This window comes from Gymnoscopelus braueri (genome assembly GCF_963280865.1).
Source record: "Gymnoscopelus braueri genome assembly, chromosome: 13".
Classification (NCBI taxonomy): domain Eukaryota; kingdom Metazoa; phylum Chordata; class Actinopteri; order Myctophiformes; family Myctophidae; genus Gymnoscopelus; species Gymnoscopelus braueri.
The window spans coordinates 21,917,752-22,060,958 of record NC_137615.1 but is presented as its reverse complement, the minus strand read 5'-3'; the positions used below and the strand labels follow the sequence as shown (position 1 = coordinate 22,060,958).

General features: G+C 42.2%; 11 protein-coding genes across 12 annotated transcripts in view; 3 read left to right on the top strand and 8 right to left on the bottom strand.

Annotated features, from left to right (window-relative positions):
* LOC308098098 (SH3 and cysteine-rich domain-containing protein 2-like) overlaps positions 1-9,801 on the top strand; it is a gene marked incomplete at its 5' end in the record, with an annotated part of 28,035 nt that extends 18,234 nt beyond the window's left edge. Inside the window, 7 exons of the mRNA XM_080446336.1 lie at positions 676-791; positions 1,849-1,909; positions 2,238-2,332; positions 2,606-2,694; positions 7,802-7,853; positions 8,560-8,697; positions 9,695-9,801. Coding sequence (XP_080302462.1) covers positions 676-791; positions 1,849-1,909; positions 2,238-2,332; positions 2,606-2,694; positions 7,802-7,853; positions 8,560-8,697; positions 9,695-9,793 — 650 coding nt within the window. The 3' untranslated portion in view covers positions 9,794-9,801. The remainder of the gene's footprint in view (positions 1-675; positions 792-1,848; positions 1,910-2,237; positions 2,333-2,605; positions 2,695-7,801; positions 7,854-8,559; positions 8,698-9,694) is intronic.
* Positions 9,802-27,022: 17,221 nt separating this feature from the next.
* 42sp43 (P43 5S RNA-binding protein) lies at positions 27,023-30,511 on the bottom strand (the record flags this gene model as incomplete). The annotated part of the gene is made up of 9 exons (XM_080448211.1): positions 27,023-27,339; positions 27,885-27,938; positions 28,336-28,565; positions 28,793-28,873; positions 29,290-29,363; positions 29,800-29,888; positions 29,984-30,080; positions 30,173-30,249; positions 30,389-30,511. 9 exons carry the CDS (start codon positions 30,509-30,511, stop codon positions 27,073-27,075), a joined length of 1,092 nt encoding a protein of 363 aa, XP_080304337.1. The 3' UTR covers positions 27,023-27,072.
* A 6,283-nt stretch (positions 30,512-36,794) lies between these two features.
* On the top strand, positions 36,795-62,470 carry LOC308098506 (disintegrin and metalloproteinase domain-containing protein 11-like). The gene is made up of 26 exons (XM_080446894.1): positions 36,795-36,982; positions 37,362-37,561; positions 41,108-41,184; positions 42,179-42,245; positions 47,778-47,860; positions 48,027-48,090; positions 48,478-48,538; positions 48,720-48,904; positions 49,062-49,133; positions 49,327-49,493; positions 51,157-51,241; positions 51,373-51,463; positions 52,786-52,837; positions 53,672-53,771; positions 54,240-54,311; positions 55,520-55,612; positions 55,857-55,937; positions 56,031-56,081; positions 56,176-56,239; positions 56,354-56,459; positions 56,611-56,730; positions 57,438-57,606; positions 57,868-57,979; positions 59,527-59,617; positions 61,571-61,588; positions 62,329-62,470. The coding sequence occupies exons 1-26, from the start codon at positions 36,925-36,927 to the stop codon at positions 62,342-62,344; spliced, it is 2,355 nt and encodes a 784-aa protein (XP_080303020.1). The 5' UTR covers positions 36,795-36,924; the 3' UTR covers positions 62,345-62,470.
* A 2,357-nt stretch (positions 62,471-64,827) lies between these two features.
* Positions 64,828-69,917, bottom strand: p3h4 (prolyl 3-hydroxylase family member 4 (inactive)). The gene is made up of 7 exons (XM_080446920.1): positions 69,201-69,917; positions 68,059-68,208; positions 67,772-67,943; positions 67,537-67,665; positions 67,302-67,447; positions 66,232-66,315; positions 64,828-65,599 (listed from the first exon to the last, which is right to left on the bottom strand). Exons 1-7 carry the CDS (start codon positions 69,687-69,689, stop codon positions 65,450-65,452), a joined length of 1,320 nt encoding a protein of 439 aa, XP_080303046.1. The 5' UTR covers positions 69,690-69,917; the 3' UTR covers positions 64,828-65,449.
* Positions 69,918-72,232: 2,315 nt separating this feature from the next.
* On the top strand, positions 72,233-77,860 carry fkbp10a (FKBP prolyl isomerase 10a). The gene is made up of 10 exons (XM_080446711.1): positions 72,233-72,573; positions 73,105-73,250; positions 73,825-74,014; positions 74,829-74,974; positions 75,074-75,260; positions 75,373-75,518; positions 75,704-75,893; positions 76,413-76,555; positions 76,851-77,014; positions 77,161-77,860. Exons 1-10 carry the CDS (start codon positions 72,371-72,373, stop codon positions 77,338-77,340), a joined length of 1,695 nt encoding a protein of 564 aa, XP_080302837.1. The 5' UTR covers positions 72,233-72,370; the 3' UTR covers positions 77,341-77,860.
* Positions 77,861-79,405: 1,545 nt separating this feature from the next.
* On the bottom strand, positions 79,406-85,276 carry LOC308098382 (7-methylguanosine phosphate-specific 5'-nucleotidase-like). Its single transcript, XM_080446716.1, has 9 exons — positions 85,133-85,276; positions 84,052-84,150; positions 83,192-83,261; positions 83,025-83,071; positions 82,552-82,637; positions 82,359-82,448; positions 81,283-81,445; positions 80,995-81,195; positions 79,406-80,363 (listed from the first exon to the last, which is right to left on the bottom strand). Exons 1-9 carry the CDS (start codon positions 85,133-85,135, stop codon positions 80,253-80,255), a joined length of 870 nt encoding a protein of 289 aa, XP_080302842.1. The 5' UTR covers positions 85,136-85,276; the 3' UTR covers positions 79,406-80,252.
* Positions 85,277-88,733: 3,457 nt separating this feature from the next.
* LOC308097880 (7-methylguanosine phosphate-specific 5'-nucleotidase-like) lies at positions 88,734-93,913 on the bottom strand. The gene is made up of 9 exons (XM_080445979.1): positions 93,770-93,913; positions 92,722-92,820; positions 91,849-91,918; positions 91,678-91,724; positions 91,197-91,282; positions 91,004-91,093; positions 89,925-90,087; positions 89,637-89,837; positions 88,734-88,872 (listed from the first exon to the last, which is right to left on the bottom strand). The coding sequence occupies exons 1-9, from the start codon at positions 93,770-93,772 to the stop codon at positions 88,762-88,764; spliced, it is 870 nt and encodes a 289-aa protein (XP_080302105.1). The 5' UTR covers positions 93,773-93,913; the 3' UTR covers positions 88,734-88,761.
* A 198-nt stretch (positions 93,914-94,111) lies between these two features.
* LOC308097877 (kelch-like protein 11) lies at positions 94,112-98,652 on the bottom strand. The gene is made up of 2 exons (XM_080445975.1): positions 98,065-98,652; positions 94,112-97,800 (listed from the first exon to the last, which is right to left on the bottom strand). Exons 1-2 carry the CDS (start codon positions 98,526-98,528, stop codon positions 96,216-96,218), a joined length of 2,049 nt encoding a protein of 682 aa, XP_080302101.1. The 5' UTR covers positions 98,529-98,652; the 3' UTR covers positions 94,112-96,215.
* A 925-nt stretch (positions 98,653-99,577) lies between these two features.
* aclya (ATP citrate lyase a) lies at positions 99,578-127,428 on the bottom strand. Of its 2 annotated transcripts, XM_080447515.1 has the most exons (29): positions 127,297-127,428; positions 124,340-124,519; positions 121,693-121,815; positions 118,802-118,864; positions 118,484-118,674; positions 115,292-115,371; positions 114,049-114,179; positions 112,277-112,395; positions 111,569-111,705; positions 110,618-110,679; positions 110,405-110,522; positions 110,141-110,295; positions 109,052-109,145; positions 108,275-108,304; positions 107,313-107,460; positions 106,712-106,880; positions 106,503-106,607; positions 106,175-106,371; positions 105,953-106,034; positions 105,701-105,811; positions 105,457-105,584; positions 104,808-104,901; positions 104,373-104,527; positions 104,134-104,284; positions 103,377-103,520; positions 103,154-103,267; positions 102,758-102,840; positions 101,015-101,091; positions 99,578-100,912 (listed from the first exon to the last, which is right to left on the bottom strand). In XM_080447515.1, the coding sequence occupies exons 2-29, from the start codon at positions 124,496-124,498 to the stop codon at positions 100,818-100,820; spliced, it is 3,315 nt and encodes a 1,104-aa protein (XP_080303641.1). In that variant the 5' UTR covers positions 124,499-124,519; positions 127,297-127,428; the 3' UTR covers positions 99,578-100,817. The 2 variants fall into 2 exon arrangements, with proteins under 2 accessions (XP_080303641.1, XP_080303642.1); XM_080447516.1 differs by lacking the exon at positions 108,275-108,304.
* A 1,776-nt stretch (positions 127,429-129,204) lies between these two features.
* cnp (2'',3''-cyclic nucleotide 3'' phosphodiesterase) lies at positions 129,205-136,013 on the bottom strand. The gene is made up of 4 exons (XM_080447268.1): positions 135,961-136,013; positions 131,058-133,192; positions 130,820-130,947; positions 129,205-130,664 (listed from the first exon to the last, which is right to left on the bottom strand). The coding sequence occupies exons 2-4, from the start codon at positions 133,171-133,173 to the stop codon at positions 130,203-130,205; spliced, it is 2,706 nt and encodes a 901-aa protein (XP_080303394.1). The 5' UTR covers positions 133,174-133,192; positions 135,961-136,013; the 3' UTR covers positions 129,205-130,202.
* A 6,184-nt stretch (positions 136,014-142,197) lies between these two features.
* odad4 (outer dynein arm docking complex subunit 4) overlaps positions 142,198-143,207 on the bottom strand; it is a gene marked incomplete at both ends in the record, with an annotated part of 3,765 nt that continues 2,755 nt past the window's right edge. The window contains 5 exons of the mRNA XM_080448210.1: positions 142,198-142,233; positions 142,402-142,502; positions 142,618-142,814; positions 142,946-143,032; positions 143,193-143,207. The exon at positions 143,193-143,207 is cut by the window's right edge and continues 193 nt beyond it. Of these exons, the coding sequence (XP_080304336.1) occupies positions 142,198-142,233; positions 142,402-142,502; positions 142,618-142,814; positions 142,946-143,032; positions 143,193-143,207 (436 nt within the window). The remainder of the gene's footprint in view (positions 142,234-142,401; positions 142,503-142,617; positions 142,815-142,945; positions 143,033-143,192) is intronic.

Sequence of the window (143,207 nt, the reverse complement as noted above, 5' to 3'; positions counted from 1 at the left end):
CCCGAAAAAAACAACATGTTGTCACCTTTTTCACCTCAGGGCTGTTTGCATGCCTGCAGGTGGAGCTGAATGCCCTTGGCGGAGGCACTGAGCTGCATACCTGATACACAACAAAGAATATGGCCTTGACCTGCTGTGTGTGCGCGCGCGCGCGTGTGTGTGTGTGTGTGTGTGTGTGTGTGTGTGTGTGTGTGTGTGTGTGTGTGTGTGTGTGTGTGTGTGTGTGTGTGTGTGTGTGTGTGTGTGTGTGTGTGTGTGTGTGTGGCCCATTCTAACCACATATGTCACCACTGTCTCTTTCCTGGAGAATGAATTGAAGGCCTAAAAGCTTTTTTAAGAATATCTATGTTTTGAGTGTTACTTTATTGTTGCAGGCAGACTTGAAATATGGCAGCTAAAAACTGTTGACTTATTTACTGTAACCCTCTGGCTGTTTTATTTTCAGTTTTCGCCACTGGCCTCTTTCTGTGTTTAAGTGGGTCAATTTGGTCCAGGACTGACTTACTACAGCTATATTTAGTATAGTGCAGGGTGTACAAAATAAGATCAATGTCGGGTGTTACTTCTAAAAGTGTGTGAGTGTGCGTACAGATGTGCGTGCGTGTGTGTCTGTGCGTGCATATGTGTGTCCATGTGCACACAATGTTCTTCAAACATGTCTGTGTGTGTTTTCAGAGGCTGCGCGTGCACGTGTAGACCCCGTGTACGCCGCCTTGCGCTACGGGACGTCCCTGGCACAGATGAGCCGCTCCAGTTTTGGCAGCACGTCAGAGTCACCCACCCGCAGCCTGGTACGACATCACTCTCAAGACTGGGACGGGATGTTTTTGTTAACCACTTCGCCGCTTCGATCGCCAAAAAATAGTCAATCTACAAGCTCACAATGCGTCGCTTGTAGATCGGCTATTCTCTGAAACCTTTCCGCAATCTTTTGCATGTCCCTCGACAATCTTCGCCTATTGTGACATGCCCAAAATTGGGATGCAAGGGTTAAAGTGGTTAATATATCCAGGTACCTGCCGATGTGACCTGACCACCTGGGCTGGCTGTGTGATTCATCATGGTCTTATGAAAGTGACACACATAATGACAGATATACTGAGTGAGAGTTCTGAGAATCAGAATCAGAATTATTTTTACTGCCACTGGTATCTATGATAAGGAATCTCAGTGATATCGGTGCATTTACAGTGAGTGAAACGGCAAATATTTGTATATTGAGTTCTCAAATTATATTCTGATTGGTTGCCGCTTTGTCTCGCCGCAAACCTCAGCGTGAAAGTTGAACTTTCCTCAACTCGTTCACACTGCTTTTTGCAGGCTCAGCCTCCTGCAGCAGAGAATTCACTCCTCGCCATAGACAATGCATGGAACCGGAAGTGGAATTCCAGTGATGGCGTTAACTAGGCATAAGGGAATTTGCTGCTAATTCACACATTTGCAAACCTTTTAGATCAGCAGTTTCCAAACTTTCATAAGAGAAATTTGGTGTCTTCCCGTGACCCAGCATTTATTTCAAAAATAACAAAAATAGCTGATCTGCCATCTCACAACGCATCATGTGATTGTAGATCAACTATTTTCACTATTTCTGAACATTTCTGAAATATGTTTGACATTTTTCTTTAATCTTTGAAAAAACAATGTTAAAAACACTGGATATTTACTCGGCTCCATGGCCAAAAATGGGTTGCAAGTGGGAAACACTGTTGGTGTGGGAAATTCAGCAAGTGAATATCATTCTGACAACAGAAATCCCACTTCCAAGTAAACCTCCTTTGATGTGTTGTGTTTGATGTGTCTCCTTGATTATCATTCTTTCCTCTCTCTTTATATTTCTTTCTCAAGGGGGAGGGAGGTGAGGAGAAAGAGTGCAGTATGGAGGAAGATATATCTCAGGAGACAGGGGGTAAACACTGCTGTGTATAGCTTTTTATCTCTCTGCTACGTGTAGGCTACTGTGCTTTTGTGCATGCGTTGTGTTTACCTGCATCGATGTGAGCGACACACTGTGTGTGTGTGTGCGAGTGTGTGTGTGTGTGTGTGTGTGTGTGTGTGTGTGTGTGTGTGTGTGTGTGTGTGTGTGTGTGTGTGTGTGTGTGTGTGTGTGTGTGTGTGTGTGTGTGTGTGTGTGTGTGTGTGTGTGTGAGACTGACTTATTGGGAGCAGTTGTGTGCATGGGTGTGCACGTGTGTGTGGACTGGCACATTTCTAACCACTTTTGTCACCACTGCCAGATGCCTCTGTCCTGGAGAACGAAACGGGGGTGGACGAGGAAGATGACGGGGACACTGGACAAGCTCAGTCTCCTGCAGAGGACAGTGCTGTGAAGGTGTCACAGTCCCGTCACTCATTTCACCCAGATTATATAAATAACAGTACTAGTCATTAAGCCCGATTTATACTTCGCCGCAGGACAGTGGCACGTGCCACAACAGCAGACCTACAAGCTCATAAGGCGTTGCATCCGGAAAGTGATGTGACCTTGTAGGTCAGCTATTTTCGGCCTATGGCGCCGTCATGCGACCGAACAAAAATGAGGCTTTATTCAACCTGCAGAATTTGTGTGTTATTTAAACCGGCCACCATTTGTTTTACTCTCCAGGTGCCCAGGCGTATTGAAGTTCATTCTATTCACACCTATGTAGCACTCTACAGGTTTCTACCTCAGGAGCAGAATGACCTGGAACTACAGTAAGTAACCACCTGAAAGAGTGTGCACACATGCTCATGTACTTGTGTGCGTGTTTGAGCATGTTTTACTGTGGCTCTCATGTCTTTCTTGGGGACGAATATGTCCCTGCCATCTGCAGAGGACAGAGCAGGGGCGCCCTTAAGGACGGCTAATTATAAAACCCTCTCAAATCGGCGTCAGTGCGTTGAGCTGCTAGCTAACGTGGCTCCCAGTGGGGGAGTAGATAAAGGTACTGAATAAATGAAAGATGAAATGGAGCGCAGGCACACAAGAAGACAGGATAGAGAGAGCAGCTTGAGACCTGCTCAGACATGGAGGGAAAGAAAGGAAAAGGGAATGTCTAGAAGACAGTTAGCCACCTGTGGTGTGCCTTTGTGTGTATGCATGCGAGCGTGTGTGTGTGTGTGTGTGTGTGTGTGTGTGTGTGTGTGTGTGTGTGTGTGTGTGTGTGTGTGTGTGTGTGTGTGTGTGTGTGTGTGTGTGTGTGTGTGCGCGCGCGCGCGCGGAAGATTGGGGGCAACTATGTAATACAGAACTAGTGTAATTGGGCCAGCTGCTACTGTTTGCCTTTATTTATACAGGTGAAATTCCATTGAGATTCAACATCTATTTTACAAGAGAGCCCTGTTTAGGGTAGCAGCAGTACAAAGTTTCAACATACACAACATAAACAAACATTCACATAAAAACAGAAACAACTTAAAATAAGTCAAAAAGTACAAACAGAGTCATAAGGCAAGAGAAATAATAGCACACTATAGAATTAATTTAAAAAACATTTAGGTATAGGGAAGCATGGAGTCTGCCGATCAGATCGGACAGTAAACTTTTAAAAGACCTACGTGATCAAGTCCTTAAAGGACGACTTCACCCATTTTCAACCTATCTTCATATAATAGGTCCTCACTAATGCTCATGATATAATGATTAAAAAAAATTCTAATCAGTCTGTGTCTCAGAGGAGGGCTGTGGACAGTTCAGAAACCCGTCTACCAGTGACATCATCGATGGGGAATCCAAGCTAATAGAAACTGCAGGCTTTGTATTCCTGGAAAGTTGCAATGCAATAATAGATCCCATTGTTCTCGCCTTAATAAAAATCGGAATAAAAAATGTCTAACGATGATGTCACTGGTAGACGGGTTTCTGGACTGTCCACAGCCCTCCTATGAGACACAGACCAAGTAGAAAAAAATTGTATAATTTTATCATGAGCATTAGTGAGGACCTATTATATGAAGATAGGTTGAAAATGGGTGAAGTCGTCCTTTATCTGCAATCTGGGAACCCATCGCCAAATGAAAAGGAAAAACAGCGCCCTCTGCTGTTTTTTACTATCTTAATTCTTTAAATTTTTATCCCACGATTTTGTAACCCTATTTTTTACACCCAGTGCCAATTGTCTATGTAATCCTGGGCACTACCTTCCCTCTGCCGACCTAGGGAGGCCAGGGCCGAGCTCATGCCTCCTTCAATGCATGAGAGCCAACTGACCTTCTTGTCACCTGACAGGGGAGAGGTTCCCTGGTTGGACGTAGCGCGTGGAAGGAACACGTTATTCCAACCAGTTCCTTTCCCCTCCATCAGGCGCCCCGGCTGGCCAGGGGGAGGCAGTATAGTGACCAGGATTACTGCATGTTTTTGTGAGGGTACCTACCCTAGGAGACACGGGGAGAACATGCAAACTCCACACAGAAAGGCCCTTTCGCCAACCCCACCTAGGGTATGGGCACTGATGACGCGGAGGAGAGAACACACCCCCAGCGCCCACAGCGTCCCCTGCGGGAATCGAACCCAGGACCTTCTAGCTGTGAGGCGACAGCACTACCGACTGTGCCACCGTGCCCCGTTTTTTATTATCTTAGTTAGCTCTGGGAGGAAGTTGACGTAGCACCCGTTCGCAAGGAAACCGGGGTTTTGGTCTGCCTTCAGCCTTTCACTTCCGGTGGTGCGACTATGTTTTCATTCCCACTAACAATATTTATACACGGAACACTAACACCACTTCTCCCAGATAACATGGATCGTTTTGGTTATAAGCCCACTTGTTTCTATGATGAAAGAGCAAGTTAAAATGTGAATATCTTTCTGTGGTTTTGTCTGCTCCGAGGACGCTATTGTTAAATGAGTTTCGGTTTGTTTCGAGTGGGGAAGGATCGGCGGACACGTAAATCCCGCCCACTACATTTGATTGGGTAAAGCGCGGCCTGCTTCCTGATCTGAAGGCACGCCCACTTGTAGGCTAGTGCGTACGCGATATGACGAACCCCCCCGACAGATTCAAACGCAGAGCAGAATCTGTTCTTGAGAGATTAGTCTGCGAGTGATTCCAAGCTGCCAGGGGCAGCGCCTTGCCATGAAGGCTTGTTTGCCAAGTTCAGTTCAAGCTTTAGGGACAAACAGGGAGTCACTTGAACGTAAACTTTAGTTTCTGGTTTTGTGTGTAATATACCCACAAAGGTAGGAGGGAAGCAAACCAAGGATGGATTTGTAAAGGTGTGTGAGGTTTGTGGGTTTGTGTGAGGGTGGGTGTAAGACATTGGTCCTTATTCACAAAACATGCTTACGATCATATTTGATCTTAAAATGCTTGTGCAAACGATTCCCCGAGCATAGTCTGATTCATCATTCTTCTTCTTAGCTGAATTTTTGGTGGGGCACACAAAACACAGGCCTGCTCTGAGACCTGCATACGCGTGTGGAAACACGCACAAAGGCAAGAAAAGAAAAGAAAAAAAGAGCCTATTCAACAATATATTGCTTGTTTTTGAATTAAGGATGCATAACTGGGCTTATAGACATGAGGCAAATTCAAACTGATTTGTGTTTATTTTTAAGTTGACACATTCAGAGCAGAACATTATGTCCCCAGTGTGTTTGCCCTTTCTGTCAGTGTGACCCCATTTGGCGCGTGTTTACAATATCATAGCATTTATTAAACTTGTTGACCATTTGAACTGTAAGCTACGAAATCAAGTAACTAAATTGAATAAAAGGAAGAAGAAAGAATATTGTCTGCAGAGAATTAATAGTAAGATGGTAAGAAAAACTCTGGAATACATTAAATGAAATCATGGGAAGAAAGAAAAATGCATGTGTCTCATCTCTGGAATCTGATGGTATTTTTTTTTTACAAATCCCAGATATTGCTAACTATTTTAATAACTTTTTTATCAATAAGGTGAACAATCTGAGGCAGAACCTGATCATAATCATTGTGAACTGATAAATAATGGATGGTAAAAGTTGTATGTTTCAGTTCAATTGTGTAGATGCGAGTGATGTTAGGAAACTGCTGAAATCTCTTCCTGAATATGGGTGTGCAGGCACAGACAATCTAGACAGTAAGGTGTTACATGGCTGTTGATTACATTTCAAGTCCCTTATGTCACATATATAACAGATGTCTGCTATGCGGGGTGTGTCCTACATAGTGGAAAGAGGGAAATATCATTCAACTTCTTAAGGACAATAAGTTACCTTTCTGTGCTCCAAATTGTCGACCCACCGGCATAAGTATTGTTCCTGCACTCAGTAAAGTCATGGAGAGAATTATTCATGTTCAGGTACAGGATTATTATACAGGACTATAATAGTCTGACTACCAAATATCAACATGCTTACAGAAAGGATCACGCAACATTAACAGCAGTAGTTTAGTTAATAGGGTGGCTTGGGAACTCTTAATGAAGGTTAAAAGTTCATGAGAGGGAGGGGGGATGGTCAAACGTTCATGAGAGAGAGGGGGGACGGTCAAAAGTTTATGGGAGGGGGTTAATTTCAAAAGGTCAATTTGGCAATCAATCATTCAATCAAGCATCACTTCAGTTTAACCACTTACTCAAATGACTGATGATTGGTTGAGGGGATTGATGGCTCAAAAATTGCAGGAGCAGTTATGTTAGATTTCAGTGCTGCATTTGACATCATCATTGATCATGATATTTTACTTGATAAGCTTAAATGGTATGGTTTTAGCCAATCCGTAACTACTCTGATGAGGAGTTATCTTTCCACTACAACACAGAAGGTCTTTTATAATGGTAGTTTATCCAATCGTAGTCTGTTAGCATCTGGGAAGTTGTCCAGGACCACTCCTGTTTATTTGTACTAATGACTTGCCCTCTGCTGTGAATAACGCAGGTATAACAATGTAAATGTACACAGATGCAGATTACACTGCAAGCTCATATGAATTAAATCAAGTTTTGTCTAGTGAGTTGAATTCCAGCATCACCTTTTTTGTATTTACCTCAGCAACAGTGAGCAGTTTAGAAGAACAATATGCTTTATTATTATTTGGTCCTGTGACTTCACTGCTTAAACATTGGAAAACTATTTCCTTCTTCTCATTTACACATTTGAGTAATTATTTATTCACTCTCGCAAAAGTTCAGTTGTTCAAAGTATAATTAGGCTTCCCTCTTGTTACACATGACCCTTTGGTGCATGCCTTTTATGGTGGGTGTTAAATGGGGCATTGATCTAAGCAAATGACTAACACATGCATGCGCAAACAAAGTGACATCCATGCTTAATACACCTGTGTATTTCATGAATCTGACATTGGTCTTTACTTAGGAGCATGCAGGGCTACACTAAATTATATACTATTATATACAGTAGTAGTAATTTAAGAAGAGTTAAGTGAATCAGTCCAAATTTGATCAAGGCTCAATGTAAAGCAGGTAGTATAATCCTATACAGTATGACTTGCATGCTAGGCCAGAGCAGATCCACTCTGTCCCCGCTGCTGTATGCAAGCCCTATTTTAATTAGACCTTTCCACTTTGGTGTCATTTGATTAGTCGCCACTCAAGGGAAGTGTAGGGTTTATCTGCATTTCAACCTGTCTGAGCTGTGATTCAGAAGCTACAACACATTTCTGCAGCCGTTTGATAATGTTATCTCTTTTCTGCTCTCTCTCTCTCTCTCTCTCTCTCTCTCTCTCTCTCTCTCTCTCTCTCACCCTCTCCCTCTCACTCAATTTCACTCTCTCTCACTCTCTCCTTCATCTCATCTCCTCCCCTCCTCCTCTTCCTCTCCATGTTCCTTCTCTCATCCCCCATCTCATATTATTTCCCTGTTCTCTTCTCTTATCTCTAGTCCTGGTGATCGTGTGCAGGTCACAGACGACTCTAATGAGGAATGGTGGAAGGTAGGTAATAAATCATTTGCATCTGTTTGTGTTGGCACGTGTGTGTTGGCACGTGTGTGTGTGTGTGTGTGTGTGTGTGTGTGTGTGTGTGTGTGTGTGTGTGTGTGTGCGTGTGCGTGTGCGCGTGCGCGTGTGTGTTTGTGTTTTTGTGTGTTTTTGGAGGCTCAGGCTGATAGCATAGCACATCATTTCCTCTCAGAATAACTTAAATGGATGAACTTATCCAGCATTGCATATTAAAAGGGGTCTCTGCTGAGTCTGAAATAAGGTTCGCGCACCTCAAATGGAAATAAATGTGTGTTCCAACAATGTGACGATGACGGGTTTAACCCCTTAATGTTGTCTAAAGAACAGACCAAGTGCATGTATCCTCTGATAATGACACAATTGTGCCTTTCTGTCGGAGCTTTAAAGTATTTATAGTTGAGAATCATCCATTTATTATTCATGGGTAATCCAGTTCATGAATCAATGATAGCCACATCAAAGCTTTAGACTGACTGCAATAAATGTTGAGTGTTAGGATTAGGAACTCTTCTTCTGCTAAGAACAGTGATTAAACTGTTGCCCTAGGACTACTTTAACAAACATTTCACATACAAATGAAAGTAACCCGTGCAGAAAAAACATAGGCAATGCCATGTAACATTTCTAAAGGCAGTACATAATAAAGTCTTGTTTCTTGCATGTGCTCTGTGCATTCCAGGGGAAAAGTGGAGACAAGGTGGGCTTCTTCCCTTCTAACTTTGTCCAGAGGGTCCGACCAGGAGAGAGCGTGTGGAGGGTCACCCAGAATGTCCACGGCAACCGAGAGATGGGTCACATGGTGGTAAAAGAATCTCAGGTGAGATAAGACAATCTCACTCTCTCTTTTTTATGTAATCATCATCACAGACCAGAGAGAAGTTGGCCTGAGAAGTCTGTATAAAGATACAGCATATCGATGCTGTCGGTTGGAAAACCGTTCCTTTTTTATTATCTTTTTAAAAGCATTTTACAATAGTGAAAATAGCCAATCTACAAGCTCACAACGCGCTACGATGTGAGCTTGTAGAACTGCTATTTTCACTACTTTTGTGCGACACTCTTGTATGATAGTCTGTGTATGGTATACATTTTTCGGAGAAAAAAACATTAAAAGTCAAAATATGGAGATAAGAGGTTTCTGCCCGACAGCAAAACTTACAATTCCAATTCCAATCTAATGATCTAAATAGATAGATAGTGGAAATTAAATGAGCAATCCTATTATATTATGTGTATATGAAAAAGTGAGAAAAATATTATACAAATAAAAGAAAATAAATATTGAGAGGAAAATTTTAAAACAAATCGACTGTACAGTATCAATACTGAGTTATGTTTGATATCACAGCCACTAGTGATGTGCGGGTCGGGTTTTTTCATGACCCGCCCCGCCCCAACCCGCCACGGAACCCAACCCGCCTCAACCCGCCCCGCGAACCCATATATAAATCTATGGCTCAACCCGCCCCGCGACCCGCAGTGGGAATATATATATATATATTATATAGCGCTCTTTTAAGTACCCAAAGTCACTTTAAATGTCTACAGTAGCACAACATTGTCATGGGCTAAATAAACAAGCGTGTTGTTCCAAAAAAATCGTGTGAGAGTGGCTGACCCGCTCACCCGCAGCCCGCGTAATTGCCTCTGAAATCGACCACCCGCACCGCGGGTTCACCCGCGGGACCCGCGGGTTACGGGTCGGCCCGCTCATCACTAACAGTCACTGTTATCTGACTCATCTATCTCTCTTGTTTTACCGTTTCCATCACTTCTGTAATCCCCCCCCCTCTCTCTCTCTCTCTCTCTGTCAGATCTGTGTGGGGAAGAGAGACGACAACGATGGCTATATGAGGCTGAGCAGTGGGAAGAAGAGAGGCCTTGTCCCAGCTGAGTCCATAGAGGAGATCTAACATCAGTGCCTAATTTAGACTTTGTCACATGACAGTGTCACTCCCTGAAAATAACCGCTCGACAAGCAAAATAACGTGTTGCTTTTTAGTTTGTAAATAGTATTATTATTAGTATTTGCTTTTCTTATTAACACGGTTGTGTGACAAAGCATAAATTGGGCTTACGGCTCGCTCTGCAAGCACATCCATACATTTGTACTCCTGATGGACTTCCTACCCAACTCCCCAATTCCTATCCACAAGTTTCCTAGGGCGTGGTGGGCATCACTTCCTGTCGATTTGATCAGATATCAGGGATCAAATCGACAGGAAGTGATGCCCCACCATGCCCTAGGAAACTTGTGGATAGGCTAATGTCAGCCTCAGTCTCTCCGATCGATCCTCAGTGATTTAATATGTTCAAAAAATACGTGAACTGGAGAAACGAACCACTGATATTATAGCAACATAAGTAAAACAAATAATTTTAAAAAACTGTTAGGATTTAGAAGACATGTGTAGAATCCCCAGAAGCAAAGATTTGAGTTACAAATGTTCGCAAAAAAATATATATATATATATATATTCAAAGATTTGCACACATTTTCAAAAACATAGCAGATCTACAAGCTCATAGCGCGGCACTCTGTGCCACGCTATGAGCTTGTATATCTGCTTTTTTTTTATTAATTAATTAATTTTATTATTTGAAAGAACACATAACCACACAGACAGTGGTAACCACGTGTGTCATCATCAATGATGTGTTTTAAAATCAGGCTGTTTTATTTCCTGGGTTGTTCGTTCGTGCCGAGGTGTATGTTAGTTCTGCTCTCAGGATGGGAGAGCTTCACTTGTGACTATTCATTGGTTCTTTTTATTACTTTTGTATTGTAGGTCTTTGCCTTTCATCTTTTAAATCAGCTATCCAGGTTTATCAGAGCAATGTAGATCAGTCCAGAGCAGACATATTTTACAACAGAAAGCTTTCAGTTGGATTTTCAAAGGTCACTGTTGATACTGTTTGAGAGGGCAGGTTATGATTGCATATCGGAGGAGGCTCCCATGCTGTGTTTTTAAATGAAAATCTTGATAACTTTTTTTTATCATCTCTTCCGATTTAACAAGGAAATAGTGTTCCAGTACAGTGTGCAAAATTATTTGTGTCGGTATTACAAATATCTGTGAGTGCTACTGAACGAACAACAAATTACATGTCCAACGTTTCTTTCCCCATTTTCACAAGTGTAGACGATACATGGTGGTGAGGGAAGTAATTTATATTTTTTGATATGAAGGAGCTCTGGGGGCTAGATATGGATGCTTGAACGGCGGGTCTGACTGCATCAGAGATTATTACGTCCCCTGTAATAAGCCTGCGTCAACACTTCACCACCTTTTGCCCAGAGAAGGAGCAAATTGACAATGTTAAACAAAGTTATTTTTGAACATGACGAAGTTTGGGGTTCCTTTGGCCCCTCGAGGGAAGGAGCAGACACTGAGGTGGAGAGAGAGCTGGGTGTTGATATCAGAGCTAAACCACGAGTCAATATGCCTGCATGCAGGTAGTGTTTTACCCACGGGTGCTCACTTCATTATTGATTGAATGCCAGACTGTCATCTCCAGCTTCCTTTCTCGTTTGCCTTCTCTTTTATCCCCTGTGTTATTGATTTGCCTGGGCAGTTTTAAGGGCGAGTGGACAGCACCATTGTTGGTATGTAGAAATAATCCCATTCATTTGGACTTTGGCGATTAATGTCCCATTCATTAATATGATTTATTGAACTGACTTATCCTTTCAGGCTATAGAAAGAATGTTTTTTCTCTAAGTGTGAGGTAAGAAAAGAGAACAAGTATTGCTAAAGCACACAAAACACCATTATGTTAATGACATTACAATCAATTTCTTTGGCTTGTATTTAGTTCCTTTCTGGGCAAATGGTCTACATTTCAATATTTGAGAAGTATTTTATCGACTGGTTACAAACATAGTTCTCTTATTGTTACACTTATCGTCATTGGAGTATTTTACCTACAACTTTAGAACATGGGTTATTTTTAATCTGAATGTTTTTGTCTGTCAGGTACAATTGTTAATCGGAGCAGTAGTAAAAGAAAATGGGAATAATGGCGACAATGAATAAAACAGCCACTACGGAATGAAATAAAACCAGATTGCTTACTAGTTTTACCCATGTAATTTCACCCACATTGCACCCACTTTATTATATGTAGCATCTCATGTTCTCACCTGTAAGGGGCTGTGGCCACCAATGTGTTTTCTTCCTGAGCGCAATGGGAGCGCTGTGTACTTATGCTGTGTTGGAAAGAAACGCCAGCAGTGCCCAGAATTCAAATATTGTCAACTCTGGGCGTTTGGACAAGAGCGTTTTCAGCTGGGAAAAAAAGACTTTGGTGGACACATCTGACTGTAAAATGTAAATTATGTGTGGATGTACATTATGTGTGGATGTACAGTAAACCTTGTATGTTCTGGAGTCATTGTTTGACCCGTTGCCTAAATAAAAAGAGATTTACAGCCCTTGTTTCTCATCTACTGTACATCTAGTCCTGTGAGTACACAGAACCTCTGTTTTGTTTCTTTACACACTTGCACACAGGCAATTTGTGTCACGTTGCTGCTGAGAGAGTGACCTCAGTCTCTATCGATTTCTTGCCATTTATCTTCCCATGAGCAGAAGGGCTTGTTCTGCTCTACATGCATTGGCTGGGCAGAGTGGCTTTTTCATGGGCTTTGGTGCAGCTTACATTTGTGCATCCAGCATTGGAAACACACTGGTCTGGGTTACAGTCTGCAGAAGCTTGCTTTGGTCTTGCTCTGTCTATTTGTAGGTTTCACCTGCCTAATTCGGCCCGTCTGGATGAGCAGAAAACTCAAAGACCTGCTAAAATAGAAAATGCTCATCCTCAGTGGCCCAAATACATGATCACAGTACACATACTTTAAAGCTGCCAGATTTGACAGACCAGAAAAAAAGAGATGGAGTTCTCTATCCTGATTGGATAAAATTGGTATCCCGACCTGAAAATGCGATTTCTGTTTAATATAGAGCTGGAGAGACATGGAGACTCCTATTACTGAATCAAACACTCTATAGCAATGATTACTATCAGAATATAGTGATATTTAACACTTATTTTAACCAAAGAAAATCACCTAACCTACCTTTAAGTTCACAATACAGCCTCAAAGTTCACACAGAAGTAGGTCGTGAAACAAGTGTCAAGCAAGCTTCTTCGATCTGGCAGAGTCAGGTTAACTGACACCAGGATACTGACTCCAGGATACTGACCAGGATAGTGACTCCAGGATACTGACACCAGGATACTGACCAGGATACTGACACTAGGACCAGGATACTGAGCAGGATACTGACACCAGGATACTGACTCCAGGATACTGACACCAGGATACTGACTCCAGGATACTGACACCAGGATACTGACTCCAGGATACTGACTCCAGGATACTGACTCCAGGATACTGACACTAGGACCAGGATACTGAGCAGGATACTGACCAGGATACTGACTCCAGGATACTGACCAGGATACTGACACCAGGATACTGACCAGGATACTGACACCAGGATACTGACTCCAGGATACTGACCAGGATACTGACTCCAGGATACTGACCAGGATACTGACACTAGGACCAGGATACTGACTCCAGGATACTGACTCCAGGATACTGACTCCAGGATACTGACCAGGATACTGACTCCAGGGTACTGACCAGGATACTGACCAGGATACTGACTCCAGGATACTGACACTAGGACCAGGATACTGAGCAGGATAATGACACATTGCATCATGAATAATACAATATTAGGCTTGTCTGATAATTTATGGGTTATGCAGTAATGTAGTTATCACAAAAATAAATAAAGAGGTTTTGCACACATCTTTAATACATAAGGACATTTCCCCAAGGTTTCATTCACTAGTTGAGGCAATAAGGTGATCTACAGTCTGTCTCAAGACCCGCCCTACAAGCTGCCTCTCATTTGTGGTTGAATTTGTTCTGAGGGTGGGTAAGCCAATCAGAGGTGGAGTAGAGTAGAAGAAACATCTCACATTGTGTTTTTGTATGTTTTTATTCCGCAGTATAAACCTGTGTAAATGATTAAAATGTGTCAATTTGAGAATAAAATGTCAAAATACAGAAAATACATGATCTGTAAGTATCTTGATACATGTTTTCCGTCCCAGCAAAATAGTAAAAAAGTTTTTGAAATACATATTTCAAATACTGCCCATCTCTGACTGTGAGGGATAGTTTGTTCCTCTGTATGCCCTCCTAGTGAAAGAGAAGAGAAGATGTGGCTGCATCAGAGGAGACATGTGTTTGTCTGCACAGCACACCCTCCCCAGAGACCACACAGTAAGGGTCTGCTGCAGTGACAGGGAGGGACATTGGGGAGAGAACAAAAAGCAACAAAAACATATCTTTCAACAACAAAATGGCTCATTTCAGATGGCTGCTCATACTCACCCTGTAATGTTAGCTGAACGGGGTATAATCAAGGTTCCATTTAAATCTCCTTATTTCAGAGACGTGGCACGGTTATTAATTCACAAATCGGTATTTATCTTCCACTGTGCACAATAATTAATTTCTTCCATTCGGAATCTCAAGGTAAAGACTCAAAATTAGGTTTCTGTGGAACTCAAGTCACAAGGTCGGCAGTGTCTGAAGAAGTCCAGAGGCGCTTTGGGCTTCAATTCTGCCAAGCTGACAAAAACATGCCATTACTACAAGTGTAGCCCCAAGAGAACACAGCCGTTCCATTCAGCACAGACTCTTCCTCCTCAAGCATGCAATTATCCCACTCACTGTATCTGGGGAAGCAATGCAAACAAATACAAAAGCTAACCGTCAAGTGATTTCAATTGGACAAAGGGGCTGGGTAATGAACATCCACTCTATGAATAGCAGGTAATCACAGGTTGCTAAAACACATGCAAATATGCGTGCACACGCACGCACGCACGCATGCACGCACGCACGCACGCACGCACGCACGCACGCACGCACGCACAAATCTATGTATACACATAATATACATAATATACATTCATGTACACACACACACACTCACAATCACACACGCACACGCACGCGCACACACACGCACACACACACACACACACACACACACACACACACACACACACACACACACACACACACACACACACACACACACACACACACACACACACACACACACACACACACACACACACACGTCATCATATCGTCATCATCATCATCATCATCATCCCAGACTGGCTGACAGCAACATAATGACTTCTTTCTTCACCAAAGAGTACAACATGCTATTATACTTCCCCCTCTTACAGCATCAAATGCAATACATTACAACATTGTCTTTGATATCATGTTTCATGTGCACTCATGCAACCAAATACAGAGTGGTGGTTGAGAGAAAAAGTAACGTGAGCAGTTTATAAGGCTGCACAAGGCATGGGGTGATGCAAATAGGGTATGTTATTCTGGGAGCTTATTCCCTTTCTCTTCCCATTTTCTCTCCCAGTATTATTCATATTTTTCAGACAAGCAGCTATTGAAAAAGACCCCCTGCTGACTATAATTTCAAACCCAAACCACACCAGTCATTATACTCCATCTTACAAAAATGTTGCTTGAGGGGCACAGACAAGGACACATTTCATGTCCTGGTACAGGAGCAACGCACGAAAAGAACAAATGGACGAGTACAAAACATCAGGTCACCCTGCCCAGGGAGAGTATTTGTTATCCCACTTACTATTTCAAAATACTTGATTTTGGTTTCCCCGAGTTGTACGTAGGGCATCAACGTGCGCTGTGTGTAACAAACATAAAGGTAGACAGAGACTAACAAGACAGCCTCCTGTCAAAGTGTAAATGTGTTGACTGTGACATGTAGACCATTAAGCACCTGCAGCCATGTGCACAATGAGGCAGGCAGACAAGCAGGCAGGGAGATGCTTATGACAAATGTATACATTGTCACAAAACACATCACACTTTCCCTCCCAGTTTGTTTCAGCAGCACAGTCATAGACAGTCATAGTGTGAAGTATAAACTAGGAATAAACAGACAGACAGATGACAACAGCACAGTTACGCAAGGGACAGAAAGTCAAGTCAAAAGTTATCACCGATATCCTGATTGGATGTGACGGACTGGGACCTTTTTGACTATGCTAGCTCCTCTTGGTACTCCAACACCTCAGTGTCACTGCAGACTAAGCTTCAAACCTCCCAAAACAAACTGATCCGACTACTTCTCGGACTGGGGCCCATGACCCACCTCTCTCCCACTCACTTTGCCAGCCTAGGCTGGCTCAGGGTGGAAGACAGGGTTAAACAACTAAAAATGGGTCTGGTCTTCAAAATTGTAAATGCAGATTTGCCCGATATGCCCCCTATACCCGCATATCTGTATAAATACCTCGAAAAAGTTAGTGACACCCACAGCCACGAAACTAGAGGGAGCGTAAACAACAATCTGGTACCACCCACCCATAAAACAAACATGGGCAAATTCTCCTTCTATAGCACAGCCACCAAGGAATGGAATAGTCTAACCCCATCCCTCAAAAAATGCAGTTCGCTGGGCTCATTCAAAACAGCCCTAAAAACCCATCTTTCTGGAGGCCGAAAGAGGAGCTAGTACCAGTTTCCCTGTAGACAGACGACCCCCCCCCTCCTTTTTTTTGGTACATATTTTGTATTTCCTCATGCTTTTTTTTTTATATAATTTTTATTTTTCCATGCTTCCCCCCCCCCTTTTTTTTTGTACATATATTTTTTTAATGCTTTTTTTGTACATAGTGGTATTTTTTCTGTATTATCTGTATTTTCATGTTGATTTTTGAACTGTTTGGTTGCTACTATATATGTCTATGAAATTAACTCAAGGACCCCAACGGAAACAAGTCCGCAAGGACTTTTTTGGTCGGACCTTTTAGACAAAAGCATTATAAATGTAACGGTGTTGTTTTACATTCTTTTTGCCTAATAAAATTTTCAATCAATCAAAAAAAGGATAGGGATAAAGAGAGGCATGGTTTATACTGCTTTGGCCCGTACCTCAAGGCTTTGGCCAATTCAGTGATTCTACATCTCCCATAATGCCTTGTGGCTTGCCATTGAATCCGTTTTTTTTTATTAAGTTCTCATTTAATAGCTGCCCACAAAACTCCCAAACATATCCCACATACAGTACTTTTCAGTTTGTCATCTTGTTTTTGGCAACCTACTTTCTTCCACAGAGACGACTGTTGCCAGGCATTATGTGAAATGTAAAACCAGTGTGTGACCATGACTAACAATGATGACTGATGATGCATCAAACAGGTCTGGTCTTTGTGATGTGTGATATTAGCGTGGATCTAGGTGCGCTCTGCGCCTGATTAGTGATCAGTGTTGATTAGAGGAAGTCCTCTGTGGATGTCACAGTCTTGTGGTTCTGTGATTGACCTACATTTAACACATTCTCCCTCTAATTAATCTCAACTGTGATCCTGCCCCCTTCTGACTGTGTGGTGCATTCTATTAATGAAACATGAGCTTCACAACGGTCTGTGTACTTTCTCTCTCTCTCTCTCTCGTGTTCACTCTCATGTTCTCCTCTCCCTCTGGGCAGCCACGGGTGATCCTAGCAGTGCAGTGCTGTGCTGCAATGGACAACATAAACAGACAGATGCACAAAGGCACACGCGCGCACACGCACACACACACACACACACACACACACACACACACACACACACACACACACACACACACACACACACACACACACACACACACACACACGCGCGCGCGCGCACGCCAGGGCTGCCAACCCTCCTGGATCATGCAGGAGTCTCCTTATAATTGATTTCAACCACATCTCCTTCTGGACACCTGGATTGTCATTTCTCTTCGATTTCTCCTTGATTTGGTAACAAACTCCCCAAATTCACCAGAACACAGGAAATTACATACTCTGTTAAAAAGACTTTCTTGATTTCTCTCCATCTGACTCAAACACTAAAGACCATTATTTCCCTATCTCACAGTCACAGACAACACGCACGCACGCACGCACGCACGCACGCACGCACGCACGCACGCACGCACGCACGCACACACACACACACACACACACACACACACACACACACACCTTGATGTTTCAACTACGTCTTCCTCACAGAGAACTATACACAGAGGTAGTCCCGTGTCGTGAGGTTCATGTGAACACATCGTTCTCCCACAGTGAATTATAGATTGCCAGGCCACTATCAATCTCCATCCGGCTGTCCCGTCTCTCCACTCTGCACCTCAGCAAACAAACCCATCAGAAATATACACACACTTATGCACCTATGCACAAACATGCACACACAGAGACACAGAGCACACATGCCACTTACAGTATGTGCCTGGCTGTCACCATGTGGAGACTCATTGCAATTCAATTCCACATTCATCTGGTGCTGCACGCTTACCTTTGAAACACTATAATGTGCATCATATCTCGGTATTGAGTGATTCACTGTACAATGATAAACATGTCATTGTCTGAACACGCGACAAATTGTATTTGCAGCAGAGCAGGATTCCAAATACAAACATATTGAAATAAACTGTATCAGAGACAGAGAGAGTCCATAAATGTGGTGATGTAAAATAAAGTCATGAATGATGTATAATATTACATTGCATGATGGAAGAAAAATAGTTGGCAGCACAATATTAATGGCATGAGGGGGAGAGCGGAGACAGAGACACATAGGGAAAAAGAGACAGAGAGAGAGAGAAAAGGAGGGAGAGGGAGAGAGAGAGGTGTTTGTGACGATTGCTTGAAAGCAAAATAAGAGAACACAAGTTCCCATTTTTATATACTGCAATCTTCTTAATAGTGTAAAAGTATTGGAAACAAAACCGTTAGTTCATCATGGTCTAGGTGATTGAAAGGCATTTTTTTCTCAAACAACTACAATAATCTCCCACGGAGCCTCAACACAAACCCTATCAATCTCTAACTAGTTTTGGGTGACTTTCAATGCTCCGAGTCTGACCACCACTGTGTGCCCGCCCCAAAGTCATTTCACAAGCCAAATTACCTGATATATATATAAGCACATTCTGCCAGCATAAGGAGGCAGCATGCATTGTGCCATTTTTTCTCTGCAAGGCTTCTTGGTTCTCTGTGGGTAGCCAACTGTTCTGGTGATATGGACTGACAACTTCAGCTATCAACTTTGGTGGATGGGACGGGAGCAGGCCTTCTTGTGTGTGTGTGTGTGTGTGTGGGTGTGTAAAGTTCTTCTTGTAGGCATATTCTTTCCCTTAAAGGATGATATCAATATTCCTCATATATAAACATCCACCGGGCAATAACAATAATCCTGTTTCTGGTCAACAAAGTATATACTGTAGGAGAAACGGAATAGCTCTAACAGACGGATTTACAGACAGTATTTCCGGCAAGCGTTACCAAAAATGATTAGCCGTTCTCTTTTCTATTGAGAGCTGCAGACCATAATAGCTAATGCCTGGTCTATAAAACCAACCAATAGATACAAGCCCTCTCAGGCATATTCATGGCTTTTATTGCACAACTGAATGAGTGTCAGCCTGTGGCCTTTGTCAGCATTTTCACAGAGACTTTTGAAAGGCACTTGAAGTTGTGCACTCCAAATCCCTTGTAAAACCATGTAAAACAACTGAATTCATTCTACACATAGTGTACATTAGTCTGGTCATCCTCCATCATCTATATACCTTAGGAATCTAATGTGAAGCAATAGAGAGACCATGTCATTTTCCTGCTCTTGTGTCTTACCAGTAGCCTACTTCACAAATGTGAAGTACTGGATTTACAGGATGCAGTTGTGTCACGTCACTGACGTCAGATAAAAAAAAACTTGACTTAAACAGGGCCAGGGGAAGTGTGAGAAAGAGGAGGGGAAGAAGAGGTTTTGGGTCATCTATTCTTGAAGAAGCAGACTAAATCGGGGTATGACAGTGTTGTGGTTAACCTACTTCCCTTTATATCACTGTGTTTGTGGGTGTGTGTGTGTGTGTGTGTGTGCGTGTGTGTGTGTGTGTGTGTGTGTGTGTGTGTGTGTGTGTGTGTGTGTGTGTGTGTGTGTGTGTGTGTGTGTGTGTGTGCGTGTGCGTGTGCGTGTGTGTGTGCGTGTGCGTGTGTGTGCGCGTGTGTGAGCATGTGTGTGTGTGCGTGTGTGCGCGCGCGCGTGTGTGTGTGTTTGGGGGGGTGTACAAAATATCTCAGAGGTAAATTAAAAATTTTCACTGTGCATGACTGTCCCCCTTTGAGCTTAATTACGCTCCTTGTTCTGCAAATTATACGGATGAAGGTTACGCGGCTATTTGCCATGGAAAAACATGGCCTGGCCCTCCGGTCAATGGCAGTGCAGCAGAGGTGATCTAACATTGTGGGAAGAGGATTGGGCTCATGTGATGCATGTGCCCAAATTTATCATGCTTTACACAGCAAAGAATGTAGGTGGACATTGCAGTCACTTAAAGACGGGGTGCCGTGATTTTCAATGATTCCCCCCCCCCCCCCCCTAAAACATGATCATCAGGTATTATGGTTATACTAGGAGGAAGATTTTTTTCAAAAAAGTGTACAGAAAGTGTTAAAATTATGTTTTTATGTGGACACGCCTCCAGTTCATTAAGTATACCTGGTTCTCACCTTAGCACCTCCCACCTGAACCAGTCCCTCCGCCTCCTCCTACAAGACCACCCACCTGTCCTAGTCCCTCCTCCTCCTCATGCCCACACCTGTTGTGTTATGATAATGAGGGGGAGGATATATTTCTATTGTCATTAAAGCGCTGTTTTTCTATTGGCACGTTTGACCCTCAAGGTTTCAGCCTCCAGGAAGAAACTCAAAATAGTCAGAGAAGACATAAAACACCATAAAAACACCACCCCCCTGGTGGTGTTTTTATGGTGTTTAATGAAGTTAATGAAGTTCTATCAACCTCATAGACACATGAAAAACAGAAAAAGTGCAAAACCATGGCACCACCTCTTTAACATGATTACATAACAGCAAAAGGTACTACTACAAAATAAAACATAAATAGAAAAAAAATCAGTAGTATCTTAACCACATTAACCAAATCCTTTTTTTTATCTAAAATTTTCCAAAATAGCAAAGATTGCAGTTCTACAAGCTCACAATGTGTCACAGTGCTACTCATGAGCTTGTAGATCGGCTATTTTAGCTATTTGTGATATGATGATGTTTTTAGAGTTTAAGTGGTTAATTAAAATATGAATGCAACACCGTTATTGTTTCATAACACATGACATTTGGACATTATGTTGGGATCTGGTGGACATGGACGAGGAATAAATAAATGGCACCATTTCATGCTTTTTCATGCCATTTAGTGACAGATTTTAAGCGGTAGATGGTATTTTGCCGTGGAAAGATGCTACCACAATCATCATAAACATGCTCCTATATCCAGGAGGAAATGAAATTCTCCGTGCTTCTCTACACTTCTAAACTGTACAATGTCAATACATTAAAATAATAATACCTCTCCTCAGGCTAACTTCAAAGCATTCTCTTCACTTATAGCCCAGAGGCTTATTCTCTGCAATTGGAAATCCGATAAACCTCCATCACTCACGAATAGGGTCAAGGATGTGCTATCCTTTATACCATTAGAAAAGCTCAGGTACAACAGATACAAGTCTCGCCAAAAATTTATAAAGGCCTGGTCCCCTTTTCTTGCATTCACCCTTTCTCTTTTTCTACAACTTTATGTTAAATTATTTACTACTCCTTTTCTTTTTCTTTTTTCCCCATTTATAATTATTGTTTTTTTTGTGAGGGAACCGGGGAGGGTGGGGTATATGTGGGGTTGTACGTATGTCTTTATACTTGAAAATCCTATAAATAAAGTTATAAAAGAAATATCATGCATTTATAAGGAATGTATTGATAGAAAAACAACTGCCTTCCCATTCACCCTTGCTGTGATGGATATATTATAAATTGCTCTTTTGCTCCATGTGTCTCTGAAAGAAGTTCAGCGTACCATTCCAAAGGTCATCCACTGTAGTACTGTATATGGATAATTGGTGTGGCATTTCAGACATGGCCAGAGAGAGAGAGAGAGAGAGAGAGAGAGAGAGAGAGAGAGAGAGAGAGAGAGAGAGAGAGAGAGAGAGAGAGAGAGAGAGACAGAGAGAGAGAGAGAGAGAGAGAGAGAGAGGCGTGTGCGTGTGCGTGTGTTTGGGGGATATGGTCAACTTGAACCCTAGCATCCCTTATCTGGGGGGAACGATCTACAAGCTCACAATGCGTCACAACGTGATGTGGCTATTTTCAGAGATTTGGTTCCCAGAGATTTGGTGTAGAGGGGGAAAAAAGAGCCGACCAAGTACAGCGCCAACACAGGTCAAGTTTACTATGGGTTTAAGTGGTTAATACGGTACATTCTTGCTCTCGTCAGTCCTGAGCCAGGCTCTGCATGGGATACAGAGTCTGTGTGGGCACTCTTATTGCGCCACTCTTCTTGGCTCAGTGCTAGATGTCCCTTAAAGGGATAGTTCACCCAAAAATCTATTACACACCCCATGAAGCCTTGAATTCATAGAGATTTTTTAGTTTTGGTCGCATTCCTTAGCCAATAATTTGATGACCGGCGGAAAGATGCTAATGTCTCCGGTAGGAGACTCAAAGTTGACATGTCCATGGAGTGTGTAATCAATAGAAAAAAAGTCATTTTGGGGGTGAACGACCCCTTTAAACCATTTAGGGCGGGAACCCCTATTTGTAACTAAACCCCCCAAAAAAATGTGTAATTTTTGAATAAATATTTGAAGTTTTTCCAGAAAACGAAATGGTCTAAATGGGTTAAGAATACAATTAGTAATCCGGCAGTTGAGAAAAAACACCTAATCATTGGGAAAGACATTTCACAGGTTTTGAACACCAGTAACCTGTATGAGTCCCATTTGTAACAGGTTGCATGCCCCATTGATAGATAAAAATGTTTATTTAAATGCTTATTTCCTTACCATATTTCCATATAACCATGGAAACAAGAATCCCTTAAATTCCCTAAACCCACTGAAAGGTAGTGCCTCTGTATCCCCAAAGCAGCAGTGCTACAAATGCACTTAACGCCAGCAAGTTGATTACAGGCGATTATTCAAAAAACGTTTACCCTGAACCATGCTGACTGATTCACTTTCATCAGTTTGTCCTCAGTCCTCACACTGCTAAATAATGCAATGCATTTAAATTGTGCTTTTTGACGCAGCTGGGCAAAATACTGCTCTGATCCAATCTCTTTGTAAATTACATTCTGTATCAAATAAAAAAAGAAGTCTCAAAAGAACCACAGGTAAGGTAATTATGGCTGTTCCTGATAACCCATTATTGGTACGACATGTACTGTACCTCCCTGATGTGGGGTACATGGCAAATTACACAGGCCAGGTCAAAGCAGGGGACATGCTAGTAATGGCCTGAAACGGGGCCTCAAAAATGACCTTCGGCAGAGCAGCGATGACACTGATAGAACTCAACTGACAGGCTGTTAGTGAGCTTAAATGAGGCTTTGAAATGTACTCTGTCCTGTGCCATTAGGAGCAGAAAACATGATGCAGCCTAATAGACGGCTGTGTTGCCAAAGGACAGTTTGTGTTGAAAACGGTTCAGCACATGCACACATTGACCAATTTAGTCCAGAGGCCAACACTGATATTTTCACAAATTGGTACCACCTAAGGTGACCGTAAAGTTTTTGTATTTTTGTCTTCCTACATGTCTCTAGTTTATATTTTGGTATGATAACCCTTCCAATCTTGTAGCTTAATGGCAGTTATCAGTACCTACCCCTATAGGAAAATGTTATGTATGTGAATCATTTATGAATTCTAGACGATTTTGGAAAGCAATGGTCTTATAAACAGTTGGCCCTAAGATGATTTTACCAGTAGAATCCATTTCTGCTGAGGACATTTTGGTATTGTGCATATTTAATGAGAAAATGTGCATATTTGAACACATTTGTGGAAATAATTACATGATAAATGCAATTACAGCTAGATATTTCAAAAAGTGTGATATATATATGTGGAGATACGTCTGTGACCTACTGGCAATGTGCACAAGCAATTTGGTGCGGATCAGTCCAATGGTTTGCGAGATTAGCTAGGACAAACTGCTACAAGCTGTAGTTGTAATAGCTCGGAGGGAATATGTAAAACATCATAAAGATTGTGCAATTAGTGACAAGTTTTAGATTTTTGGCATGGTGTTAGGTGAGGGTGTAAGGTTTTCAAAAACCACCGCATAAAAGTTGGGCTGGCCCACTAGTGGCCGGTATGCATGCAGAAACTCCAATATTAGATGGGTCAGTATGGTTGAACCCCAATTAATTGATACAAATGTCTTTTTTCAATGGATTATGTTACTATTGGGCATGCTAAATAGCATACTAACAATCTAGGAAGTTTTAAATTCTGGAAGGGCGCCATTTTCAAGATGGCGTCCACGACGGCTGCCGGGAGCTTAAAATGGCTATATCTCAATTACAATTCAACATAAAAAGGTGGTTTTGATGTCTAACCCATAGGGTTAGGACTCAAGGAATGCAACTGAAATCTGTGAAATTACCAACAGTTAATTATTTATAGCTAAATCCAAGGTGGTGTCCCATTCTACTAAATTACTCAAAATGTGTTGAATGTGTTGAGTTGTCCATGAGCAAGACACTTAACCCCTAACTGCTCCCCAGAACCAGTCCCGGCAGCCATCGGCTGGGTGAAGCTGAAATCAATAATGAATGCTGCTCCAGAAGCATTCATTCAAGATCATTCATTGTAACTTCTGCACTACTTACAAGACACTCTGCTGCTTTTGTAGAAGATATGGACAACCATGTAGGCCTACTACAATCTGTGGACTGTGTCAACTTGAGGAATGTCTCAATTCCACATAAAAAAGGAGTCAGAGGATGATGATGAATAGCGATTGTAGTCTGTATAACCCAACAAGTTCCTATAATGGGCTTGTACCTGCTTGGATTACTTGACAACAGTGTGGTTATTTAAGTAATTTTGTAAGTGAGTAATAGATATATCTTATCTTACTTCCCCCTTTCTAAGTTGAATAGTAAAAAACCATTATAAGCTCCATCGTGGACGGCATCTTGAAAATGACGCCTTTCCGGAATTTCCATTTTCCTAGATTGTTAGTATGCTATTTAGCATGCCCAATAGTAACATAATCAATTGAAAAAAGATGTTTGTATCAATTATTTGGGGGTTCAACCACACTGACCCGTCTAATATTGGAGTTTCTGCATACCGGCCACTAGTGGGCCAGCCCAACTTGTATGCTGTGTTTTTTTTTTGAAAACCTTACACCCTCACCTAACACCATGCCAAAAATCGAAAACTTGTCACTAATTGCACAATCTTTATGATGTTTTACATATTCCCTCCCAGCTATTACAACTACAGCTTGAAGCAGTTTGTCCTAGCTAATCTCGCAAACCAAACCAAATTGCTTGTGCATTGTCAGTAAGTCACAGACGTACCTCCACTATTTTTTTCTCACATATATATCACACTTTTTGAAATATCTAGCTGTAATTGTATTTATCATGCAATTATTTCCACAAATGTGTTCAAATATGCAAATTATCTAATTAAATATGCACAATACCAAAATTTCCTCAGCAGAAATGGATTCTACAAAGTCATATAAATGATTAACATACATCACATTTTCCTATTCACCTGTTTTCTAGGCTGTGTGTTTTCCACTTCCTGTCGATTTGATCCAATGAAAAACTGGTCAGATGACCAATGATATCCAATGAAATCGACAGGAAGTGGAAAACACACAGCCTAGGAAACAGGTGAATGGGGTAGGTAGTGATAACTGCCATTAAGCTACACGATTGGAAGGGTTATCATACCAAAATATAAACTAGAGACATGTAGGAAGACAAAAATACAAAAACTTTACGGTCACCTTAGGTGGTACCAAAATCTGGCTTGGCCCCTGGACTAATTGTATTGCATGTTCTTAAACAAAGGTTATTTGAATGATAATTGAGTGTTTGGTTAAAACAAAAAGTTGTGAAAAAGTGTAAGTATTGAGCTCATTTATAAAGCTCCTTTGAATTGATATTGTTGGTTCAAAAGCAGGGGTCTCCCCAGCTCTATAATAAACCTTAAAATACATTTTCAGGTGGGTTGTCAATTTCATCCGATAAGGAGAGGGCACCCATTCATCAACTCCAATTTTGTAGTGTTCCAGTTGCAACTTTGTCTGCCAATTTCTCTTCCGATTGGATAAAATAGGTATCCCAACCTGAAAATGCATTCCCTTTACTAAAGACCTGGAGGGAGACTGGTTACTGAAACAAAATTATTTTTTATTTACTATTCTTTGCCTTCAGGTCATTTACTATATGGTTTTGGAATCTGCTTAATTTCTTAAATCAAACTCAGTGCCAGGAAACATCTGAAGCTGACCTACCCCAATTCAGCCCTTCAGACATTAAAAATAAAGACTACATAGGCCTTAAACTACAGAAGTCACTGGTCAAAGTAAACACCCATAGTTTTACATAACTCACAATTCAATGAATTAAATACAGTATTGTGTATCCTTTGAGCTGACATCAGTGTCATATACAGGGTATGAGCATATATGAGCTTCTACTAGACAATGATTAAGTCAACAGAATGTCAGACTAAGCAAACTGAACTGCTGTGTGAAATTAAAGGCTTGGTCTGCTTTTAGAGCTTACAAGACCGTCTGACAGGTTTGTAATTCTAATTAAAGACTCAAACCACATTTCTATTACAGCAACAGATGAAAATTCATGTAATCAGGGAAGTTGAATAAAGAGGTTCAATCAAATCAGGTTCAAACTTTTTATTGGGTCATGTCATAAACTCAGTTATACAAGTTTCCTTAATAAACGCTCCAACTTTGAATCTTGACAATGTAAAGCTTAACACAAAAAAGTTTCTTTTCAACTAATCAATGACCATCACCCAAGGTCAAAATGTAGTAATGTAACCAAAAGACCCAATATACATTACACATTTCTTATAATTCAGAAATCATTTTTAGATTCTCAAAACATCCATTTTTCTTCTACTACAAATTAGACATATTTTTAGATTCTCAAAACCTAAGGAAAACAAAAACTTAATTCATACTCAAAGTAGTAGTAGCTTAATTTAAACTGCAAGTGGCAAGACTTCAGGTTTGGGCTCCAAAAGGCGCTGCTGTTTGAGACTGAAGAGGTTCCGCAGATTAACCTCTGGGTCAACGTAGTGAGGGATCTTGCGCTCATTGAAGAGGCCTGAGAGGTTGGCCTCCACCTTGGCACGTCTGGAGATCCGCAAGCGCAGGGCAAAGAGGTGACGCAAGTCATCTTCCACCAGAGGCTGCCGATGCTGAATATGGAGACGCTTCTGCCAGGACTTCTTTGCCCGCTGCCGCTTCTGTCACCAAACATTTACAGACAGAGCAACATTGTCAATGATCGATTATGAAAAGGGAACGAAAACTAAGGTGCAAATAAGACTTTCGGTCAAATGTTTACTGTGTTGTTAAGTAGTATCAAGCCGTTAAAGTTAGATTGAATACCTGGCTCATAGGGGTGTGCCGATATATCGTCCCGCGATATGTTTTCGTGCCGATATGTATCGTTTTGAAAAAAATATATATCGTTTTTTTCTTTTAAATCAGGCATGCAAACAGCCCCGAGGTGAAAAGGGTGACAACATGTTGTTTTTTTGGGTCAGGTGTCACACTATTGCCCTATTTGGATTCAAAACGGCTATTGTAGCTGAAAAGCTACAAGTTCGCATATCTGAATAATGCAAAAACAGAATTATTTGTTTGCATTTGCTTTTTTTCTCCCCCATATATTTTTCATAATAAAAAAAAGTGCGTATCGTATCGAAATCGTATCGAAGTTGTGAGCCAAATATCGTATCGTATCGTTTGGTGAAATTAGTGTATCGGCACACCCCTAGTGGCTCACCTTCTGAAGATTGGTCCCCGGGTCATGGTGAAGGAGGTGTCTGGTCATGCTCTCCTGTTAGACAGAACCAGTAATGCGACAATCAGTGTTACTGCATTCATCCGCATTACTGTGAAAACTAAGACTTTCAGTACAAGCTTACAGGACAAGTAATGGAAACAGGAAATTGGGAGACTATATATATTTATATCTAGAAGCAGCACTATAATCATCCAACAAACACCCTTCACTGCAGTATGACGTGCATGGAGCAGTTAAAATGTGCCATTTAACTACATAAAATTAGTACAAATTATTCAGCAAGGAGGGCTTCCAACCGAGCGCAAAAAGCAGTTGGGAGCCTTTCACTTCAATTTCACAGAAAATAAAGTGATTGCCCTAAGTGGACCAATGCAAAAATATGTGGAGCCCCAATTTCACATCAAAGCCAAGAGAAGGCCAGCTTACTCACCCGCATGGCAAACTTTTGTGGGCAGTCAGGGAAGGAACAGCTGTATTTGAGCAGCTTAAAGTGCACTTTGTGGATGTGGTGCTGCAAATTGAAGGTTGTAGAAAAGTACGCCTGGCAGTCAGTCCTGGGGCAAAGCAGAACAGGCTTATGCGAGGCATGGCTGCGTCTGTGTCTGCGTAGAGAGTCCCCTCTCTTAAACACCTTCTTACACACCTTGCAGGGGAAAGTGACTGGAACACAAATCATTAATTTAGTACAACACAATTCGACTTATTTCTAGCAGCAGTACAACACATTCGACATCTTATTTCTAGCAGCAGTGGCCAACATACAGAAACCTGAAGGAGAGAGGTCACCTGTATACCTCACCTCAATGAAAATCAATGCAGATAAACATCGCTGAAAACACAGATCTTGGCAACAGGTGTCCCAGAATAGACAGATACAAAGACTTTACCTGGATGTTTCTTTGTGTGCTTCTGTAGTTTCCCCCAGGTGTGTTCAAGGACCTCACAGCCCTCATGTGGGCAGCGGTACCCTGCAGAGACCAAAAGACAGGACAGCAGAAAATTGTCAGTGTTAAGCTAAAAAAGGTTTCCAGTGCAGCTGGAAACTTAGAAAAAAGACTAATCTTACCAGTGGAATACCTGCTGGGGAGTGCTGATTAACCACTTCAGCCCCATATACTTTGCGTATGATGGATAGGGAAAATGGCTGAAATGGCATTTTCTGCCAATTCTTGAAAACATTTAACAATATGACAGCATGCCTAAAATTAGGACCCCAGTTTAAAGTGGTTATACTAAATGTAAGGGGGATCCCATCTTCTCTGGGAATTAAATTTCCTCTTCATGAGTCAGAACAGGTCACATGCAATTATTATAACTATAACTCCTTTAATTATAGCAATTGTGCAAGAGTAGAGGATGAAAGAACCCCTGGAAATTGACCAACCTGTGTGCCTTTTCTCATGGGATTTGCGGGTGGTATGAGAGTCGAATGTTTTACCACAGCCAGCCTTTGCGCATCTGAATGGAAAAACGAGGTACATAAAAAAATATCACTGCTCTGCCAATTCTGTTTTGCAGCCCAACCCAGTTCTTAGCCCCCAAGCAATCACCACCACACCAGTCTAAGATTACATTTTAATGTATAAAATTAAAAAAAGGGATATTTCACTTTCAAATAAAATTTAACACAATTAAAAAAAGTAATGGAAAAGTCACGGCCCCCTCACGCATTAGAATGTCCTTCTAATGCGTGAGGGGCCTTGATTTTTCAATTTTTTTAAAATGTTTGTTTTATTTTAAAGTGAAATATCCCTTTAACTCTTAGACCACTCAGCCCCGACTACAGAAACACAGGGAAGCCACTTATTTGACAAGATTACATTTTTTAATGCTATGGGTTATCAATTTTACAACATGTTTCTATGAATCGTAGACAACACAATTAGAAACCTACTTAAACTGAGCAGTCACCCCATGCTCATTTAAGTGCATCTTAAATGCTCTGCGTTTCTTGAAGGTCAATGAGCATTTTGGTTGAGTGCACTGAAAAAGACAGAAGTTTAATCAAAAGCCTCAATCGTTTGTGCACAGATTGAACGATCATACAAAGGTAATACGGCACCCTCGTGTGGCCAAACCTTGAAGTACACCTCTTTATCTCCATGGGAATAACGCACGTGTCTCTTCATAGCGTTTGGGTCGAAGAAGCTGGTCGTGCAGCTCGCCACAGTACACCTGTACACACGAGGTCAGTTAACTTCAAAGTATATGGGACAAAAGGGGGAAAAGAAACCCGTCTGAAACCCATTAACTTCACTGGCCTGTACTGCTTTATGCCGCTGTGCCGAAGAGCGTGGCGGGTCAGATGCGACTGTTGCCGAAAGCGACGACCGCAGCCCTCAAACTTGCAAACAAATGGACGCTGCGAACATAAGTTTTTAATCAGTGTACTTAAGTACAGTACTTGAGTATACTTACGAAGTTTAATTATACCGAAAAACACAATTGAATTGTTTCAGAATGTTTGGCAAGAAATAACATACCGCTCCGGAGTGCGTCCTCAGGTGTCGTTTCAGTTTCCACTGTTTGTGAAACACTCCATCACAGCCGGCATGGCTGCACGGGAGCACCAGGATTTCTGGCTTCTCGATTATTATACCGTTCATTGTCTCTGGTACTAGAAGGACAAGACCATGGGTCCATGCTGAAATGTATTTTATAGGGTTTGGGGCGGGGTTGCTCATTTGTTAATTGCCACCAGTGGTGTAAAGTAACTAAAGTACATTTACTCAAGTACTGTACTTAAGTACAATTTGGAGGTGTTTTTACTTCTTACTACTCCATTACATCTCAGAGGAAAATATTGTACTTTTTTTTTAAACTCCACTGTCTACAATTATTTGAAAACTTGAGTTATTAGTTTGTGGAATTTTATTATTATTACAAAACATTCAGCCCCTATACATTATTTTAGGCCATTTGAAAATAGCCGATTTACAAGCTCACAATGCTTCAAGGCATTGTGATCTTGCCTAGATCTGCTATTTTCAAAAGATTTTTTATACATTTTTTATACATTTCATACATTATTAGCCTACTTTCTACTTGTGGTGCTTTAAGTAGGCCTATACATTGTGATACCAATATTTTGTTACTTTTGCTCAAGTCAATTTTGAATTCCGGACTTATACTGAGTGTTTCTACATTGCAGTATTGATACTTTTACTGAAGTAAAACATGTGAGTACTTCTTCCATCACTGATTGCCACCTTCCAAATCAATCAATGACGCAACAAGCAGTGAGCAGTGAGCAGTGGCAAGCACGTTGGCATCTTAAACATGATGATGATGATCCTAAACCACTTATCTAAGTTATATCTTCGATTGAGAGTGGTTTAGAATGATGAAGCAAAGCCGAATATGGTTAGACCCTCATTGGGCGTAGGCGTACCTAGATACTGAACTGAACTGAACGCACGCATTGCTGAATGCAAATAGCGTGCATTTTCAAGGTATTGATTGTTGCGATACAGTTTTATACTCAGCAGAGGGCAGTATGTCTCTGTTAAGCTGCATACTACTGGTACAGTTACAGTTGCACACAATTCAGTAGTATAGGGCCATATGCTATAGTTTTTTTTTTAGACTCTGATTTCTATCCTATGCTCTTTAATTGAATAGCTTATTGTCTGCAATATAACTAATGTTGAGAAACAAAACATGTCCACTCTTTATACACCTTTAGAAACGTTTTTACCTAACCTATTCTTGTTCTTAAAGGGCAAGACCACTTTGGTAGAGGTTTGGGTTGTGTAGTTACCTTGCCATGATGTAACTCTAAAGGTGGGCAAGAAAGAAAAAAGAATTGCTCCATTGATTAGAAATTGATAATTCAAAATATGCTCCTCATTGACTTACATTGTACGGTAAAACAGCTCTCAAAGTCACTCTTTTAGCACATAAACGAACGCAAACAAAGTTGATTCAGACAATATAGAACATCACCAAACCCAGTACTGTTTTTTTTTTTAAATACAAATGTCAACTTCCTGTTGATTTTGCCATTTTTAATAAGTAGAAAACCTGGACTGGATCAGCGGATCCGGATCCAGATCTTCAAATAGTAAAATCAACAGGAAGTTGACATTTTTATTAAAAAAACAAACAGTACTGGGTTTGGTGATGCTCTATATTGTCTGAATCAGCTATGTTTGGGTTCGTTTATGTGCTAAAAGAGTGACTTTGAGCTGTTTTACCGTACAATGTAAGTCAATGAGGAGCATATTTTCAATGATCAATTTCTAATCAATGGAGCAATTATTTTTTATTTCTTGCCCACCTTTGGAGTTACATCATGGCAAGGAAACTACACAACCCAAACCTCTACCAAAGTGGTCTTACCCTTTAAGAAGACAGATAGGCTATTACAGAGAGAGAGAGGTCTGAATACTTACAGTAGATTGGTTGTTGCTGTAGGGTCATGATTGATTGTGACATAGGCCTAAGGCTAAAACACTAGAAAAGGCGATGACGGGGTGTTCCCTGTTTAAATTGAAATGGTCATCAGTCCAGATTTTTGGGGTGGTGAAAGCTAAATGGTGATTGGCTTGCATTTCTATAGTGCCTTCATCCAAAGCGCTTTACAATGCGAAAAATAGCCAATTTAACATTGAGGTGCCCACTCTTTCTGTTACCCATTCACACACCGATGGAAGAGGCAATCATGGGACAGCCTAGGTGAGACAGGTATAGGACACCTCCACTATTCATAATTATTTTTAGAAAAACAAAATGAACTGTTAAATTTGATCCCTTTCACCTTCCTTGTCTTACCCCAATGGCAGCATCAACGACCTTCTCCGGACCTCTGGAGCAGTTAAGTGGTTCAGTGTCTTCCTCAAGGACACTTCGACATATTTATAGGCCTGTCACACTTATTACATAGTCGCCTAATCGCAATTATTTGAAATAATCACAATTATTTTGCATAATCGTTTCCATGTTGAAAAATGTTCATATATTTAGAAAAAAAATCACAATGAGTGGAAATAGCAGATCGCAACGCTATTAATGTTTTTTTTTTAAGTATAAAGTTATTAGATAATGTATTTTCTTTGTATATTTAAGTCATTTGTCATTATCTGTCCTGTGCAACTTAAAAGCCAAAAGGCAAACAGAAATGTAATTGTTATTCATATGATGCAAAAACACAATTAAATCGTTAATCGTAATTTTTTGTGTAACAATTAATCTTCATGTAAAATTTCATAGAGTCAGGGGAAACCCAGGATCAAACCCGGCCTCCTGAGCCACTGATGCCCCAGCTGTCTGATGGAGAATAAATTGGCCCCTTGATGCGGCACTCTCCCGTGCAATTCTTTTTCTCACTGTCTCTCTGTTAGTCACTGAGGAGCGAAATGAAATATTCAGAGGGGACTGTCAGAATGCACAATGTGCCTCCATTAGTGAGATCCATTAGAGAAACAATGCTGAAAAACTGAACTGCATCAAGAAAAACCCAACCCTATACACAGCCACATATTCTGTGTTCATTTAACTCTGAGAGTGTAAAGAATAAGTGAGTTTGGGTAAATTTTACACTCAAGTTAGATTAACATTGAGCATTATACTTACTGTGTATGGTTGGTTCATGGTCTGAAACTACACAGCGGCAAAAACAGCCTAAAACATCTCACGTTTCACTGTTGAATTGATTTCCACTAATGGTTCCCACAAGATGGTCAGCAGGCCAATTAGCAAAAGCAATCTTTTGGAAGTTAATTACTTCATATACTGCATGAAACAAGAGTGCCATTTGTGCTTATATGCAACATAGAGTGAACCATGAAGTTGAGAGGGTGACACTTTAATTACCCTGCTGGGCTAGTGGGCTTGCTTAGTATATTATGGAGCATATGGTTATACATGGACAATCTGTTACAGTTAAATGGTCCCTTCAACACCCCCCCCCCCCATCTCCTCATGTGCCTCATATTACAAGATGCTACAGTGTAGCAGGGTGGACATGGTCTCTCTCTCTCTCTCTCTCTCTCTCTCTCTCTCTCTCTCTCTCTCTCTCTCTCTCTCTCTCTCTCTCTCTCTCTCTCTCTCTCTCTCTCTCTCTCTCTCTCTCTCTCCTATGCCACCTCTGCTCATAGTCTCTACCCACTCTATTATGAGGACAACTGACACCTGAGTAATTGAGACAGCTATATAAAGGCAGCAGGAAAATCAGCCTGAGCGAGCATCTCCACTGACTTGTCTCCATGGCCTCTGTCAGCTCGCCTGTTGGGCTTGAGCTTTTGTCTTTAACCAGTTACCAGTGCAGCCTCCAGGTGCTACAACCTGGGTGCACTGATGATCAATGGCCTACTTGGACTGATCTGGGGTTTATGTGTGGCTTATCTAGCCATGTATGGCTACCCTTTGCCTGGGTTGAAAGTGCTGGCCATCCATCAAGAGTGCCGTTAGTTAAATGGATGTTGGCTGTATGGACTCACTACTCCAGCAACCGTCTCTGTGGCCTTCAGTACTTTTTGTTTCTTTGGATTCAATTTAGTATCAGCTTGGTCAGGGGACGGACTGACCAGGCCAGTCCAATATTAAGTCAATATTAAGTGACCTGTTTTGTCTTGTCTCACTATGTTTGCTTCCTTTGTTAGGACCAGAGTTGGGGACTGAGGCTGGCCATGGTGCCCTCCGGTGGTGGTGGTGGTGACCCCCGTCGGCGTGTGCCAACCACCCTTTGCTTTTGTGTGTGTGCCACAGTGCCTGTAACCTCGCGTCACCAGTCTTTCCACCTCGGAGGAAAGCCTGGTATGCGTTACTGAAGACCCATATGATCCGGTCTAGGCCACGCCTACTGAAAAAAAGAAAAAAAAAGAATCCTCTTTCCGGATTGTCGCGATCCGGTTTTGCGGTGCCGCTTTGTTTTGGTTCCCCAATCCCTATTTAAATGGAATAGAATTTCCCCGTGGGATAATACGGATAATACAGACGCTAAATAGTCTCCGGAAAGTACACTCACATTTATATTTAAAAAATCACACCCAGTATGAAGTGGGCGGTGTCTTGCTAGCTAATCACAATACTGAATGGAGTCAACCAATCATGTACAAAAAATAATGAATAATGAATAAGTGATTCACTTAAAAAAATAAAACATTTTTTTTAAGTGCATAGTCCTATTTATAGGGCTATGCACATGTGTCATGTTTCCCTAGCCAATCACAGTCCTGAATAGACTGTGATTGGCCAATCACGGTGCAGGGTTAGGGGGGTACACTGGTGGCCAATCACAGCGCAGGATTTGGTGTGCAAATATCCAAACCTCACATATAGGGGCGGTTTCACCGCCCAAAAATAAGCTAAACTACGCCGCATCAAGGATTTTATAGGACAGACCTATTTTGGGGTGAGACGTCTTTCCGGTTTGTCGCGATCCGGTCGCTGATGACGCCGATGACGCGCCTGGTGACGTAGGGCTACTTCCGCTCCTGACCGGATCATATACCCGAAAAGGAATGCTGCCCAGGCTACTGTGCCTGTGGTTGCCCTGGCTCCTGGAGGTTCCCCCTGCTCCGGGTCGGGTGGCCCTGTCCTTGCTGGTGAGCCCCAAAACTCTGGTCTGTTAGATTATGTTTGTCCAGTATTATTTTTGTGTATGATGCTACAGTACATATCAACGTGCAGCTATTTCTCATAATAATGAAACGCCAACTCGATGTTTTTAATTGTTTGTACAAAATAAAATACAATTGATGCTTTTGTACGTAATCACGCCTCTGCCTCTATCATTAAATGTACAACAAACCTTGTGGGGAGTCATACTGTGTAATCAGGTGCACCTCCAGAATTAGATTGGAAACCATTTCCTATAGGGTGCAATTCCTTAGGTGGCGTAGTTGGCTATATTCATTCTTATCGCCCAGTTACACTATAGCTTTAAGTAGCTTACATCTTGTCTACATACAGTAAGGCATCCAGTTCTACCTACAATTTACAATTTAGGCATTTAGCAGACACGTATCCAGAGTGACTTAACAGAGAGAGAACAAAGGGGTGCCTTGAAGAAACTTGGATACCAGGTAAACAATCTTCATAAACAACATGCTACCTAAACTCCATTCTTAGGGAAGGCTCGGACAACATTCTTGATGATGTGTTGTTAGCTGATCTAGTGGTTGCACTTCAGGTGAAATCTGCCTAATAGTTGCAATTAGGCATGAGAGAAGACTTCGCAGGTCTACTCTTTGTGTCAGCACATTAGAGGATTCCTGTGTTTAAATGGACAATAAAATATTAAGCACACATTTATCCATTTGTAACTCAGAGATTGTAGGCTACAAATGTAACCAAACGGGCCCTTTACATTTTTACACTCTGAGTTAAATGAACACTGAGGATTTTACTGCATACATCAAATTTGAAGAAAAAAAAATAAGTAAAAAATAGTCTAATTCTTAATTTGGATCCCTTTTTGCCTGGTTCTCGTCCCACCTCACCCAGACTGTCGCATATCCTTCCTGTGGTGCGCAGAGTAGTACAACTGCATGGCAACGGGAGGATGCTTGGCCAGAGATGAGAGGAGGGTACTCTGGTCCCACGTGTCTTCATCACCGCAGACCCAACACAATTCTCCTCATTTTATATGCTCCGTGTCCGCATACCGCATACATTATACACAACCCCATCCACCCGTACTCTCCTAGGTAGGCTATAACAACACACCTCCGCACTCCCGGAATCATGCGTCCGTGCGCACTGAACTTCCCGTGTTATCCAAGCCCCCCCTCCCCATCCATCGTGATCCATTTCTAGGCCTATAGGCTACGTTACGTGGGTCAGCTCCACTGCTGCTCCGGCGTATGTTTCATCCTTCATTCACATATGCAAATCCCGCACGACTGGAGCTGATCACTGCGAGGACACTGACGAGGCGTTCGTCGTCAAGAGATTTAACGGCTTCACTTGGATGCTCGCCACAACTCTCCGCGCGTCGTTTTTCCTCATCAAGTGGGTTAAATTGTGACATTTGGACGCTCTCGATGTTAATCCTGGGGACTATCATGTGAATATCATGCTGGCGGTGCTGTGCTTGGTCTTTGCTGCAGTGGGCGAGAGGCTCGCCGTTTCAGGTAAGGAGGCGCGGATGGATGGATGGATGGACGAGGACAGAGCACCCTTTTCCTTTACAACAGTTTTCAACAATCACTTTTTTCTTCTGTAGTGTAACCTTTTTTTTGGATTATTGTTTCGTATTTCGGTGCCAAGCTCCGTGGCTACTGGTCCGGAACATTCGCTGCATCAACACATTTCCACCATAGACAACCATAGCCTATCCTCCTGCCTCGCGTGAAGCTTTAAATGTGATGTCAGTCTAATAGGCTTTTGTTTTGAAAACGACAAAACAAAACATTGGTTTTATATTTTTTTTACTGATATATGCTTCATGTAAGTTGATTAATGTTACATTTTAAGTTAATTGATTGTGTACCCACTCTATCCTGTATACAGGCGAGGATAGGACCTCGGTGCAAGAAGATGCGAGTGTATGGGACTGGTTCTCTTCGGTGGGGACTGGGAGGACAGACAGCAGAGACCCTGCGGCCGAGGTCACCTATCCTAAGAGGCTTGTGCAGCAGATCGGGTCGGAGGAAGAAATGGCTCATGACTACCTGGATACCAGGGTGAAGAATGGGACAGCAGACACACTGGTAAGTTGTTAGTCAAGGTAGCCTCATAATGCCCCCCCGTCCCACCTTGTTTTTATTCATGTTGGCCAACGGTTGTGAAATTAAAACGCACAGTGATTTGCTCCTGTGGAATGGAGGATGACTGATTTAAGCAGTCACACCTGGTGTTACTGCTTAAATCAGTCATCTTCCATCTCACCGCTCAGTTTGCTCTGGAACAGACTTTTCCACACAAACTTTTTATCTCTGGGTCAGTGCAGGCCACTGTGCTGTGGGTGTGTCACTAGTTTAAAGTGACTCTGGCATTCGGCTGATGGGAACCTATACCTTTCCCTTCTGTGAAGCAGTGCCACGCTCAGATCTCTGCCTCACGCTGTTGGAGCTAGACAAGGATGACTGAGTGCAGGGGGGTGGCTTGCTGCAATCTTTTCTCATAGATGTTTCTGAATTCTGACCCATTTATTCTTTGAAGATCCCGACACGGCCGACAGATGAACACAATGATGTCTAAGCCAAGAAATGCATCAATTGGATACTATAAGCAGTGTTCTTTGTTTGCACAGAGTCAACTCACGCAGAGTTACAGGCAGAGACAATGTTTTTGGTTGTCTTCATTGCCACTTTGATGAAGCACAGGCCTTTTTGAAATATTAAGATATCTAGTCTGATTATTATCCAGCTGCTGTGTTGAACCCCTGAGTCCTCCATTATACAGTGGTGTGTTGAAGTACAGTATGTCCCCATCCATTATTAAACAGGTCTATGAAAAGTGCTGCATGGCTCAAGACGACTCTGGGGCACTTTCTTTGCTTTTACTCTCTCCTCTCTCTCTCTCTCTCTCTCTCTCTCTCTCTCTCTCTCTCAAATTCAAAGCGTTATTGGCATGATAGATGAGAAAAATCTATAATGCCATAGCAGTACAGAAGATACAATACACATTAACAAATAATTAGCAATAAATATGCAATAACATGCATATCCACATCAATATAATTAAATTCAACTCATGACCATACAGGACAGAAGAGTTGCCTATAGTGTATGGAAGGAATGAGTCCAGATTAGTAGATAGAATAGAATGGGAAGCTGATCATATATTTTTACAGATATAATAACTTGTTTCTCAGCATATTTTGCAGCTAATATTGCACACTTGCGTGTCTCTTCACATACAGTATATTGCACAGTTTCTCATTATCATGGAGATGGAGACACTCAGGATAGATTTTTTTCTTCTTTTTACAGAGTATAATACAAACCTGAAAACAGAATCAAATGCAGGTATAGTCAGGATGTAGTTGGTATACAGTAGGTGGATGTTGTTTCTGCAGCAAATGAAACCATCAGTGATTGTATAATGCTACAACAAAACATGTCCCCAGAGGTTTAATAATGCAGTATCATGTTTTCTGCCAAGTGCCAACCCTCCCACTGTTGGCCTTGGTAGTGTGCATCCTCCGTTACACATGGAGTCACCACTCACCAGCCACTTGTTTACACCCGACAGCAAGAAGTTTCACTGGGAGAGGGTAACGTGTGCAGAGGTGCACGCTATCTCTCCCAGATACCCTTCCCGCTGAACAGGCACCCACTCCCGACTGCTAGTACAAGACATGATCCTTCGCCAGTTTACCACACACTGCCAATTGTGTTTGTTGGCACGCCTGGCCAATCCTTAAGGATGAATATGTCGGACTTGCCTTGAATCTGCTCCCCAGACAATGGCCAGTACTGATTTTCATGACACCATGGCCTTTCCTCCAGTGTCATCCTTAGGCCACAAGCACTTTGGAGTTTTTTTTATTATGGTACTTTATTGTCTCCGCCAGGCCGAAGCCATGTTTTTGCCCCTGTCTGTGTGTGTGTCCGTCCGTCCGTCATTCTGTCTGCAGACAGCTAATCTCCGGCATGTTGGCCCCGATTGGTGTGAAACTGTGCTCGCACACTCCCTGGAGGCCAGAGCAGAACCTTTGCCCCAACTCCTTCACATTGGCCTGTTATAGCGCCACCGGGAGGCCATTTTTTTCAAAACACCTTTTTTATATTACTCCTACAGACTTTGTCCAAACACCATGCAAATCGGAACACATGATCTCTATAGTCATGTGATCAAGACGGATCTGTCAGATATTTCATATTCCATCCTGATTGGCTAAGATTGGCTTTCAAAGTTTGCAGGAATGGCCCGTTTTGAACAAAATGTTTCAAATCATGAACGCAGCGTCCTATTGCTGTGAAACTATGCATGCACATTCCCACTAGGCCAAGGAAGAATCGCCACCCTACATTTATCAAATCAGCCTTATGGTGGCACTATAACAGGCAGATTCACATAATATATCCTACCCAAATAATGATATTCTATGTTTAATTTGTTGTCCGCTAGTGAGAGCGTGAGGCTGTAAGGATGGAAATGTTTTTTCAAAGCATAGTCTGGTTGGGTGTAGATAGCGGGGGCTTTTGGACTCTTAGTGTAGTTTAATTTCCCCTGTTTTGTTAAATGTTTCTATTTAAGTTATGAGATTGTGTTGTGCAGTTACAAAATGTATGTCATGTAGCAAATAAGGTATAATTATAACTGTACATTTTCCTCTTTCCATATTGATATCTACAGTATATGAACTCCAAGCAGGGAAGGGTAACCTAAGCTATTTGGGGAACCAGATTCAAATTCTCATTGCTATTAGCAATGTTATACGACTTACAGCAAACTACTGACTTCTTTATACTTGGTTATGATAATTTCTGGAAAGCAGCAAGTGGACTCCCAGGCCAGAATAAAGTACAGTTGTATGTAGGGAATAACTCCTGAATGGTGATATGTTTCTTCCGTAAAAGCCAGTGATTCACTGCAGCAGATTTCCTGCACACTGAATTATCAGTGGCTGCTTGCTGCGATCAAAGCAATGCGTGGCACTGAGTGTTGCTGAAGAGACATGCTGTTTAGTCTGTAGTAAATCTCTCAGTCTCTCAGCCAGCAAGACTGTTGCCTGGCATCCTCACCCTTTTGGCAGGTGTCCATAGGGGTGCTGCCGCACCACCAGCTAATGTAGATGGATCCGTAAAGTTTAGTGTTCCTCCTCCACGCCTTCTGTCTGCCCCTTCTCCATCCATCTTTATTGTGAAACTCTCAAAAGGCCACGGTACTTTGCCTGCTGCAATGTGGGCGGCCAATGTAGATCAATGGAGACTTTATCAATCATAATGTTATTGTTGGCCGCCGAAATGCTTTTAGACCACATGCGCTATATTGATCCTGTGTTGAATTATTCATGGGAGTTTTTCTAAATTGGATTATTTATTTTGCGGTGACAGAATGGTCACACATGCTGTGGGGCTGTTAAATAGGAATGCCACTTTCAACGTGGAAAGTGGCATTACAGGTGAAAAGGTTTTAACTGCTCAATTTGTTTTGAAAATAGCAGCTCAAAACACGTCACAGTGTGACACATTGTGAGCTTCTATATCTGCAATTTGGGGTATTTGTGAAAATTGGTGAAAGTATAAAATAGGGCTGAAGACTTGAAGTGGTTAAACTGAAACCTGTGTCTCGTCTTTGTCTTTCAGCCAGTTCACTTAGCCCAGGCCTCCTTCCAGGTAGAAGGGTTTGGGCACACCTTCATGTTGGATCTGGAGCTAAACCAGTGAGTATATAATATACTATATATCTGACACTGTTACAACTTGCATCAGTACAGTATAATCATTATGTCATGTCAGCATTAGCATTTCCTCAACTGCCTTCATTAGTAAATGCATTTTTTTAGCACCTCTGTTATGTTACATGACAGGATGTGTAGGTGAATACCAATGTTAGTGCACGCATGCACGCATGCGCTTGCACACACACAGCACTGACAGGTAAAGAGGTTGTTAGTGTAGAGTAGACTCTTACCAGTGGTGGAAAGTAACTAAGTACTGTACAATTTTGAGGTATTTGTACTTTACTTGAGTATTTCCAATTTCCAATACTTTCACTTCTACTCCACTACATCTTAGAGGCAAATATTGTACTTTTACTCCACTACAATTATTTGAAAACTTTAGTTACTAGTTACTTTGCAGATATAAATTATGATATTATGAAACATACATTAACCACTTTAGCCCTATTTTATACATAGGCTATTTGAAAATAGACGATCTACAAGCTCACAACAGATCTGCTGTTTTCAAACATTTTAGTACTTTTACTTTTGGTACTTTAAGTACATTTTGATGCCAATACTTTTTTACTTTTACATTTTTGAATTCTGAACTTTTACTTGTAACAGAGTATTTCTATATTGCAGTATTGATACTTTTACTTAAGTAAAGCATTTGAGTACTTTTTCCACCACTGGTTAGTGTAGAGTAGACTCTTACCCAGAGGAGAATGACTAGAGAGAGTGGCCTGGATTATTGTGATTTATTATTCAGGAGATTCCATGGCTTAAATTTTGACCTTAGCAAGGTAACCCTTATCAGCTACGATACTGTACATGAAGTTAATTTATATAACGTACACTGATCATTTTTTATATTTTGAAGTGAGAGAGGGAGAGATGGAGGGGGAAGGGGGAGAAATAATTGCACTGTTATGTCCCATCTCTTGAGTATTTAATGTTAATGGAAAAAATGGAATGCCTCTCTTTTCAGCCATCTCCTGTCCTCAGAATATGTGGAACGGCACTTTAATGAAGACAGAAAACCCTCACAGTCTATGGTAAGAATATCTGTGTAGGTGTGGAAGTGTGCAGACCAAATTTTGAGCAGACTCAAAATGGTTGATAGTGTGATTTTTTTCCCCCCATCCATTTGGTATCAGGTAACAGGTTACTTATTATTCGGGTGTACTGGTTGAGCTGAACATAGCCTTACTGTGACAAAGAATATTCTGTTCTGTACCCAATGTACCAAACTGGATGTATAGGCCTACGTGCTTGGCACAAGTTGGAGTTGTTAATATGAACCGATGTTAAACGTATGTAATCTGATTTCTGTATCTGTATAATTATGAGTGTGATTTGACGAGACTTCGGACTTCTCTATTGTTATGAAGACCCCAGGCCTGTTAAATAAATAGAAGGACCCTTTTGTGTCAACAATTGACAATTGATTGCTGAGCCATATCTAATTGTTAATTAGATAATGAAAGCAGTTCTTCCCAATTTACAGTACCAGAAGTGTCCAATGTTTACCAAAGCTGTGACATGTGGCTTCAGCTTGAGTAGAATTATGATGCTCGGCTGTAAAATAAACCCAAAGGTTTGGTAGTATATGTTACACACCACTTTCACAACTGATCATACTGTATACAGTAGTACTCAAACTTATCTTGTGTTTGGTGGAATTAAAGAAATCGAATGTTATTATGCTAGGTCAAGCCTTCTTAGGTCCTCAAACGTAGACATTTTACAGAATCCCCAAATCAACATTTTAATTGCTACCGATCTTTTATCATTGCTATTAGTCTATCATATTTTCCAGTTTTATATTTAACCACTTAAACCCTCAGTACTAAACTTTGGCTCTGTACTTGGACTGCTTTTTTCCCCTCTACACCAAACCTATTCACCGAAAATAGCAGATTCACAAGCTCACAAGCTTGTAAATCTTCTATTTGGGGGGCGAATGTTACCCCCGGAATAGGGATGCTTGGGTTCAAGTGGAAAGTGCTTTGTGCTCTTTATGTGAAAAGTGCTGTGTGTGAAGTTTCTAGCAGTATTAGGCACTAGTAGGTACATCAGAGACTTGTTCTTGTCTGCCTTTCCTGTTGCCTTTCTCAGATGGGTATGAAATAAGCCAGTGAATGTCTGCAGTGTGAGCACAGAGCTGTCTGGAGCTGAGAGAGGAAAATAATGGATGAAAGCCATGACGTTGTGATGTAGACCGGTGGAAGTGGGGATAGACCAGAGGAATGTCACTGTATTCTGCTAGCCAGGAGGGAAGAGTGGTGCTCTTTATTTTATTTCACTGTACAAATGTACAAATGTGATATTATCTGCCCCCCCATTACCCCTCCCAGCCCCCACCCCCGGTATGCCGCGCCCCCACCCACTCTAGTTCCCAACTCTCCCTCAGCCACCCCGACCAATCATGGGTTGTTTCCATAGCAACGTGTCCGCTCAGTGGTGTCATTAAGTTCTTGGCAGAGAAGAGAATGAAAGAGTGCGAGGGAGGGAAAAGGAGGAGAGATGGAATAAGGGAGGAGAGAAAACGGGACTAAATGCCAGTTGATACAAAGGCAGGATGGGCTTTGGCATCAGAATGAGTCATTTACGTGTATGTATATGCGTGTGTGTGCTGTTGTGTCTACCGTGCGTAGACAGATGGTTTGTTCCAAAAAGCAGTAGGGACTAGGGAGGAGTGGAGGCCTGAACCCAGATCAGATTGTCACTCAGCTGGGACCTGACATCCCTTAAAGCTCTGCCACTAGTGGACATGATATTGTGTCAATTCACTACTTATGTCACTTTTACTGACAACATCAAATTGTCTGACAACACAGATACTTGAGTTTTGTGCTCATTCACTATGCTTGGCTGTGGCGGTGTGCAGATGCCTTACAAAATTCAGTTGAATAAGTGTTGAGGAAGTTACTTTCACAATTTTGCCAACAGTACACTAGACTGGAAGACTGCAAGTCACGAACAATGCAAGTTGGAAATGCATGCATCACTCGGTTATGCAAACCCATTATAACGGTAGGCCAGTCTATGACATCATATTGATGACCTCAGCGTACTCCATATATGGGCATGCCCACATATGAGCATAGCGGCAGTCCTGGACCACTGTAGTCTGTCGGTCGATCGGACGGACGGACGGTTCTCGAGATACGTGAATTACAGACGGATGGACACATGGACAGGGATTTTGTGCATTTATTGTACGATTCATATTACCTTTTACTTATTTTCAATTGAAAGTAAAAATGTATGTCACAATATTTGCCATAAACAACTGCAAATCCCAGTCCGGTGTTCCCCAGGGTTCAGTGCTTGGTCCCCTCATCTTCATCCTGTACATCCTACCTCTTGGACAGATCCTCTGCCAACATGGCCTCCGTTTCCACCGCTAACCCTGATGACACCCAACTCTACCTCTCCTCCAAGACCATCACCTAAGGCACCCACTCCACCCTCACCATCTGCCTTGCAGATACAACATCACGGAAGCAACTGAACTTTATTAAACTCAGCTGTAATAAATCTGAAATCTTCCTCACACACTCCACCCAGTCAACAGTGATGGCTCCATCTCCCCCCTGTCTGTGGACACAACCACACTGAAGACCACCAGAACCTAAGAGGACGGGGCCTCCCCAACCATGTCCGACAGGCAGCCATCCTACTCCATCCGTTTTAGGGCCATTGTTGAAACGGGCACTAAAACTGAAAAAGTCACAGAGTTTATGAAAGTAATGCATTACTTGACATTGTAACTGTAATATTACCCAATTTGTAGAAGTAATGTCACATCACTTTGTCACAGTACGTAATGTGTTAAGTAATGCTTTACTTAACACTTTTACTTTGAGCCCGCGCGCAAAAGTAGGTAAAAGGTACTTCTTTATTAGCTGACAACGTTTCGATCCGTTGTGGATCTTCTTCAGGTCATGTGAAAATGCACGCCGGTTTACTTCCTTATAATGATGTACTCCATTGTCTGTCACCCCCACTGTGTGCCACCCCCCACATAATCACAGCAGGTGCGACACATCACCCCTAAAGTGACCTAGATGGGAACCCATTGGCTCAGTGTCTACAAAATACATTGAATACTCACTACATAGTGCAAACCAGTTACAATCATTTAAAATATATGGTTACTTTTTTCTTTGTTTTCTCACCAGACAAAAGGTCATAATGGCCTGTCTAGGTCTGTGGATTGTCAGACATTCAAGTGTTTTCTATTTCTAGTTTTATTGTCTCCGCCAGGCCGAAAGGCATGGCGAGAGAGTATGTTTTACCCTCCGTCCGTGTGTCCGTGTGTCCGTCCGTCCGTCCGTCCGTCCGTCCGTCTGTCACCAGCTAATCTCCGCCACCGTTGGCTTGATCGCAGCGAAACTGTGCACACACACTCCCTGGATGCCAATTCCGAACTTCTGACCCACATTTTTCACATGGGCCTTTTATAGCGCCACCAGGAGGCCGATTTGTGCAAAACATATTTTTTGACAGTACTCCTACAGATTTTGTCCAGAAATCTCGCAAATCGGTACACAGTATCTCTATAGTCATTAAACAAAACTTGTCTTTCAGATTTTTCATATTCCATCCTGATTGGCTAAAAATGGCTTCCAAAGTTTGCAGGAGTGCTCTATTTTCAACAAAATGCCTCAAATCATGAACACAGCATGCAATTTCGGTGAAATTTTGCACGCATATTTCCACTATGCCGAGGAAGAAATGCCACTTGAACATTTTCAAATCAGCCTCATGGTGGCGCTATAACAGGCCGATTCATGTTTTTACCTATAACTGCACCGATCTGTGTAAAACTTTGTATGCGCACTCCCTAGAGGTCAAGGAAAAACCTTTGCCCTGCATTTTTCCCATCTGCCTTTTATAGCGCCACCAGGAGGCCGACTTATGTAAAACACATTTCTTTATATTACTCCTTCCGATTTTATCAAAATTTCACGCAAATCGGTACACATGATCTCCATAGTCATGTGATCAAGACGGATTTTTCATATTCCATCCTCATTGGCTAAGATTGACATCTAAAGTTTGCAGTAGTGGCTTGTTTTGAACAAAATTCTGCAAATCATGAACGCACCGTCCGATTGCGGTCAAACTTTGCACGCACATTCACACTATGTTGAGGAACAAATGCCACCCTTTTAACATTGGCCTGTTATAGCGCCACCAGCAGGTCTAATTTAGCAAAAAGAAATGTTGCACAAAATGCCTCAAACCTTGAATGCAGTGTCCGATTGCCGTGCAAGGCCTAAGAACAAATGGTACCCTTTAAACATTGGCCTATTATAGCGCCACCAGGAGGCCACAATAACCTACCTGACCTGGCGGAGACCTGTGCTCCGAGGAGCACTTTTTCTAGTTTCATATTTTTTCTCTTTTTCTTCATATTTCAACTCGGACTATATTCACTATCACAGTATCAAAAAGACATGACAATGTGTATGGAACAGAGAACATAATGCAAATAAAGCAAATAATGACAATAATGAAAACAAAGCTGCTTTATTTACATTAATTTATTATTGTCTATTTGCATTATGTTCTCTATTCCATACACATTGTCATGACTTTTTGATACTGTGATAGTGAATATGAAGAAAAAGAGAAAGAAATCCCATCTAGGTCACTTTAGGGGTGATGTGTTGCACCTGCTGTGATTATGTGGGGGGTGGCACACAGTGGGGGTGACAGACAACGGAGTACATCATTATAAGGAGTAAACTTGTGTGTATTTACACATGACCTGAAGAAGATCCACAACGGATCGAAACGTTGTCAGTTAATAACCTTTAATAGTTAATTACCTGCTTTGGTGTGCAGGCTCTACCTTTTTGAACTGAAGCCTCTTTAGCCCAGCACCCACCAGTCGATGTGCATTACCCAAGTTCCCTTTCAAGTAATGATTTACCCCAACACTGTTGAACGAACCAATGGTGCTTACCTTTCTAATCAAACCTGTATAAAGTTGATGTTGAGGTAAAAAAAATCCACTTCAAAATTGTTTTTGTTAGAGATAGATAAATGACAAGGCCACCATTGAGGTCGTCAAGGTTTTGAGAGGTCGGTCGGGAAAGAACATATCAGTGTTCCTTACATTATCTACTCAATGTACTTTGCTTCTTTGCTCTAATGTTTGTTCCACATTGTATTTTGCCTGGGAAGGGCTATTTCAAGCCCTCTTACTCACGCTGTTACTCCACCATGTTTCACTCTCATCACAAATTACTCTGACTGCAGGGGCACCTCAAGTGTTGACTTATTGAAGAGCTCCCATTTGCAAGATACACCTCTATTGTCAGTGGAGCAGATGTAGTATGTAGCTTCGTGCAGCACAAGTAGGTCACAAACTACGCCGTAAGCACCATAGTGGGACGAGGAAGATTCGATGTGTGTGCAGAGGCAGTGAGAGTATTTTTCTCAGCATCGCTGAAACATCAGGATGCCAAATGAACTGCAAGAGCCCACCTTTAAACCCAGTCATGTAGAAACCTGCGTTTTGGTGTCGTGTGCAGAGCGTAACATTGGTGCGCTGTGCTTTTAATCTGCAGGGAGGGGAACACTGCTACTACCAGGGGAGGTTGAGAGACTTACCAGACTCCTGGGCAGCTCTATCCACCTGCCATGGCCTATGGTGAGTCCCTCTATCATTACACACTGTACTGTACTGTACTGTACTGTACTGTAAAATGTTTTCTGTGCTGCTCATACCACTCTGCTGTCATTGTTAACCTGCCTTTATTTATTTTATTAACCCCCCTCCCCTCTCTCACTGTCTTTCTATTGTTGTTGATCCTCAGTGGCATGTTCTCTGACGGCTTCTTCTCCTATGGGATTGAACCTATACTCAATAGGAGTAATCAGGTGAGTGGTTGTCTCTGAAAGGTGCTGTAGGGCAGAGGTTATTGGCCGTAGGAGAGTAATATTTGGTTCTAATGATTAGGGTAATGAATATCACCGCTGTCGGGTGGAAACCTTCTACTGTATGTCCAAAACCTTTTTTATTATTATTTTAAAAACGATTTAAAATTGTGAAAATAGCACGTTGCATCGCGAGGCATTGTGAGCTTGTAGATCTGCTATTTTCACTACTTTTGTGTGACACTCTTGTATGATGAAGTAGGGCATTAATTTACGAAAAAAACATTTTAGATATTCGAAACTTGGAGATATGAGGTTTCTGCCCGACAGCGACGATATAGATGTTGATGTGTGTTGTTGTCTTATCTTGTTATTTGTGCTCTGCTCTAGGATGATGGTGCTCACTTGATCCGCCGGATGCCTGACGTTAGATTGTCCCCCAGCTGCCCTGGTACATTTGTGAAACTACAACATTAACAGTGTTATTCAAAATTGTAACTCTGTACTAAGACCTTTTATTTTTATAATTCAAATCGCTGTCTTTGCCTGCTATCAGACTGCAGACTATGGGAATCCACCACGCAAATTCATCAGTATGATCGCATTTCATCTCTGTATTCTTGTGTGTCCAGACTGTACGGAGGATGGCGAGTGGGATAGTTACAGTGCCGGTGGTGGCGATGATGACAGACCAGACCAAATGATGGAGCATCAGGCCTCGGGGGCGCTGAGGCGAGCCAAGAGACACGCCCGCAGGCCCCCGGTCCCGACCGAGACCAAATACATTGAGCTGATGGTGGTCAATGACTATGACATGGTGAGTTAAACCTCCTTTTGTGCATATCGACAGCTTGGTCTTTTATGCATGTGTTTGTTTGTTTGTGTGTGTGAGTGAGTGTCACACACATGAACTTGCAGTGCAGTGTGTTCTTTCAGGCATGTGAGTGTGTTCCTTCTCTGTGTCTTTCCTCAAGTTTGTGCAGCTGCGTCGCTCCAGCAGCCAGACCAAGAACTTTGCCAAAGCGGTGGTCAACATGGCAGACGCGGTAAGAGATCATGATCCCAAGTGCTCATTTCCACAGTCCATTGAAATGAAGAGTTTATATACCTGTAGATAGCACATCATGCATCATCAGTGTGTCTCATGTCCATAAGGGAATGCATTGAATACAGTGAGGAGCTCATAGCTCAGAGCCATCATTGCAAAAAAGCCAACTGTTGGGTATTTTTGGGACGCAGATCTATAAAGAGCAGCTGAACACAAGGATCGTGCTGGTCGCCATGGAGACCTGGTCGTCGGAAAACCTGATGCCAGTGGTGGTGGACCCTTTGACAACACTGCAGAACTTCATGAAATACAGAAAGGACAGCATCAAGGACCAAAGTGACGCTGTCCACCTATTCTCGTAAGAGACCCGCAACTTGCAAAATCAAACCACATTGATTGAAATCAAACCATATTGATCAAAATCAAACGCTTCTCACTGACTTCATTCTCACAGTAGCCATTTTGCTTATGTCATACTCCGTTATGCTCTTACATTGACCTAGGGGCAAAATGACTGCCGTGTGAATAGGGTTGATGTCAATTAAGGCTGGGCGATATGCCAAAATATTCCCGCCGGCCCAAAAATATATTCGCGCTAGAAATGCAATAATGTGAGCAGCTCCCCAGTTCTTTAAGCTCGAGTTATACTTCGCCCACTACAGTGGGTCGCGTGTCAAAAATAGCAGACCTACATGCTCACAACGCGACGCGGACACGACACGTTGTGAGCTTGTAGATCTGCTATTTCCGGAGCACGACCCCGTCGTACGACGAAGTATACATTCGGCTGTAACAGTTGCAGTGTCGGGTTACTATAGTAATGTGACTGCATGCTGTCAATGAACAAACCGAGCTGAGATGGCATGACTGTATTTCTGCTGCCATGCACCAATCTCACTCACTGACCAAAACTTGTTTAGACAAGAAAGAATTCTAAAGCATATCACTTCCATCATAGGATATTCTATGAAGTGAATTGAGTTGAAGCAGAGAAGCCTACCTCAGTTTGCAGCAACGATGCAAACACACCCATCCAAGTTTACTTTTTTACAGACAGTCTTTTTTTATATTCAGATGTAATAAATCGTGCCGCTGAGGGATAAATCACCCGCCCGGGCCGCCCTCCCCTGTAACTAAAGGAACTCACATTTCAAATTGCATTGATTGACTGGTGATATAAACATAAGCTGACACAAGTTTTAATATCCAGACTTGACAGCAAAAGTTAAGTATCAAGTGCTGGATCTTGTGAGACCGGGCGACATGTGTTCCTGCGTCATCAAGCTTGCAAATGCACAGCGAGGATTTGCAGAAACTAGAGCTGTAGTTTGAACTTTTTATTTAAAGATATATATACAGCTATCATGAAACGTACAGTATCAGACAAAACTAGGAAAGCAAAAGATATTCCCTCTTTCCTCTGCTCTCCTCCGCTACATTCAGTAGCCTACCTACCGGGGAGGGGACTGAGTTTTGTAGTCGAGACTCGAAAATAAGCGCAACAAGAGCGTTCCTTCATCATCATCATCATCAATCATTATTAGAATGGCCCAAATTGATTAACATTTCGCGCATGCTTTGTATTGCGCTTCACATTTAATTTGGTTATATTTGAAGAGTTTCTTTCTCGAGGAGGCAGACCATTAGGATACATTTATTTTGCTAAATAAAATGACAAATATCGTCCAAAACATCGGCCAATAAAAACAACCGACGATTGGACTCATCCAATCACTGATTGCCAATATATTCGCCATATCGTCTATATAACTTAATGTCAATAGACGCAAGTTATGGATATTTTATGACCATGTTTAGATCTTATGTTATGGATTCTGGTTGAAATTGACCTGAAGAAGATCCATTGCGGATCGAAACGTTGTCAAACGTATTCAAATAAAGTTTCTCTTTACCATGCAGTTGGAGTGCGAGCTCTACTTTTCTAAAACATTAGTCTTTTTGTCGATGTGCGTATGGATTTTAGTTCACCCTCTATTTGTCCTTTTGTTTGTATCCCCCAGAGGGCGTACATTCCAGAGTGGCCGCAGTGGGACCGCCTACACAGGAGGGGTGTGCTCTCTCACAAGGGGAGGGGGAATCAACGAGGTGAGGGACCACTGTATCCTTTAATACTGTAGGATCGTCCCTGTTGTCTGTGTGCGATGCCATGTTACAGTCTTCCCATTTAATGATGGATGTTTCTGTGTGTGTTTGGCTTCTACACTCCTCTGTTCCAGTTTGGGAATGTGGGTTCTATGGCCATCACCCTGTGCCAGAGCTTGGGCCAGAACATCGGGATGAGATGGAACAACGCACGCAGCTCAGCAGGTAATGAACATAATGATGGTGGGGATGAAAGCGTATGTTGTGAAAACACAAATGCCTCTTTCCTACTGTCGGAACATAACGAGATACAATCTAATATTCAATTCAGACTGACGCTGCTCACTCGTCTTTACAGACCAATGTTATTTGCCCAACTCTGAGAACGGCTCGTTTTGAGGAAAACTAGGTTGTAGCTCGTTGTCTACATCACTATGGCATGGGTTAAGAGGTGTTATTTGTGTTTTACCAACATTTCACTATTGATCACAGAAGTTGGGTTGTAGTTAGTAGTAGTTACAAGTTTCAGATGAACACTATTCCCTTTAACTGATCTTTACAGTCCATATAACGGTTTGTTTTGCATGGATGTGTCAATGGGAGACTGCATGTGTCAAGCAGTTCAATTTATATGTCATGTTCTGTGGAAGGAAATAACGAAAAAGATTGCAATTGATCCTCACATCTCCCTCATGCTGTTAAGTGGTATTAGCTAACACATTATGCATATGTTACTACCCAGACACCTTCCCTTGCTTAATCAAATAAGACCATTTAGAGTTATGTGAGAACGCATCTGAAATGGACAATGTCTGACCTGATTTCCCAGACATTTTCCAGTGTTGATATGAGAAAGAGACTATACATACATACAGACAAACACTTTTCTTGATGGCTGACCCCTTTGGTGCCACTGCATAAAAATCCATAAATCCAGGGTTGTGCTGAATACACAACCAATGGCAGGAGTGAAAGATAAGCATGGATAAGGAAAGGGATGCAGGAAGAGAGCACTGGTGATGGGACTGTCAGTTGACTGGCGGACGGGTGCTGAGCGCTGGTATCGCAGCCTGGCAGAGCAGCACTCTGGGTCCATCTATAATTAGAGTTTCTCCATTTGGTGATCAGTCACCAGAGACCAAGAGAGAGATTGGAGTATCACTCTCACTGAAAAATGGTCAGGGTGACTAATGGTACAGAGATGTTCACTCCATCTTCCAGTGTCAGGAAGAGAGCGCGGTTGTTGTACAAACCCTTTGCATGTCTCTCCCTGCCATGTTTAGGCAGCAATCCATACCGTATAAAAGGCCTTACAGTAGTCTCCTCTCCTCTCCTCTCCTCTCCTCTCCTCTCCTCTCCTCTCCTCTCCTCTCCTCTCCTCTCCTCTCCTCTCCTCTGCTTATTATCATCTCTTCTCATGATGAATTGTTGCTCCAGTTTTAAATTATGATCACCAGTTATTTTATCTATATTATTGTATTATATTTCCTTTTCGCCTGCTTGTTCCTCCCTCACTCTTTTCTTGTTCGTTCACCCCTCATTCCCAGGAGACTGCAGGTGCCCAGATGCTTGGTTGGGCTGCATCATGGAAGACACCGGGTAAAGATCCACATCAACACTACATATTGACGTGAAAAATAACTGATACATTTAAATGCTGGCTATTCAAATAATGTGAAAAAAAAACTGTACTTTGGCAGGACCTTTGTTGTCTGAGCTGATTTGACTTTTAGTCAGGTTTCAATGAGACAAGTCAATTGTAGTTGTAATTGCAGCTATTATTCGATGTGTCTGAAACATTATATTATAGTGGTTGGCTCTAACATGAGTTAAAGTATAAATGGGTGAACATTTTCAAACAATTTTAAGAATATCCAAACATTTCCAAAAACTGCAGATCTTCAAGCTCCTGTGTTGCATCACGACTGTTAGCATGTACTGTAGATCTGCTATTTTTTCACGACACGTCATAAGACATAGTATAAAATAGGGCTTAAGTGGTTAAATGTCTGCACTAGATAAAAGACTACATACAGTATTGTATTGATCCTCTTATTTCTGTCATATTGCACTGTAATTTAACAACCTACACTGGATTCCAGTGTAGCTTTCACTGAACACACATTCATTGATTTCTGCAAAGCACATATCGCTAACCTACAAGTGCATACTTACCCATTCGAGGTCCTATGAACCGAAAAGAGAGATATGGGAATGCTCCCTTTGTAGTGTTGGTGACCTCAGACTCAGGCTCTGTGTGTGTGTGTGTGTGTGTGTGTGTGTGTGTGTGTGTGTGTGTGTGTGTGTGTGTGTGTGTGTGTGTGTGTGTGTGTGTGTGTGTGTGTGTGTGTGTGTGTGTGTGTGTGTGTGTGTGTGTGTGTGTGTGTGTGTGTGCGCGTGCGTGTGTGTGTGTGTGTGTGTGTACACCTGTAGATACTACCTTCCCAGGAAATTCTCCCGCTGCAGTGTTGATGAGTACACCCAGTTCGTACTGCAGGGGGGCGGTAGCTGCCTCTTCAACAAGCCCAACAAGGTGAGGTCGTTTTTTGTGAGGGTGTGTGTGTGTGTGTGGCGGGGGGGGGGTGCTGAGGCTCAGTCTGCATGCTCTAGTGGGGAGTGAGTGGAGTGGAACTGATTGCCTCCGAGCCGTGTTATTTATAGACAAATTAATTATCCCTAGTATGTCCTAATTTCTCTCAGAACACAGTATTTACTTACAGAACAGTAGCCATTGACATCACAATGTATCTTCCATCTTTTATACCCTGCCACCTCCTGTACTCCTGACATTTTGTATCTCTCTCACTCACTCACTCACTCACTCACTCACTCACTCACTCACTCACTCACTCACTCACTCACTCACTCAATCACTCAATCACTCAATCACTCACTCACTCACTCACTCACTCACTCACTCACTCACTCACTCACTCACTCTCACTCACTCTCTTACCCTATATTTTTTCACTCTTTCACTCTCTCTCTGTTTCTCTCTCAGCTACTAGATCCCCCAGAGTGTGGTAATGGCTTTGTGGAACCAGGAGAGGAGTGTGACTGTGGATCACAGGTGGTGAGTTTCTTCATCCCAGCAGAACTGTGGATTGACATTCATCTGCTGCCGTTCTGCATTTTCACAACTTAGTGTATCAACAAGTTGATACACTTTTGTAGGGCAACCAATCGGTTGGTTCATCTTTTCTTTGTGAGCTAGTTTTAGGCCCATAATGACCCCATCAATGTGCCTGTAGTTCAAGATACAGGCGCCGGAATGGAAAATGACGTGGTGGGGGGGGGGGCATTAATAGTGGGCGTACGGTGATGTCACAAAGTTCACTGTCAGTTCTGGTTTAGCTCAGAAGAGTGTGCAAATGTAATCAAATGGACTCTTCCGAGTATAAAAAAAAAAAAAAAAAACTAGCATTGTTGAATGTGTTGTTAGATGACAATGTTTACCCACCTACTGTATGTCCCTCGTCTCATCCATTAATATGGCATAATGAGTAGCTGCGATATTGGACAGCAGCGTATTGAACGTTCATGCCGCAATAGTTCTATCGGGGTCGTGGAAACATTTTGTGTCGTCCCTGTGACACTTGCTCTCACTATATCCAGTGCTCTCTCGCCCCAACATGAAGAGGCACGCACACATGCGATCGCATGCACACACACACACACACACGCACACACACACACACACACACACACACACACACACACACACACACACACACACACACACACACACACACACACACACACACGCACTTTCTCTTTCTCTCCACCAGTACGCATACAACCACTATTTCCAATGAATCTCTCACACCAACAATGTTTTTATTAAGCATTTTATTGTTAGAACAAGAGTTTGTTCATAGAACGAATGTCTTTTACTTAAGCGCCAGCATGACGCACTGTCGTGATGGTAAAGTGACACATTGCATACTCACTCACGTGATGATGTGTCAATGCAGGCATTCTGACATAGTAGGGTGACGTGATATGGACAGTACGAAATATACTAGCATTTATAATCGGCGCATGTTCCCACAGGACGCCAAATCTGAATATACCAGTAAATTGCACGTATTTCAAGCGAGTGAGAACAGGGTTTAAAGGAGAAGTGCAGAGGACAGAGATGAGCTAAGGAGAGAAGCAGATCTTTCCTTATTTTAGTTTTTGTGTCAGTGCTGTCAGTGTTAGTACAGGTGGGTGTGCTGTGTTTATGAGCATAAAGGAAGGGTTGTTTTCTTGTGTGTGTTTGTGTGTGTGTGGTTGTAGGAGTGTGCCCGCAATGGAGGAGCCTGCTGCAAAAAGTGCACGCTGACCCATGATGCCATGTGTAGTAATGGCCTTTGCTGCAGCAGCTGCAGGGTGAGTCCCCCTACATGAGCACACACCCATTAGTCTCTAATGTGTACATAGTCTGTATGTATTTAATGTTGTTTTTTGTTGGGGTGTCACAGCAACGGATGCCAAAAAGAAAGTTCCATTATATGAGTGTCAACATGTAAATGAAGTGATTGCCATTCTCATTGTCAGGTTATAATATTCTTTATTGACTGTATGATAAGTAATTTGACTTGATGATCGGAGGCCTCTTGTTGCTGCCTTTCAGTATGAGCTGAGAGGAGCGGTGTGTCGAGAGGCTGTGAACGACTGTGACATCTCAGAGACTTGCACTGGAGACTCCAGCCAGGTACTGTAGTAGACTGTAGCATAACAAAAAACATGATGAGAATACACACACACGAACACACAACACAATAATAATGATGCTTTTCCCTTTTAGTGCCCACATAATGTCCACAAACTGGATGGATACCTGTGTGATAGTAGCCAAGTAAGTGATGCTGCCTACATTAAAAACATTTTTTTCTCATGCTGATATCACCAGGCCCACCTCTGAGCTTTACCTGTTACCCCTTTGTTTACAGGGTCGCTGTTATGGAGGTCGATGTAAGACACGTGATGGACAATGCAAGGGACTCTGGGGCTATAGTAAGATGATCAGCTAATTACTCTGATGTCTACACACCTACGTACTTTGGTTTGCAGTCTTACACTCCTGACATGAAATGGTTGTTACCCTAATGTGTGACTTGACTCTTTCAGACTCAGCAGACCGGTTCTGTTATGAGAAGCTTAACGCTGAGGGAACGGAGAAAGGAAACTGTGGGCCTGGTCCGGAGGGCGTGGGCTGGCTGCAGTGCAACAAGCCGTAAGTCGCTCACATTAGTCTTAGTTTATAATTTGTCATGTTTGAATTGTCTGACAACGTATAAATTAGGCTTCATTCACATCACTTAAAGCCCTTGGAGATGCACAAGTGTGATCTCGATACCATGCTCTTCTTTATGGTGTCATTTCAGGGATGTGCTGTGTGGCTTCCTGCTCTGTGCCAATATGACAGTGAAGCCAAAGTTTGGAGACCTGGAGGGGGAGCTGACCAGCCTAACAATCTACCACCAGGGCAGGTACCTGGACTGCAAGTGAGTGGACCACTCTACTACATGTGACAACCCAGGGGGAATCGGAGGCACTATCCACAATAAAAAGAGTGTGTGGGCTGTCTGTAACCACTTCACCTAGTTTAATCTGGGCCACTGCCCCCCCCCCCTGGTTTATTATACATGGTGACCTCATTACCCAGACAGAACTTTTGTAACATGAAGAAATATGAATTATGGAGCATGAACTCAAAATTAACCTAAAAAGAGTGGCTGACCTTATAATACAATAGGGATTAACACCTTTGAACACTTTGGTAATATTATCCTCTTCCCCCCACCCCCACCCCTCCCTTCTCTGTAAATATACCTTTTGATGCTGCCGAGTTTTCTTTTTACGATATGTGTTGTGTTGTTGTATTGTATTGTATGTATCATATATATTACTGATGAATTGAGTACAATGGACCACAATGGAAACCAGCCCCCGTGGCTGTTAACAAACTTGTTAATAAAGTATTCAATCAATCAAAAACATTATGCAAGACAAGTCCTCATGTGGATAATACTCTTTAAATTGGGAAATATTTCTCAATCACTATATATCTTCCTCTTTGACCCGTGTGTGTGTGTGTGTGTGTGTGTGTGTGTGTGTGTGTGTGTGTGTGTGTGTGTGTGTGTGTGTGTGTGTGTGTGTGTGTGTGTGTGTGTGTGTGTGTGTGTGTGTGTGTGTGTGTGTGTGCGTGCAGAGGTGGCCATGCTCTGCTGGAGGATGGCTCAGACCTGGGCTATGTGGAGGAAGGCACACCGTGTGGTCCCAACATGATGTGTCTGGATCAACGCTGCCTCCCTATGGCGGCCTTCAACCTCAGCGTCTGTGCCGGGTCTAACTTCGGCCACACCTGCTTTGACCACGGGGTACGTCCTGTTCCGTTCAACGTGTTGTTTATAACAGTCAAGACAGATTTTATTTATACTTGGCTGCGAGACAATGTGAGCAACAAAGTGTATCAAGCCCTTCCCTGACTTCAGTTTATTTTACTCTCTCTGTCTGTCTGTCTGTCTGTCTGTCTGTCTGTCTGTCTGTCTGTCTGTCTGTCTGTCTGTCTGTCTGTCTGTCTGTCTGTCTCTCTCTCTCTTGTCTCTGTATCTCTCTGTCTCTCCTTCTCTCTTTCTTAGACTTGCAGTAATGAGGTGAAGTGTATATGTGACAGGGACTACACAGGGAAGGACTGCAGCGTCTTTGACCCCATCCCTGACCCCACCGTTCCCACTGGCCCGGAAAAGAAAGGTCCATATCACTCACTCACTCACTCCGTCTGTCTGTCTGTCCGTCCGTCCGTCCGTCTGTCTGTCTGTCTGTCTGTCTGTCTGTCTGTCTGTCTGTCTGTCTGTCTGTCTGTCTGTCTGTCTGTCTGTCTGTCTGTCTGTCTGTCTGTCTGTCTGTCTGTCTGTCTGTCTGTCTGTCTGTCTGTCTGTCTGTCTGTCTGTCTGTCTGTCTGTCTGTCCCCCCTGCTCATTCCCTCCTTATTCTCTTGCTGTTATCACTGTAATGCCTGATTAATACTTGGATGTGCATCGTGTCATGCTCCGAAAATAGCCTCACAACTGTAGTGAGCTCGTAGATCGGTTATGCGTTTGTAGATCGCCTATGAGCTTGTAGATCGCTTATGTGAGCTTGCGTGACACTGGCACGCAACTAAGTATGAATCAGACTTAAATCAGGCTCCCAGTGTACTGAATGTTGTGGTGTGTGTAAATATTATGTGTCCTTCCTGCCCTAATGAGAGGATAGCTCAACTAATTACTATGTGAATCAGTTGTGAGAAGCTCTCAGAAATGGCTGTTTGGTCCACACAGCATTTTATAGTCTTTCTTGTTGTGTTTATGTGGGTAGGTGTGTGTGGGAGTAAATTGGAACAAAATAGTTTGGTAGAGCATATGTGCATGTCATATGTTGGTGTGAGTGCTAGTCACTAGCAGCTAGTGTGTACACTACAGTATGTACATGTGTGTGTGTGTGTGTGTGTGTGTGTGTGTGTGTGTGTGTGTGTGTGTGTGTGTGTGTGTGTGTGTGTGTGTGTGTGTGTGTGTGTGTGTGTGTGTGTGTGTGTGTGTGTGTGTCTTGCAGGCAAGTGTCTTTGTTACTTTCTTGCTGTCTGCAAATTAGAGTTCTCAGCGGGCCTGAAAATTAAGGCCCGGCCCTAACTGGGCCCTAACTGGGCCCTAACTGGGCCCTAACTGGGCCGGCCCGAACAATTACCATAATGTTAGGGCTGAAACCCCTAAAAAACCTAGGAAAAAAAACAACAACAAAAACAAACAAATAATAATAATTAAAAAAAAATCTAAAATACACAATGTTTTTTCATGGAACCCGAGGCTCGTCGGGTCGGGTCAGGTTCGGGCAGAATTTGAGAACTCTGCTGCAAACGACCAACAGGGTAAAAAAATTAAAAGCCCCCTCTGCGCATGCAGTTGTCTAGTATAGATGAACGCTCCCCTTATTTCTTTTTTTATCGTTCTCTCCCTGAACTCCACTCGTCTGTTTTATTCACCTCCGCCCCACATGCTGGACCTTCTCTTCTTCTCTTTCTCGTCATCTCTTTTTTCCTTGGTCCACAGGTATCTTACGATCTCTGTCTGTCTCTCTCTCTCTCTCTCTCTCTCTCTCTCTCTCTCTCTCTCTCTCTCTCTCTCTCTCTCTCTCTCTCTCTGTTTTCTCCATCTCTTTGGTGGATGTTGCTGTCGATGCCGTCCTCTGATGTGTGTTTTTTAGTGGTGCTGTTTTGTTTCTATTCCTCCTCCTCCTCGCACCCCCCTCCTTCCTCTGCGCAGGTCCCAGTGGCACCAATATCATAATAGGGTCCATCGCAGGTGCTATTCTCCTGGCAGCTATAGTCCTAGGGGGAACAGGATGGGGATTTAAGTAAGAGTTCTGGCATGCCTTTGTGTACCTGTCTGCTTCTACCTAAGGCACCCCCGCACCCCCACTCACAGCACTCAGAAACAATGTATCGGCTCAACTTGCGGGGTCGGGCGGGGAAACGGGAGTGGAGTCTTAACCCATTAAGACCTGGAACGCATCTGTGTCACTTTTTGATTTGAGCTAAACATTTTACTAGCCTGGCTCCACCCCCTGAATCGTTTGCCTCGCATTCAGGGTCTGGTGACGCTGTCGAAGGCGGGTGTTTCTCGGTTGAAAATCTGTACGACGTTTCGGGATCGAGATAATCCAGTATGAACGAATCGCCAAAGAGTCCCACTTTGGCCACGCCCCCATCTCAGAAATCGGCTGCATTGAGAGGGCTTTCAGACTGAATAATGGAGTGAAACGAAATGAAAATTCAGGCTGAGTGTCAGGCTATTATTTTACACTTTGGCTATTCAAAAATAGCAGATATACAAGCTTGTAGATCTGCTTATTTTGAAAAATAGTGAAAATGTGTGGAAATCTTTGAATATATATTGTTTTAAAGCGAACATTTTTAACTCAAATCTTTGCTTCTGGGGTTCCCTGGAACAGAATATTTTGAGATGGGGGTCCGTGGCCAAATACATATAGGGGGTCCTTGACATGAAAAAGTTTGAGAACCACTGAAATAGAAACATCATTTTTTTCAGAATACTGTTGGGATTTAGAAGACATTTGTAGAATCGTCCTCAGGTCTTAATGGGTTAAGCGTGCCCCTGCTTGGATCGTTCTGGCATTATGCACGAGCAAGCATCGCTCTTTTTTTGGGTTCCTTTTGGATAGCGATCAAATGAACAAGAACAAGAACAAGAACTCTGCAATCCCATTATCTCTCATCTCTGTCAGATAAGCGATAGGCCAGGATCAAAGGTGTTCTTCTGCCAGGAACATTTACAGCACTCTTGTCAGTGCCCATCAGGAGCCCACAGTTCATAACCCCTAGCCGCTTAACATTATGCAACTAATCACTGGTGCCACATCCAGAAGCTCTCCTCGTTCCCGACTCATCTCCTCCCCCCCCTCATTCCCCACATAGTCTTGGAATATTGTAATGGTTGCAGTGAATTAACGTATGCACCCATTACGAAGTGCTTTACATGTAGCACTTTCCTTATTTCACTGCATTCGCTTGCTTTAGACCGACAGGCAGTGCGTGCTTCCTCTGCGCTGCTCCACCGTTGCATGCTTGCTTATGTTTACTGCTTATACTCTGCGCCTTAAAAGGATTGGAATACGGTTTGAACCCGATCTTGCAACTTGAAGAGTGCAAGTTTAAATGAACCCATGAAGCATGAACAATCCTTTTAGGGCCAGAGGTTCCCGTGTTGTTCCTGTGCATGCGTGCATGAGCTGTGTGCAGGTAGCAGCACTTGGTAATCAGAGCCCAGGCTGGACGATGGGCGTGGCAGGCCTGTTGTGGTGTCCCATCAGAATCAAACCTTATTGGACTGAGATGGTTGGTGCCATAATGACTGTTTGTAGCCCTGCTGCATGTGGTGGCATCACTGTTACTTGGGAAGAAGGGTTTTGAATAGGATAATCTGGCTCATTGCTTGATTTCCCATGTCTGAAATTTGACACTAGCTGCCATGGTTACATTTCAGCACAATGTGATCAAGCCAAATGGAAAATAGTTATTTAATGACTTGATTTCATGGTATTGTGTAAAGCCCATTCTGTTATTATATTAATTGTGATAGTAAGAAGTGTGACCCCAAGATAAGATGATCCTTTTGCACAACACTAATATCACTAATATCACTAATTCACATTTACCATTGATGGGCTTTATAATATGCCCCTGTCAGTAATTACTTGCTTGTCTTTTTTCCCCCTGTACTGTTATTGATATCTCTCCTGACCTTGTGTTTCTTCTCCCAATGTGCTCCTGTTTCTTCCTGGATACAGGAACATCCGAAGAGGAAGGTATACAACCCAGATAATGCCACAAGCCCTGTCATGTCAGAGTGGCATCCATAAACCTTAACCCATACTTTGTTGCACAACGGTGTCACTCACCTAAAGAAAACTCACCCGCATCGTGTTACATTTCGAACTATTTTTGGCCAGCGCCATGTGGCATAAATTTGGCTTAACACCACCCATGTCTCCCTTTAGCTCACAACATCCAACATCGCTACACCACTCCTCACAGCATGGGTGCTAACCCCATCATCCTCTATTCAGAGCCCATCCCGTGGCTCAGCTACATGCAACACCATCTGTGTCAGCCCTCCCTTCCACACAGTGGCATTAGTCTCTCCACTCCCCTTGCCCCAGTGCTCAGTGTTGCATTAAGCCCAATTAAATGCTTCCTCACCCAAAAAGCACGTTAACCCCTACTCCTAGTAATGGTCCTCTTCCACCTCTAATGCATTGCACTTGACCACATGAACCCTTGTGTCCCTATTCCGGGCATGTCATAATAAGTGAACATTTGGCAAAAATAAGCAAATGTTCAACAAAAATAGCAGATCTACAAGCTCACAGTGTGCTTTTTTCTGTTTAAACATACAACAAAGTATACCGGGTTTAAGTGGTTAACATCTTCCAGGCATCTTCACTTTTCTATTCACTCATTCAGTTCCGTTTGCGTTCCCCACCAGTTTTTATTTCCACCTGAAATGATCTCTTATACTGTGCACTGTCCTTTATTTCTATTTCAGATCTGGTGGAGGATAAGACACCTGTCTGTCTTTCTGTCTTCATGTTTGTCTTCCTTGCACTGTGTCGTTTCCACATCAGAGAAGAGGAGAAAGCAAAGTCTTCCACTCCTGTCCTAGATCTCTCCAAACCTCTTCCGATATCGTTTCCTCCCCTCTTGTCTGTCCTCCTGCTTGGCTCCGCCCACCTAGGGGCTCATGGGATTCCTCACACCATAACTGCCAAACACATCCCTGTGGTTTCTGCCAGTAGGCCACTGAGGATTGTGTCAGGTGGCGGTCCCTGGGGGAGACCTCGGGGTCTTCACCCTTCGCAGTGGCATTAAGAATGTGCTTTGGTGTCAGTGTACCTCCTCTCCTTAAGTTACGTCTTAGACAGTCTGATGAAGAACATATCAACGGTGGACCAATTCAATATGAGGCATGTCTTTCCAATACCTGCCTGCCTGCTTGTATACAAAGTGTGTGGCCACCGAACGAGTCCACTATTTAATGCTGGACTACTAGCACAGACTGGCTGTGTATAACAGACTATTGAAATGCTGAAATGATATAGGCACTGACTAGTTGTTCTGGTCTTAAAGAGGACGGACCTGAGGTACTGTCTGTTTACTGCCCCTCCAAGGCTAGGCCTTGTACAGTTGCATCTCAGAACGGACAACTTGTCCATAAGTTTACACCTGGCAGCTCGTTATAACTTTGTAGATTTAACTGAAATCATCTACTGGATTTGACAGTGGCAATTATTTTCCAAAGACAGATTTTGGAACAACTAATGAATATTTACAGTACGTACAGTATATGACTTGAAAAAGAACCCGTAAAGCATTAGAGCGCAGACAAATTAATGGGTTTGCGTTTATTGTTTATTGTAATTTTCACTAAAGGTGTCCTATCTGCCACCCACAAGTTTTCAGGTACAAAATAAGGAATTTAGGCGTTATGGTTTTGGGATCATTTTTGAAAAACTTAATTTAAAAGCAACAGAGACCGTAACTTTGTGTTCTCAACCACAGACCGACCAACATACATTCCACCATTAGTTTGAATGAAAACAAATAATCTATGTGTGCTTATCACCTTCTTGAGGCCCAAAGTTTGTATGTTAAGAAGTTTCTATGTTTGTACTGTACATGGATGAATGTATGAGTGTACAAGCTTTTCAAAGAATGGAAGAGAATGAATGAATGTTTACACTGTAGCGTTCCTTAAGACTGAGTAGTTGGGTGCCAGTGTCTTGCATCAAAAATAGCACATCTACAAACGATGCCTCGTGATGCCACACATGAGTTTGTAGATCAGCTATTTTCGATGAGCGACAAAATGCACAACCAAGTATAAATCTGGCATTAGGGGCAGTGGTGTCCATATACACCTCACAGGTAGATAGGTTTTTAACTCTAGAATATCATCTCTTTCTATGACATTTTGTGCTCTGCAGTCGCCGTACCACAAAGGCAGCACATTAATAAAGAATTTAACCGTTTTTATGTCATGTATCAACATAACATGAGCACTATCTAACTGTATGCACACTTGTTTGTAAATAATTTGCAAAGTATACTGAATGTTAAATACACTGTATGAACGTTAATTTTAAAACTGTTAAAATAATTCGTTTTATTGGTTTCAGCTAAACGTATTGCTGTCTTTGTGCCATGAACTGCATCTGTAAATCTCTCCATATCCATTTATTCATCAACATGGCATAATGGCGAAGCCAGCCATCTCTTTAATCATTCCAGGTATCACAGAAATTTTATGGATTTTTTGTACATTTGTTGATAGCCCTCGAGCCCTGGGTGAACACTTCAGCTCAGAGACTTTGTAATGAACCCCAGTTTTCCCTAATGTAAATGAGATTAAAGAGATATAGGTTAGGGTTGAGGAGAAAGCCTGTCTGATATGCGTGTATGCGGTCAGTTTGATTTGGTTGAGTTTTGCACTATGGTAGATGCACTACTGTTATTACAATTTGTACAGAGTTGGTATCAAATACAATCTGGAAAGGAAAGAGAAAAAAAGATGCATCATACCCTGTATTTTTTAGACACTTTTGAATTGAGAAAAAAGAAAATAGATGAACCCTATAGAAGAATGAACTGAGATGAAGAAATAATAATAAAAAAGTGAAACGATAATGTTCACATGTTAATACCTCATTGTGTTGGTCATGGAAGCATTCTACTTTTAAGCAATGTGAGAACACAAGTTACCCTTGTAATTCCCTGATTTCCCCACACACTTGTAACCTTGTCACTGATGACCCCTAGTGGCCGGTCTTTGTTCTGGTTGGTCCTAGGGTAGGGATGGTAATGGTAAACTAGATGCACTCTGATTGATACACATGCCGTATCAGATGTAGCGTATGTGCAGAACAACCTATTCCTGGGGAAGCCCGTCCGGCTTCCCTCCCACAAACATGGCCAAATGTTTGTGTTTGTTGTAAATGTCCAGCCTAGCTGGATGCACCAGAGGATTCAAACTCCTAGTCTAGGAACTTAACCTTTTATTGCATTTGTCTTGACATAAAATGCATATTTTACAGGAATGATAGTTGAGGATATAAAATCTGCATTGTGTCGTACAGCTGTATGGGTAGTACTTAGGTCAAAGTGGTGCACATTTCCTCGCACCCTTGTTGACTGTTTTAAAAGGGTCAAGGGCAGGCTTGTACTAAAAGAACATTGTTAATTGACTTCATAACAAATCAACTGAAGTTGAAACATTTCGGCAGATGATTCTCCACACAACTTAGTAACCGCACAATATCATTCAACATTCATCACCTTCCTAGTATCAAGGCACCGAGGCATTTATCTTTCATTAAATAAAAAATATGACACCGGCAATAATTTATACATGCACCTCACTGAAATATGCACAAAGAGGTATATCCAACTACGGTTTAAATAATGATTTTAACTGGTTGACGGACCCAAAAGATTGTGTTGATTAACACATACATGTGTGTGCATCTATCATTTGTGCCAACAGTGCACAAATGTGTGTTTTTTGCTCTACTGTTATTGTGAATGCGCAGAGTCTGTTTCTGTAGCTTGGACACAGTGATTTGTTATGTTTTCACATGAGTCAGGAGACAGCTGGATGAGGGCAGCGGACATCAGTCCCCATTCTCTCCAGTGTCCCACTTGGTTTTGGGTTCCTGGTACCAGTCGGCAGTGAAAGACTCCTCGTAGTCTCCTATCCCCTCAAACTCAGCATCAGGTGGTTCTGGAGGATTGGTGCTGACCTCCTCTGGTCTTACTTCATCCTAATGATGAACAAAACATCAAACATCATAGTCATTGGCCTCTCACATCTGTCTGGTGCATACCTAAAGACTAATTTATACTTGCCAAAATGTGCTGATATTCAAGCTAAAACACAAAGTGTCACAATTGACGTAATTGGATATTCCAACATTCCATTGGATATATCTGGAGATTCTTTGTCAAATCTTCCCTCTTCACTTCAGCACCCTGTAATTCACCCCATTCTTTATGTGCCTCCTTCCCCCTCTCAGGTCTAGTCAGAGCAGTGAACTGGGAGGGGCTAACCCAAGTTTAAATGCATGTGGCCCGGGCCTAGCGGTCAACACTTCCCAGCCACATACCACACTCAACTGGCGGAAAACACAGCACCTTCCCTCCCCCTCTTCATATTCTTTTCTCTACTCAATGTTTTCCTTGTGCTGGCCTTTACATACACACTATAGTAGTCATGTCATCATCAGTTAGTCTCTACTCAGGAGTTCCCTCCATACTATAGTAAAGGAATGAGTAACCACAGAACTGTTTTCTTCAAATCCTTTTTAACAAGACTTTCCCATAAAGCCGCACTCCTGCAAAAGCTGCGGAAATTTAGACCCTGGTGTTGGGTAGGACAAGATCATACTGAACTTACCTCATCATCTGTTTGTAGGTAGTTTTGTGCAAAGTCTAACATCTCCCTCTGTTTGGTTGTCTGGTTAAAGTACCTCAAAGCCTCCTGAAAAACAAATGTGACAACCTCTCTTCATAGCTGACCCAAACAGCAGAAGAAAGCTACCCCTTCACGGCATCCTGCAAAACAACGTGTTTGTGCGCCGTTTGTGTTTGTTTTACTTTTTCCTTTTTTTTGCCTTTCAGTCAGGCGCCTGTAAAGTATTTTCTGCAAAACCGACTCCCCGTTTCAGAGGGCAAAGGACTGAGCTTTGTGGCTTTACTCAATTACTTGCAAAGTTGGCATGCTACAAACGCAACACAAGGCAAAGCATGACCAAAGGATGAAAACGTCTTTACAGGACTATAATACAGGCCACTAATTGCCACCCTTAAATTGTGTCAACGTTCACGCCAATACCAATTTGTGCCATAGATTTCCCTGCATTGTTTTGGTGTGTCACCCTGCTGGTGAGGGCGGATTATGCACGCAAATTGGCGTTAATATGCAATTGTTTCTGTTGCCTGATGTCAGTCCAGACCTCGATGTCACATGCTCATATATAGAGATCCCTCTGGGTCTGGTCTGACATCACACACAACAGAAACTGGCATTTGCGCTGATGTCAGCGCAAATGCCAGTTTCTGCAGTGTGTGATGTCAGACCAGAGCATGATCAGCAAGAGGGAGAGAGGAAGAAGGGGAGAGGGAGATGAGGAGGGTGGTGTGGGAGAAAGGGAGATGGGGGGGGGGGGGTTGCTGGAGGGGGGGGGGGGGGGACAGAAGGCAGGAGAGCCTATTTTGACCACACACTAACCCAGGCAATGCTGGGTACCAAAACCTGAACATGCTGATTAACAGCAGCAGTTGTCAGCACAATGGGCTCTGTGCATAACTGTAATCCCAGGTTTCCAGAAGGTGGCATACCTATTTCCTGTTCCGTTTCATTTTCCCATAGCTTTGTTTGATTGGCTCAGCAGCAAATTTATAAAACACCATCAAATGTGTTTACACTTCAAATAAAAAATAGCAAGGTTAATTATTTTTGCTCACCGGCCGAGGCAAGAAGTGGCTGTCTTCCAGTCCCCACTGCTCTTTGTAGAAGTGGTAATACGCTATGTTCTGCTGCATCACCGTGTCACTGGGGTCAAACAGCATGTAACTGGCTGCGCAGGGAGCAGCGTTCTTTACGTCGTTCACTGCAGAGCAATAGAAAAGAGGCTTGTTGTGTTAGGTAACGCAACAATATCCCATTTTCAGGATTATAGTCATTTTCACTGGCCCTTACATTTGTAATAGGCGAACTGGAGGTAGTGGTACATGGTGGCAACAAACTTCTCCACAAAGAATCCGCCAACATTGGGAGTGAGGTCCGCCTCACATTTTACCTTACATTTTAGCACGTCAGTGTACAGATCTGAAGGGAGCAAGGAGGAGACAATAAGAAAGACATTTAAATTTTATTTTTATTTGTATTTGAACTGCTCTTGTAACAGTAGAGAACATTCTTCTTATGTTCTTACCTGCCAGGGTCGGGTAAAAGTCTTTGAACTCTACTATCTCGTATGAGCCCTCACAGCTTGCTAAGCAGACATCGTATGCTTTTAAGAACTCTACGGTTGCCTGCTCCATGTTTCGAGCACTGCTGCTGAAGTCCCCATTGTTGTACAGCTTCACAGCCTTCAGGAACACAGTCTGAACAACAGACCAGGTTAGTGTTGGATTGGGTGCAACGCCGCCATTGGAACATTTTAAAAGCAGTCCAGCTTGCAAAAGGTATTCTGGGGGACAATAATATTAAAGCACAAACCTCATAAGGGCGTTCCTCAATGTCAATGAGGTATGCTTCCAGGTCCAACAGGGTCTTGTAGTAGTTCATGTTCTTGGTTAAGTAGGGATCATCTGGGTTCTTCTGCAGGAAAGTGTGGGCTGCTGAAACAGCCTTTTGCAGGTTGTTAAGCTGAAAGCAGAAATGTAAATAAATAATTACATCATTGCCACTACTAATGACAACACAGCCTATTAGTCTGAGATTGTAGCGAGATACTTGGCTTTATTTGATGACACTGAAGTGCAGGGAATCAATCAGGGAAACAAATAAATGGTTTTACAAATCTACAGTGCACCCCCTAGCCCCTACTACCGGATGATGTGACCTTATTATGCCCCTCAGCTCCACCAATGATTCACTAATGCAAAACACTGCTGAGCGACCAGACCATGTGTGTTTCGATAGTAATTGAATGAACATAAATGTCCAATAAATAGCAGTTAATATGACAATAGATAGTCAGTTCTAAATGACAATACATGTTTACGTTAGGTTAGGTGATCTAACAGGCCACTAGGTCTAAACAGGACTTTGACATTATAGCTCGTTTTTTTTTTTTTCTTTCATTAGAAAGCAGGCAGTAGCCTGCCCTACATCACTGCGTGCCTCCTGAGTCTGGCTGAGAAGAATAAGGTGATTGTACCAGCTGGGGATTGTTTAACGGGGTGCCTGTGGCGGGACGTGGCACATTCTCAACTGCTCACAGTTGCAGGTTTATCGACAGGAGGGAGACTAGTGAAACATAGCCCTAGCCTACTTTCATCTCGATGAGTCAATCCCAGTGAATCTGGCCCACGAACATACTGTAATATATTATAGCATAGCTGCTTAGTGTTGTTTAGTGATTATACAGTTAGGCAGCAATGACTAAGATGTACAAATCAGTATATTGAACCGCCGTTCTTTAGAATATAAAGTTTAGACAATAATATAGCATTTATATCTAGCTACCTACAAGAACTCTCTGCTGTGTGGGTGGTTGTCTTGGGCTGTAAAAGTCACAGGCTCCAATGGGACATGCGTAAAGAATATCTTAACAGGGGTGGGTACCAGTCCCCAACCAACCCCCCTGATCAAACAAACCCCTGACACCAGATTGTGTCTGTCAGTGTCCTCCTCACCTGATAATGTGCATATTGTATGTACCGATACGGCGTTCTGCTCTCGAACGCTTCCAGTACATCCCTCCGTGGGTATGTTGTCTTCAACACGGGGAAGTTTGCTTTGCATTTTTTAAGACAAGAAGCCCGCAGCAAGAAGTGTCGCATGATGCGGAGGCTGGTGTCATTGGAGAACGAGCCGTTATCCACATTGTTGTCCCTGCTTCTGCTCACAGAGCTGCAGTTGTGGCTACAGAACGCCTCGCTGTCCTTCAGCAGCCGATGGAGTCGCAAACTCAACTCCAAGTACTTGATGGTCTCCCCCCAGTTCTGCAGCCCGTACTGCTCCAGAGCATGTCCGTAGGCAGAGTCTAGCGGCATGATGTCGTTCGGTGGGAAACTTGTAAAACTGTACTTTTCATACTGAGCTCCGACCAGAACTGGGATGATCACAAAAGCCACACAGATCAAATTAAAAGGCCAACAACTCTCTCTGCTTCTCAGGAACATGATTCCCCTCGGCGAGGAGGTATATTATCCACACACAGGTTGGATTTCAATCGTCAGCCGTCTTTTAGAAGTGAATGGGCATGTCTGACTTCACGTAGCCCTGAGCTACTAAAGTTACTAAAACACTGGGCCGGGTACAGAAGCAGGAGGTGGGGACAGACCATAGAACAGCCTGGGATTCTCCTGTCTTAAGCAGGGAATCTACAGGAGGAAACGAGTTCCAACCAGGCCTAGATTTTCCCTGGGTCATAATGCCCAACCGATCTGGTTATTTATTATTTAAAGCATTACTTTTTTTTAGCAGACGCTCTTATACAGAGCAAGATCGGAGTAGGCCTTGCATCACCAAGCAACAGGGATTGATTGGTTGATGTACTTTTATTTAGTAAGACATGAGAAGTACATCATGGAAGTACAAATTCACAATACGAGGTCTACTAAACTGGAAGACTCAGTTAAGCACGCAGCTTGTTTAAGATGAGAACCCCATGCACACAAATCATGATGACATATAAGAGACAGACAGATAGGGAAATGGTCATGCAAATAGAGTGCAAAGAAACAATGAAGTGCTACAAAGTAACAGGATACCGCAAACACCATAGCAGCATCTGTCTAAACAACATGCTATCCAAATAAACAAACAACCAACATGCATAGATAGTGCATATTATGGTGTGAGCTCTTTTTATAGTTAAGACTAGATTAGAAATATAGATTTATTTATAACTGGCGTGGATTGAATGCATGCAGTCACTTTGAATTCCTGGTTGAGCTGGGCTCTCAATGATACAACTTTTTACCAGTGGTGGAAAGTAACTAAGTACATTTACTCAAGTACTTTTAAGTATTAATGTTGAGGTACTTTTACTTTACTGGAGTATTTCCAATTTTTAATATGCCTAATTTATTACTTCTACTCCACTATTCATCTCTGAGGAAAATATTGTACTTTTACTCCACTACCTTTATTTGAACACTTTTTAGTTACTAGTTACTTTGTAGATTTAGATTTGTATTACTAAACACACATTACCCACTTGAGCTCTATTTCAGCTATTTGAAAAGAGCAGATACAAGATATAAAGGTCAGACCTTGGTATTTTCAGTCCTTATCCAGCACATGCTCTACATTCCAAACAAAACTGGCATGCTGAGACACGGACGGACGCTTGGTGTAAGCGCGCAACAATGCGCACCAGGGGGCCAATACCAGTGGTGGAAAGTACATTTACTCAAGTACAGGTACAATTTTGAGGTACTTTTACTTTACTGGAGTATTTTCAATACTATTACTTCTACTCCACTACATCTCAGTGGCACATATTGTACTTTTTACTCCACTATTCGAAAACTTTAGTTATTACTTTGTAGATTGTGAGTATTATTACAAAACAACCACTTCAAGCTAACACGCTCACATTGCGCCGCCATGTACACATTGTGAGCTTGTAGATATGCTATTTTCAAAATATTTGTATACATTTGTGAAATGGGACATTCTGAAATGTAATGAGTACTTTTACTTTTGGTACTTTACATACATTTTGTTACCATTACTTTTGTACTTTTACTCAAGTACATTTTGAATTTCGGACTTTTACTTGAGTATTTCTACATTAGAGTATTGATACGTTTAAGTAAAATGTTTTAGTAGGCCTACTTTTCCCACCACTGCAGGGGGGCAATACAACAAGATAAGATATAAACCCTGAGAAATTCAGGAAGACAACAATGTTGTTGTTGTCACAACATTACATTTTGATACTGTATCACACTAAAAGGGCGCCTCAACATTTTAAACTGTTGACTGTTGAGGGGGTCGCTGTTTTAAAATGCTGTTTTTTTTAGGACCCTGAAGCTACACGAGATGAGTTTTTTCGGGGGGGGAGGAGGCAGACAGATGTGCACGGAAACAATTCCACATCATTTCCTCCAACTCGGGTCAGGGAAAATCTACAATTGTTCCTAAGAAGTCCTTCCAATTAATCAGTAAATTAATCAACAAATCAAAATTGATTCAGGCATGATGAAATCTCCTGGGACCTGGCACATGGCCATGCCATAGAGTTGTTCTCAACCTTTTCAGGCCGTGATACCCCCAAAATGATCATATTTTTGAACTGGGGACCCCCCACCCTGACAAGTGCTTGGAGTTGAGGCATTACATTTAGTTTGACTTGGTTCCACAGATAAAAATGGTGAAACTAGCAGATCTACAAGCTCACAATGCCTCGCGTTGCGAGGTGTTGTGAGCTTGTAGATTTTCACAAAATATAAAAAATACTTTCAAATGTTTGCCTCTTTCTTACATTATTTGACAATTTGGCCAATGTTTGACCAGTTTTTATAGCCTCCTGGCCTGGGCTATAGTTTGTTGATGACCTTTGATGCAGTAATGGTCTCTTTTTAGGAAAATAAATCATGTGGGGTCCCGACCCACAAGTTGAGAACCACTACTAGAGTTATGGGACCTGGCTGCATTACACGTTTACAGAATTCCATGTATAAAAGGAGGGGTCTCCTGGGGGGCCACTCCTCCCCCTCTGCTTGAAAAGACACGTCCCACGGCGCAGATCAGTACTTCTTCCTCTAGTTACAACAACTGCTGGCGGAGGAGTCATTTCGGCAACTACATCGGCCTAACATTCACCCGTTTTAGCACGACGATCATACTCACAATGGCGCTCGCATTGAGTCTGATTTTGCTCTGCATCACCGCTGTCGTTGATGTGAAGTGCGACCCCGGCGCGGCGTCCGTGGATGTCGTTATCGATCGCTACAGTATCCCCAGGGTTTGTTCCAGAGAGGTGCAAAACGAGGATTTTGTCCGCTATCACTTTAACGGTACTTTCCATACCGATGGGAAAAAGTTTGATTCCAGGTACGTTTTATGTCGTGATGAATCAATCAATGCATTTGGGCTGATTTGCACCCCCCCCCCTCTGAGAAAACTGCTGCTAAAAATAATGTAGGTTGTTTGAACCGGAAAATATTTTTTGCATTCCTGCTCAAAATGAGCACCGATAACCTTGAATGAACTCCGCTGAGTTTGTTTGTGGGTTAGCTGTGGTCCATAGCGTTAGAGGGAGTTCTCTGTTCTCTCCTTCTAACGCTATGGACCAGAGCTAGAACGCTACCGTAGACTGTTGCAGACGTGTCATGTAAAACGATGTACTGTATCATGCAATGAAGGCTTATCACCACACTGATGCGAGTAGGCCTGGATATGGCCCTAACATCTTTCTTAAACCATACTACTAGTAAGCGTTACAGTCGCCAATGCATGATTTGTCGTGTATTTGAACACTGTATCGAACACATGACTACTTTTTTAAAGACCTTTTTTATTGTTGTTGTTCAGTTTTGTTTACTTTTACAACCTCCCTAATATCACCTCTCTGTTCCCCTGCAGCCATGACCGTGGTACTGCCTTCATCAGCCAGGTGGGGTTGGGCAGACTCATCACAGGGATGGACAGGGGGCTTCAGGGCATGTGTGTTAATGAGCGCAGGAAGATCACTGTGCCTCCACACCTTGCCTATGGAACCATAGGAACAGGTAGAGACTCAACATGTATAATAAGTCTTTAAGAAATAATATCTCCAATGGACAGGGAATCTAAATGACTATGTCACACCGCAGATCTGACTGCAGTCCATGTCCCTTTTATGCCCATAGGGAGATCCCTGATGTCATCAGTATATGCCCATATATGGGCTGATTTGCCCATATATGGAGATATCTGTATCTGTCAGTCTGTGTCCCTTTTATGCCTATATATGGAGATCTCTGTATCCGTCAGTCCTTGTCCCTTTTTAAGACAATATGGAGATCCCTGATGTCATCAGTATATGCCCATATATGGGCATGCTCCCTAATGTGCCCATGTATGGAGCTGACTGATTTGTTTGCACCTGATGCCATGACAACTTATTGAGGTTAGACAACACACTCCATATTTTGCGTATCTGCTTTGGGAACTCCTTATATGCTTATGGCTGAGTCATGGTGACATGAGCTTGATGTCAGAGGGCCGGCCGGCTGGTCCTCCCTTAAGCCAATTTTAATATAGGATATGATAAAAGCATCACAACGCAGATTAGTGAGCAGAGTGTTTATTTGTGTCTGATAGGTGGCGTTATCCCTCCTGATGCGGTGCTGGTGTTTGATGTTCTCCTGCTGGACATCTGGAATGCAGAGGACAAGGTCCAGATCCGCACCCTCAGTAAATCAGAGAGCTGCAAACGCACTGTTGCTGCATCAGACTTCATCCGTTACCACTATAATGGTACTCTGTTGAATGGAACAGTCTTTGACACCAGGTGAGATACCTTTTCAGTTACAACACCATGTGATTCATAGATTCATTATCTACATGTAAGTCCACTACTCTCGCCGTATGTCCTGTCTCTCTACACTGTACTGTACATGCACTATACGTCTCATACATTTCTTTCAACTAAGGTTACTTGTCATGGTAAATCTACCATTTATACAATTCAAAATAGTGATCCATGCCTTTCATCAAAGCTTGATTATTGTAATGCCTTATACTCTGGCATTGTCCAATCCTCACACCAAAAAATCTTACCAGTTTTGGCATCACTCCATTGGCTCACGGTTAAATATAGAATTGATTTTAAGCTTCTGCTATTTGCTTTTAAGTCTCTCAATGGGCTGATCACCCCTTTTATATGGCTGAACTTCTACAGCGCCATAACCCACTTAGAGCTCTGAGGTCAACTGACCCGTCGCTACTGGATCTACCAAAAAAACGACTTAAAAACCAGAGGTGACCATACCTTTTGCGGTGGCGGCCCCCAGGCTGTGGAACATCCCCTCCCCCCCAAGGTAGGCCCCACACCCCACGGGCCCTAGTGCGACTGCACTGGTTGCACTTTCTAGCGAAGACACTGATCGATCTATCTACCTCTCTATCTGACCACTGTAGATTTGCTAGTTATATGGTATTAACAATACTCCATACAGAGAACATACAGATTTGTTAAGATCATATTTAATTCATTAAAATTAGTCCTGGATTGTAGCTTTAAAGGAAGCATAGTATTATAATCTTAACATCTAAAAAAAAAAAAAGTTAACCTATTTGTGTGCGTTTTATTTTGCTTCATTTAGTCACTCTAGGAATTCAACCTACGATACATATGTGGGAGACGGCCACCTCATCCAAGGCATGGACGAGGGTCTGCTCGGCATGTGTGTGGGAGAGAGACGGATCATCATTGTTCCACCATTCATGGCCTATGGGGAGAAGGGATCTGGTAGGCTAGGCTACAAACCGATATTCAATGCTAGTTATTTATACACATAAAATAGATGTGGTCATTAAGTGCTGCTAAGCAGGATTGTTATCTCAACAGGTAGCATCCCTCCGCAAGCCACGCTGGTGTTTGAAGTGCTGATGGTGGACCTCTTCAATACTAAAGACAAGCTTACAGTGGTGGTGAAGGAGGTGCCAAGGAACTGTACCCGCAAGACAGTGGTTGGAGACTACATCCGGTACCACTACAATGGCACCTTCCTGGATGGCTCTGCCTTTGACTCTAGGTAGTGAAAAGTGCCGTCAGTTTCTGAAGCGTAATATAGAAGCATAGCTCCATATTATTTTCACAGCTTGAGGTCTATGTATTACAATGTCTTCTCACTTCTCCTTTGGCAGCTACCAGCGCAACAGTACCTACAACACCTACATTGGCAAGGGATACGTGATTTCAGGGATAGACAAAGCCCTGCAGGGGCTATGTATTGGAGAGAAGAGAAAGGTCACCGTGCCCCCTCACATGGCTTATGGAGAACAAGGCGTTGGTGAGTCTCTGAACCATAGATATTTTGGATCTTTATTAATTGAACGTATACAGTACATGGGTTACAGTACATATGTGAAACAAGACTGACAATGCAGACTTGTGAAAAAAAAAAAAAATAATCTTAATCAGCATTTATGGGAATGACTCCACTGATTTATTTTTTATTTGTATCCCTTGTTATAGGAGAGCTCATTCCTGGCTCTGCAGTGCTGGTGTTTGACATCCACGTAATCGATTTCCACAACCCCACAGATGCTATTACGATTGAGACCCTTCACAAGCCACAGGAATGCAACATTACTAGTGATGTTGATGATTTGATTCAGTACCGTTACAATTGCTCCTTGATGGATGGCACCCTCCTCTACTCCTCGTGAGCGCCCTCTGCACCTCACACTGTTACACTGCATCCTCTTGGTCCATGCATGCAGTCATTGTCAGCTCCTTGTCTAAGTGGCATCAGTAGGAATACATATCTAACAGTAGCACACACACCTGCATGACCTGTGATTTTGAAGGATATTTATGCACACTTGCATAGTTAGTTTGAAAAAATGATGAGGTCCACGGTCTTCAGCTTACAACCAGGAGTTTATTAACAGATCAGGTTTTTTCCCTTGGATTGAAACTATCTGTTTAATGAAGTTCTGGTTGTAAGCTTGAGACAATACAGTATCCACTTCCTTGCTTCTGATTCTGTATATATATATTAAAAAAAACTTTCAAAACCAGAGCATATTATATCGTTACACAAGAGAACCAAAACTAAATGTGCAATAGCTTCAAGTATATATCAGTGCTAATATTATGTTAATTGCAGTGTAGGCCATTAAGACTGAATGGTAAAAGAGATTGAGTCACTTTTAACAACTATTGTCTGGTTCCTTCCCAGGGACCACTATGATTCAGCTCCCACCACAACACTTGGCTCAAACAAAGTGATCCAGGGTCTGGATGAAGGTCTGCGCGGCATGTGCGTGGGTGAGAGGAGGCGGACGATCGTTCCACCCCACTTGGGGCACGGTGAAGATGGAGGTCAGTATGCGTGTCTGCTCTCATAATGTACACCATATCCCACTTTCTATTTTTGTTTATGTTTACAATTAGATGTTGGATTGTTTGTGCCTGTAAGAGTGCATGGGAAAAATCCACTAGTGAGCTTTAGATGTAAAAGCCACCTTGATTTAACTCTTGAGTTGAATATATATGTTTTTGGTAAGGTTTAGTTAAATGCAAGTGTCATGACAGTACTTTTCAAGGGTTTTAGCTTGCCACAAGCTGTGCCATTTCTTATTTTCTCATGCGTTCTTCTCTCTTTCCCCTTCTGTAGCCAAAGGTGTGCCTAGCAGTGCAGTGTTGTTGTTTGAGCTGGAATTGGTGGACTTACAGAAGGGCGTGCCAGAGGGATACATGTTTGTGTGGACGGGAGACAGCCCAGATCCCTTGTTCCCTGCCATGGACCTTAATGGTGACAAAGAGGTGCCTCTGGAGGAGGTTAGTAAGCAAGCCATCAGTCTTAAGTCTAGCCAAATCTACAGTTTTTGTTATAGGTAATCACTTTACTATAGCGCTACAGTTGACACCCACAACCTGACTTGTCTTGTTGCTGAGAGTGGTCATTTACACGTCTTTCTCTCCAGTTTTCAGCCTTCCTCATGATCCAGATTGAAGAAGGGAAAGGTCGTCTGCGGCCAGGCATGGATGCAGACGGTATTATAAAGGATATGTTCGATAACCAGGATCGCAATAGAGATGGGAAGATTGTACTTAGCGAGTTAAAACTGAAAGCAGATGAGGAGCCCAAACATGAGGAGTTGTGAAGGGGATATGTTATACATGGAAGTACAGGACCCCAGTGATTGCATTATCACTGTCACATTTGTAATTGTTTTGCAGTTGATTCAAGGGTTATGCAATATTTCTTCTGAAATGGAATTTAACCAAAACTGACAGGACAAGGTACGGGTATAGGTGGATTGTGGTTCTCTTTAGGTGACAGATATTTTAAAGTGTGAATAGAGAAGTAATGGTCAGTAAAGAAAGGGTGTTTTCCCTCTGTACTGAAATTACTTTTCCTCAACTGCTTGCACTGAACTAGCCTGTCAAGCACTTGGGCTGGGCCCATCATTCCAGGAAACTGCTAGTTCATTTGAAAAGGCTGCTAGTGTTTGGAGTTCACACTGTACCGTAGGCCCATACACCAAATTTAAAAATGATGTCCATTGGTTGTATATTTTAGAGAGGCTATTTTATGCAGTACCAGATTTACTTTTTTTTATTATAAAAGGTGTTAAGTGTTGTGGAACATATAACATAATAAACAATTGTTTTATAATAAAAGGATATCATTTCTTTACTGTTACAATGACATTTAGTTAATGAGTACATTTAATGATGCTTAACTTGAAATTAACACCCTCCTGCTAAATTAGACTATAATTATTTAGGCTGTAATAGTGTAGATTGTACAGTCAACGTTCAAATTCACCAGCTCTGTTGGCCTTGTGTCCACTGATACCGGAAGGTCAGTGTTCAATCGCTGACTGAGTCACACATTTAGAAAATAAACATGCAAGTTAATTGCGTACTTAACATTTCTCGTTTTATTCAATATTGATAGAATATACTTTGTCCAATTTTAATGCAGTTGCGTAAAAGTATGATTTAGTTTTTCTTGTAAATGTAGCGGAGTACAATCCTCCAAAAAACTACTTAAGTACAGTAACAAAGTATTTGTGTCGCAGAAAAACAGTAAAAATAGCGAATGTTGGAACGTGTTGTGAGCTTGTAGATATTTTTTTGTGTGCTGTGTTGAAAATTACTACCTATGAGATACCCAAAATAGGGTCAAGTGACTTTACCAATAGTCACTGAGGGGCATATGAGGCAACTTTTAGTCTGTCACAATAAAAAAAAAAAGTCCAGTGATCTTGGCTCCAACACTGGGGGCCTATTACACGAAAGGAGAATTATATAAGCCTGGATTTAAGTCAAATCCAGGTTTGACAAAGTCTGGTCCGTACAGCCTGATTTATTCCGTTCCATGAACGCCAAGCCAGGCTGAAAAGGAGCGACTTTGTCGAGCTAGACCTTGTCAAGCCAGGATGGTAAAGCCAGGCTTCACGTATTCCTATAAAAGACCATGAACGAGTGCCACGCTATGAGCTTGTAGATCTGCTATTTTTGAAAAATCTTATTTTCTATCAATTACACACTCCATGAAGCCTTGAATTCATGGAGATTTTTTTGTTTTGACACATTCCTGAGCACAGACTCAGACATATTGATTGGATGCATGGCGCATATAATAGGCTATCGCATGGTAGATTAGTAGGCAATAATTCCAATATTCACTATACACTCCTCATGTTTAAGCCTAACTGAATTATATATTTATGGACTTGTATATAAATTGTATATATTTTTGGACTTGTGCATTTAATTTGTCGGCAATACTTTGCCACGCTTTCTCCCTGGATCCATTTATTGCGGCCGTGTTTCCTTTCTTGCTTAGGGCCTATTATACATTACTTCCTCGTATGATTCCGGGGAGACATAAAATTTCTCTTTTGGGTCTTGAGTCAAGACCTGGCTCCCGGGGAGACATCAAATTTCTCTTTTGGGTCTTGAGTCTGGGACTCAAGACCCAAAAGAGAAATTTGTTATTTCTCTCTGGGTAAGGCTTGGTGTTACAAAAAGTAAATCCAGGCTTAAAGTGGTTGCGCAACATATGAAATAAAGTATTTTAGAGCCCTTTTTGATATCTCACATATGGTTAGATATTAAATAAAGCTCTCAGAATTCTTGAATACGTAAACAGGGATGAGATTACTGAGGTCATTTTGGTGAAATTTAAGTAAGCATAGACACCACAAAAATGGGAGCTCCTTGATAAACCTTTTAATTGTGTTTACATGAATATTAGGGTGAACAGGAATTAAACAAGGACAGGCATTTTTCTGTTAAGTATAAGGTGTCCTATTTCACTACTTGGTAGCACTGTAGTATTAAACAAAAGAGTTAAATGTTTTCCATATAAAACACACTATCCATATAGCATCATTAAATGGGAAGAAATGACATAGCAAAGTACAAACTTCCATTTAGGATTAAAACTAAACCAGCACAAACCAAACCTTTCAAACATGTTTTTGACTTTCAGTGCCATTGCATGATTTTTTTTCCCTTTATCCTTCACATGTAAAGAGTAATTTATACTCATGGCATCACTTGCCAAAAACCTGTTATTTTCGGTAGCGACTGCTGTATGATAGAGTATAAATTAAGTTTAAGAATCAGAGAACGAGACAATGGGCATTGCATGTCAAAAATCTCCCTTCCTTTGCAAAAATAAACCCAAATACCTACAACCACATGTATTTGTTACAGTACATTCTGTACATTTGCAAGACGTGCTTCTCATCAGTAACATTTGGCTTCTCCCCACATATTTATGAACATGAGTGGACACGCAATGGATAATGACTAGAAGAACCAAATGTTCTGTAGGGCTGTTTGGCTTCAGAAAGTGGTAAAATGACATTTTCGGAAAACCCAAGTGCATTCACACAACTGTGTAGCTTTACTAAATTGGCAAATATAAAAAAGAACCAGTCTTTGTTTGTTCTGAGAAATCTTTCTGAGCAGGGCCTTCCTACTGGATGACACCTTCCTCTTGTGGCACGGGATTGTCCAATACTGCTGCGCCAGTGAGATGAACCATATTCTAAGTTCACTTATTGCCAGTGAGGTAGAGCAGTATGGAGTTGGCAACGTCCAAGGTCTCATCCTTCACCAAGACAACGTCATAGGAGTTCAGATAAGACTGCTTCCGCTCCTCTACCTGAGTTCAATACAAACAGGAGACAAATAAACTACATGTCACTGCATTTTTCAACAAACAATTCACAGTCAGTTACAACTTTAGTATATTTCTGAATTTTCTGTAAGATCATGGGTAGTCAGGAATATGGCTCAAGTTAAATGTAAACATGACCCTCAAAATGTATAGTCTGTTAGATCTAAATAAGTTAGATTAATGTGAAGGGTAATAGTTTAATAAGCGCAAAGTGCAAGTGTGTAGAGGAAGGTGGATATCTCTGGTTATATGTTGAACTACCTTAGCCTGTGCAAGAAGTACATGCGCTTATCACATTTTATTTTTCATGATTTGCAATGCATGCCAATCAAAGACACTTCTTAAGAGCAATGGCCATATATTTAATATTTATACCTATCCACTCATCTACTACTTATGTCAGCAGTGTTTAACCACTTAAGCATTATTTATACTTCACTGTACTGCAAGCTCACAACATGTAATGTCACGCATTGCGAGCTTGTACTTCGGCTATATCAACTATTTTTGGACATTGTAGAAAACCTTCGCTATAATGACATGACCAAAATAGGGATGCCAGGTTGTAAGTGGTCATATAAACTGCCATTGCTGATGAATCAGTCGATGTATGAACCTTGTCATTGAGGAAGCCGATCTTGAGGATGTTCTCCATATCCTGAACGCCGTCAGCCATGGTCAGATCTCCAAGAGAGTCTCCCAGTAACAGCACGTTGGGGCGCGCTCGCAGCTCCTGGAAATGGCCGGAGTTGAGCAGAGCACCTTCCCTCTTGTTGTAGATGTGGATCAGCTCTCCTTTGAAAGCCGTCAACACGCCCTGGAGGGGTCCATGGCGGTTAGGAATGTGTGAAACATACACATACAAGCACACCATTTACCATCATCTCACTGACTCAAAACTTACCGTCTCATCAAAGTCCATGTAGTTGGAGAAGACTTTGACGTTGGGGTGGAAGACTCCTTCCTGTCGAATCACCTCCTCTAGGACATCTCCTATTCCAGCAGAGAAGATAAGAAGTGGGATGCTGTGCTCATGCAGGTGGTCAAAGAAGATCTGGTAGCCCTCCCTGTGGAAATAAGTCATCATCACTGGGGTTAAAAATGAGGATAATGATATAGTGACAGATGCGGTCTGGGAGGACGTTATAAAACGTGCTTAACATGGGCTTCTACAATGTAAGATACTACATCTGACACACTGGTCTAAAGAAAGATTGTCCAAAAGATTCCAAGACATAGATCCATCATGTAGCCGCTGGCGGTTGTCCCCAGCCTCCTAGGTGCACACGTTTTGGAGCTGCTCTATGCTGTCACAATTGGACCAAGGTATTTGAGGCTCTTCCGGGGGTCCTTGATATAATATTGGACCCGTGTCCCGTTATAGCACTCTTTGGAGTACCTCGGCCTTAAGTCTTTATTCTTTGACTAAACTTCAATATGATTTATTGGCTTTTTGCACCCTTCTTGCCTGATACTTATGAAATGGAAGGAGGTACCCCTCCATTTCATTCACCATGAATCAGCGATGTTATGTATTTTATGAGGCTGGAAAAAATTAAATACACTCTAAGAGGTTGATACATTTTATAGGTCTTGGCAGCCGTTTCTTATGTACGTTAAGGAACAGCTACAGAAGACCCTTAGTACAGTTTCCACATTTATTGTTTTATTTCTTTTTTGTATTTTTTGTTTGTTCTTGTTCTTCTTTGTTTGATTCTATTCCTTTTGAGGGTTCTTTTCCTACTTCGATTGTTTGTTTGTTTTGTATATTGTCTTTTGTTGGGGTTTATTTGGGGAGGTTGGGGGTTGTCTGTGGTATCTAAAACATTTGAAAACAGATACAGTTGTAAAACAAAAGAGGAAAAAAATATGATAATATATATACTTTTGGGATCTTTATTTGCTTTTACAAACTCTTAAAACTCTGAACATCATTGTGACTGTAGGATCTCAAGCGTCAACAGACCCAGGTGCCCTTACCTCAGCATGGCATCAGATTCTCTGACCACCGTGGCCAGCAAGTCTTTCTTAATCTTCTGTTGCACCAAAAGCTCATGGGCTCTCGTCCACCTGTGAGATGCAAAGCAGACAGCATCCAAGTTGAAGGGAAGCTGAAGGATACAATCAAGGCAATACAAAGGCTTGCACAGAGGTGTCAGTCCATCCAACTCACCACTCCACCATAAGGGGCAGCTTCTCCTCTATCGACCGTGACGAGTCTATCTCTATGGGGTAGTATGTGTTGAGCAGCACCTTCAACTGAGGGAGAATGGACAATACTGTGACTGGCTATTATGCATCTAGAGGAGACACAGCAATGTTTACCCCAATTAGCATCAGTGAGGAAACTCACTGATCATCTTGCGGATGAGGTTTCCTGGCACCATTTTATCATAAGCAGGGTTATGGACCGTGACCTTTGATTACACTGATCTTCCAACCCAGACTCTTCAAACTAACATCTATCTATAAATTCAACATTCTGGCGTAGCACCCGTCTAGAGACTTCTGCACGGTTGGTTTCAGGAAATTCCAGGAATATCTATGTATATGTCTGTCTGTCCTACACATATCTCATAAACCGTTCATCTAATCAGTGTAAAATGTGAAGTTGCTCAGATGAGCAGTTCTCCAGAACCAAAGTACCTTTTCTTTGCATTCTTCACTGATAAGTTTGCTGTTATCCAGAATGTCTGAAAGTAAAACACACAAGAAACATCAAAATCACAAATAAAAATAATTAATATTTAATATAAAATATTACATTTGAATGTAATTCAACTATTCATTGTAAAATGACATTTACAACTTACTATGACAGGTAGGACACCGCTTGCCATTATGTGCAAATCTTGTGAGGGTCATGTCAAAATCTGCGATCACCTTTGGACAAACATAAATCACATGAATTAGGACATTGTCAGTGTTCTGCAGGCGCAGTATTGCCAAGGGAAACATCACTATAAAAGCTTGTTGGACCAGTGGTTCTCAGCGTGGGGTCCAGCGACCACCAGGGGTCCTTGAGAGTCCTTGAGAGCTAAATGATTGATAAACCAAATGGACGCTTACAGGTCTATAACTCAGCGTTAAATTAACACTTAGGAATTCACAGCGTAGATTGGGGTCCCAGAGATTTAAAAAAAATCATATCCAATGGGGGTCTATGGCCGAATGCATATCAAACTGGACTGGGGTCCATGAAAAAAGGTTGAGAATCACAGCATTAGCCAGTGCTTCTCAACCTTTTCAGGCCGCGACCCCCCAAAATAAACATATTCGAACTGGGGACCCCCCAAAATAATCATATTTGAACTAGGGACCCCCCCCCCCCAAAATAAACAGATTTTAGTTGAGGCATTACATTTAGTTTGACTCGGTTCCGCAGATAAATATTGTTAAACTAGCCTATCTACAAGCTCAGAACGCCTCACAATACGAGGCTGTAGATAAGCTACCTTCACAATTTTTGCCTCTTTCTTATTTGACAATTTGTTTTTTATAGTATAGCTTGTTGTTGATTACTTTTGATGCAGTAATGGCCTTTTCTTTTAATTTTATTTATTTTCTTTTTTTTAAAGTGTTAAAAGTCCTAAAATTGTCATCTGGGGACATCCCAAAAATCATGTGGGGACCCCAACCCAAAGGTTGAGAATCACAACATTAGACCATGTACCTGTATGGTGTTGGAACCCGCTTTCTGCATGGCTTTAAGGGTGTCCTCTACCCTCTGAGGGTCCCTCATGAGCACCGATGCGTTCGATAACTCTGCAATCTGACAACAACACACAGACATGGTGCCATGCGCGTGCGTGGGAGGGACATGCGTTATGTAAGTGCCATTGCAGGAGATGTCACATTGGAATGTTTTGCATAAACACACAGTAGGCATCTCTTTCAAATGTTAAGTTTCCTTTTTAAGTCAGCCACTAGAGATGCCCTGCCGAAACCTTTAGGGACAACACCACACAATATGAACAAAATGTACTACAAATGTACTACATCGAGGCTAGCCCTGATACATTACTGTCAGTCATGGATGGACTTCAACATAGTGTTTGCACTTTCTCCCCTTTTGGCCCGTACATCTACATAAACGTTCAGATTTCAAATATAAGGTGCTTAACCCATGGCCACGGATGTTACGTTATGTACGGGCCCTCAGAAGTACCCGTATCATCCGTATTGTTCAATAAAAAGCATTTTAATCCGATCGGTGGCCATTTCTCCGTATTTTCTCCACATACTTTCAACTACGCGACCCTATCAGTTGGGAGGTGTATTGCAGTCTGATACGTTATAACTCTATGAGAAAATGGCCATCAATCGGATTAAAATGCTTTTTATTGAACAATACGGGAGGTACGGGTACTTCAGAGGGCCCGAACATAATTGAAACATCCATGGCCATGGGGTAAGCACCTTATATTTGAAATCTGAACGTTTATGTAGACGTACGGGCCAAAACGGGAGAAAGTGCTAACACTATGTTGAAGTTCATCCATGACGGTCATGACAGATGACCGTCTTGGATCCATGGCTACATCGAGACGTACAATGCAACTTTAACGTGTTATCCTTTTAGCCTAAATGTCTGACTGTACCTCGTGCTGTTTACATTTCTGACGAATAAAGTAATCAATCAAAACGTGCAGGGAAACGTTACAATAGTATCGATACTCGTTAGCTAAACAAGCTAACGTGGTGCATCCAGGGCCTTTGCCATTCATTAAAAAACACATATAAATAAGTCTTACCATTTTCGGAGGGTTGTTTTCTTTCACTCGTAATGCAATGTTATTACAACGTTTCTAATCGATCGCGACGCTACACGTTTGCAGACGAACACACTTGAACTACAAAGACTGCTAAACTACTGGCATTACATGACGCGCTGGAGAGGACGGACACACTGTACTTTCTCCGTCGTCACAAAGCCACTATACATGGTTCCTACCCGCTATCCCATCTAGAGATCAATGTCTGTTTTTTTTTTACTTCATACTGCACTATGTGCAATCAAAACACATTGATTTTACCCCCCACTAATGTAAAAGTTGTCTCATCTTTTTTTAATTTGAGTTTCAACAAAAACAGATCATACAAAATGTTATTCATACAAAGTTTTACTGCAAATTATGACAATAGCATTTCAAAACATCCAAAAAAACAATTATCAGACTGTCACATGCAATGCAAAATATATAGCTTATTCCATTTAATAACTGCAGTGCTGTGTAAGACTGCCAAAAAGAGGAAATTAATATAATTTCTGACTTCCCTAAAAATGTCTGCAATAGAAAAGCTGTATGGACAGACCTTACTGTTGGAATACTGGAATACCATTGCTACACATTCACAATGGAATTCCGTTTAGGTTTTTTTTTTTGTTTAAACAAGAAAAACAAAGACAACAAAATCCAAATATATTTCCCCCCTCCACCTCATTTATGGTCATCTTTGGACAGTGAAAGGAGATGGTGGGATCTCTAATAAACACCCAGTTGAGATTGCAGTAAAGAAAACCATCAAATTTCAAAACACGTCATATCATGACATTTATCAGAGAAGATCAACATCGATTGGATGCTGGATAAACGAATACATTTCCTAAATACAATCACCTCGTCTGAAGGGTAGTAAGAAAACAAAGTAAAACACAATGGCAACTGACTCATACCTACAGGTTTATAAGACATTACATAGGATTAGATGTCAAAAAGTGCATAAATCAAGCTTTTTCGCTTCGTAAAGTAGCCCCCCCCCCCCCATACACACACACAATATGCTCTGCTGATATGGAAGTTAATAAAAAATTCTTGAATTTAAAGACATGTACAGAGGTCTGTCAAAGTGCATAAAAAGGAATGAACAGGAATGATTCATGCACTACCAAAGTTTGGAGCACAAAAGGAATGTTACACATACACAGTAGATATAATTTTAAGATCCAAGCAAGAACGATGCAAAAGCTAGATTTTCTTTTTAACGTGTTGGCGAGGTAATATCTGTCTCATTCAGAGATCACAAACTTGGAATATCATTGTGGAGTGTTAGGCATTACATAAGCAATAACAAGAGGCAAAGTATAATTTCATATTCTGCATAAAGCGTTGTAGGGAAGCTGCAGTAAAAAAAAAGCAGGAATCTAATGCTTAATTTATACTCCTCTGTATGACAGTTACATGCCAGAAATAGCAGGTCGGCTATTTTCAGTGCGCAACACTGACATGACACAACAAAGTATAAATCTAACGTAAGAATAACATCCTTTCTCCTCTCCTTCATGTTAAAGTATTGAGGGCGGCTATTGGGTTGTAAGCAGGGCCATTCAAAGATAGAAACTACAATAAACAGCATAGCAAAGCCTTATGATTATAATATCTGACCAAAAGATCCATGTGATATTTGCAAGAAGAGATTGTCACAGTGTCACTAATGGAATGGGACTTCTTTAAGCTAGTTGGTTTGAATACAGGAATGTGAATACATACACATAGCTTCACATAGCTTCCCCTGTACAAGCACAAAATAAAGGGATGTTAAAATATCTATATAAATGTATAACATATACAACTATATACTATATATGTACAAATAGATCAACTTAATCTCTGCTGACAATATTTAGGGTATTCTCCCCATGGCCATGGCAACACTCTTATTCACATGTGTACATTCTGATGAAATGTCCTCCCACAGCAGACCTCTCTGCCTACACTTCTCACAGACTTCGGCATATCAACAGCTAACACGAAACTGCTTGGAAGCTGATGGCACAGAGCAATGACATTGACCCTATTCACACAGCTGCCATTTTGCCCTTAAATTGTACTCTGGGTGGGATTTCACAAAAAAGCCACCATGTGAATGTGGTCAATATAAGCGCAACACAGGGCCTGCTAAAGCATGTAAAGAGAGTGGTCAATGATGACGGTAGAGAGCTTGGGAGTACTCAGGACCAGGGTGTAGGGAATACAGGAAATATAATTAGGATACAGGGGACAGGGAGGTATGGGATATAGGGGATGGGATTAGAACGTAGAAGACAGGGAGGTATTGAGTATAGGGGACAGGAACGTATGGGATAAAACAGACAGGGAGGCATGGTATACATAGGATGGGATTCGGATACAGGGGACCGGATGAGGATTAGGATACAGGGGACAGGGAGGTATGGGATACAGGGGACCGGGTGGTAGGACTCAGCACTCTATCTGGGACTGTAGCTGCCTGCGCAGAGTGAGGGTGCGCCGGTGGAGCTGCTGCATCTGCTGCATGCGATCCCGCTGGCGATCCAGATTCTGGGGCATGGGGTAGCGCTGGCAGCCATATAGGAAGCGATATGGAATGCGTACGTGGCAGGCGGTGGCTCGGCAGCGAGGCTGCGGCATGGGTGGCAGCAGCATCCAGCGCTTCCTCTCTGCGCAGTAGCGGTACGCCTCCTTGCGGTACTGCTTGTCCACATCGTCACTGTTCTTCCAGCCACCAATAACGAAGACATCCTCGTCAAAGTGGCAGATGGCGGCGCCCTCGATGCTGGTCACCTCCGGCGGCAGGCTTTCCAAGATCTCGTCAGAGATACGTGCATTGATCTTCTGTTTGGCGACCTCATCTCGCACTGTGTAGCTCTTGGGGCAGCAGGAGGCTGTGTGGTAGAAGTTAGTGGAGGCCACGGCCATTTGGAAGATGCAATAGTTGTTGATCAGGGGCAGAGAGTCAACATCCTGCCACTGGCGGCTTTCCGTGTCATAGCGGGTGGTCACCGTCTTCAGTCCGTCGTCATTGTCCGTGTCGACAGGTGTGCGCGCCGTGACATACACATAGTGTCACATGTAAAGAGTAAGTTATACTCATGGCATCACTTGCCAAAAACCTGTTATTTTCGGTAGCGACTGCTGTATGATAGAGTATAATCATACAGAATACATAGAATCAGAGAACGAGACAATGGGCATTGCATGTCAAAAATCTCCCTTCCTTTGCAAAAATAAACCCAAATACCTACAACCACATGTATTTGTTACAGTACATTCTGTACATTTGCAAGACGTGCTTCTCATCAGTAACATTTGGCTTCTCCCCACATATTTATGAACATGAGTGGACACGCAATGGATAATGACTAGAAGAACCAAATGTTCTGTAGGGCTGTTTGGCTTCAGAAAGTGGTAAAATGAGATTTTCGGAAAACCCAAGTGCATTCACACAACTGTGTAGCTTTACTAAATTGGCAAATATAAAAAAGAACCAGTCTTTGTTTGTTCTGAGAAATCTTGTCAACTGGCACTTTCTGAGCAGGGCCTTCCTACTGGATGACACCTTCCTCTTGTGGCACTGGATTGTCCAATACTGCTGCGCCAGTGAGATGAACCATATTCTAAGTTCACTTATTGCCAGTGAGGTAGAGCAGTATGGAGTTGGCAACGTCCAAGGTCTCATCCTTCACCAAGACAATGTCATAGGAGTTCAGATAAGACTGCTTCCGCTCCTCCACCTGAGTTCAATACAAACAGGAGAAAAATAAACTACATGTCACTGCATTTTTCAACAAACAATTCACAGTCAGTTACAACTTTAGTATATTTCTGAATTTTCTGTAAGATCATGGGTAGTCAGGACTATGGCTCAAGTTAAATGTAAACATGACCCTCAAAATGTATAGTCTGTTACATCTAAATAAGTTAGATTAATGTGAAAGGTAGCCTGTGCAAGAAGTACACGCGCTTATCACATTTTTTTTCATGATTTGCAATGCATGCCAATCAAAGACACTTCTTAAATTCACTGCCAGGCTTATTTCAAGCTTGTTGATCCATATGCCAAAGGCATTATGGATCAAACGGAGAAAAACATTTCTCTGTTTAAATTTTAACATTGAAGTGGATGGAAAATTTACTTTTTGAAAATCGTTTTCTCCTAGTTCCTTTGAGATTAAAAAGGAAAAAAAATAACCAAAAAAAAAATATTTTGAAAATTTGTTATTTTTTAGGTGACGTCAAAAGACGTCATTGGCACTAATGGCACACAGAAAACGGCCGTCAAAAGACGTCATTGGCACTATATGAGTTAAGCATTATTTATACTTCACTGTACTGCAAGCTCACAACATGTAATGTCACGCATTGTGAGCTTGTACTTCGGCTATATCAACTATTTTAGGACATTAACCTTCGCTATAATGAAATGACCAAAATAGGGATGCCAGGTTGAAAGTGGTCATACGACTGCCATTGCTGATGAATCAGTCGATGTATGAACCTTGTCATTGAGGAAGCCGATCTTGAGGATGTTCTCCATATCCTGAACGCCGTCAGCCATGGTCAGATCTCCAAGAGAGTCTCCCAGTAACAGCACGTTGGGGCGCGCTCGCAGCTCCTGGAAATGGCCGGAGTTGAGAAGAGCACCTTCCCTCTTGTTGTAGATGTGGATCAGCTCTCCTTTGAAAGCCTTCAACATGCCCTGGAGGGGTCCATGGAGGTTAGGAATGTGTGAAACATTACACATACAGCACACCATTTACCATCATCTCACTGACTCAAAACTTACCGTCTCATCAAAGTCCATGTAGTTGGAGAAGACTTTGACGTTGGGGTGGAAGACTCCTTCCTGTCGAATCACCTCCTCTAGGACATCTCCTATTCCAGCAGAGAAGATAAGAAGTGGGATGCTGTGCTCATGCAGGTGGTCAAAGAAGATCTGGTAGCCCTCCCTGTGGAAATAAGTCATCATCACTGGGGTTAAAAATGAGGATAATGATAATAGTGACAGATGAGGTCTGGGAGGACATTATAAAACGTGCTTAACATGGGCTTCTACAATGTAAGATACTACATCTGACACACTGGTCTAAAGAAAGATTGTCCAAAAGATTCCAAGACATAGATCCGTCATGTAGCGGCTGGCGGTTGTCCCCAGCCTCCTAGGTGCACACGTTTTTGGAGCTGCTCTATGCTGTCACAATTGGACCAAGGTATTTGAGGCTCTTCCGGGGGTCCTTGATATAATCTTGGACCCTTGTCCCGTTATAGCACTCTTTGGAGTACCTCGGCCTTAAGTCTTTATTCTTTGACTAAACTTCAATATGATTTCTTGGCTTTTTGCACCCTTCTTGCCTGATACTTATGAAATGGAAGGAGGTACCCCTCCATTTCATTCACCATGAATCAGCGATGTTATGTAGTTTATGAGGCTGGAAAAAATTAAATACACTCTAAGAGGTTGATACATTTTATAGGTCTTGGCAGCCGTTTCTTATGTACGTTAAGGGACAGCTACGGAAGACCCTTAGTACAGTTTCCACATTTATTGTTTTATTTCTTTTTTGTATTTTTTGTTTGTTCTTGTTCTTCTTTGTTTGATTCTATTCCTTTTGAGGGTTCTTTTCCTACTTCGATTGTTTGTTTGTTTTGTATATTGTCTTTTGTTGGGGTTTATTTGGGGAGGTTGGGGGGTTGTCTGTGGTATCTAAAACATTTGAAAACAGATACAGTTGTAAAACAAAAGAGGAAAAAAAGATGATAATATATATACTTTTGGGATCTTTATTTGCTTTTACAAACTCTTAAAAATCTGAACATCATTGTGACTGTAGGATCTCAAGCGTCAACAGACCCAGGTGCCCTTACCTCAGCATGGCATCAGATTCTCTGACCACCGTGGCCAGCAAGTCTTTCTTAATCTTCTGTTGCACCAAAAGCTCATGGGCTCTCGTCCACCTGTGAGATGCAAAGCAGACAGCATCCAAGTTGAAGGGAAGCTGAAGGATACAATCAAGGCAATACAAAGGCTTGCACAGAGGTGTCAGTCCATCCAACTCACCACTCCCCCATAAGGGGCAGCTTCTCCTCTATCGACCGAGACGAGTCTATCTCTATGGGGTAGTATGTGTTGAGCAGCACCTTCAACTGAGGGAGAATGGACAATACTGTGACTGGCTATTATGCATCTAGAGGAGACACAGCAATGTTTACCCCAATTAGCATCAGTGAGGAAACTCACTGATCATCTTGCGGATGAGGTTTCCTGGCACCATTTTATCATAAGCAGGGTTATGGACCGTGACCTTTGATTACACTGATCTTCCAACCCAGACTCTTCAAACTAACATCTATCTATAAATTCAACATTCTGGTGTAGCACCCGTCTAGAGACTTCTGCACGGTTGGTTTCAGGAAATTCCAGGAATATCTATGTATATGTCTGTCTGTCTGTCTGTCCTACACATATCTCATAAACCGTTCATCTAATCAGTGTAAAATGTGAAGTTGCTCAGATGAGCAGTTCTCCAGAACCAAAGTACCTTTTCTTTGCATTCTTCACTGATAAGTTTGCTGTTATCCAGAATGTCTGAAAGTAAAACACACAAGAAACATCAAAATCACAAATAAAAATAATTAATATTTAATATGTATAAAATATTACATTTGAATGTAATTCAACTATTCATTGTAAAATGACATTTACAACTTACTATAACAGGTAGGACACCGCTTGCCATTATGTGCAAATCTTGTGAGGGTCATGTCAAAATCTGCGATCACCTTTGGACAAACATAAATCACATGAATTAGGACATTGTCAGTGTTCTGCAGGCGCAGTATTGCCAAGGGAAATATCACTATAAAAGCTTGTTGGACCAGTGGTTCTCAGCGTGGGGTCCAGCGACCACCAGGGGTCCTTGAGAGTCCTTGAGAGCTAAATGATTGATAAACCAAATGGACGCTTACAGGTCTATAACTCAGCGTTAAATTAACACTTAGGAATTCACAGCGTAGATTGGGGTCCCAGAGATTAAAAAAAATCATATCCAATGGGGGTCTATGGCCGAATGCATATCAAACTGGACTGGGGTCCATGAAAAAAGGTTGAGAATCACAGCATTAGCCAGTGCTTCTCAACCTTTTCAGGCCGCGACCCCCCAAAATAAACATAATCGAACTGGGGACCCCCCAAAATAATCATATTTGAACTAGGGACCCCCCCCCCCAAAATAAACAGATTTTAGTTGAGGCATTACATTTAGTTTGACTCGGTTCCGCAGATAAATATTGTGAAACTAGCCTATCTACAAGCTCAGAACGCCTCACAATACGAGGCTGTAGATAAGCTACCTTCACAATTTTTGCCTCTTTCTTATTTGACAATTTGTTTTTTATAGTATAGCTTGCTGTTGATTACTTTTGATGCAGTAATGGCCTTTCTTTTAATTTTATTTATTTTCTTTTTTTTTTTAAAGTGTGTTAAAAGTCCTAAAATTGTCACTTTACTGTCATCTGGGGACATCCCAAAAATCATGTGGGGACCCCAACCCAAAGATTGAGAATCACAGCATTAGACCATGTACCTGTATGGTGTTGGAACCCGCTTTCTGCATGGCTTTAAGGGTGTCCTCTACCCTCTGAGGGTCCCTCATGAGCACCGATGCGTTCGATAACTCTGCAATCTGACAACAACACACAGACATGGTGCCATGCGTTATGTAAGTGCCATTGCAGGAGATGTCACATTGGAATGTTTTGCATAAACACAGTAGGCATCTCTTTCAAATGTTAAGTTTCCTTTTTAAGTCAGCCACTAGAGATGCCCTGCCGAAACCTTTAGGGACAACACCACACAATATGAACAAAATGTACTACAAAAGTACTACATCGAGGCTAGCCCTGATCAGTCATGGATGGACTTCAACATAGTGTTTGCACTTTCTCCCCTTTTGGCCCGTACATCTACATAAACGTTCAGATTTCAAATATAAGGTGCTTAACCCATGGCCACGGATGTTACGTTATGTACGGGCCCTCAGAAGAACCCGTATCATCCGTATTGTTCAATAAAAAGCATTTTAATCCGATCGGTGGCCATTTCTCCGTATTTTCTCCACATACTTTCAACTACGCGACCCTATCAGTTGGGAGGTGTATTGCAGTCTGATACGTTATAACTCTATGAGAAAATGGCCATCAATCGGATTAAAATGCTTTTTATTGAACAATACGGGAGGTACGGGTACTTCAGAGGGCCCGAACATAATTGAAACATCCATGGCCATGGGGTAAGCACCTTATATTTGAAATCTGAACGTTTATGTAGACGCACGGGCCAAAAAGGGAGAAAGTGCTAACACTTTGTTGAAGTTCATCCATGACGGTCATGACAGATGACCGTCTTGGATCCATGGCTACATCGAGACGTACAATGCAACTTTAACGTGTTATCCCTTTAGCCTAAATGTCTGACTGTACCTCGTGCTGTTTACATTTCTGACTAACAAAGTAATCAATCAAAACGTGCAGGGAAAAACGTTACAATCGTATCGATACTCGTTAGCTAAACAAGCTAGCGTGGTGCATCCAGGGCCTTTGCCATTCAATAAAAAACACATAAATAAGTCTTACCATTTTCGGAGGGTTGTTTTCTTTCAGTCGTAATGTAATGTTATTACAACGTTTCTAATCGATCGCGACGCTACACGTTTGCAGACGAACACACTTGAACTACAAAGACTGCTAAACTACTGGCATTACATGACGCGCTGGAGAGGACGGACACACTGTACTTTCTCCGTCGTCACAAAGCCACTATACATGGTTCCTACCCGCTATCCCATCTAGAGATCAATGTCTGTTTTTTTTAACTTCATACTGCACTATGTGCAATCAAAACACATTGATTTTACCCCCCACTAATGTAAAAGTTGTCTCATCTTTTTTTAATTTGAGTTTCAACAAAAACAGATCATACAAAATGTTATTCATACAAAGTTTTACTGCAAATTATGACAATAGCATTTCAAAACATCCAAAAAAACAATTATCAGACTGTCACATGCAATGCAAAATATATAGCTTATTCCATTTAATAACTGCAGTGCTGTGTAAGACTGCCAAAAAGAGGAAATTAATATAATTTCTGACTTCCCTAAAAATGTCTGCAATAGAAAAGCTGTATGGACAGACCTTACTGTTGGAATACTGGAATACCATTGCTACACATTCACAATGGAATTCCGTTTAGGTTTTTTTTTTTGTTTAAACAAGAAAAACAAAGACAACAAAATCCAAATATATTTCCCCCCTCCACCTCATTTATGGTCATCTTTGGACAGTGAAAGGAGATGGTGGGATCTCTAATAAACACCCAGTTGAGATTGCAGTAAAGAAAACCATCACATTTCAAAACACGTCATATCATGACATTTATCAGAGAAGATCAACATCGATTGGATGCTGGATAAACGAATACATTTCCTAAATACAATCACCTCGTCTGAAGGGTAGTAAGAAAACAAAGTAAAACACAATGGCAACTGACTCATACCTACAGGTTTATAAGACATTACATAGGATTAGATGTCAAAAAGTGCATAAATCAAGCTTTTTCGCTTCGTAAAGTAGCCCCCCCCCCATACACACACACAATATGCTCTGCTGATATGGAAGTTAATAAAAAATTCTTGAATTTAAAGACATGTACAGAGGTCTGTCAAAGTGCATAAAAAGGAATGAACAGGAATGATTCATGCACTACCAAAGTTTGGAGCACAAAAGGAATGTTACACATACACAGTAGATATAATTTTAAGATCCAAGCAAGAACGATGCAAAAGCTAGATTTTCTTTTTAACGTGTTGGCGAGGTAATATCTGTCTCATTCAGAGATCATCACAAACTTGGAATATCATTGTGGAGTGTTAGGCATTACATAAGCAATAACAAGAGGCAAAGTATAATTTCATATTCTGCATAAAGCGTTGTAGGGAAGCTGCAGTAAAAAAAAGCAGGAATCTAATGCTTAATTTATACTCCTCTGTATGACAGTTACATGCCAGAAATAGCAGGTCGGCTATTTTCAGTGCGCAACACTGACATGACAAAACAAAGTATAAATCTAACGTAAGAATAACATCCTTTCTCCTCTCCTTCATGTTAAAGTATTGAGGGCGGCTATTGGGTTGTAAGCAGGGCCATTCAAAGATAGAAACTACAATAAACAGCATAGCAAAGCCTTATGATTATAATATCTGACCAAAAGATCCATGTGATATTTGCAAGAAGAGATTGTCACAGTGTCACTAATGGAATGTGACTTCTTTAAGCTAGTTGGTTTGAATACAGGAATGTGAATACATACACATAGCTTCACATAGCTTCCCCTGTACAAGCACAAAATAAAGGGATGTTAAAATATCTATATAAATGTATAACATATACAACTATATACTATATATGTACAAATAGATCAACTTAATCTCTGCTGACAATATTTAGGGTATTCTCCCCATGGCCATGGCAACACTCTTATTCACATGTGTACATTCTGATGAAATGTCCTCCCACAGCAGACCTCTCTGCCTACACTTCTCACAGACTTCGGCATATCAACAGCTAACACGAAACTGCTTGGAAGCTGATGGCACAGAGCAATGACATTGACCCTATTCACACAGCTGCCATTTTGCCCTTAAATTGTACTCTGGGTGGGATTTCACAAAAAAGCCACCATGTGAATGTGGTCAATATAAGCGCAACACAGGGCCTGCTAAAGCATGTAAAGAGAGTGGTCAATGATTACGGTAGAGAGCTTGGGAGTACTCAGGACCAGGGTGTAGGGAATACAGGAAATATAATTAGGATACAGGGGACAGGGAGGTATGGGATATAGGGGATGGGATTAGAACGTAGAAGACAGGGAGGTATTGAGTATAGGGGACAGGAACGTATGGGATAAAACAGACAGGGAGGCATGGTATACATAGGATGGGATTCGGATACAGGGGACCGGATGAGGATTAGGATACAGGGGACAGGGAGGTATGGGATACAGGGGACCGGGTGGTAGGACTCAGCACTCTATCTGGGACTGTAGCTGCCTGCGCAGAGTGAGGGTGCGCCGGTGGAGCTGCTGCATCTGCTGCATGCGATCCCGCTGGCGAGCCAGATTCTGGGGCATGGGGTAGCGCTGGCAGCCATATAGGAAGCGATATGGAATGCGTACGTGGCAGGCGGTGGCTCGGCAGCGAGGCTGCGGCATGGGTGGCAGCAGCATCCAGCGCTTCCTCTCTGCGCAGTAGCGGTACGCCTCCTTGCGGTACTGCTTGTCCACATCGTCACTGTTCTTCCAGCCACCAATAACGAAGACATCCTCGTCAAAGTGGCAGATGGCGGCGCCCTCGATGCTGGTCACCTCCGGCGGCAGGCTTTCCAAGATCTCGTCAGAGATGCGTGCATTGATCTTCTGTTTGGCGACCTCATCTCGCACCGTGTAGCTCTTGGGGCAGCAGGAGGCTGTGTGGTAGAAGTTAGTGGAGGCCACGGCCATTTGGAAGATGCAATAGTTGTCGATCAGGGGCAGAGAGTCAACATCCTGCCACTGGCGGCTTTCCGTGTCATAGCGGGTGGTCACCGTCTTCAGTCCGTCGTCATTGTCCGTGTCGACAGGTGTGCGCGCCGTGACATACACATAGCGGTCCTCCACACTCACTGCCTTCACATCCCGCAGGATCTTGGGTGCAGATTCCAGGTTGTGCCATTTGTCCTGATCAGGCTCATACACACTCACATCTTTGAACCCTGGGCTGAAGTTACCATGGCCACCAATGCTATAGAGGATATCCTTGATGCAGGTGAGTCCAAAGGAATGCTTACGTGTGGTCAAGTTGCTCACCTGCTCCCAGGTATTGCGATTGGGGTTGTACCTTTCCACTGTCTTAGCAAAGCCAGGCTCCATGGAGCCGGCAACGTAGACATGAGACTCTGTGGTGGCAATGGCATGGCCGTCCAGGTGGTTGTGGATGTGTGGCAGATTAACCCAGCGGTCTTCGTAAATGAAATAGCCCACACACTCACTTAGGTAGTCCCCTCCCTCTGACACGCCACCCACCACCATGATAACGTCCATGTTCTGGCCGAAGCGAGGCTGGAATGAGGCCATGTAAGAGGACCAGAACTCCATGTCAGCTGACTTGAGGTTCTCAAAACGGATAGCATGGCCCTCCACGGCCTCAGACACCAGGCGGAGACAAGCCTCACTGGCTGCCACCAGGCTCTCGCTCTTCACCACCCTGGTCAGATAGGTAGGCTTGATCTGGGGCAGCCTGAGGAGACGGAACAACTCCTCAAAATAGCGTCCTCGGTCCTCCGCATTTTTCTGCACCCACTTCACCACAGCCTCAAATAGCACCTCCTCAGAATCCACTGTGATCTCAGCATCGGACAGCCAGTCACGCACCAGGTGAAAGGGCAGAGTGTAAAACTCATCATCCTGAATGACCTTGTGGAAGTTACGGCGGATCATATCTGCAGCCCTAAGAGCCAGCTGGTCCAGAGTGTACATATGGGCTAGACTGTGCACTGCCACACAGTTGGTCAGGCTCAGCTTCTTCTTCAGGAACTCACCACAGAAGTCCTTCAACTGCAACAGCAGGAACCTATGGTCAATAGAAATAAAATATCATATGTATGTGTTAAGACTTTTGCCAACCAAGCATCAATGAGTTCAATCAACTGTAGTGTATAATGCTTCAAGTTTGACTGATTAGAACAACACCAGTGAGTGTTAGACTCAAATATATGCCATGATGATCAACCACAGCCCTAATGTCAACAGATCAGCCATTGTGGGATTAGCTGGGATCGGATTTCTTATCAGTTAATAGCACAAGCACATGCACGCAATTCTAGGTTAAACATACCTATCAGCTAGTTCCAACACTTCATGCACATTGCAGGTGCTCACGCGTATCTCCCCAGTATACATATACTGGATGACGCTCTCCACCGTCTCTGGATCGGGTCCCAGTTCTGCGCTCCATTCTTTCATCTCAACCCGCCCGGAGAGGGACTCGGAAAACTGTCCTGACAGTAAAGGTGTGAAATAGTCAGTGGCCGCGGCCAGCACGGAGCGGTGGGCCGAGAACTCACAGCTCTGGACGTTCCCGCTGGCCGCCCCGCTGCTGAAGGCCAGCGTCACGTCGCAGAACAAGCCCTGCTTCCTCTGCTCGTTCTGCCGGCGAGACAGCTCCGAGCAGTGGGCGGAGGAGGTGAAGTCCTCGGCCTCCTCCGCATCGCCGTCTCCGGCGAGGGCGCTGGGTGTGCTGGTGCCGCTGCTGCTCCGCGACGAATCCTGCTCTGGATTAGGGGCTACTAGGGCTGCCATTATGCCAGTGGAGCCCAGGGATAATTCGGAATTATTGCGGTGAACTCGCGAACGAAGGAATTCGACCACATACGCATGAATTCAAAACAGAGGACGGCTCTGAAGTCAGTTCCGTCTTCGTACGTTTACGTTATGCGTGTGTGTGTGTGTGTAGGTGACGTTTAAAGGGGACCTGTCAGCTTTTCCTCAAACCACAAAGGGATCATATTACGTTTTCTTGCCCTATCTTATTTGATTGTTATTGACATGTAACATTTCAACAACAAAAAATATACACTAGAGTAGTTACAATGATTCGACGAAAAGATGTATGCCACTGCTACAAAAACGTTTTTGATCCAAATTTCGTTCTTCTAAAAAAAGGGGGGAAAAGAAGGGGAAAAAAGCATAATCTGCCTCATTTAGTAAGTGTGTGACATACAGGTGTCTGAAAATCATAATAGTTAGTTAGTAGGTCTCATATGACGTTAGTAAACACACAATTTACTGACATGCGCAGTGTGTGAAGGGCTTTACGGTGTCGGTTGGTATGACGACAGAGTAGACGATCCCTGATGCCCCTCGGTTTAACCACTTCAGGGCTCAGGGCTCTATGCTAGTGTATTTTCTGTTTTCTGTTATTGTGGGGAAAGCTTTTGCAGAAAATAGCCGATCGACAAGCTTACAACGTGTCACAGCAGTAAGCTTGTCAATAGGCTATTTTCTGCAAAAGCTTTCCCCACAATACCGATGCTGGGGCTTAAGTGGTTAAATCCAGACTTCAGAGTTGAAGCAATATCATTTCGTTTTCTTATCCACGCTGCAAATAGCCTTTTACGTGTAGTCTACGTGCCTTGTTGCTTTCACAGGAGGTTAGGACAGTTCATTCAATGATCTCTATTTGTAGGACCTGGATGTGAACAGTGTGAGAGATTGATTGCCAATTTGCCATCTATAAATAGGCCTATACATATTTATCATCAACGTGATACCATTCCTTCTCTCTCTCACACTCTCATTTGTTTCAGCTTGGAATCAAATAGGATCACCATAATAAAAAATTAATTACACCAAGTTGCATATATTTTATTTGACTAATTTACACAATTTATACAACAGATTTGAACAGAGATAATATTTAGTTCACAGTTCACACATAACCAAAGTTAAAACAGGTAATACAAGACAACACAGTTTTAAGACAAAAAGGTAATGGTTGGCCACAATAGCAGTAACATGTCAATTGTGAGTCATTCCTGGTGAGCGGGGCTTTTCTGGACCTCATACATCTATCTGCAACAAGTTTGCAGTTTTACATTTTAATAATTATCTAGTAATTAATGACGTCAAAGCTGAATCTACTGTATGGTAGCTTACATTCTTTTTGAGGAATTGCAGATTTGATGAAAATAAAATGCTAAAAATATTAAATGAGAGCAACCTGATAAAAATGAAAGCCCCCTAGAATCCCCCACTTGATGTTGCATTCTCTTTGAACAGCAAATGGCACTGCATACTAGGAATGACTCAAATACACCTCAGCCAATGCAACAAAAACGTTACAGAAAACGTTACAGAACATCAAATCAAAACTGTTACATTCTTGTACCTTCATTTTTACCGTTACATCTATAAATAAATAAAGCTCTGATCTACAGTATGTTCTTAAACAATAGCTATTAGCTAGCTAGACATTATTGCACTACAGTATCATCCCTTATCGCAAGCTCATGGTTCTGATATGGCACTGAGACAATGAAGAAAACCGCACTGAGACACAATAGTATGTGATACAGACAAACTAGCTTTACATAGTTATGTTGTAATATTTGGGGCGAATAAAAGTACTTCACTGTGGTAGCTAAAACGCAGTAAACATTGTAATCTCAATTTCCACTGGCAATGTTGGCACAATAACGTCTGATCACAGAAAATAACTTATAATAACAGATCTTGAAAAACACATTGACACTGACCACGGTTGTAAAAGTATAAATTACGCTTAACTTTACAACACAAAGGGCCAAGAGTCCATCCATTTTACATCCTAATTATCCCCCTAGTTCAGATCCCAGCTTTGTCTCAGATGGGCCATTGTTCTGTGGGCTTTGCCATTATTCTCAGGACTGCAGCACTAGCTAGTAATAAAGACTAAAACCATACGCTTAAAACTCTTTGCAATTTACAGCTACAGTATATTAATAACATCTTCCCTATATATTGCCACCACTTTGGGTAACAGATCACAGTACAAGGGGAGTTACAGGGGCTAGGGTGAGGGCTGGCACTTTCTGGTTTGGTCTCTTTGTTTTACATGGACATGTGTTCTGGGAGCACATAGGAGATGTCATCCCAAGGGTGACGGTACAGACCCTGCTTCAGCCTCTTCTGGTCCAGGTAGTGTCCTGAGAAATGACAAGATCATCACACATTATCATGAGTGTTTCTTGCATCTCAAATGTTACAATACAATGAGTGTTAACTGAGGACAAAACAACAAGTCTCACCAATGAATCCCATGCTGCGTCCCAGGACAAAAATGCCATTCAGAGCACCAATCTCCACAAACTCATCAGCCTCATCCCTGTAGAAAACAAAGCAATAAGGAAACTCTTGCACAACAATTGCATCTAGAATGCCATGGTCAATATCAGTGTTGCCCGGTTCACAGCACCATGAATCAGCCCCTCTCTTTGATTTACTTGTTTTTACACAGAGATGAAAGTAAGCCTTTTCTTGTTTTCGAATACAGAATTTGAGGGTACTATAAACAGAGTACCGTACATTAACATTATGATCTCATGGAAGCTCTTTCTATGATTACAACTAATTAAGCATGACCATTCCCTGATATCTTAAAACAAGAAATGGCATCGCTCCAATGCAGATCTCTTGAATGCAGACTTCATGTGGCTAGCCTGTGCCGTCAGCCATCTACTGTATGACATACGATATCTATGATCTATGACTCCTAATTCGGGCAAGGTTTCAGCAAGATCAGAGGCCCTTTGGATTCCTGTATGAAATTAAAGTTCAATATAAAAGTGTGCTCTTTGTGGGCGCCAATGGCCTAAGGTTAAGGCATATACCACATATAGGCTCTCTAATGCAGCCTGACAGCGAATTGTGGGTTCGATTCCCCGAGCCTGATGATCTTTGCTGCGTGTCACTCCCTGTCTCTCTCTCTCTGTTTCCTGTCATTCTCAACTGTCCAAAAATATATTTAAAAAAAAAAGTGTGCTCTTCAGCACGCAGATCTCCACCACACCGGGTTGCCTACCCAGGGCTGTGTCAGTCATGGGTTGCAGCTGCAGTACACGAGGAAACTAGAATTTGTATGACAGATGGTGCAAGTTTTTGCGTTTGTGGCAGAAGTGAAAGGGCTTTTGGAGGTGCGCTCTATAGAGGCCCCTCAGCATGCGCTTCCAATTTGGGGATGATTGAATGTTGCGTTCATCGTATATGTCGTCCTTTGCATTTTTTTCAAGAAATTACATTCACAATTAGAATTTTGTGACTGTAACTACAGCCAAATGATATGCAGTATGAAAACCCTGTTTGGCGGTCATTGGCACATGATGCACGAGAACATTTGTGCCTAATTTGGTGAAAAAATAAATGAAATCAAGTTTCTGCAACAGCAACATTTGCAGCATTTTGTGGCGTGTTGAAGTGAAATCACTTTTGGCTCTGCTTTGTTTAGAAGCCACAGGGCCGGAAGAGTATAAAATATATTTGAATATTTCTCTTTTTTTAATTTTTTTTAAAGGTTAGATATTTCCATGGTTTACTGGCAGTGTGCCACACGAAATTTGGCGCTGATCTGTACAGCGGCTTGTGAGATCAGCTCTGGACACACAGAGACACAGACAGACACTCTTCTAGACAGCTCGCCTCTGAGAAGCCACGCCATTAAAAAAAAGAAGACATTTGGTAACTGGCACTTTAAAGGGATAGTTCACCCCCAAAATGACTTTTTTTCTATCGATTACTCACCCCATGGAGACTTGAATTCATGGATATTCTTTCGTTTTTGTCGCATTCCTAAGATAATTTGATGACCAGCAGACCGGTAGGCAGCAGTTGTGATAGGAGACACAGAGGAGACTCTTTGTGTCTCCTACCGGAACCGCTGCCGGTCATCAAATTATTGGCTTAGGAATGCGACAAAAAATCTAATCGATAGAAGAAAAAATATTTTTTGGGGGTGCACTATCCCTTTTAAGGGCGGATGGAATTTATTATCCTACCTTGTGAATCCATCACAGGACCTGAGCAAATCCACAAAGGCCACACCAATGAAACCATCCACATTCAGGATCAGGTTGGGTTTCTGATAAAGCAACAGAAGGAAAGAAACATAATTTAGGATGGACCACAGACCTGATGAAGAGTTTAGGCCCATAACATTACTTGTGGTGGAATCAATTAAAAGACATTTGAGCATCCAGCAGCTAGTATTTAAACATTATCTATTCTTACTTGTGCGCTGGTGTTACGCACCGAAAATAGCAGATCTACAAGCTCACAACGCGCCATGCAGAGCTTGTAGATCTAGATGTAAATCAGGCATTATTGTTTGGATGTGTGTGCTTTTTAAAAATGCAGGAAGGGAGTAAAGACACACAAGCTGACTTCATTCTTACCTTGGAAGTGGTGATCTTCTCCACATCCAAAGCATAGTCCAGAAGCTGGGTAGAAGGGAAATGCTGCTTCACAAAGTCCTTCAGGATCTGCACCCTCATGTCTGGGTTGTTAATCTGCGCACACGCACACGCACACACTTCTTGAGATGTGTAGAGAAAAAGACCCATGTAGAGAAGAACACCACTGTGTTAGCACACAAACTGAAGGAGGCTTGGCACTCACCGACTTTACCCTGTGACCGATGCCCATGATCAGCTTGCCGTCCTTCTTCATTTTGTTGACAAACTCCATGGGCAGACTGCCACTGTCAAACGCCTTGCTGAACTGCTTGGCTGCAGCATCCAGTGCACCTCCAAAACGATCACCCTGAAAAGCCATGGCAGGAAAACATTCAAATTTGGTCATGAACAGACATACAGGAATATAGAGACTTGAGGACAATCTCCCAGCTTTTGTTGTTAAAATTGGGTGCAGTAAAAAAAAAAAGTGCACACCAAGCACGATAACTATAACAATAATTCTGTGAATATCCACACTGATGAATGATAACCTTCTGTAAAAATTGGCACCAAACACACTGCACAGTCCAGCTGTGTCAAAGCCCACACAGAGGGGAAGAGAGAGAGAGAGAGATCCCTGTGGTGCTGAAAGACGCATGCAGTAGGATAAATGGATTATCTGGCTCTGATGATTAATTATAAGGAGGCGAGATAGTTGTAGCCTACCTGAGGTAGTGCCAGCTAGTGTTAACCATTCATAATCGTCTCACCGAGGGTGAGTGAGACCGATTGTCACCCAGATGTCCTTCTGACTGATTTGGTCCTTATATTATAGTTGTGGTGTGGACTCTCAAAGAAATATCTAGTTATCGCTATAGTTACTGTGCTTGGTGTGAACGGCGCTTAAGTCATGAAGTACCTTGTGGGTGTGAGATATGCTGATAACATAATATTATGGCTCTGGTTGAGCAATGTCTTACGATGGTGAGGAGTCCAGAGGTAAGGCAGGAGATCAGATCTTTGCCAGCACGGGCACAAACGATCGTGTTGTGGGCACCAGAGACGGCAGGGCCATGGTCTGCAGTCACCATCAGGCACATCTCAATAAACTGACAGGCGTACTTGGGCAACCTACACACGGAATTGGACATCAATTCATGTATAAGTGTCTTTTGTTTCAAAGGAGTTTCAATTGCAATTGTTGGTTTGAGAAGCTGACCTCCTCTGGAACCAGAGTAGTCCCAGGGTTCCTCCAATGCCCATCTCTGACTTAAAGACCTCTGTGATGGGCATGCCTGCGTAGATCAGCTCCTGACCCCTCTCGTCACAGATACTGCTCATGAATGAGGCTGGCTTACGGATCAGACCCAGCTCCTGGAATGGAAGGAAAAACAGAAATATCACTCAAGGCACCCTTTGTTTTCCATCTATTCCCAAGTAGCCTGATCTGTAAAACTAAATAGTGAACTCTCAGCTAAAAAAGCCCACCCATCATATTGATCTCACAGAGACGTGATTAAAGTCTGATTTATACTTCGGCTATTTTTGCCACGGGACATTGTCGTATGACGATGTACAAAGCTCACAATGCGTCACATCGCATGGTGACTGGTGACACTGTTGTACAATGGAGTATAAATTAGGCAACACTCACCCGTGCCCAAGAGTAGTCCATTGGTACAGTGGGAGGGGGCACTTCTGCTGCTGGCACAATGACTCCTTTGGAAACAAGGTCATCATACACCGATCTGCAGAAAGAAAAAGCAAACTTAAAGGACTATGCCGGCTTCAATACATGTCAATGTCTATTCACAGCTTTGGTCATATATCATACATAAACATAGACCATTTAACTGTTAATGGCCACATATACTATTTTACTGTTAATGGCTTCACGCTAAAAAAAAATGTGTTTATTTACCCTTTTCTCTATATTGGCTAAACATCATTTCCACAGTTAAGAAGTCATGGATGAATGAATTTTGCTCATAAATCAATTCTTTTTCCAGGGACCAGTTTCGCCTAGACTCACTGTATTAAATTAAACAAAAGTCTCTGCAAGTTGATTTTCACAATGTACTGACATGAACCGTATCCAGTGGCTTCCTTGAAAAATCAAACAAACTATGGCATGCTTTCAAAAATGTTTTTGGTGTATGTCAAGTGTACCATGAGCTGCAGTCAAAGGGGTAAACTTGTCAGATAAAATCAATGTCTGAACATACAGTATGTACTGAGGAATATGGATGTTGACATTATATGTAGGGAGGTAGGAGCATGTCTGTGTGTTTGTGTATACTGACTGGATTATATCTCCCAGCTCATCAAAACTCTTGGGGACGAAGGCGCCAGCCTCTTTAAGGGCCGTGTTCTTAGCTACTGCTGTCTCAGAGGCCTGGTTGGCACAGGCTCCAGCATGGCCAAACTGGACCTGGGGGACAACAATGAGCGAAATTGATCAACTATTGTATAAATGAAAGACTTGCTCAATATGCAGCTGCTTTTAGACACGAACACGATTTTACAGATAACTATCTGCACTCTCACCTCAGAGGAGAACATGGTGGCACAGGTACCAATACACCAGCAAACCACTGGCTTTGTGATCCTGCCTGCCTTTATAGCCTCGCTGATCTTGTATTCTTCTGTACCTCCGATCTACAGCAGGGGTGGGGAGGGTCACAGATAATAGTGTCAACTAATATAAATAATTGTTCACGGTATTTAGAAGTAGTGTGACTGTTAGATCACAGGTTCTGAACGTGGGGTCCGGTGTATGTGTGTTTGCTTATCACTAACCTCTCCTAATACAACAATCATCTTCACATCTGGAGTGTCCTGGTAGCGCATTACGTGCTCTGTGAATACAGACCCGGGGTATCTGAAAAAGAAAAGGGTCCAGCATAAAGCTTCATTTATAGTCCAGTGCATGATGGTGTCCCTTTCCAAAAATAATTTAAGCTTTACACGTTCATTGTGACTGACATGCAGAAACAATGCAGAGTCCAGACAGTTGCATACCTGTCCCCACCGATGGCCACACCCTCAAAAACGCCATCTGTGGTTCTGGAGATGATGTTGTTCAGCTCGTTGGACATTCCTCCAGAACGGGAGACGTAGGCCACGCTGCCTGGACGGTAGAGCTTAGAGGCAAGGATGTTGTCCAGCATGCCCCCCGTGTTCCCAATCTTAAAACAGCCTGGCTTGATGCCTCCAACCTGGATTAAGATGAAAATGATAATGGAGGTTCATTTATATGCTCATACACAGATCTGTTATTTGGTTGCCATTACGCATAACATACTGTAACACGCAACGTTGTGGAAATTAAGATCCAAGATGGACTTACTGTTGCTGGCCCGATGATGGTGACTCCCTTCTCATCTGCAGCTTTGATGATCTTCCTGGTGTGAGCTTCAGGGATGCCCTCAGCAATGATGCAAATGGTATGAATCTGAAAGCAGTTGTATTAATATAATGTATTATTTTAAATGTTGCACCACTATGCGCCTCCTGTGCATGGCGTTAATTCTACGCCGTAGAAGTTATTATTGTCACCTGTGGATACTGCAGGGTTTCCATGGTGCTATCGAAAGCGGATCTCAAGGAGGCAAAGCTGATGAGCACATCGACACCCGGGTGTTTCTTCATGGCGTCTTCCATGTTCTTATACACAGGTACCAGGATCTCCTTATGGCCCCAGTAGAACTTCTGTTTGTGATCTCCACTGAAACACACATACAGGAGAGTCTGTCATGTGTGAAGCCTCTGCACAGACATACACTATACCATACATTTACAAACGGGTAAAAAGGAAACTTGTTTACTAAGACAGTGGTTCTCAAAAATGTTTATGTCAAGGACCCCCAAATTGATTAGCATTTAGCTGCGTACCCCCATTTGAGAAGATTTCGTGCCAGGACCAAAGCACAAAATAGGGTTAAAGTAGTTAAACTGATTTTGATACAAAATTTACTGATTTAGCTGGTGACCCCCTAGGAACCCCTTCAAGGGCCCCTGGGTGTGCCCGCCCGGACGCCACTTTGAGAACCAGTGCTATAAGAGACCCTGCTCAATTTTAAATACCCAAGCAGTGGCACTTATAGCATCACCACGTCAACATTTAACACAGAAGCAGGACAGGTGACATGACACTTACGTGAACGGGTAGACCATGGCTGCAACTGATGGCTCTTCTCTGGAGCAGACATAATCAAAGTCCATCATACCCTGCACCGCCCTCGTCTGCATACCCCACACGATAGTCTTGGTGTGCTTGCTGAACAGAGCGGTTCCGGTTCCCTTGGCTACATGGACAGGTAAACAGAGTTGCAGATGGAGGAAAGTAAAGTGTGGGCCATAAATTGATGGGTTGTACAGTATACAACCAAACACACACATATATTTAGATCTATATTTAGATTTTAATGCATATGGGTGGTTGAGTTTTAACATGATAAAAAAAAATCTATTAATAATAATAAGCTCATGGTGTGGCATGTCATTATTGTGCACAAGAATGAGATATTAGTAACTCGTTATATTGTATGTGCATAATGCATGGTCATTCAACGCTAAATTTCAAGTTTACTTTAATCACTGAATGATTATGAAACTGAGAATTTCAATGTTGCAGGTTATTTTTGACAATCATTGTGCCAAGTAAGTCAACAACACTCACACATTGTGTACACCCAGTAATACATCTAAATCGATCTATCGATAGATAACAGCTCTTAATATCATTTTATGATTTTCGATTACAAAAGCCTCCTTTTGAATATCACACCATATCACATGTGTCACGTCATCTTCAACCGCCCGTATACAATAAAAATCTTAAAGGAAACGTGCATGAAGATTCAAGTCCCCATCTTAAGTTAAAAAGTGAAAGGGCCACACATCAAAAGAACAGACACTGTAAGCAGGTAGAAGTTTTACATGTGACACAAGGCAAGAACTGGAAACCAAAAAATAGCAGCTAAATCAGACCACTTCTGTATGTTTGTCAGACATAAAGCTTATCTAAGAGGGCATCTAGCAGAGAGAGCGAGTAAAGGACAGGAGCACACAGCCCAGCCGACTCCAGAGCTGATGATAAACCTATTGGGAATGGCCTACCTCCTGACCTGGCTGAGGAGACCTGGCACTCTGATACAAAATCATGACAACAAAAAGTACAAAACAAATATATCAGTTTGTTATGAACACATGTATAGAAACATGTAATTTATGTTTGTAATCACAGATAGAATAGTAACTAAAGTGCCTTGGGTTCACTGGGAGAGACTGCAAGTCTCTCAGTTGTCCAAGAGGGGGCACTGTGCCACCTAATCATAAGCTTGACTTGTATAATTACAAGGCCAATGCATCCCTTGTGTAACACTTTAAGACACCCAAGACTCAGCTTTCAGAACATATTGATTTCATAGTCCCAAGAAGCATATTGCATGTCTGTCTGTGTGTGGAGGGTGAACTGAATCTACAAAGCAAAATCTTCAGTGTGCGTGGGTATCTCATTTTAAACAAGCTTAGTGCTTTATGAGCCTTCCAGTTTAGTAGACCTTGTATTGTGAATGTGTACTTCCATGTACAGTTGTTCTCATGTCTTACTAAATAAAGTACATCAATCAATCAATCAGTGTTCATTTATCCACTTGTAACTCTAAGTGTACATGTGTACCCTCTCTCAAGAGTTAAAACCACTTGAACCCCAGCATGCCTATTCTGGGGAGAACATTCGGCAAAAACAGTTGTGATCTTGTAGATCGGCTATTTCTGATGAAGAAAATTGGTGTACAGGGAAAAAAGCGGTGCAAGTACAGTTGCCACTGAGAATAGAGTGGTACTTAATCCTCAGTGGTTAACACTGAGGATTTTGCAGTGTGGTTTTCTCACCGAGAGCAACACCGGACTTGACTCTCTTGGCAGGTGACCCGTCAGGTTTAGAACTGTTCTCAGAGAAGGATGCGGTCCTGCTGGATGCTGGGGTCTGTAAACACAAACGAGAGAGAAGATCAACAACGCGCTGCACTGTTGTGAGCTATTTTTTCAAGTATATCTCAGTGTATAATGAGATCCTATTAGAACTTGGCATACACTTTTTAAGGATAGTCATAGAAGTGCATGCCAAGTTTTAGACATTTTCTGAAATTTATTACATTTTTACTTTTTTATTGCAACTGTTATTAAAGTATACTAATCATCCAATAATCTTTAATGCACCATGTTTTACTGTTATTGCTACATTTGAGTCATGTACTGTATGTATGTGTACAAATACTGCATGTCAAAATTCATTAAATAGCAAAAAGGGAAAAGGAAATAAAATATTAAATGAGGAGTAAAATCCCATTGAGATAAAAAAAAATATTTTTACAAAGGAACAAAGCTGCACACATAATCACACATAACTACAGACACAATCACGCACACACAAATGCTTCTCTGAAAGCCTATACATGTACATTTCACATTTTTAATGGAAGCCTCCAGGCCATAGCAGTCTATTCTGCCCAGACAGCCAATTCTACCAGAGCGTTACACAACAACCTCCCATGCAACCCGTTGACATACGTCACTACAAGGCCTGCTTCACAAACACGACTAGACAGTAAGACACGAACCAAGAGGTTACCACTTAAGGCTGGGCAATATATTGATATTATATCGATATTGTGATATGAGACTAGATTGTTTGGAATTTTGGATAGAGTAATATCGTGATATGGCATAAGTGTTCTCCTAAGTCTTATTTTATACTGTACTTTGCGCTGTGAGCTTGTAGATAGGGGCTATCTTTGTTCTTTGTTAAGACCTGAGGCCGATTCTACAAATGCCTTCTAAATCAGTAGTTCTCAAACTTTTTCGTAATTCAAAATGAGTCGAGATTTTTCAAGAATAGCACATGTACAAGCTCGCAGCGTGGCACAAAGTGACGTGCTGTGAGCGTGTATATCTGCAACAAGCCACCATTACGTGCCATACCAATGAACCCGCACTGGAGTTGAGGAGGAAGTTCGCAGTGTGAGCGGCCACAGGAGGCTCATGGGGGATTGGTCGGTGACCTAGTGCCATGCCAACAATGGCGGTCATGTGGGTTTCTGTGCCGAAGACGTGAATGGGGATCCCAGTGGTCTTGCCTATTGAGAACACACAAACATTTGGTGTTATGTGTGACAAATGAGCAGACATGCATTTGATGAAAAATAAAGGCAGGCGTGAATGAACAGTGTATGTAAGTGCACATACCCACTTCTCCCATGACCCTAAGACCCTCCTGGTAATTGGGACCACCACGGCGAACAAAAATGGTGACCTCATGTTCTTTTAGAGGCCCCTGGTAGTCTCTGATGGCTCTAACAATTCCCTACAAACGGAAAGAAAATGACAACAAAATGACAATCTGAACCACGATAAGATGTAGTAATACTCTGAAAATAACAACAACATCTCAGTGTCTACCTTGAATGTAGCTGCCACGTTTGTGAAGTTTGCAATGCTTCCTCCAATGATCAGAACCTTTCCTGTAGGCAAGGAATTGATTGCTCAATGAATGGACTACAAATTCAGTCCACTTATAAAAAAGGGGCATGAAACCATAGGCTGGTACATGAAAACAAAACAGTATAAACAAATGAATAAGTAACAAGAATTAAAAACAAAGCAGTGCAATGCATACACGCGTTCTAGTACGTGTTTTTGTGTATAAACACTAGGCGATTGAATGAGGTCGAAGGCTGATGTGAAAAGGTGTGTTTTGAGTTTACTCTTGAATAAGTTGACAGAGCTAGACTCTCGGATATGGATAGGGAGATGATTCCAGAGGAGCTTGATAGGAGAAGGCTCTGCCACCTACTGTTGTGTTATTTATCTTTGGGAGACCGACACGGTTTGATTGTAGGGGTCTAGCTGTGGTATTTGCACACCTAAATCTAACATAATCCATTATTAATTTGATTAGCGGCAGCTGTATTGCTTACATCACTGTACTATAAGGGGACTCAACAAAACCAGGTGTTTCTCCCAGATGGGCGTGGTTTAGCAGGACGTAGCAGTGCACACGTATGACCAAGGCAGGCACACTCTTGCTGGATGGCCAGTCTGTTTACATTATGTAGCTAGCTAGCATGATAACATTAGCTAGCATAACATTTCAATGTATTGCGGTATATCACGCATAAGGCACGATACACTACTCTTTATGGCACTACTCTTTATGGCACAGGACGTAAGGGGAGTTGCCGGGCTAAACACCTGTTTTTTAGGGAGTCCGGTACTATAAGGTAAATCTAATGCTAACTCTAACTTTTCCCTGCTGTAGTTTGTAACCTGTGGAAACCGAACTACAAAATCACCTTTGGTTTCATCCCCCTTTAAATGAGTATACTGTAGGACTCAAACCTCATCTCTTACCTTCACGGTGTTTCTCTCGGGTCATCAGAGACAGGATGGTCTTGGCGTAGTCATAGGTCTGCTGTTCGCTAGGTGCTCCTGAATATTCCCCATAATTGGCCAGCTCATCGACTCCACCCAGGTCACAGATGGTGTCACTAGGACGAAGGGCAATCATTCATTGGTCATCCACAGAGAGAAAAACACAGCAAAATGACACAAACAACATTCTAAACAACAAGATTATGCAGTATTGGGGCATTCCACCTGACACCATAAGACTCAGTGCCCTCTTCCGTTCTTTTCAAAATAACAATATAATGAATAAACAACTATTTTACCAGTACACAAGGGGAATAATTAGTCACAGCTCGTGAAACTGCATCTTACGCTTTACGTCCTTTGACAGACAGGCTAGCACAGGAGACATTACTCCTGAATGCCTCCAGACTCTTGCTACAACAGCATCATTAGAGAATCCAATTTAGCTAGCAGACCAACAGAGTCAAGCACGGCTGCTGTACCATCAATCTCACTACTGCATAAGTGCCGTACTTTCCCCCAATGCTAAATTAAATTACACATAACATGATCGAGATTAGGAAGGAAAAGGCAGGGGACAATTTACGAGGACCATAAGAACGACCTAAATAGATTATATTGTTAGTAACTGTTATTTATAGGCTTTCTTCATGAGTCAAGCACACATCTGTGGTTGAGACTGTTTACCTGTAAACCACTGATGCGCCACCTCCTGCCACCATGGTCCAGATCCTGCCTCGGGGGTTGAGCAGGGTTAGTTTAAGACTAGCACCGCTCTTAGCATCCAGGTCGGCAATGTAGGCCTCCTGTAACAGCCAAGGGGATGATCAGTCAATCAGAGGTTAGAGGACTCTTATGTAAAGAACGGAGGAAGAGGTTTTCTAATTGTGGTTGCAATCAGGGCAGACACTGTACGAGCCCCACTCCATCTATTGATTCATGATTGCGGATGTAGCCTCACTTTAAAAGAGTCTGACATTTCAGAAGGGAGCCTGTGTGACAATACAAAATATGGGATTGAAGATACAATATATGGTTTAACACTGGGACAAAAATGTTAGGATTAATCCGATGCCCATCGCTACTCGTTTGTGACAACCAGGGCCACAGCTGGGAACCTGAGAGTACACACGACCAATCAAAGGCCCCTGCTGTCCCTCATCTCCACCCCAGAGTCACAGCAACCCAATTAGACAAGCCCGTCTGGTACCCAGACAGTCTGTCTCAAACGAGCTCTTCCAGGAACAACATACCTGCACACACACAGTAAACGTGACATGCAAGTAGGGCTGTGAATCGTCTGCTATCTCACGATTCGATTCCGATTCTTGGGCTCACGATTCCTATTTTTATCGATTTTTTCAAAACAAACGATTCTCGATTCAAAAGCGATTTTTTTCCCGATTCAAACGATCCTCGATTCAAAACGATTCTCGATTCAAAACGATTCTTGATTCAAAACATAGGATTTCAGGATCTACTCCAATCTGCTGGCATGAGAACAGAGTACATTTATGTAGCTTTTATAATAGTAAAGGTTTTATCAACTGATAATAATGTAAACACACAAAGGTAAATCCAAGATCCTCAAAAAAGATATATATATATATATTTTTTTGTTATTGATTTAAAAAAAAAATGAGAATCGATTCTGAATCGTCCAACAGTAGAATCGCGATTCGTATTCGAATCGATTTTTTCCAACACCCCTACATGCAAGCCTAAAACCCAAGTAATCAAATTATTAATTCATTCATTCAAGATGTATTTATTCTTGAAATTACACTGAGTAATTAAACACATTTGCAGTGATAATGAAAGTGATAATAAAATCCAACACAGTAAAATCCTCAGTGTTTATCCATGTGTAACTCCAAGAGTGTACAAATGTGGTAAGATCTCTCTTAGTTAAATTAATACTCAGGATTTTACTGTGAAGCTAGAATTCGGCTCGCTTAAAAATAGAAAGTGTCCCCAAGAAAAGGACACTTTCATAACCCAATATTTAGTATCCAGCGAGACAACCTTTAGTGGAGGAGGGTACGTCTGCAGATGTACCCAGCCAGAATGAGTCATAAGGGCTGATTAACAGCTCTGCTATTAGCTTTCCCCTTAAGCAATTCCATGCGGGGCGGCAGGGACACAAACCAGTCAGAGGAATAAAACAGTCACACTGAGGCAATTTATGTATGAAGTACCAACTGGATTACCGACTGTGACGCGAGGAAATATGAATTCAAACAACCACAGAAATTACAAGAAACAATTATTTACAATTACAACACCCTCTCTGGATTATCAAATAAAAAAAAGCTAGAATATTCTTTTTGCTATGTTGTGCAATCCGCTTTTCTGCCCTGCTTGAGAGCTCCTTTGAACATTCTTGAAAAAAACAAACACACAATGCTGCTGGACTTAAATCTGATGCATGGCTACAGTAGTGGCAACAGTACTCTTACCTCAGGATAGGCCTCTCTGCCGAAGGGGGGAGGGAACTCCACATCTCCCCACTTAGCTTTGCAGATGTAGTCAGCCGTAGCATCAATCTTGGCTGCCATGTCGAGCACATACACGCCAGCCTTGGTAACCACTGATGGCGGAGAGAGAGGTCAGAGTGAGACATACGATGGGTGTAATATCAGAGATGGTGGTTATGGTTAATTGGTAAATTTGCTTGGGTTCAGGTCTGAGCTAATCAGATGACTGGTCTCCATTTAGGCAAGCATCCACTTGCGTCCCTTCCTCACCATCATTAACCACTTAAACCCTATATACTTTGATGACCGGGGTCCCCCAGGTGTCTATAGTTGGTCTCCTCCCTTTTCCCTCTACACAAAAGCTCTGTAAGCTCACAAAACCTCGCACTGGGTTCATGTGGTTAATGTGGGAGGCAAGATAGATCAATCTTTTGCTGCATTAATACATGTTACGGTAATTGTGTATGAATTTTATCACAGTATTTGGACCACTTTTTCTGTCACTTTTCTGTCAACTAAACAGTGTCAGTGTAGGTTCACATCCTTAAATAGAAGATAGGAAAATAAGAGGACCATCATGCCCACCCACAGGGGACACCACCACCTTCCTGCTCTCCCTGCAGGAGATGTAAGACATAGGGATGTGGTGTAGGGGAGTTGGGGGGGGGGGCATCAAAGCATTGAGAGGCAGTCTGAGCAATCCCTGCCACCGCCACGTGAGCAGCTGCCAGTGGGCATATTGGTGCCCAATTACTCCATCATAAACACGCACTGCCATCATCAAACAGCAGGGGGATGAATTATTGAATCTTTTTCTCCCCCAGTGTTATATGTAGGAACCAACTTCAGCTCCTCGATTTGGTACCAAGATTATTATTTCCTTTTGATGTCCGCCTTCTAATTTCAGAGTCTTCATGAAAAATGTATGGTCGCTATTTTTAAATAAGAGTATGATGAACCATTAAGGAGGACTTGCTTAGACATCACAGAGTTTGGGTTGTAGTAGAATCATGAAGTAGTGTAGTGTTGTAGTGGAATCATGGAGTAGTGTAGTGTTGTAGTGGAATCATGGAGTAGTGTAGTGTTGTAGTGGAATCGTGGAGTAGGGGTTGTAGTATAATCATGGAGTAGTGTAGTGTTGTAGTGGAATCATGGAGTAGTGTAGTGTTGTAGTGGAATCATGGAGTAGGGGTTGCAGTAGAAGTCAGGAGAGATAGAAACCTACCCAATGGGTTAATTTCCAAGTATGTGAAGAACAGGTCTTCATAAAGGTTGAAGAGACCCACAATGAAGTTGGCCAGTATCCTGAAACAAGCACAGAAAGCACACATTAGATTCTACTCTACAGCTCTGCTAATGCTCGTTACGATGCCTGCAATTAACTGGGATCATCCAGTGACAACTGCCATTACAACCTATTGTAGCAAACAAGTCTCCTGTTAATAGTTGTTCTGAGACAATCCACACCCATATGATGGAGGGAGGAGAGGCCAGAGAGACCGGACTTCGCATGACGTGTGTGCAGAGCTATAATTAGGCCAGGTCGCCGTCATCGTTCATAAATATCTCTTACAGATCCATGCCACGGAAAAGAAAACTATCTCTGGGCCGTCGGACCCGAAACGCCAAGCGCAAGTGTTTCCTTCGTGCAGTAGAGCATCTAAACGCAATACGCTGTAAAAGCAAGAGCGTAAGGCGTAAAAAGGACCACAAAAAAGGACAGAAACTTCAGAAGAGCATGGACACCTCCACACCAACCCACAGAAATAGTCGACTTTCACACACCAACTATGGATAGCGTAGTTATCCATAGTGTCTCTTGACCTGTATTTGTTAAACTAGATGTGACATCTAGTGACATCTAGTTACTTTTAATACTTTTAATCACCCACCAAGTTTGGAGCCTGTTGGAGCATGCTGAAAACTGGAGTTATGGCTGTTCAAACCCCAGCCAATAGGAACACAGAGGGGGCAGGGCATCTGCACATTTCAGCCCGTCCCTATTGGCCGCCTCAGAGCACCCACCAAGTTTGGGAACTTTAGCATGCTGGGAACTGGAGTTATGGCTGTTTAAAGCCCAGCCAATAGAAACACAGAGGGGGCGGGGCATCCACAAATTACAGCCCGTCCCTATTGGCCGTCTGAGAGCATCCACCAAGTTTGGGGCCTTGAGCATGCTGGGAACTGGAGTTATGGCTGTTTAAACCCTAGCTAATAGGAACATAGAGGGGGCGGAGCAATGCACCCAGGTGCCCCTGGTGTGGCTATTCTGAGAGCAGACCCCTGACCAGTGTTTGTGCCAAGTTTAGTGCGGATCGGAGCAACGGTACGGCTCGCAGGTCCACATGTTACGTTTGTGACGTCCGCCATCCACCGTCGGTTGACCCTTTAGGCAATTTTTATTCACCCGTTTCCTAGGCTGTGTTTTCCACTTCCTGTCGATTTGATCCAATGAAATCCAATGAAACTGGTCAGATGACCAATGATATCCAATGAAATCGACAGGAAGTGGAAAACACACAGCCTAGGAAACAGGTGAATATAGGATGACGCTATAGGAAAGGCCACCAAAATCCGCAGTGGCCATCGTCTGGGTAGCATGAATATGCACAGTAAATCATATAGAAAACAAGACAATAAACAAAGGTATTTTGGATTGTGTCTGAGAGTAAAGAAGAGTAAGATTCATGGAACAACATTGCCATTAGGCATACTCCTCCTAGAAACAACTGCTACCATCATTAAAATAGAGTCAAGGAGTGAGGGGCAGTGGCACTCCAACAGCAGCTACTAACCAGCACCAGCAAATTAATTTCAGTGAGCAGCTTGCTCCAGAGAAGGAAAAATCTAATTTGCTCCATCCTCTTCCACCTGTCAAAACAGAGCAGAAACGAATGCGGTTTGTGAGAGGAGGGGGCGGTGGGGGGGTTGGTGGTGGAGGCGATGTTTGGCTCTTCCCTCCTGCCTGTCAGTTGTGCAGGCAGCTCGGTGACTTTGTGACCATCCTGTCAGTCCTTCGTCAGTTCTGTGACTGCCCTGTGGGGAAGAATCGTGACCCAACCCAGTGACTCAGCTCCTCATGTCAGGGTCTGACGGCTGGGTGGGTGGGGTAACGGGACCCCTCTCAATTCTGATCCAAACAAGGGTGAGTGGAAGGTGAGGGGGGCGCCTGTGCTGAGTTAAGTAGGGGTTGGCATTTGGAGTTTATGCAGAGCCGTCTTCCTCAATGTCAGCCAAGACAGTGAGACCAGCCAGAACCTGGCTTTAACAAGCGCTTCTGGGAAGATGGAGGTATGCGTGTGTGTTGGGGGGGGTAGACGATGGACGATATGGACGTGCTCTAAGGAACGGGGGATGGGGGTGATCGAAGGAAAGCGCAGCAGAGGGAGTTTGTCATTTGTCTAATGGAATCCCTCCGCCCTTCTCCTCCCCTGCCTCCACCTTCGCTGCATTACATTTAAGTGCTCTGCCACTTGAATTGTCGTGCCTCTTGTATTTTCCAGCATATTGGCAGCAAGCCCCTGAAACATAAAGCAATATCCCTGCCCAGTCCTGTCTAGCCTTTATAAGAATAAATGTATGTGGATAGAATAGATATTAGAAGTATGCCCATAGTTACGTGGTCATGAAAGTGAAAGCTTATGAAGCTAATGAATTAATTAATTAATTGCAATAAATGTCAATACATCATGAAGACAAATCAATAATAGCCTCGCAATGTACGTAAGTCACTCCAAACAACAGCAGACAAAAATAGCATGGGAGGAGGGTGCCCATTATCTGGGGCCTATTTGCATATTGTAGATGTGCACAGATACAGGTTGTTCCTTCACTTAAACCAAGATAAAAACATAACACATTTAGCTGTTGTCAGATTTACAGGTGAAATATGAATATGAATGGTCGATTGAAGTGAATTTGTTAATGTAACTGCTTCCTTATCTGAATAACTTGCACACATGAGCTACGTCCAACTCAGAATAGGAGCTATGGTAATTCACTTGTTATTCATAGTATACGATGTATTTTACCCAACAGTATGTTGCAGTGCCATGGTTGTCAATTATAATCACCTGCTATTTGATTACAATATCCTGTTTTTCACCAAGATGTCTGCAATCGAACGCTATAAATACATTGTAGGAACTGAGTTTTGTTTTAGTTTTTTGCATGAGCTGCAGTATTCTTTGAGATGGGAATTGTGCACAGTGGATAGCTTCATGTCATCAGGGTAAGTTATCCTATAAAAGGAAAAATAAGGGGGTGTGTCTCACATAAAACACCTTTTGAGTTGGCAGTGCTAGTCTTCCATGTATTTCTACAGTACGAGCACTATGGACATGATATTCAAAGCGCTCCTCAGCTGAAAAGGCGTTCTCTGTGGACACGGCCCCTAACCCTCTCTCATGCAACTCACGCTTTCTTGTCATTGGAGACATGGGTGAGGAGGTTTGTGATGACAGAGTCCTCGCTGATCTTTTCATCTATCCCGACTAGCAGCTTCTTAGCCTTGGAATCCACATCGCCGACATCCACCCCTCCCTCATGGTGAAACAGGAGGTAGTCGCCCTCCCGGGCTGCATATACGCACATGTAGAACTCCTCCTCCTGAAGAATGGAGATTCAAACAACGGAACACATATAACAATATGTATTTGAACGGGACATGATATGTTTTGATAAGATCTGTTATGCTACAGTATCTGTTACCTTGTGTGTCCCATGTGTGCCTTACCTGCTTGTGGGCAACAAAGGGTTCAATTAGGAAGTTCTTTAGGATTCCCTTTGCTTTTCCCACCTAAGGAAAAAAAACACAAAAAACACAAAAAACAATTTAATCAGAAGCCAGACATCAAACAATTGATGGATAATAGATGATGAGAAAGGGTCATCGAATAATTGCTTAGTTGAATGACAGAAAATGTTTCTCATTACATTTTAGTAATCAAATAATGATTATAGTCATATAGCATGTCAAAATGTGTATGTACTATTTACCATTTCACCAAAATGTGAATTCTTATTTTATATTCTAAAATGAGTGGTTATGTTTCTGAATGTTTGGTCACGCTGAAGATAGTTTCAGATAACTTGTGATGACCATTTACCATCATTTTGTACTTTATTACCTTACTGGCATTTTATGGTCCAACAGCTAGACACATTAGCCATATTAATTGATTATGAAAATAAAAGTTTGGACAACGCAAAGATATTAGCGATTTTAGGATTCCCATTGAAGACACCCACGTCGTTCTGATGTGGAAGGTTCACATGAATGCTACAGACGTTTATAAACCAATAACCATTGGTGTCCAGAACACACAGTAATGCAGACAGTGAAAGGAAAAACCCATCTCATTTCTATTTAAAATGACAGGATAAAAAAATAACAAGCAAGATTGTCCCTAGCAATCCGATTTCAAAATGAAGTCAAGCTGGAAAAATAAAGTGTCACCATGTATTGCTACAGGCAAGGCCCTGCTCATTTGGAGTGGCTGTCACAATGCCCGTGTTAAATGCCACAAGGCACGAAGGAACCAGGAACTGCCAGCACGCAGCCAGCCACAGAGAAGAAAGGAAGGGAGGGAGAGGCTTGCCGGTTTGAAGAGAACAAATATAACAGAGCTGATGAAGGGAGAGTAGGCCTGTCAGAATTACAGAACATAATCGCCTGATTGCAATTATTTGAACCAATCACATAACATCGTTACTTTTTATAATCATTAGAATCGTTTCCATTCATCTGTATAAAAACAGCTGGGTGAAATTAGTATTACTATTTCCACATTGTTGTCCACTTTCAACCTGGTGTCCATATTTGGGGCATTTAGATCACCTATTTTTGCCTGTGGATATGGCCTGTTTTGGCCATAGTATATTATTTACTTTGATGGTACCGGTCGTCGCCAAGTCATTTCTTTGTAGTGGGCCTATTATTGAAATATATAATTGTTTACAAAGCCTAAAAGGCTCACAGAATTTATTTTGTATCCATATGTACCAGTGCTCAATGCCAAAAACACAATTAAAGTTATTAATCGCAATTATTTGTATGATGATTAATCGTCAATTGAAATGTAAAGATAATGACTATGGCAAAGAGGAAGGCCCAGCTGATGAAAACCCATATGTGTTCAGGTCAATTGAGCTTACTAGTCTGCCACACTGAGAAAGAGGAGAGGAAAAAGGGCTTTTAACGTATAATGTGTAAATATAGCCAATTTGACATAAAACTGGGAGTTACTGGACAGCTGCAACTTGGAAATAGAATTTGCAAAACAAGAAAAAAGGGAGTTAGAAAGAGTATGTACTATTGTTAGAGAGAAAAATGTCAAACTAAACTAAATTGTTTAGTCACTGGTCTGTTCCCCTAGCTACCACTAGCTCTCTCTTCAAGACACAATACTCAAACACAGGCAAGATTGCACAATTAAAAGACTGTTCAGACATAAATAAGTGACATCATCCTGTGTGGAAGAAACCTCCCACTGTAAGGACAGGTATAACAAGAATATAGTGGCCTCGTCAAACAGAGGCAAAACACTGTAGATGATGAAATCAAGATGGCCTCTTATTCATTCATGTTAAAATCCCATATCTGATATTTTAAATACATTTAATGTATTTATTTATCTACAACAAATCGTGTAGATCTCTCATCACAAGGTAAAAACAAAACACAGATAGAAATGCTATACTGGCAGACAACATATAACATCATTATTTATGGCCAGCCAGCCACTGACAGCTTCATCTCAACTGACTGGTAAATGATGCACCCAGTCACCCAGCTGGTCTGCCTGCTGTCTGAATCTCTAAGTCTTTCTCACACTCACACGGCCGTTTTGGCATATTATAGTTTGTCTTTAAATGTCTTGATGAATTGAATACACAGGACCTTAATGGAAACAAGCCCTGAGGGCTTATCTGGGTTATCCTTTTTTTTTTATAAATCTGTGCCACCGTGCCTTGTTTTTGCAAACTGTTAATAAAGTATTCAATCAATCAAACACACACACACACACACACACACACACACACACACACACACACACACACACACACACACACACACACACACACACACACACACACACACACACACACACAAAATGCTTTATGAACTAGGGCCTAGGTTTATGAGGCAAGCCGCCATCTAAGTGGCAGAGTGATAGATCTGTTGCATTGCTGCTACACTGACTGGACTAAACGTGTTTACTCACTGGCGGGGCTGTCTCCAGCTGACTGCTCTACTGGTTGACTGAGAGGGAGCTCATTAGCAAAGCATCCAGATGTTTGGACAACACTGCTATATATCAGGAAAATACACAACACAAAAATCTAAAGGGCCTGATACACTTGGTTGCGCGTGGTGTCACGTGCCAGAAATAGCAGATGTACAAGCCCACAATTCGCCCTGCGACACGTTGTGAGCTTGTAGATCAGCTATTTTCGGTACGCGACACTGGTGCGCACTGAGCAACCAAGTATAAATCCATCTTAACAGTCTAAATGGAGGAAGAAAGGCAAAGGAAGGTTACATTGATTGAAGGAGTCTTCAATAAACCATACGTGTGTGCGTTTTAGACAGTGCTGAGAGCAGACAGTGGGTGGATGACTTACTGTTGTTTCTTTCATGAGGCGGAGCTTCAGCCATTCTCTGACGCCATCCAGGTCCAGATTGACTCCCACCAGTCCCAGCTTCCCTCGCCTTTTGATCAGCTGGTCAGGTTTCACAACCAGCCTCTGAGGAAAGTAGACAACGTGTTGGCAGACACTATCTATCTCAGGAACGACGGTAAAATTAAGTATTCAATTTAACCTTTTCTTTTCACCTAAATATGGTACATTTGGTTTGCCCCAGTACACAAAATACACACTCACAGTAAACAAGATGCAAAGAAACAGAATGAAAACTGTAAAGTACATAAAATGACCAAATGTGTGGCATATTGGAGAGAAAAAAGAAATGTAACTAGAAAAAGTGCTCCTCGGAGCACAGGTCTCCGCCAGGTCAGGTAGATTATTGTGGCCTCCTGGTGGCGCTATAATAGGTCAATGTGAAAAGGGTGCCATTTCTTCTTAGGCCTTGCACGGCAATCGGACACTGCGTTCATGATTTGAGGCATTTTGTTCCAAAAATGTGGTTTGGTAAATTAGACCTGCTGGTGGCGCTATAACAGGCCAATGTGAAAAGGGTGGCATTTCTTCCTCGGCCTAGTGGGAATGTGTGTGCAAAATTTCACGGAAATCGCTCACTGCGTTCAAGATTTGAGGAATTTTGTTCAAAACGGACCTATCCTGCAAACTTTGGAAGCCAATGTTAGCCAAGTAGGATGGAATATGAAATATCGGACACATCCATCTTGAAAACATGACTATAGATTTTTGGACAGAATCTGAAGGAGTAAGAGCAAGAAATGTGTTTTACAAAACTCAGCCTCCTGGTGGCGCTCTAAAAGGCATATGTGAAAAATGCAGGGCAAATATTTTTCCTTGGCCTCTAGGGAGTGTGCGTGCAAAGTTTCACGCAGATCGATGCAGTTATTGCTAATAACTTGAATCGGACTGTTATAGCGCCACCATGAGGCTGATTTGAACGTTTTCAAGTGGCATTTCTTCCTGGGCCAAATGGGAAACTACGTGGAAAATTTCACGCAAATCGCATGCTGCGTTCATGATTTGAGGCATTTTGTTCGAAATGAACCAATCCTGCAAACTTTGGAAGCCAATTTTAGCCAATCAGGATGGAATATGGAAAATCAGACATATCCGTGTTGATCACATGGCTATGGAGATAGTGTGTACCGATTTGCGTGTTTTTTGGACAAAATCTGTAGGAGTAATATTAAAAAATGTGTTTAGCAAAAGTTGGCCTCATGGTGGCGCTATGACAGACTAATCTGAAAAATGTGGGGCAGAGGTTCTGCTGTGGCATCCAGGGAGTGTGTGTGCGTAGTTTCACAGCGACCGGGTCAACGGTGGCGGAGATTAGCTGGTCGCAGCCAGAAGGACGGACACACACACACACACACGCGCGCGGACGGACGGACAGGGGGTAAAACATACTCTCTTGCCATGCCTTTCGGCCTGGCGGAGACAATAAAAATGTCACTATGTAAATAAATAATAACTTTTGCATCCAAAGAGGATCAAAAATGTTTTGGCAGTGTGGGCTTTTTCAGTTTTTACTTAAATAAAAATAGGCATTGCATGCTTATATTTTCACTTCATTTAAAGCCTACATCAGGTCTCAATCCAGAAAGTATCAGTGTTATCATTTTTACATCCACAACCCACCCTGATGTCAAGCAATAAATTCACAGAGCTGAGCACATTTCTGCAGTGGCCCTTCAAAAGCTGAGTCCTGAGTGTTAAAATGTAAGATTGTACAAATGTAACCAAATGGGTCCTTTTGGTTACATTTGTACACTCTCAGAGTTAAATTAACACCGAGTATTTTACCGTGTACATGAAACCCCTACCACCCACCCTACTAGCTAATCTCATTGGTGGCTCCAGCATGACTTATGAGACTGCAGCCATTACAATCTGGGGGCCTGCCAGCGAGCTCCGGAAAAAAGGGCCAAGGGTGAAAGTGAATGCAATTTGCTAATCAATTCTGGCACATCACCTATCTCCCTACTTCCAAACCCTCATCATACGTTACAGATAAAACAACCTTGTGACAGAGCAGAAACAGGGAGAAGGAGGATGCCATTTTACCATGCCAGATGAGTCACAACATAAAATCTGATTAATTTAAATTACAGTGCCTCTGTCCGTGGTCCTGAAGTGACTACATATTCCTAATGTGCTTGTCACTTTAAAAAAAGCCACTATAAAGTACATTCTCATGTAGCCGACCATTCTCCTATACATCTACTTAAGTTTTATTTCCATTCGGCTAGCAGAGGAGCTGTTTTGGAGGCCATGCCCAGCTGTGATGTCTGCTAACAAGCACCAAGAGACCACTCATCTAGACAAACTAATAAAATAAAATGAAGATTCCTTTCACGCAGGCTAATCTCAGAATGTGCTTTCATGTTATGGGCCATAAATGTACAATATGACCCCACTCACAGCAGTAGGAAATATTAAGAGCAAACCAACACTGAGCTTGTGCTCTTTGTTACACGGTAGAATCCTCAGTGTTAATTTATCCATCAGTAACTCTGAAAAGTGTACAAAATCTCATTGGTAACTGCAGAGTTAAATGAACACTCCGGAGTGTACAGTGTCATGACAGGCCTGCAGGCATATACCTCACCTCTGTGAGTAGCCAGGGGTGCTCCTGTGCCAAGCGGTCAAAGTCAGTCTCGGCCGTCACGTTGGCATACCGGAACCTGTTCTGGATAGCAGCTGATGTACAGATGTACTTGTAGAGGAACTCTTTTCCTGTCTGCTCGGAGATGGCTTTGGCTGACATGACTGCCTCGGTTAGAGTGGCCTAATGGGAGGGACAGACAGATGGAGAGAAGAGATTGACTGATTGATTGTGAGAGAGAAAGAGAAGGGAGGGGGGGGGGGGGGGGGGGGGCTGCAGTGACAAGCAAGAGATGTAGCCAAATATATAAGGACATTAATTCAGACAGAAATAGAGAGGTAGGTTCATAACCCAATCTACAGACAGATAGGAATATAGATACGCAGAGAACATTTTTAGATCCAGTGCAAATAATTGCAGCATCTCAATGAAGGACACTTACAGTATAATGGTGCCAACAACCTAGATGGATGAAATAATCCTCAACAAATGTTTCAGAAGGACTCAATTCATACACACAAGCACAGAATTTGATTAGATGCAAACTGCAGACTCAGGTTTGTACTTTTTGTCCAGTCATCCTTTCTGCCTGCCATCAGACACTCCGCTAGAAAACAGCCAATGCAGGCAGTACAGCTAAAGGTACCACGATTAGCCTAGGTTTGTAAGACCTACACAATAAAGGAGTAACTAACCCTTCTTTGTCATTCCAACAATAAACAAACAACAACCAGGAGTCCCTTTGTTGCAATCAGGTAGGTAGAAACTAAAACAAACCACAACAAAACGCAGTCAGACAAGGCCATTTTCCTTGCATAACAAAAGAGACAATACAAAATGATCCTTAAGAATCCAAATTTATGAAGCACAGACAACACAATAAGTTACTAGCCTGATAGTTTCGAATGCTACCTGACCAAGACCAACACCGTGATCTCATCTCAGTCTTAGTTTGATCTGTCGTGACATAACGGCACCAGCCATGGTGCCAGTTTCATGGCAAAGGTAGGACTATACTAAGGATTTTTTCCCGCTGTGAATTCTGTTTCTTAGTATGCCTACTGCCTACACAGTAAAGAGAGAAAAGAGAGTGTACTACAAATATAACCAAAAAGTTATTAGACACTTCTATCGGAGCGAAATGAACAAGGAATGGCTATATCCATTTGGACACCATATCCACATTACTAATGAATGTTTCTCTAAATCTTCTTGTGTATACTACTCATCTGAAGGCAACAACACTCATCCGCAAAATATCATCACATTATCAATAGAGGTATTCTGTCCAAAGATATTGTGATATTTAATTTAGTCAATAACAGCCACTACTAGTGCTAGTACATGGCCAATTAATGAATTCAGATTTTTAAGAGCTAAACCATTGTGCATCATGGCAAAAAAAAGGCAACCTGTCTTTTCCATAGGACATACAACAATTCAACATTCAACTGAAATTGAGAACATTTGATTACCTTTATTAGTCATTCATTTTCCCCACTGCCCCCAAATGAATAGGTTGAAATTAGTGTGTGCAGTTTGTGCACTGAGCAGTGGGAAAACTAATTCCATCTGTCAGTAAAATCTAGATGGTTCACATTAGACCTGCCACCAGGCTCTACTCTCAGATCCATCCCTTTCCCTCCGTCTCTCTGCTACATCCCTGTTATGGAGTGGACTAGTACTACTAGAACACCTTTGTTATTGATCTGGCTGTGCAGTCCTGTAAGCCAGAATCTATCTTTGCTTATACCTCAGACAAGGGATGGGACGATAATCGCTATTATCGTTTATTGCGATAAAAATGCTCACAATCATATTGCAGAGATTTTCATTTATCGTGAAATTGTCCATCTACACCAATTATTTTGGCCACAATAATCGTGACATGAAATTTTCATTGCGTCAGCCACCAACTCTCATAAATCACAAGAAGAACCATTACGCAACCTTGCTGGGACAAAGTACCCTGGGAGCCTGTCTAGTTCTCAGTGGCTCATTAAGTAAAAAAGGGCCTCATGTCGGCTCTAACAGGACTCCCTACATTACACTGCGGCCCTGTGTGTCTGCAGTTATGGGGATTAATGGAGGTGTCACGAAGACTCTCCAAGTATTGATCACTCTGGTCCCCGAGTCACCACAGTTCTGGTCCCATGCCAGTGGAAGATGGTCTACCAAATCCCATCTAGGCTCCCCATTAATTTCCTTACTGCAACAGGCCTGTCAGAGTTGATAAATACCACCACCCCGGTAATAACAAACAATAGTCAGGATGATGCACTGATGCACAATAACATTTGGTATGGGTGGAGGATGGATGGATGGCCAGGTGCACCAGACATAGACCTGAAAAACACAGTGTACCTCTGCAGATTATTTCCAATTAAATATATACTGAATTAATGAAACCAACTCGTATGACTGATAGCTTTTGCAGTGCATCACTAGTCTAAACCAATGGTTCTCAAAGTGCATTCCAGGCACGTTCAGGGTTCCTTGGGGGTCTAAATTGACCCTTACAGGTCTGTAACTCTGACAGTATACAAATGGAACTAAATGGCTCCATTTGTATACTGTCAGAGTTAAGGGGACTAGGGAGACCTTGAAATGTATATTGTTTAAAGAACCATTGCTCTAAACTTTAGTCAAAGTGACATTAAGTTGTATCCCACCTGGAATCATCTGCTTACTTTCGTCGATCACAAACACGTCACTAATGAAATGCAATGCTTTCATAGCGTTGTTAACCATCCATTACCAAACGATTCCTTCTGGAGTTCAAGTTTTAAATTGCACACTTGGATATCCAGTTAAACTTGTTTTCGATGCTGTTCCCGGATCGTTCTTGTGGTGAAAGAAAAGATGAATGAATGAGGGCGAGAAAGCAAGAGTGAGAGAGTGCGAAAGAGAGAGATTCGAATGCAGCAAAAAGCTCACATTTGTTAAATATAATACTTTACCTTGTTTGGTCTTTAAAATCTTATAGATGCGCCCTTGTGTTTCGTTGATGTCACCGGTCTCTTGGCTGAAGGATCAGTGATTTGTACTCACTGGCTGGATGTGGCACACTGGGGCTCCTTGTGACTTTTGTCTGTGTCGCCCATCTGCCGATAGGCTTGGCTGATATCTCTGCTCTCTGATTGGTTGAAGGAGCACCGTGCTTCATGTTGCTTCACCAAGCTCACGCCCACCGACCAGGCAATCACTCGCTGCCAACGGTGATTGGCCAACAGTGTTCTTTATATACAGAGTGGCCAATGACAAAATCGCTTGATCATAGACCAAGACCTACATCCTTAAGACCAACTTCTATATGGCGCACGTAAATAATTTGAATTGTATGATTTCGCAAAGCACAAGTTCACTGCCTTTTGTCTCTTGACCATTGGTCTTCAACAGGGGGTCCGGGACCCCTAGAGGGTCCTCTGAGTTACCACAGTGGGTCCACCCATTTTTTTCGTGTGATGGGGAACATTAGCCGAAAATATCAGATCTTGCCAGGCATTGTGAGCGATCTGCTATTTTCGGAGAGTCGGTGTAGAGGGAAAAAAGAGCAGACCAAGTACAGACCCAACGTTTAAGTTGACAAAATATTGAGGGTTTAAAAGTCGAACTGTCTGAAAATACACAGTAGCATGAATCCAACTATGAAATCTATGAAAAAGTGTAATCTGAAACACAATTTTATACAATAATATGGTAGTGGGGGGTCCCTGCTTCATCTCTCTCTCAGCTAAGGGACGTCCTTGGCTTGAAAAACGTTGAAGACCCCTGCTCTAGAGTCTAGCCTGTTACATTTTTACTCCTGCACATGAACTCTGGTACTCTTCAACACTTGTACACATAATAGTAGGATGTGTATTGCCAAACATTGACACACGCCACATTAGGATAAGTAACTGTTGATAGCCTGGCTGTATTATATATATTCATACATATAAGTTCATTGTTGATAGACTGTTAATAGACTGAACATAATCATGATTTCACAGTATTCACTGGTGATATACTATACACATTCATATATTCCCTGTTTGATAGACTATATTTAAATGCTACCACCTGAATATCCCTTCAGTTGAGTTTCATTGGCCTTGGCTCATTTTCTGTGAAGAACATACAGAACACATTTTCACTGAGTGCACAGTATGAGGCCATTATGGAGTAAAGATATATCTCCATGACAGTGAACAGTAGCGTATGGGAATAACCATTAAAAATCTATAGGATAAAACGCATAGTACAAGTAGGTCTGATGATGGCCATTAAAATAAACATAAATTATTGTATTAATTTGCCTACATCAAATTTAGAATTGTTTTATATATAGAAAACATGTTCTCCATGTTGGTTCTCATTAGACTGGCACAAAGGCAGTAATGGGTTACGAAATGTGTTGGCACACGCACATTACAGCTGTGCAATCCCTTTATCAAACATGGCCAGCTATCAATTTCTGGCGATTACCAACTGGATTACGGAATCATAAATGTTGTGTCAGGTCCTTATGCAAGGGTATTGACAGTGAAGCCAAGTCTAGAATGTTGCAGTTATCAGTAAAACTTAGGCTAGATAACTTGGGAGTTGGGTTGGGTTGTGCCTGGGTGTTTAGGTGGCATAGATTATATTGTCATGTTTCACAGGATCATGGGCAGATAATGGTGCACCCAAAGAAAAAACCCTGTTACATACTACTGAGGAGTGCCATCTGCTGGTATAACCACATAAAACAAATAAAGACAAGCGTTTTCAGTTTGCAACATAGACTGAAGAAGAACACGTGCAGTCAAGCTTGACATAGTTCTTATCAGTCAGCATGTCAAGCACAAAACTTAAAGGACATCAGGCAAGAATGACAAATCACCATATTCCATTTGGAGCAAAGCATACTGTTTATTAAGTGTACAAAAACAAGTGCAAAAATTGTGATTCATAAGAGCTAGATGTACACAAGCACAACTTGGCCTACAAAAAAAAAAGGACAAAAAAAAAAAAAATCAGTGTCAGTTTATGTGGATAAAAATTGAAATGTAATAAATGCAGTGTTGTTCAAAGATGTTGAAAGGGATCAATGGGTTTTGCACAGTAGAAAAGATTGCAAAATGTGGACTTGGATTCACAGCATTTGATAAGTACCAAGTGCAAGGTAATGAAACAAATGCTAAACTCATCAGCAGTCTCCCTTTCAAGAGTGCACAGTGCAAAGAATTTACAAGGAAGGACTTATATAATAATAACATTCTAGTACACTTAATTACATACCTTTGGCCCATATGCTACAATTACATTTTCAAAGACAGTTGCCCAAAACAGCTGCACATCAACTCACCAAAACCACAGGATACTTGACAAATTAACAGATCTCTCAGTGAGGCAAACATACTTTTAACAGATGAGAAAATGTGATAAGCATGTAAGCGGACATAGAATGAAAATTGCTTCATGTAATGCAAATACCTAATGAATCACTCGCTTAAATGAATACTGACCAAGCTACCATTTATAGAGGGGAAATATAGGATCACAGACAGGAATTATAAAGATGATGAGGAAGGGAGGCTGTACTACCGTTGTCTAACACCGCATCTTATGAGATCTAAGCAAATTGCAAGGTGTTGCAACTCTGGCACATGTATATGTGGTAAGATACTGAACAAGTTTTATGTGGTAAGATACTGAACAAGTTTTACCTAAGTGGGTTGAAGGCATCTTGGATTGTGGTGCAAATCAACAGTAAAAAGGCACACAGCTTGTGGGTTTAGGGTAGGCTGTAACAGAAGCCCTAAAAATAGCGCAAACCCTCCAAAAACTAAACCTAATTCCTATTACACCGTTCATCCCGAGCCACACACCCCACCTGTGCCGTTTACAATATGGTGCACTTCCTCTTTTTCTTCTCAGTCTCCTTTTTGGTCTGGTCAGCCTTCTTGGGGTGGTACAAGCTGGAGAAGAAAGCCTGAACAGAAATGGGCTCCCTCAGACTCAGCAGCCACCTGCCATTTCCATAATAGGCCAGAGACCCCAGCTCCATCTCCTCCACCAGCTCCCCCTGCTGGCCGTCCTGCTGCAAAGCCAGGATTTCGAGTAGATCATAACCCGTTTGAACTGGCTCCACGTCATTGGCACAGCCCAGAGTGACGTGGGCGCGGCTGCCCAAAGGCAGCGAGGCGGCCCCGGGCACCTTAGACTGCGCCTCCTTCTCTGCATCGGCTGGCCACAGCACAAGCTGCTCTTCAGAGAGTGACACTCTGGCGCCAACAGTATGAGGTGTGACAAAGAGGGCACTCAGAGACAGCTCAAATGCAGAGCCATACAGCTCTTTAACAGCCTAAAGAGTGGAGGGAGAGGCAGAGATCAAGAGTCAGTCCATATCAAATGCAAATTGCCCCAAATATATATATTTGACTCAGATTCTTGTTCAAATGTTTAGCTTTAATAAAGTTTGAATTGAGGACAAGATGTTTTTAGTTTTTTTACACTTACCGTTTCTTCTGCATATTCTTTTGCTCCCTCAGCTTCGCCATAGTCACAGAATTTGGTGGTGCAATGGAGAATGCCCTTGGACTGGAAATATTGCTCAAGATCCACCTCTTTCTCTGCTTCCACATTGACTGCAAAAAAAACAAACAGTGTCAGTTGTAATCACAGTTAACACTTTTAAATGTTTAGGCTGCTTAACATCATTTGTTTTATCAATTTGGGCATTATTAAATTCACTCACAGTCTGCCGAGTGCTTCTTGAAGGCGTCTAAGGTGTCCAGTGTTTTCAGGAAATCCATTGATGTGCATTTGAGCTTGTCCTGGGTGGTGGGGGTCAGAAACCAGCCAAAATAAAGAGGAAGAACAGTCTCCTGAAATGGGCCGTTCATGGCTTTGAATTGGGCCTCCTTCAGATCCCGTCCAGTCTTCTTGGGTAGCAGTGACAAATCTCGGCTCCACTCTGTGCGGGTCTCCAGGAACACGACCACCAGCCGCTGTTGCTCTGCAATCTCCCCCAGGCGGGCCAGCCGATCCTGGGTGTGATTAGTGTCGTCCACCACTACCACCATAGGGGCAGTTTTTTGTGCGCTGCAATGGGCAATCACTGCCTCGTCCAGTGCCTTGTACCCATCCGTGGATGCTTCAGGGTTTTCAGGTTTGATACCATGGTCATCTGCGCAGAAGACGGAGCAAAGGTCCTGGAAGCTGTCTGCTATGGCACGGGCCACGCGGCTCTTACCGCTGCCTGGGAGGCCTCGGAGGACAACAAGGGTACGAGAGGCTTGCACGGAAACTTTGGTCCGTTCCTGATCCAGGAGGGCAAAAGACAAGGAGCCAGGAGTAGGGTCTTTCTCTTCTTCCTCCATCTTCTGTTCTTCAGTTTCCTTCAGCTCAGCTTCCTTCGGTTCTTCTGTTACCTTCAGCTCTGCTTCTTTCTGTACTTCTGTTCCATTTAGCTCAGCTTCCTTCTTTTCTTCAGTTTGCTTTAGGTCTGCTGCCTTCACTTCCTCCCCTTTCTTGAGCTCTGCCTCCTTCCTTTCCTGCTCTTTAAGCTTCTTTTCCTCCTCTTTCTTGAGCTCTGCCTCCTTCCTTTCTTCCTCTTTCTTGAGCTCTGCCATCTTCCTTTCCTCCTCTTTCTTGAGTTCTGCCATCTTCCTTTCCTCCTCTTTCTTAAGCTCTGCCATCTTCCTTTCCTCCTCTTTCTTGAGTTCTGCCTCCTTCCTTTCCTGCTCCTTCTTGAGCTCTGCCATCTTCTCTGCCATCTTCCTTTCCTCCTCTTTCCTTTCTTCCTCTTTCTTGAGCTCTGCCATCTTCTCTGCCATCTTCCTTTCCTCCTCTTTCCTTTCCTCCTCTTTCTTGAGTTCTGCCATCTTCCTTTCCTCCTCTTTCTTAAGCTCTGCCATCTTCCTTTCCTCCTCTTTCTTGAGTTCTGCCTCCTTCCTTTCATGCTCCTTCTTGAGCTCTGCCTCCTTCCTGTCTTCCTCTTTCTGGAGCTCTGCCATCTTCCTTTCTTGCTCCTTCTTGAACTCTGCCATCTTAATTTCCTGCTCCTTCTCGAACTCTGCCATCTTCATTTCCTGCTCCTTCTTGAGCTCTGCCTCCTTCCTTTCCTCCTCTTTCTTGAGCTCTGCCATCTTCCCTTCTTCCTCTTTCTTGAGCTCTGCTTCCTTCTGTTCCATCTCGAGCTCTAATTCCTCCTCTGCTACATGCTTCTCCGCCATCACCTCTTTAATGATTTCTGCTGGCAGAGTGTCCATTACATTTGCCACAATCTTCTCCGCTTGCTTTGGCACTTCCTCTGGTTTGCTGTGTTGTTCCACTCCCACCGGCTGCAGCAGTGCGACTGGTTCACGTAGCGTTTGCTCTGGCAGTCCAGCAGCTTCTGGAACTGATTCGACCAATTTCTCTGGCTCTGGTTCAGGGGCATCCGCTGACAGAGGTTTGCGCAAAGGTTCTGGGGTGTTCTCCACGACTGGCTGCCGTTCAAGCTGCATGTTTTCTGGTTCTGTGCTGTTCGATGCTTTAACTGGGTCAGGGATCGTTTTGGGTGGCCCAGCTAGTTCTGCTTGTTCTGTCAACACATTAGGCAGCACTGCCAGTTTACCAGCTCCCTTCTCAAGGGAGAATAATTCCTTGAGCTCTGATAATTTCTCTTGTTCAGACATGTCTTGAGGTTCCACCTGTGCCGCAGTCTGAGACAGTAATGTCAATGTTGGTGGCGATGCATCCATCTCATTTCCCTTCATGAGCAATTTCTCTGCCTCATGGCCATTCACTGTAAGCTTTCCAGCTTCTTCAACCACTGGGGCTGGTAGCTTCTTGGGATCTGTGAACTCATGACTCTGTTCAGTATCCATGTCTAACTGCACACACCACCTTTAATTAAAAAAACAAAAACAAATACAGTTAGTAAATCAGCATTGAGCTATGTCAGTCGTGTACCTGCATACCAATGGTCTTTGCTCCAACACAATCTGCCAACTACAATCATAGTGCAATGCATTCAGATGGAGGATGTTTCATTTTGGACATGGCATTATAATTCCAAAGGACCTTATCAATACTGTGGTCATATAGTGCATCTGTAAATCTACTTAAGGGATATTTCACTTTCAAAAAAACTTTTGGTCATTTTATCATCTACTAAGGCTTTTGTGAGCCCCCCAGACAGTTTTTAAGTTGCTTGATTCAGTATTTAGATATTTGATAATCATTTTATCAGACACGCCCCCTTCCTATACAAACCCATTATAACTTCAAACTCCATTTTTAACATGTTAGATTCGTCAAAAACACCCGTCCTTGGTTTTGGTGACTCAGCCTGCCCTCCTAATACGCGAGGGGGCCGTGTTTTTTCGATAACTTTTTTCATTTATTTTTAATATTTTTTTGGGAAAATGAAAAAAAATTAATACATTAAAAAAATAAAATAAAATAAATGAAAAAAGTAATCGAAAAAACACAGCCCCCTCACGTATTAGGAGGGCAGGGTGAGTCAGCAGAACCAAGGACGGGTGTTTTTGATGAATCTAACATGTTAAAAATGGAGTTTGAAGTTATAATGGGTTTGTATAGGAAGGGGGCGTGTCTGATAAAATGATTATCAAATATCTAAATACTGAATCAAGCAACTTAAAAACGGTCTGGGGGGCTCACAAAAGCCTGAGTAGATGATAAAATGACCAAAAGTTTTTTTGAAAGTGAAATATCCCTTTAACACATTGGGTGCCAAAACCGTATATATACGGTTTTGCGCATACTAACGTTGAGTGCCAAAACCGTATATATCCTTCACAGCAACAGGAAATATCACTCCTACAAGATTTAGACTCCAATCCACCTCCTGGTTAACTTATGACTTCAAAAACCTGTATCTCGGCTCCTGTGCACTTTTATTTTTTACAATGTTAATTTAACTATTTTCAACTGGCTGCAACTATGGAATGGATTTCCGAATGTTTTAAATGTTTCCCCCCCGATTGTACGAGACCTGTATGTGTGTAATGAGGGGATCACCGTGAGGACGGTGATCACTGAAAATATTTTGTGACTACTTGAAAAAGGTTCAAAATGTTTAAAAAGTCCTGGCACTCAAAGTATAATATTTTAATAAACCTCTGGCACCCAAATAAGTTCCCCTAGCATTCACATCTGCCTCAAAGTTGCATAGATGAATATGTAATTTCCCCATGCAATAATAAATAAATAATCTTTGGCGAACAGGTTTGATTTAAAAGCATCCAAAAACCATCATTATGCCTTAGACCAATGTACTTTTCAGCCGAGCTGCTCAGTGACCAACAGCTAGCTAACAAAAAGCATTGACCTGGATGGCATCAAATTTCCATGGAGTTGGAATATGGGAGGAAATCCTATGAAAAATAATGGTTTAAGTTACCATTAAATCCAATATCGTTTCAACAACAGGGTTTTTGGAAGGGATTCAAGGGAAGCACATGAGGGTGACAATATCTTCTTGTAATCCACTAGATGTTGCTAACAGCCCCATGTTTTACACTGCAGATCCTAAACCAATTATCCTTGTTGAGAGGGAGACATTTTGAAAGAATTTTTTTTTTTTTTTAAAACACCCATGCTTATTTGAGACAGATATTAAAACATTGCTTTTGTGCAACAGTATTTGTTTTACTCATAGGGCCTCAGAGGATAAAAGGCAAAGGGCTTCTTGGCCCAAATTCAACTTGCCATAGTACTCCTTATTTAAGCTGTCAAACTAAGAGTGTAATTCAGATATAAAGCAAAGCAAGTATTATAGGACACAAAGGCGTGTTGCCCTATGATGACAAGCTGGGTTTATCATTCACACCCTGTGTGAGACCGAAACAGCTGCGCCAGACCCAGCCAGTGGCGGCAGACAAAGACCCTGGATCATCATCATCATCATAAATGAATAGTCGATTTACCAAAAAACAAACAAAACAATGCAGGAGCAAATCAAATATAATAAAAAGGTAAGCAAACGCGTACAACTGACTCATTAAAATGATAAGACCTATCATTTCTGGGAAATGCCTTGCGTGTCAAGAAGCACACTGTAACCGTTACCTCTGGTAAATCAAAAAGACAGCTGAGCTTGCCAAGTCAGACGCCCTTGACGGAAACAATGCAAGCAAGACATCGACATTAAATATTCACGCTTTCGTCTTTTCGATGATGCGAAACATCATGGCTCACACATCATGGCATGGTCCTCTAGTATACACTTAGGATTCATAGTGAATTAAATGGCGCACAGTGAGAGCATGGCCATCCTTTTGTTTAAATGCTCACACCAAACATTCAGCACATAAAAAAGGAAACCGGTAAAGAGGAAAACAAAACAAAGTTTAAGAAGCTATGGTCACGTATTCTCAAAAATAAAGTCAACTTCGGTTTTTATATTAAATATTAAATCACATTGCAGCACTTTATGGTCGAGGAGGAGGACTGCCTTCATCATCATGCACCCCCACGCCAGACAAAAACACTGGCGTGGCACTCAACCAACCCACGCCACGTACAACAAACACGTTGTGTGTCACAAAGGCATAAGGGACGATGTCACGCTGAATAAAGACAACTTGAGGAAGAAGTTCACCTGCAACCCTGACAAAACGTGCGTGTTTTGGAAGCCTGCTTCTTACCAAAATCTGCTGCTGGGAAATGTCAGTGTCGCCGTGGACCATGCGAGTCTTCCTTTACAATGACAGGGCAGTCAGTCCACGCCCAGCACTTGAAGAAACAAAACGGGAAGGTAGACCCCAATCCCATAGCCCGGAGGGACGGTCGAATTGTGATTGGCCAGTTGGTTGTCAGGCAATAGGACAACACAACAACACACACACACACACACACACACACACACACACACACACACACACACACACACACACACACACACACACACACACACACACACACACACACACACACACACACACACACACACACACACACCAAGTGGACAGACAACAGTTTTCTCCCTTTAAAGGGGTAGTTCACCCCCAAAATAACTTTTTTTCTATTGATTACTGACCATCTGGAGCCTTGAATTCATAGATATGTTTTTGTTTTTGTCACATTCCTAAGCCAATAATTTGATTATAATAAATGTGTCCCCATTGATTCCGGTAGGAGACACAAATGCATTTGTGTCTCCTACCGGAATCAATGGGGCTAAATTTATTATAATCAAATAATAAAGGAAGGAATGCGACAAAAACAAATAAATATCCATGAATTCAAGGCTCCATGGGGTGAGTAATCAATAGAAAAAAAGTTATTTGGGGGGTGAACTACCCCTTTAACTCTAGTTTAATAAAAGTTAGATACATATATAATAGTAATACAGTAGTAGGCTAGATCCCACATTTTGGAGTCTTCGTGCAGTGGATTTTTGGTTACCTGTGTGGTATCTGAACAGTATGCAAGTCAAAACATATTAAGAAATGATACTCAGTTTACTAAAGTAAGAGAATCATGAATGTGTTGTGAGCCAGCCTGCCATCTGCTACTCAGAGTGTGACTGGTGAAATTGCTATATTCTAACGCAGCAACAGCTGCAGCTGAGCCAAATGGCCATTGTGCTGCTTATCTATAGAACATACCTTATATGGCTATTTAGACAACTATAAGAACGTTGTGAGATGTTTGTTTGGGATGGTGCTCGTGCCCAGAGAGGGGCTGCTGGAGGGGGCTCTCTGCCCTGGAGTCTATGATGATGCTGTACTTGAATGAATAAATGAACATGGAAACTTGGAAACCTTGACGTCTCTCTTCTATTCTCCTCCATATTATTACCACCAACAAGCCTGCTAACCTGCAGTTTATGCCTCAAATACACGACATATTTGGCGAGCCAGCTCCATCGTTGTGCATACTTTTGCGAGTGTGTGCTTCGATTAAAGAACCTGTGTGTTTTGAGGTGGCCGTGATGCGGGCCTGTGAGGGGAATCGGACCCGTGGGAGTCTTCCTACGGCGAGGAGGACCACCGCCATGGGGACGTCAGCGCGACCTGGATTTCTACTATGATGAAGGACCTCGCAACGGCAACGCTGTGATGACTGCCGCTCATGACCTGGTGGCTGCACTACTCTACTCTTCTCATGGGGACGGCGGGGCGGAGATCTTGCTGGTCGCAGTTCTCCGTGGGGGGAGGTGGTGTGAACAGCGGCTATCTTTTTGGCTGGAGGACAATGACGTGCGTGGACATTGAGCTAGAGGCGACGAGAGCAGCATTATCGGATGGGAACACTGAACATTCGGGACAAGAGGTTGTATTTTAGTGATAAAGTGGTTTAAACTACGGAGCGTTATTTTTGTTGCCGTGCGTAAAAGTGTGAAGTGAGGATTTTGTTATTCTGGTCTCTAGGGTTAAATGTGGAGTTTTTGAGGGCGATTCCCTTATGTTTTTTGTTTTTTATTTGCGCGAGGAGTTTGCGACAACAGCTGAACCTATCATATTAGGGTGGGCGTGTGTTATGGTCCCTTTCCAGGTAAAGGAGACATTCGTTCATACCACAGGATGTTATGGTTTGCTGTGCACATTTTATTCTAGAGTTTAAAGTAAACAGACAGGCCTGCACACTGATTGGAAGGGGAAATGCATACTGGATGCGACGTGAGGGGGTGTCTCTGACAAACTAATAAGGCTATAAAAAGTTTGGTCTTGAGATAATTGATTCCCTTATGTTAAGTAAGCGACTGAGATTGATAATGAGAGGCGAAGGGGGCTAAGAGCGACGGCAGACAGAAGGAGAGATCGATGCGCTGAAGTGCATATTGATGTATTTTCTCTGCGAATAAGATTTTATTTTTATTCTGAAATTTGATGTAAACCACTTTATGACTATTGTGTAATTTTAGTGCCTGTATCTAAGTTGTTCTATCTGATGTGATGTTTGATGTTAATTCTTCCTAAATGTCCTTTTGTTTAAACTTCCAGTCACTGGTCATGGGGGGTGTAAGTGGAAAGAAGGTTAGTTTTTTATGTTTTCTCTTGCAAACTGTTTATTCAATATACCTGGTTGCGAAAGAAGTTTGATTCTTTCGTGGGGGGAAGTTGTGTGGTATCTGAACAGTATGCAAGTCAAAACATATTAAGAAATGATACTCAGTTTACTAAAGTAAGAGAATCATGAATGTGTTGTGAGCCAGCCTGCCATCTGCTACTCAGAGTGTGACTGGTGAAATTGCTATATTCTAACGCAGCAACAGCTGCAGCTGAGCCAAATGGCCATTGTGCTGCTTATCTATAGAACATACCTTATATGGCTATTTAGACAACTATAAGAACGTTGTGAGATGTTTGTTTGGGATGGTGCTCGTGCCCAGAGAGGGGCTGCTGGAGGGGGCTCTCTGCCCTGGAGTCTATGATGATGCTGTACTTGAATGAATAAATGAACATGGAAACTTGGAAACCCTGACGTCTGCTCTCTTCTATTCTCCTCCATATTATTACCACCAACAAGCCTGCTAACCTGCAGTTAATGCCTCAAATACACGACACCTGACAAACAACCAATATGGAATGGAACCCATTCGGTTAAAAAAAGAGCTGAATCTGTCTTGAGAGATTACCTGACAACCAGTTCACCAATCGTGGCGCGACCATCTCCCCGCGCTATGGGATCGAATCCCCTCCTGAAACTGCTGGCGCGCTAGAGGGGTGGGGCGAGCGCTACTCTAATGTGTACTAGAAGAGGTGGGGTCGAGTGTGTGGGGTGGCATTGCTACAAACATGGGCGATGCCTAATACAGATGTAGCCTACATCTGAATAAGTACGCATCGCCCAGCCAGAAGAATACAAAACTAAGAATGTCTTGTTTGCAGATTATTTGATGCTGCTCTCATATCAATATGACATTGATACCCTACCCGACTGGTCTGGTGTCATATCAGAACAGACAAAAGCTAATTTGTGGTCATAGCAATGCTTTCTCACCCTGCTCATGTACAGATCATAGACTCAACGAGTCCGGCTGAGTCACAGGCTCAGGCTCAGCTGATTTCAACTAACAGTTTGTCTGCCATCATGCCATCTGGCTGCTCAATGAACCATTTTCACAGATGTGATATAATAACCATGGTCATAACAGGGTAGACACTGGTGCAGCTAATACAATTGATAATAGCCTACTGAGTTGACAATATACAATAGTTTTTGGCCTACCTAACCCCAAAACCATGCATTGCCATTTCTTTTAACCATGTATGTATGGCCATATGCATTTGTGGGTATCTGTGTAATTAATACACATAAAGGCAAAGCTGTGATTTGATGTGACAATAAAGTTGAAGTTGAAATCAAACAGACTCTTCATTATTCATTTAATTTGCTGCAGATGTCTTTCCTCTGCTATGACATGTCTCAAAATGTTTCAAGGGACCATTTATTTATGTTATGCGTACAGTAATACATTATGGGGTTATATCATATCACTCACTTCAGTGCAGGTCATCGCCTATCATCACAACACTTTCCATTTAAATAGCTTAGGCCTACCTGAATCAGAATAAATAAAAGTTTGATTGCACAAAATATAAATGAAATATATAATCTTAGGCCTATACTTTCATCTATAAATAAACAAGTATTTGCATATAAACACCAAAGACATTTTATTTGTTTACAACATCAATCTAAGAATGAAAATGTGGTGAGAGAGACAGGGGTTGGGGCGTAAATATTCGGCCTAATATAATCTATTAATTTAATCTGACTGTAAATGGGAGTGGAACACACAATTGTCCTAGAAAGAAGATAAAAGAACACAGTATTTTGATCAACTTAATGCTGGAAAATCAATATAGTTAAATTAATTTCTGTTACAAAGTCTTATGATGGCTCATTATGGCTGAACATATGAAGCATTCTGAAGCAAGAGATTTAGTTTCATGACACATGATAATAGTAAGGGTTTTTCAAAGCAGGAAGTGTCCTTTCACTAATCATATGGCCCCTGGTCTCTGCAACATGAAAACAGAAATCATCTGCTTATGACCACAAAAGGAATGCCTGTTATTAACACTGAAATCATAGAAGTGAGAAATGGGGAAGCGGTGTGCGTTATGAATAGCTCTGATGAGGACATGTTGTTCAGGGGAAAACAGATTCAAACTGACAGGTTGCAATGAGGTCAAAGCTTCTGTTGTTCTCAAATCCAGTGACTGTGACTGTATTTTATAGGAACAGTCTAATTTGTTTCTACAAACTCAGGTTGTTGTACGGTTTAAATGATTGTTATTATAACACACAATCATAATCCTCCTTTGATTTATGTACATCATCACTGTCCCTCAGTCTGGTTTTATGGCTCTGTGCCAAAAGCATAATTACATTGCAACATGTTTGGACTGGACTGTAATGGGCAAAGATAGACTTAAAGCTGCACTATGTAACTTTCCTCTTCTACCCCCGGATTTGAACCCGGTTTCCTGCATTTTTACCATTGAGCTAATACAGCCTGCACTGCTTGCTCAGCGGATAAATTGAATCTTGACCATAAGGTCAAAATTTGTGTCAGATCCTGTGTCTAGGTGAGACATGACCTTTGACACAATCTAAATGTCTCAATAGAAGAGCAGGGAGACAAAATACAACCACCCCAATTGTATAAGTTATATCGTATTAACATACTCTATCATACAGATTGGACAAAATTACATTTTATTCATACAAAAAGGTTACATTGTGCCGCTTTAATATTATAAAATAATACTATTTAAGAGACATATTAAATGGTAGCTTCAATACGAAAATACACAGTTTCAGCAACAAGCTGAGAATGAGTGTCCAGTGTGATCAGAACCTTGAACATTAAGAGGAAAGGCAAAGTGGTTTGGTGGCAGTCATCATTTGTTACTTAAATGTAACCAAAACCAAAGAAATGTGTCTAGATGTAACAAGAACAACCTGTCAAACACAAAGGGCCAGGAGATGGAGCAATTGAGCTCTTTTAAGTAACTTGGGGCTGTGTTAGACCAACCACATATTACATGGAATGCATTTACTTAAAGTTATTAAACTGGGTAGTGCAATTACAGGCTGCAAACAAACCCAACTACCACGGCAAAGCAGTACAATGCTTAAGTGACAAAATATTAGATGATCGCAATCCTCTCCTTTATCCCTCCACTGACCCAGTGTCCTTTCCAAATCAGTACTTCCTAAATAGTTGATAAATAGTTGATAAATGGACACCATATATTTCCATTTGATAGAAGTGATCTTTTTACAGGATGAAGTAGACATCTTACAACCATTTAGCAATATTTAGGCTGTTCACAATATTTACTTCTAGTGATTTGATTTGTTTCAGGTGATCCTGTTTGGATGCGATATGATGTGGGTACCGTTTTTTATAGCAGAACTCTGCACATGCAAGCAAAGACATTTATACCGTTTACATGAACATTTTAAACAATAAAGTATTTTAAATTCCATTCAATTCAAGATGCTTATGTTTGTAATTTAGAAAGATAACACTCAATGACAAATTACATGTGCAGGGCTTATGCAGCTTACGCAGTTATATTTAATGCAGAACATGATTCAATGTATTAAAATATATAGTTTTCATAGCAATTTTGGTTTCTAAATCTTTCACCACAAATGGTATGCCTCTGTGTTGTAATAATGTAAGCATAGACGAGGAGACAAGATAATTGTTATCTTTTGTTACGAAATGCCTGAACAAATAGAGAGAACCTCTGTGAGTGAACTGAGTTGTAAATATCTGTCACTGTTTTATAAACATGGAATTATTTATACCCAATGTCAAAGAGAGAGATCAGTACAAATAACATTGAAAATACTTTTCCTTTTGATAGTTCAACTTTTATTTGTCCCCCGCGGGTCTTTAAGTGTCACCACTCTTATTATTGTGCTGAATGTTGTCTTGCCTCACGAAGGGCCTGAAAGAGGACACACAGTGTTAATGTGTGCGTGTTAATTTAAGTAGAAGTTGATTTGTAGAAGTTAAATTAACACTCTTTTAAATTAACACATTTTTGGTGCAGGTGGATAATTGTCAGTGATCAATGGCATCATGCAAGAGCAGAACAGAAATGATGAGAGGTCACCTTCTGAATGGCATCACTGGCAAGGTCATCTTGTAGCACCTTAGCATGGAACAAGGCTTTTTCAAAATTTGACACACTAGATTTGAAGTTTCCCAGTTTCACTGTGATGAGAGAGAAGGCAATTGGCTGATCAGAAAAAGCTAAAGTTTTTAAAGGAATGACACTTCAACCTACATTATTACATTCATCCTGTTCTATTATACTTTGAAGAATTACATTCCGCTTGTGCCACTAAAGCACAGGCATTCAGCTGCCACTTCTCGTCCGCAATTTCATCAGCAGCAGCGAGGGAACGGATGCCATAGTCTCTGGCTTCTGTGTAGCGCTTCAGCTCCAGGTAACAGCGACCGATCTCATGGAACAACCAGGTCTTCTCCAAAACACCACAAGCCAAGGGAATCTTCTCTTCCCAGCTAAAAACACAAATATGAAGAGAGGCAAAGTCGGTGTTAGCCTTGAACAAACATCTTTCCTGTTTACCAAATACCAAACCAGCACATCAATCACCTAGACAAATAAATGATTTGTTTCATTGTTCACATACACTTCTACAGCTTCTCGGAACTTTCCAATTCGGGCATAGACTCTGCCAATGTTGTCCAGAGCACGTGACTTCGCATCGGGGAGTTTGCTGTTAATGAAGAAGAGAACTGTTATAGAGAAGGAGAACAGCCAATGGGATTCCAAATATGGGGTTGTGTGCTCCTCCAAGGTCTCCACATCATTTCTCTTATACTGACTCTCTTATACTTGTATAATGGAATGTTAAATAATCTTGAATGTTGAATCACCACTGTGTAGCCAGC

Coding starts and splice junctions, on each gene's coding strand:
- cnp (XM_080447268.1), bottom strand. CDS start 133,173: ATGGATACTGAACAGAGTCATGAGTTCACAGATCCCAAGAAGCTACCA. Junction 130,948..131,057: donor CAAGAAGCACTCGGCAGACT/GTGAGTGAATTT, acceptor TTTTTTTTGCAG/TCAATGTGGAAGCAGAGAAA. Junction 130,665..130,819: donor AAGAATATGCAGAAGAAACG/GTAAGTGTAAAA, acceptor TCCACTCTTTAG/GCTGTTAAAGAGCTGTATGG.
- LOC308098382 (XM_080446716.1), bottom strand. Junction 83,262..84,051: donor CGGGTTCCAACACCATACAG/GTACATGGTCTA, acceptor GTTTGTCCAAAG/GTGATCGCAGATTTTGACAT. Junction 81,446..82,358: donor GAATCTGATGCCATGCTGAG/GTAAGGGCACCT, acceptor TTATTTCCACAG/GGAGGGCTACCAGATCTTCT.
- p3h4 (XM_080446920.1), bottom strand. CDS start 69,689: ATGTTCCTGAGAAGCAGAGAGAGTTGTTGGCCTTTTAATTTGATCTGT. Junction 68,209..69,200: donor TACAATATGCACATTATCAG/GTGAGGAGGACA, acceptor TTCTGCTTTCAG/CTTAACAACCTGCAAAAGGC. Junction 66,316..67,301: donor GCCACTTCTTGCCTCGGCCG/GTGAGCAAAAAT, acceptor TTTGTTTTTCAG/GAGGCTTTGAGGTACTTTAA.
- fkbp10a (XM_080446711.1), top strand. CDS start 72,371: ATGGCGCTCGCATTGAGTCTGATTTTGCTCTGCATCACCGCTGTCGTT. Junction 74,975..75,073: donor CTATGGGGAGAAGGGATCTG/GTAGGCTAGGCT, acceptor TTATCTCAACAG/GTAGCATCCCTCCGCAAGCC. Junction 75,894..76,412: donor GGCACCCTCCTCTACTCCTC/GTGAGCGCCCTC, acceptor GTTCCTTCCCAG/GGACCACTATGATTCAGCTC.
- LOC308097877 (XM_080445975.1), bottom strand. CDS start 98,528: ATGGCAGCCCTAGTAGCCCCTAATCCAGAGCAGGATTCGTCGCGGAGC. Junction 97,801..98,064: donor GTGTTGGAACTAGCTGATAG/GTATGTTTAACC, acceptor TATTGACCATAG/GTTCCTGCTGTTGCAGTTGA.
- LOC308098506 (XM_080446894.1), top strand. CDS start 36,925: ATGCTGGCGGTGCTGTGCTTGGTCTTTGCTGCAGTGGGCGAGAGGCTC. Junction 51,464..52,785: donor CAACGCACGCAGCTCAGCAG/GTAATGAACATA, acceptor CCTCATTCCCAG/GAGACTGCAGGTGCCCAGAT. Junction 55,938..56,030: donor GCACTGGAGACTCCAGCCAG/GTACTGTAGTAG, acceptor TTTCCCTTTTAG/TGCCCACATAATGTCCACAA.
- LOC308097880 (XM_080445979.1), bottom strand. Junction 91,094..91,196: donor CTGCCCCTTATGGGGGAGTG/GTGAGTTGGATG, acceptor TGCATCTCACAG/GTGGACGAGAGCCCATGAGC. Junction 88,873..89,636: donor TCGGCTTCCTCAATGACAAG/GTTCATACATCG, acceptor TATTGAACTCAG/GTGGAGGAGCGGAAGCAGTC.
- aclya (XM_080447515.1), bottom strand. CDS start 124,498: ATGTCAGCCAAAGCCATCTCCGAGCAGACAGGAAAAGAGTTCCTCTAC. Junction 115,372..118,483: donor GTCTCCAATGACAAGAAAGC/GTGAGTTGCATG, acceptor TGCTTGTTTCAG/GATACTGGCCAACTTCATTG. Junction 110,680..111,568: donor CCGAGAGAAACACCGTGAAG/GTAAGAGATGAG, acceptor CCTTGCCTACAG/GAAAGGTTCTGATCATTGGA.